This window comes from Xiphophorus couchianus, chromosome 2, assembly GCF_001444195.1.
Source record: "Xiphophorus couchianus chromosome 2, X_couchianus-1.0, whole genome shotgun sequence".
Taxonomy (NCBI): domain Eukaryota; kingdom Metazoa; phylum Chordata; class Actinopteri; order Cyprinodontiformes; family Poeciliidae; genus Xiphophorus; species Xiphophorus couchianus.
In genome coordinates, this window is record NC_040229.1 from 19,265,729 (window position 1) to 19,409,907 (window position 144,179).

Below are 144,179 nucleotides of genomic sequence, written 5' to 3' on the forward strand. Positions count from 1 at the left end.
TTTCAGTGTTAAATTAGGATTTCTTTGGGAGTTTGTATAACATTGTATACTGTAATACCACCTAAAATAAACAGAATTTATTCATTATTACATTATTGTTACGTTTCAACATTGTTTGATAGCCTTGTTTGGAAATTCGCACGTAAATGAGAGCCCGCATTCTTCCCACCAGGGGGCAGTAGATCACCGAGATATGAAGAGTACGATTGTTTGAATTAGGCATTGGTTTTTCATAAAAAATCAGTCGTGTAATAGCGCAGTTCATGCCAAACGTGTATAAATTTTCTATAATCTATAGAAAACACATATTCACCTTTTATCTTTTCTTAAAAAAACAACAATAAAAACACCTCTTATTCTCCTTTTGGCAGCTGTGTTTTTTTCCCCATATATGTTATGATAATATTATAATGATACATACATCAGGTGTACTTTGAATGAAATGAAGTTGAATTCACTAATATCAAACCCATTCCTTAAAATAAATATATAAACATGTAAAAGAAAATATTACCCACTCTGAAATCCTATATATTTTTTCAAACATATTTGGACATAAGAGTAGTTTGTGTTCATTTGAAAATGTCAGTGAATAGAAACAGAAAGCAGTAGCTGAAGCCAAGGCATTTTGTTAATGGAGGAATGATACCTTAGTGTTTATTTCCACTTGAAATAGCTTAGATCACACAGCTATTTCATGTCAGGTGAACATGAAGAGAACATCTTTCCTTTTGCCTTTCATACATTTGAAAAATATTTGTGCGTTAGCCTGACAGATAAGTGAGAGTAAACACCATGGAAAGATTGAAAGAGCTACCTGCATTCTTTTAGAAGAGGACTTTAGCAATTTATTAGGGATAATGTCTCAAAAAGATTTAAAATCGGTCATTTCTTCATAAGGAAATTAGTCTACAAGTGTAGGACATTCAAAATAGATGCCAACATTCCCAGGTGTGGCTGTCCATGCAAGTTCACCATAAAAGAAGACCAACATGCTAAAATAAATATTCTAAAGCATCTAAAATGACATCACAGGAACTATGACCTACAGCAGACTCTTGCTACTAATGATAGGAAAGTGATTGTTTGTACAATCAGAAAAGGACACAGCTGACTGACACAAGTCAGAGATTTAGATGATCTACCAAAAATTTATTTAGCGAAACTGCTCAAGTCATATATCCTGAAAAGAGCGCTGAGCTCATCCAGATGCTTTTGTGCATTTGTGTCACATTGAAGAATAGAGGGGATCAGGCTTGTGCTGTAGCAGCCCCTAGACTCTGGAAGAGCCTGACATTTGATGTTTGTGCTGCAAAGCCCCTCTTGAGAAATGTGCATTTTTATTTTTTATTTCACGTTCATTTAGATCTGATCTTTCATTCTGTGTTTTCTGCTTATTAAGCTGCTTTTTCATTTCATTTTCTGTATTTCACTGGTAATATTTCATTTTATTTACATTTTTATTTAAGTTTTTTCTATCACGTGAAACACTATAGTCAATTTTATTGTCTGTAAATTTGCTACATAAATAAAAGTTACTTTGGCATTGCACAGGTTTAACTTTCATAAGAGGTGTGTTAGGAGGAAATTATTGATCTCTAAAAAAATGAAGGCCAAATTAAAGTTGGATACATATACAAAGACCAGCAATTCCAGGATAATGTTGAATTTTTTGGACGGCTGAACCGAGCATGTTTGGCGTAAACAAAATACATCTAGCATTCCAGGAAAATAGCCTAATACACTGTGAAGCACACAACTAGCAACATTTTGGTTTGGGGTGCTTTGCAACAGCAGGACCTGCTCGGCACATCAGCATGGAATCCATGATAAAATCTGCTGTGTATCAAAACCTGGTTGTTCTGCAACATGAAAATGCCCCAAAACTTACCAGTGAATCCTCCAGACACTGGCTGAGGAATACGAAATGGTGAGTCAAAACTCTTATGCATCTCTCATTGAGATTGGTTTAAGGGAGCTTTGAAATGTGTTGTACATGCAAGAAACATCTTAAACATTTTACAGCTGAAAATAAGGAATGGGGAAAGCATTCTTTAGACTGATGTCAGTGTAGTAGGTAGGCTAAGAGTCATCTCCCTGAGGTTATATCAAGCAAAAGTGGGGAGATTTCAGAAGTCTGGTGTAACTTTTTCTTGTAGTAATTTGCTCTGAAATTTGCCCCAAACCCCAAAACATTAGCGGCAGAGAAAGAAATGGCTGTCAAAGTTTTGCTCCCTCTATTCCTACTTTATCACAAAGGAGAAGATCATTTACAAGATTATTTGAACAACCTGTTGCAAAATGTGTGTAACATGACTATCTATTCAGAAGTTATATGTCTCAGTGGCACAACTTTCTAATTATTTTCTTTATTTATCTGCAACAGTCAGCCTTCCTGTAAGGAAATAGTTTCCACTTCACGCTGCCAAAGTAGTACAAGGAAGAACGCTCAAGAATTACCTGGTAAGTTACTGGAAACATTTGTTTGATGTTATCACTGCAACGAGGACGCTCAACTGGTTATGAAATTGAAGAGTTTACACAAGGAAAGACTATGGCCTCATTGTTGTAAGTTTATGGACTAGAGTTATTTTGGATTATCGGTAAGGACAAGCTCCTAAAAACAGTCACTGCTTTTTTACCTCCTTTTTGTCTCAAGCAATAACTTATATAGTAAAACACTTACTGTTTTGAGAAAGAGATACAAAACCTTTAAAGATTTGTTTCACTTTATTTAGAATCCCATTCATGTAGAGTTAATTATGCAAATTATTAATATAAGTAAACTTGTTGAAATGTCAAAAGACATTGTGTAAAGTGGAGAACAAAATTAATAGCACCTTAATATAAGCTCATGTAAAAGAAGCTTGTTGGTCAATGGCCTTGGCTTGCAACGAGGACATGGTACGGGTTCAGTGAGCAGCAATGCTACAAAACCAATAAACAGAAAACACTGGACAGTGCTAACTTTTGTTCAGAAACTTAAACCTCTGTAGATAGAAAGAAAAAAGAACAACACAGAAAAATGTTTTGATTCAAACCAATGAACTGAAAAAAAAAAATCAATCATCTCAGTCAATTTAGATTTTTGATCTGTGTAAGGTGGCTCATCATTCAGGGCCAAATGACTAAAGGAGCAACACAAACTTCACTTCAGTTGGACACTTACAAAAGAAGTATTTACAGTACCTACAACTCATGTGATTGCGCTGTAAAATAATAATAATAATAATAATAATAATAATAATAATAATAATAATAATACATTTTATTTATAAGTGCCTTTCTAAACACTCAAGGACACTGTAAAAATAGACTAAATCAATTTCAAAAAATACAACAATAAAATAATAAACTCACTTACAAAGAGCAAAGGGCATTAGAAAGCAGTTTTAAACAAATGTGTTTTGAGTTGTGTTTTGAAGCAAGAGAGTGAACAATATTTCTGTGTTGGGATGGTAATGAGTTCCAGAGGTGAGGAGAAGTGCAGCTGATTGCTTTATAACCCATAATAGTGAGACAGGCAGAAAGGATGGACAGGTGGATTGAGGAAGAGGATCGAAGTGAGGGGTAGGGAATGTGAACACGAAGAAGGTCAGACAGATATGGAGGGGCAAGGTTGTGAATGGCCTTAAATGTTAACAAAAGGATTTTGAATTGAATATGAACCTGTACTGGAAGCCATGTCATTTAGCTTAACCGGACATTACTGATGAAACGAGGGGGTTCAGGTTATGATATGGGCAGTTGAGTTCTGAACCATTTGGACCTTATAAAGGGATTTCTGAGGAAGGCTGTAGAGGAGAGAGTTGCAGTAGTCCAGACAGGAAGTAACAAGACTGTGGACAAGGATGCTAGCAGTTTGGGGGGTGGCGGAGGAGTGAAGGCAGCTGATATTACATACGTAGAAGTTGGCAGACCCAGTGACATTAATGATGTGGGATTTGAAGGATAGTGTCCTGCCAAGGATAAGGTCAGTATTACATCCCAAAGAGGGTGGTAGAAAACAAATAAGGCATTGATCCAATTGAAAAACCATGTTAGTTAATCCTTACTAAAGTGATGTGAATGTTGAAGACTTAAAATTTGATCTAAAACCCGTTTATTTTGAGTCACTTGATTTCAATTGATTGTTATTGACTGAGTTATTGTGATTAAAAATATCACCATGGTAATGTTGTCAAGGGGACAGCATCAACAATTTCAAAATTGAAGCTTACTGGAATTTTAAGTAAAATTCCAGTAAGCTTCAGGGGGACAGAAGGAGCTGGACCAGGAACGGTATAAGGTAAATCATTTTTCTATCCATTTTTATTATTTTACTTTATGAACAAGAAAATGTCCAATTTTGAAAAGAGATCTGTTTCTTCTACTTTAACTACCAAAGTAAACTTTAATAGCAGTTAGTTAGGTAGAGTAACAGAACAATTTAAGTGAATGAATGAGACATCTAAAATGTCTTTCAGAAGCACTGGTTTTAATTGCAAAAAAACATACGAAAAAAAAAACCCATTAGATTCAGAGAATCTAAACCATACCTCCGATGTTTACAGAGCAAGTCACTGTTTCTATTTGAGAAAAAAAAAATTTCTCACAAAATATACTTCTATTTCTTATTATCTTTTTCGTAAAGTTATTCATTCCTGAAAAGAAAATGTTTGGTGTTTTTGATCGATTATTTGTGTGTGGGTGGGTGTGTCTGTATAATTCAGATCTTTCCACCAAGTCAAGTGGTTACTGATCATGTTAAACAGAACTGTTATCATTCAAAATCTACTGTTGCGGTTGGTTGTTAATATCTATTTAATTTGGACAAGCTTAAATTTTTTAAATATTATCTTAAGATTAAATATCATGTTCAATCACTGCAATATTTTTTTGTTTTATTGTTTTATTTGTGAGGGGGGGGGGGGGGGATCGAACTACTGTACAGTCACTGAAATTGTGCATAAAAGCTGGTGATGACAAAGGCAGTGCTGACAGAAGGAATTATTATTTAACGTTAATTTTCAAAAGATTTTTGCTACTAATTTCTACATATTAGATCAAAAAATATATATTTTTAAGATGTATTTATTTGGTTCATTTATTCAAGTAACGTCAATTTTTTCCTGTCCCTCAAAGCAATGGTGAAAGATGACCCTTGGGTTGGGACCTGGAGGCCTCACAGGCCGAGAGGACTCATAGCTGCACAGTTAGGGACTCCTGGTCCTAAATATGTACTACCTGGTCTAACAGGTGAGAGTCCAATGTACATTTAACATAGCCTGCAGTTATAAATTTCATACCTTAGGAGTTAAACGATTTTAAAATTTTCTTTTCTTTTGTCTCAATTCAAGGTGCAAATAACCATGACGTAACAAAACCTAAAGCACCAGCTTACTCCATAAGTGCTCGTCCCAAAGTGACAAACACCGACTGTTCCCCTGGACCCAAGTACATGATCCCCCCAAATTTAACCAGATTTGGCAAAGACGGAACACCGGCATATTCAATTCATGGTCGTCCAAAGCCTTTTGCAATGTTCCGTACTCCTGGACCTGGTCAGTTAGGGCTGTCGCAAAACACAACAACCGCTTGTTGAAAAGTACATGCGAAACATATTTTTGTTCACGCTAACAGAGTTTTTTTTAACTCTCTTTCTCTAATTTTCTTTGGTATTTTAGCACAGTACTACCCAGAGAATGCAAAAAAGAGTTTGTTCAGATCCGCCCCTTCATTTACTCTCTCTGCGAGACACAAAGATATTGCTAAAACCCAAACTCCAGGTGAGAACGGAATTTGCTATTTGCATCGTCACTGTATCTGTACTGAAAAAAGTAATTACATTTTAAGCAGTGTTGTAAAATAGTATTTGCCTCTTACATATTTCATGGTTTTTTGGGGGGTAGTGGGGTTTGTTACTCTTAAATGTTTCAGATAATCTTTCCAATGTTATAGTCAGATAATTATCTCTTCCCCTTTTAGGTCCAGCTTCCTACAAACTCCCCGGTATAATTGGGACAAAAGAAATAACAAGCCCTTCATCTCCCTCCTTCACACTCATGGGCCGTACTCAAAAAGGATCCTTTTTCGAGGATCTTAGAAAGGTAAAAAAGGACAGTCCCTGAAACTGATCAAAATGCCAGATTTACTGTTGTTTTCTTGAACTGTGGCTTCCCTTTTCAGACTCCAGGTCCTGCTGCCTACAATCCTGCAGACCCGTATTACTCCAGGCTAAAACCGCCACATTGTACAATGAAAGGTCGCAATTTCCTTCCTGACAGAAATGCACAAACACCGGGTCCAGGAGCATACTATCCAGAGAAGGTAAGCAACATTTCTTGTACAAGAAACAAAGTTGAAATCCTAAGCTTCCTAATACATTTTCTTTCTTCTCTACAGACAAACTTTATAAAACCAAAAGCTCCCAGTGTAACCTTTGGAATTCACCATTCACCATACTCAGTCCCCTTTATCGTGAACATGGATGGTTTCTTCTAAAGAGCAGAGTTCAATAAAACTCAATAAGCAAAGCACAAGATAACTGTGATCATGTTACTCCTTTAGCTTTATTTTCACAGCAAATTGTCTGAGTTATTAATAATGCTGGTATCTGAAAAGGGCTAAGAATTTAGCTGATGAAACACATTTTCAGTTTAACAGTACATGAAACTGTTACAGAGTGATTTCTTTTATTTTAGTTTATTATTTTAAGCACTTCTGAATTACTAATTTTCAGTTTACCATCAATAAATTATAATTAAAGGTTATTTTCTTTTGTTTTAAGTTACCATACTACTTGCAATTAATGAAATGTTTTTTGTTTGCTTTGTTTTTTTTTTACTGAAAACAATTTCTGATCCGATGTTGGATTTCAGAACAGGAGTGCATGCATTTCACATGTTTGTTATTGTAGAACAGGGCTTACGTATTTGCAGAATATTTATTTACATTTAAACCAAAACAATCTTGTTTTACCAAACAAAATTGGTTTGGTAAAACCAAACCAATCGACAAAATGTGTTTTCTAACTTCTGAAAAACAAACAAACAAAAAAAAAGGCACAATTTGCCATAAACAGTGTCAGTGGGTTCATTAATGTTTTCCTCCTGTTTGCTATTTTCAGCAAAGTGGAATGACTTTTGAGACCCCTTTCAGTCTCAAGATATTGAAGTAATCCCCTAATCACAACCTCATCAAGTCAAATGTGTGCTTGTATTGGAATTCAACAAATACTGGAATGGAATTGCAAACATGTTTGCCATTTCAGAAAAAAATAAGTGTTTTTTTTTTTTTTGTTTATTTTACAATTTCATTAGCTGCAGATTAATTTAACAGCTAATTTTACTCTCCAGAACACTGGAGAGTGATAAGTGTTTTTCAGGACTGGAAATAAAACAAAATAAACAACAGAAAAAGCCAATAAAAACTTGAAATCTCAATTTATTAAAGAGAGACTGATGTAAAATGTAGTGGGTGGCTTGAGCGACACCATTCTGAACTCACAGCTAGTTGGGGAAGAAGGATGTTCTTCAGTCTGGATGGAGAAAGAAGGTGAGTGGTTCACTACAAATAGAGCAATGTTGTTGAACATTATAATGTTTGCACTGGTTTCTGCATGCTAGTAGTAATGTCTTCTAGAAAAGGCAGATTGATGATGGTCAGTATTTCACATTTCTCCAATCTTTGGAGCCATGTAACAAAATCAATAAAATAGAGTACAAATAGGAAAACTTCAGTAAGTTCAGTAACTATGGCTAATTTATTAGGGAAGCATCAATCACATGACATAATTCAAGCACTTATTAAATATTTAAAAGATACTAAATTAGCTGAGAGGATTTAGTATGTATGTGTGTGTGAGTGTATAAGTATGTATAGAATTTGTTGTTGTTTTTTTTTTTTTTTAAGATTTGAAGATACAGTACAGTATATAGGAAAAATTAATTTCTGAAATTACATCTCCTTCCAGTTGATGGCGGTAATACGCAAAGTGTGTAAACTGCCATAAAACGCAATAGAAGAAGAAGAAAGTTTGTCGCTTTATCGTCAGGCATTTGTATGGACTCCTCTCCCCATCTGAGGACGACAACATGGCGGTCTCCTTGCGCCTGGGTCGTCAGGGAGTTTTATATGGTCTCAGGTTATCTCGGTTCAGCAAATGTTCGTGGCCCAGACAGACGTGTCAGGACCGTGTGAGATATTTCTTTCGGTCGCCATGGGTGCTCGGTGAGTGTTGAGGAGTAAACATATGGTTAACCATTGTCCTTTCTGAGATGACATTTGCTGCTAGCGTCATTTGGTGGTCTCAGTTGTCAGCTGTGTTGGGGATGATTTTGTTATAATCTGGTCAAGCGTCATGTTATCCACAATTTTGAGAACATGATAGTGTGTTTGACTACTAGTTGTCTTGGCCTCCATTTCAGACGGAAAGCTATCATATCTTTAGCTTAGCTTTTAGCATGTCACCTCTGATGTTTTTCGTTTCAACATGTTAGACTTCTTCATGTCATACTACATGTCTTTTGGATTACATTTTTGATAAAGCTTTTTGTGTTTTCACTCTTTAATATCATTTCACTTATATGTTTTGTGTTACTTATTGTCAGAAATGGTCATTTAGGAATACTTTATTACTTAGCATCTTTGAGCGTCCAGTTTTTTTGACTTTGTCATGCGGTTTATATATTCTTGTTATTTTGAGAGCATAATGCTTTTAGGCTATTATGTGCCATGATTTACCAGCATTTGAGAATAGTAGGACATTGTTGTGATCAATTACTATTTCTCCTGATATTTGTATTTGTGCTGTAAAATTTTATTTTATTTTGTCTTTTATTCTTTATATGTTGTGTTGTCTGTGTATCATCTTTGTGGACCATGAGTCTGTTGAATGAATAAAGTATAACCGAGTGAATTCAACGTCTTGTGCAGATGGTTTCTCTTTTCGTATTTATGACGCTTGCTGCAGACCAGTTTCCAATAGGGATAGCAGTAAAAAAAATTAACTGAACGTAACAGTTAAACTGTTTTGTTGAAAATAATGCAGTTATTATATAGAAATCATGAATACAAAACCGCAATACAAAGATGTTCTCCCACATGGATGTAGTTTGAATAGTAGTTGCAATTCTGTAAAATAAAAAAAACGGAAATGCATACGTCTTTATTATTTAAAATTACAATCTTTGTTTTGGGAATATATTTAATTTAGTTTTCCTAATGAACGTTAACACATTACGGAAGTATCGGTTGCCTGAAACCAGATAAAAACAAACAAAAAGTGCAGGCATCAGCCCATAAGGATAATACATTTTCCTGAAGTGACATATGAGACTGAAAGATTCATTTTTACATGTTTTTTTTTTTAAGTTGAAACCAAAATGAATGTACTCTTTCAATTGTTTGTTTGACAGTCATGAAGAAAAACTATATTTCATGAAGCCTGAATGTTAACACTCCTGTTGTGTAATAAATAATCTGGTGATGCATTTATTAAAATTCAATTGACAAAAAAAACTTTATATGTTTCACCACTGCTATCCAGCAGATGGCATTGGTTATCTGCATTTTGGTGAACTGCTTCCTTTAAAGGAGGGTATTAGGCAAAATCCTCTTATTTAAGCATTGTTTCATTGTTATAATGTTATTCCCTCATCAAAGACATACATGGAGTGTTGCTTTGTTGCTTTGATTCTTTCATGCATGTTTGATAAATACTTAAATCTACACTGGTAGACATTTGGGGTTGCCTAAACGCTCAAATTTTTTATAAGTCACGTTTGCTCTAATCACAGCATTTTTATGGCAACTGAAGGTAATATAGTCACTTGGTGGTGCTATATGATGAGCCTGGAAGATACATAATGCTGCCCCGTTAGTAAGCACTAGTATTTAATTATTTTTAACTAAGCAATTTCTGCAAGTTATTTTTCTACCGTTTTGTAGAAGTTACTAAACTGGAGAGACCTGTACGAAAGATACACTTGTATACCTCTGAGCTTACAGCTCCCATAATTCAAACATCTATCCTTTTCAAGTGTATTTTTGAAATGTCTAGCTGAGGTTAATTTAGGTCCAATGTGGAAAACAAACATAAGAAAAGTAGAGACAAGGAAGACAAGTTGTTAAAATGAGAAGGATCTCTCCATCACACTGCTGAGAGCCAGATGACCTCTGGACATCTGGCTCAATGTTGTCTCAGACATTGGTCTAAGAGGGTAAAAGAGGAAGAAAACTTCTTTATTTTTGATACAGTTGGTGCCAGGGCCATTGTTAGACATTGACCTGCTGCCACTGCTTATCTTTCACAGTTGTGTTGTCACTTTTCCTCTGCTTTGCAGCTGTGGATGTTGTGTTGATTTACTCAGCTTTGGTTACAGCCCAAACATTCTACCTTTAGGCTGTTTACTGCTGTTTACTCAATTTAGTGTGACATTTGTGTTACTCTTTTCATTGCTGGTGTCTGTGCAAAAACTGTTTTCTTCTTTCTCTCCTCTAGGTGTCAGTCCACTCAAAGTGCAAATGCCAGCCCTTTCACCCACCATGGAAGAGGGAAACATAGTCAAATGGTTGAAGAAAGAAGGTAAAGGGGACACATGTTTACATTGTTCTTCCGTCTTATGTTAGTGGAAATAAAAAGTATATTCATTTGCTAAAAAATGTTATTATAATTTATTTATTTTGCTGCAGACCTTTTAAAATTTAGCATTAGCTCGTAGTTGTTGTTTTTTAATAAAGACCCAGCTTTTCTACTTTTCATAATTAAAGATCATACACAGGGCTAGTCAATGATTAATTTAATACAAGTTTAAGCAGTTTAGCAGTTCCTTAATTGGCTCACTGATGTGCACTGCTTAGCAACCCATCTTGGCCAGGTGCTGTAAGCCATGCTTTTGCTCATCTGGGGACAGCATACTGTGCTCTGATTGGCTGCTCTGCTTTGTTCGTTGCCATCCATTTTTTGGCACCAGGCTGTATATTTACAATAATGTTTAAGCAAAATAAAAAAGAGGAAAATCATTATGTTACTTACTGACATCCATTATCATAAAGGGTGTCAGTAAAGGGTTTTGATGTATTTCAAAGAATAATGGTTTTGGATGAAAGAGTTACTTACTTCAAATACAAACTTGGGAAAAAAAAGTTTTAGTTTGTTCTTTTTTTACATGTAATATGTTAGCTCATTCCTGAACTGCTTTTTATTTTGTCCAGAAATATATAAATTTTCTTTTTCATTTCCAGTGTTTTCTGGTAGAGTAGAGGTTATAAGGCTCCAAGCTTCTTGTTGAATCTTTAATACTGCACATCACATCAAACCCAAGGGGTCATAGGTTGTTAATGACTCATACAAATCCAATCACTGCTCGGTCTTGGGGGCCTTTAAACTCAATACTCCTTGGATGTTTCAGCCCTCCTCCTTATATTTCCATTCATTCTTTATTTCACACACTGAGAAGTCAGGTAATGGCCTGAGGTGACAGATTTTTTCCCTTATCACCACTCAGCTGCAAATTCAAAAAACCCCAGCCCCCGACTTATTAATGCACCGTATTTAAGCACTGTAGGTTTCTCTAACTGGTTTCTCCGACTGAACCATTCTTCAGTATGTAAGTTATTACCCTGCATGCTTAACCCTAAAGAAGTCACTTCTTGCTGGAGAAGAAGCCTGGCCTGGAAGTTTAAAAAGTCCCAGGTCAAGACTTTCAGAAATGGTGCCTAACATAAAATTCAAGGGTTCTAATGAAATCAAAGAAACTTTAAATTTAAGATGTTACAATATTGATTTTTACAAAGTAATGTATGATGCAAATCAGAGGTGTGACCAAGTCACTGTGTTGCAAGTCTCAAGTAAGTCTCAAGTCTTTGTCCTCAAGTCCGAGTCAAGTCTCAAGTAAAGACAGGCAAAAGTCGAGTCAAGTCTCAAGTCAGGAACCTTTAATTTCAAGTCATTTCGAGTCGTTTTTATTTTATTTTTTTTTATAATTTGCAATTATACATAAAATTCAAATAATAGACCATTTGATCGTTTTAAAATATGTATTTATCTCAAATGATAGAACATGTGTAGCTGAACACAAAGTATAAAAAACATTTTTAAATTGGACCACTTTATTGCCCAGTTCTGTTAAACTTGATATTCAATAAAAAAAAGACGAAAATGCTGACATTTCCACAGCACAATACAAAGAACCATAACAGCAGTTTTTTCCTCTTTTCTCTGACCTGTCAAAACAATATATTGTCAATATAATTTCCCAACGTAGATGTCTTCAAATACACCGACCATCCTTAGATGATACTAGACCCGGCTCATCATCATGATGGGACACAGAGACTCTGTTCCCTGTGTTCAGGTCCAGAATCTGCTTTCTGTTCCGGAGCCCCGCTCACTATCCACCGGCTTCCTGAGCTAACACGGTGCACATTATTTGTGGAGGCATTTGAAGGACCGGATTTATGGTAAATCATCACCAATTTAACCCGGAGTACACATGCTAACACGAAGTTAGCTAAAGTCAACTATCTTACAGCAAAAGAAAAGCGCCACCTACCGATCTTTGTGAAGCTTCAAATGCCGGACAAAGTTGGACGTCGTGGCATCTCCATCCGATATTCTCTTCTTGCATGTTTTACAAGTTGCAGTTCGTTTTTTAGTCGAAAGTTCATAACCTACGTAGCCAAAAGAAATTACTCGCGGAAGCATATTCGAGCGGTTATTTCGTATTTCGTTCCCTGAGCTCTGCAGCTTTGCCGCGTTTTTTTAAACGTCCAGATCCTGTTAATTTGATTGGTTGTGCTGCAGCTACGTACACATACATACATAAGGAGAGAGGAAAACCATAGTGACGGTCTGCGCATATTGATACGGAATGAGGGACATTAATTAATGACGCCACTTTATAAATAATGTGTTTTAAATTTTAAGACTTTGAGTAAAAAATATCAAGTCTTTTCAAGTAAACAGCTTCAAGTCGAGTCAAGTCCCAAGTCAATGGCATGAAAGTCAAAGTCAAGTCCGAGTCTTTGAGCATTTTTTCAAGTCAAGTCTCAAGTCGTGATTTTAACGACTCGAGTCTGACTCGAGTCCAAGTCATGTGACTCGAGTCCCCACCTCTGATGCAAATACAGTATATAGTTGATAGTCATTACATCCTTTTCTGTGTTGATAATGTTAAGCGACACACCAATCAATATTTTCTTTTCTTGTCACGGAAACAAATTTTCCTTTAGTAAAAAATATAAAAAGACACAAACAAAGCACAACTGATTTACACTCTACAGTTCCAGACAACACTTCATCATCCATATTTGACTACTGACTTTCTGCTTTGCTGGGATGTAAAAGACTATGAAAGGGCTCTGGTTGTTACTGCCTGATGAGTTGGTGGGTATTTCACAAACTAATCTACTGAGATTTTAAAGCACAACCATCTATATAGAGCTTATAGGGAATAGACCACACACACACACACACACACGCCCACACCCCAATCTAGTGAGTTTCAGTTTTGTGAATGAAAATTCCTTGTAAATGTCAGAGTTCAGGAAAATGAAGAGACTGTTTTAAGATGAAAAAGAAACAGCAGTGTAGGTGTGTGTGTGTGTGTGTGTAGAGCACGCCTACACACACAAAAAAAAATCTAGTGAGTTTCATTTTTGTGAATGAAAATTTCTTGTCAATTTCAGAGTTCATAGGAAAATGAAGAGAGAGTTTTAAGGTGAAAAAGAAACAGCAGTGTCTCATATAATCATTTGGTAAAACTAAGGTATGCAGAACTTTTTACTCTGTTCCACCAACATGGAAGACTCTACAATCTATCCACTTTGATTCCTCCAGAACAATTTAAGTTTCTTAAAATAAGAAAAAAAAGTCTTCTTTTGAAACTTGCTTTGATTGTAAAGCATTGATTGAGTGAAAAGTTTTAATTATTTGTATTATAACAGTTTTTGTCTTTTTAATATCACAATAGATCTTTCTTGTAAACAAGATCTTGGATCTCAGTAGGACAACTTGCATCTTGTATAAATAAAGGAAAAGAAAACATCTTTGAATGCTAGCATATTAAACCTTGAAGCCCCTTTTACCTGAAAACAAAACACAAAAAAACTGAGGGTAATGGTAATGATATAATGGTTTGCAGAAATGCTTTTAGCTAATTCTTAGGGTTCTTTGCACAAATTAAACACTGTTAAAACACTCCAACTAGCCTAATTAGTGTTCATAACTCTGTTCATCTGCTTATGACCACAATGCACCCATCCAACAAGACCTTGTACCATGTCATATAGCTTAAATCATGTCTAGCTGGTTTCTTCAACATGACTGGATTCAACCCACAGCAAGATGTCTAGGCCAATGATTTGTATGTTCAAGGTTCACAAGATCTTGGTGAAAGATTAATGCAACACTGGATGGAAATAAATCTTGTGACACTGCAGAAGCTTATTGAAACAATGCCACAGCGAACGCGGGCTGTAATCAAAGCTAAAGGCGATCCAACAAAATATTAGAGAGTGTGACCATTTTTTGGTGGCGACTTTTTTTTTGGCCAGGCAGTGTATCATAACTAATATCGTTTTGTCTTTTTTGCACATCTTTTCACTTGATGCATCTTATTTGTTTTGTACTACATGTAAAACTAACTTTTTTAAAAATGATCGTCCTTATTGATTATTGATTAATATATTCCAACTCCTGAACAGGTGAGATTGGGGTGATTCTGACTTGTTTCTTTAAAGTTAGGCAGGCATCTCATCTCAGACCTGCTGTATCTCCCAGTCTATTTGCATAAAATATTTCAAATTCAAAGTACGGTATATTTTCTTGTTTTTGCCTTTATTGGAATTATGTTTCTCTCTTTTAGCTTTTACCTGTGTTCAGGGTGTAAGCAAAGCTCTTGTCAAGAGTAACTGAAAATGCCACCATTGATTACTATTCATGTATTCCAGTCACAGCACAAGTGATTCATCTGCACTTCAGCTTTGTTCACAACCCTTTAATAATGAAAATGCTTGATAATTGGATGCGTATTAATGTGTCTTTTTGAAAGATCTCAGATGTGGTTCTTTTTTTAACAGGTGAATCCGTGGAAGCAGGTGATGCCCTATGCGAAATAGAAACCGACAAGGCAGTGGTTACTATGGAATCAAATGATGATGGGGTTTTGGCAAAAATATTGGTAAGATGATTAGACACTAATTTAACATCATGGAAACTTGAGAACTGAGATTAGTTTTGTCATGTAACTTTGGTTTTGAGTTTATCCATATCCACACAAGATATAGTGCTGTTTATTCCTTTCCTTGTTTTATTCCTTTCCCTAATTGGGAATGCTAATTGGCTGCAGTTGTTTAATCTGCTTTTCCTAAACAGAGGTGGCAAAAGCATTGACATACTGAATTCACTGAAGAATGTTTCCTGCCATCCCCCCAGTGTGCTTATTTGTGGTTAGAATTTTTAATAAGCTGCCAGAGATGGAGCAATCAAATGTCATTCAGTGGGACTCCACCACTTGTTTGTCAGTCTGCAGAAAAAAATTACTTTTTTTTCCCCTCTTCTGTCATTTTTCTGCATGTGTAGACAAAAACATCATGGATCTTTGTCATTGTTTGATCTAAATCTTTTTCTATCCATGTAATCTTGGATTCCTAGGCGTGATGTCTTAAATGAACTGTGTTCAGCTGACTTTAAACCTACTTTGTGTAAAGTCTGTTTTCACAACAAATGCACATCAAAAATATTCCCATTAGTTCTCTTTTATTTTATATGTAACTTTACATGGTGTTCTTATGCCATTCATGTCACTGGTTTCCAATTCTCTTCATGTCTTAGCCACAGTGTGGCTAAGATAGTTTCCATAGCAACCACTCAAGAATTGGGGGTAGGGGCTTTAGCTGGCAAAGAAAGATGGTCTGCTTTAGATGAGCTCCAAGCTCTCTTTTACTTGCTGTGTGACAGTGTGTGTGTGATATTAATGGTAATAACTGCAGATCTGGGCAGCATTTGGCATATTTTTTAATGTTTGTATGGTTTTGCATTTTGGATTAGAGCATATTAGCCCTAGTGGTGTCGATGTGGCTCACTAAGCACCCAGTAGGTTTCTAATTTAAAGGCTAGCATAATTACTTGCCTGTGGGCAAATTTCTTGACAGGGTGCTGTAGACAGAGAAATTGGACTCAGAAAGGATTTTTTAAATGAATGTTAAGCAGTGTTATCACTGTCTATTAGTAAACATGTAAGGACAATTTCACAATTTAACACATACCACCCAGAAAACAGGTAACAGTGAAATAATACGTGCTAATTATTATATTGAAATGATACAAGCATCTCAGTGACTATCTTGTGTTTCTCTGAAAACTGAGGAAATGTGAAGAATAGTATGGTGTTATTAAAACAGCTAACGCAATTTGACTTCCATGAAAAACAAGCTTGTTTCAACCTTAAGAATTATGAAGCAATTTGTTGAGTAAGTAATTTCCACATTTTTAAGTAACACCACCTCATCTAATCTTCAGTGTGGTAAAAAGATTCACCATATTGTGAATAAATCCTTACCCTTTTAGAAATTTAACGTTTCTAAAATCGAAACACTGCATTTTTCTGTCCAAAACTATCAGACAGAAGGTAAAAAAGCATAAGGTCCAGGACAGTTTGATTCCTAAATAGTACAAATCCTGCACAACTCTCATAAATCTCCAATACCCCCTTTACTTAGCAAGCCTAGCCTCCCTCCGAATCTGTGTAAATTCACTATTATTTATTTGCGGATTTATTTTTCTGTTATATATTTTTTTTGCTTTGTATATTGTCTTTTTTGATAACCTCAAACTAAATTTGAGATATTTATGACATTGGGAATAAATCACTTGACCAAAGTGTTGATGCCATTGTTGTTATTTTTTGAAAATGAGTGCTTAAATGTGTAAAACAGCAGTGCTTTGTGTGACTCAGACAGACAGGTTTATATAAATGATGCTGCTGGACAGCCGTGTCGCTTAGGCATAATTGTGCAACTCAGGTGTTCTCATTCTGATGTTACTTCCAGTTTGGTGGGTTGGTCATTGGAGTTATGCTTTTGAATTCACAAGCTCTTTTGAGTAATACTGTCGGTTTTATGGTTTCCTCTGTCACTTTTTAGTGTTTTTGTATGTTTTCTTTTTTATTTTGTTGTTGCTAAGTTCAAATTATAATTTTTTTTGATAAAATGGTGTTCATTTTTGTTTCTTTTCCTGTTCCTTTTTTTCTTTGATTCACATTCTTGACAAGCAGCTTGCGGAGGGAGTATCTTCTAAATAGTGATAAAGTGCAACCTGCCAAACGTTTTGTTGTGCCGAATCTTCAATTAGATGGATCTATATCTGAGAAACCAGTGCCCTGTGTCGCTTGGGGAGACCAACAAAAGGCTTGTATTGGATTTTGGTTACTGTGTAACAAGATAACGGCATAGAGGAGCATAGCAATACTCACAGGCACTGCAGTGCAGTCAGGTTTTTTACTAGAATTATGCAGTAAAATAATAAAAGTAGTAAAGACGATGAGAAAGGTTCCTCATAATTGTCACTCAAACAGTTTAATCAGTGACACTGGGTAGTAACTGACTTCAGAGCTCAGATTTAACTTCCCTTAATTCAGTTTTGATTATTTTTTGCACGTTTGTACAAGAGTTCTTAACCTTTCTTCTACTCTTCATGGATTCAGTTGTAAAATGATTGAGCCTGATGATTCTGTGTAATTGTCTAAGTGCCTGCCTCACCCTCTCTGCAGATGGAAGAGGGCAGTCGCAATGTGCGCCTTGGTACTCTCATTGCTCTCATGGTGGAAGAAGGGCAGGACTGGAAGCAGGTTGAGATCCCCCCTCTAGATGCTGCATCACCAGCTGCAGCTCCATCTGCTTCAGATGCAGGCGCTGCCTCAACGTTGACCCCCGCTGCTCCATCTCCAAGCCCTCTGCCAAAACCAGTCACATCTGGGCCGTGAGTGTCACTTTTTATCCTTTGATCTATTCAAATTAAACCTATCCAGTGTTGGGCTTAGGAAGTTTTTAAATGTTTGGATTAGAATTATTTGAAGTCTAGCATTTATTTAGTTGTTATAGACCAGATTTGGTTTGTCGTCAAATGTCTGTCTGGTTTTATGAGCTAGTTGGGCGCCTACTCATTTATTTTCTCCATCAGGGCAACCTCCACACACCTATGGCAGTCCTCTTGACTGGGTTCACTTACTCTCAACCTCATCAGCTTGGTGTCACATGCAAATAAGTTTGATGTAAACACTGTTGTCTACCTCGCAGTTTACTGTGCGACACTGAGTATGCGCACACGGCCGAAGAAATTGATCTTTCCTCAGACATATCTGACGGACATCCTCTTCGAGTCTATTCAAGTCTATGTTGAGTACGGACGGACCTCTTAAGGAGCGAGTTATGCCCGAGTGTGTTGGGGCCTTACGACAGACATGATTCAAAAAGAAAGAAAAAAAGTTAGTTTATAGCTGACTGGGTCATTTTCTACCTCACTCATGCTGACAAAAATGGAAACTAAAACTAAGATGCTATGTGGGCTGCTTAGAAAGGACTTTTCCACATTAGTGTTTTCTTTTTTTTTTAATCCTAAATTCACATTGAACTGAAAGACATTTGTTTCCTTTTCTTTAGTTGCACTTTCCCAATAATGTCTCTAAATATATCTAAGACAGGTAATCTAAAGTTTAAAAGCTTAGTTTTGAACTCTTTTCTACGTGTTTTTAACACCATTGTCAACACATTCTTCCAAACACAGGTTACGTTTGAGTCCAGCAGCAAGACACATTTTGGACACCCATGGTATTGACCCAAAGTTGGCCACACCTACAGGGCCACGAGGACTGATCACTAAAGAGTGAGTGATTGGATGGTTTTACGTTAAGATTTACTACAAGTTTTGTTCTGTTTCACTCAATAAAATCTAAAATGGCTGATATACAAAGGGTGGAAGGCAGACTTAGACAGATTGGTGCTTTATTTGGAAAGTCAGAAGGCAGGAAACGGCCACAGGACCAAACTCAAAGGGCAAGTAAAGATGTCTGAGCCTCTTTATGCTACAATACTGTGAGAGGTTTTTGTTCTTGCTTAGTCTTTCCCATCACAGTTCAGTGATGTTGGGGAATCAGTAAAGATCCTGTAAACAACAATGACATTTGTAAGAATAAGGTAGTTGAGACCTTTAAGTGTTTTAGCTCGGTTCTGGATCGAATTCACTAAGGATAAAGCTGTGTACACACACACACACACATGCACACCCCTGCAAATGGCTACCTGCCGTCACTTGAGACCTAACTGAATGCTCTTGCTGCTCTCCAAACAGCCTGCTGGGGAATCTCATTACAGAACTTCTGTTGCCATAGCGACCCAGTCTCTAAGCTCCATGGTGACCATGGAAACATGGACAATATGTTCTTAGGTGTACAGAGGAAAATAACTAGCACATTATTTTGAAATGAGCATTTTATAGTTAGTTCTTGAGAATTCAGCATCATGTTTTGGTCTTGTTGTGTACCTCATTGTGTAAAATACATGCTTATTTATTGTACTGGGGTTTATACGGTGGCTGACTAAATAAACCCCCAAAAACGTATAACAATATTTCTTTCAATTTAAAAACAATATATATATTTATTCTCTTTTCTTTATCCTTTTCTAGACAATTAATTGAAAAGTTTGATGGCTTTTCAATTAAGCCACCATTATCTGGGGTCTATAGCAGAAATAGACCCCAGACAATTAATCGTCTATCAAGGAACTCCAGAAATTCAATCATTATTTCACAGCAAGGTTTTATTGAGAAACTTGTTTCCAGCTGATGGCCTCATCGAACCAATCTGCTTATACTTAAATGACTTCATCATCTTACCAAGATCTTTGCCTTCTCAAACATGTAAATGCTGCATTTAACAACTAATGTCCCCAAATCTTTCACAGCCATAGAGACCTGGTGCTTAAATAATGGCATGATGCTTATTATAGACTAGGCAATTTGTTGCAGTATGCATATGGTGTACAGTGACATGGCGATAATGAAAATAATATCATATTTGCAACCCTGCTCGAAACCAAAGTTAAGGGGATTCCCTTTTGTTTATTCATTTTGTTTAAAAACAAAATGAATAAAACGAGGTTAAGAATTGTGTGTTTTTTAATTTGACCTTATCAAGCAAGTGATAGAAAGTGGTTTGGTTGTTGTATTTTGTGGTAAACCACACGGATGGTTCGTTGGCTAAAGCAAAACCTACATGCTACTCTTTTAGTCACAATTTAAAACAAAATGTCATTCCTACGTGGCACATAAGGCAAATAAAAGTAGTTATTTAAATTAAAGAATAGGCACTGTGCTGGATAAAATAAGATAAATCTAAACTTTTTCCCCTTCCATCGGTTTCATTGTTTTCTTCTATATAAGCTTACTCTGTGGGGGCGTTAGAAGACAGGATATTTCGACACACTTCTTTCTTTTGAGAATTTTTGCATTTGAGAGGTCCTTTGTTTCCTTTTTAATATTCAAGTCACCTTCTCCTTCTCTTTCAGAAGTTCTTTTGCCTTGGCTGTCGGTAGAGGTTCTACTGAATCGTATGCACAAAACAGATCACCGGTGCTTTTATTAAGCTGCACTGAATTTCTTAAAGAACATTTCTGGAATTTATTTGTTTGTTTTGTCCAGTTATTTCAACTTATTAAATAACTGGATAGCAATCAGCTTAGCTTGGGGATTTCTAATTTGCCTCCACAAACAAATCTGTAACGGAAAGAGAGGAGCCAGGAGTGATTATAAAAAGTAGTTGACAGAATGATGAGCAAAAGTGAGATTTGAGCCCCAGGCAGTCCCAGCAGCATGGTAAAGCCAGGAGCAGCTGGTCCAAACAAAAGGCTGCCTACATATGGGTAGGTGGACCACAGGCCAGTGAACTGGAACCAGAGAACTCAAAACACACCTGATACTTGTCCTATCCAGTGCTTCTGCAATTCAGACCAAAATAAGTGAATTAAAGAATAGCCTTAAGGCAGATTTGCTCGCATGAAATAATTTCTACCTTTGTAAGTTCTGCCTCCGCTCTGTAGTGTTATTAAAAGCTCAGTTTTGTTTTTTTCACTATCTAGTAAAATGGTTGCAGTAAAGAAAGTCAGTGTTTTTCATTTTAGTTGGAGAATGATATTAACAGAAAATTCAGTTTAAACTTAAAATTAAGACTCGAGTCAGCTGGAAAATTTTTTGACCAAAGAATTTTAACTTGGGTATTAAAAATAATTAGTCTGCTGTATTTTCCTGTGGCATGTAATTAGTTGAGTTGGGAAGTCTTTGACTCTAAGAAGGATAATGAAATGAAGGTAGTCCCTTTGCGCGGCTGACACTTGATTCTACCTCACCTGTTAATTGTGGTTGCAAACAGGACATGATTCTCATGACACCTTTCCACTCACAAATGACCTAAGGTTACCTTTTTTTATACCTGACACAAACAAAAACAGATACAACAGTTTCTTCTACCCCAGGTAGATGGTACAAGATAAAGATCTGAGGATATTAAATAAATCTTTTTGAAACTGAAACAAAAAGAAAAACATTTGTGAAAATGAACGTATTTAGGTCATTCCTCAAGTAAAGTTTAGCTTCCATTCTGAAATTTGGTATCCAAGTGCATAAAATATTGTAGGTTTTATGAGGGATTTGTTTCTTTATGCTTTTATAACCAACTTGAACTGAAAGTCATGTGTGGAATAGAAAGTCATAGTTTCACTTTAGGCAAAACGCAAAAAAATTAACAAATTTAGATTTTTTATTGTTTATTTGTTTATTTAATTTGATTTTGCAGGCAAAGATGTTTTTAGATGATTAGTTTAACTTGTTTTACATCTTTCTTTGTATGCTTGCATTTTGTTTATTTTCATTGTTTTCTGTTTCCAAGAGATGCACTGAATCTTTTAAAGAAGTCCCCGACCCCAAGAACTGCACCAGGTACCATAACGACAGCAGCTCCGAGTCCTGCCCCTACCCCAAAAGTTCCCCCTCCACCGCCAGGCAGTAGACCCAACATCCCTCCAGTATCTGTACCTGGAAAACCAGGAGCACCGGTGAGCACTTTTTCTGTATTTTTCTGACCACATTTTCTAATCACATGTAAATCTCCTTTGAATTGGTTAAATATTCATGTATGGAAGTTATTATTTTTGTTTTCAGGAATTATATTTCCATACACCTCACACTTTAGCCTTTCTGAAATATATTTGTCTCCTCATTCATGTGTTCATCCAATTCATTCCACTTGTCATCTTCAGGGAAGTTTCACTGAGATCCCTGCCACGAATGTTCGCCGAGTGATTGCTCAAAGACTGACCGAGTCCAAGACTACAATCCCACATGCATATGCTTCCATAGACTGTGACATGGCTGCTGTCATGAAGCTCCGCAAAGACCTTGCCAAAGGTAAAAACCCACAGCTTAAAGTGAGCATGTGTGCATCCATTCGTCTTTTTTCTTACACTTAACTCAGAGAAACTGTTCTTGTTCATGAAACTAACTTTTGTATTCTATGCAGTGATATCTGTAACAGACATTAGCCAACCTTGTTCAGATGGCCGTTGCTAAGTAGACCTGAAAACAAGTAACAAAAGACTGAGGCATTCTGAATGTGAACAGGAACTAGCAAGTTCCTCTTTATGCATTGAAAAATTGCCTTGTAAATTACTTCTCAAATTGATTTTTAAAGTGGTCAGTGTGACATTAGGAATTATGAGTTAGGTGCTGAAGTAAATATGCATGACTATGAAGTGTTTAAAATGGTTTAAACAGGACTCCAAGCTGATGCTTGAGGTTGGATCAGGACATTTTCATCAGTGTATTTTTCTGTGCAAAAAAAACGGTTAATAGCTCCTATTGCCACTAAACAAGACAATGTATGTGAATGGGTATAGAGTCTGTAAAAAGCAATATCAGCTCAATATTTTATTAACACTACAAGGAGTTTGTCTGTCCCAGCTTCAAGGCTTAATGATATACTTCTCATATTTCTGCACAGAAGTATTTTACTTCCCCAGGCTCACATCCATTCTTGACAACAGTTATTTCACAAACTGTTACGTCTTGTGCAACAGAAACCAGATTGTGTATGTTTCCAACATCCACAAGGGTGTCAAGGAAGGTCAACTCCAAGTCAAAATAACTGAAACTTTTTTCATGTATCAAACCTTCAACACATTAGGAGTTAAATCATCCATTACCTACTTTGACCTGATTGACCTTTGTCGTTGAAATGATAAAAGTTTTTATTTGCGGGGTACAGGGTGCGGGGGGGTTGTGGGTTGCACCTATCACGTAATTGGCTTTGTTTAGCTTAACTTTGCCTTAGTGTCAAACAAACACCACGTCTCTATGGGTGCTGTGTGCATGGTGGGGGAAATGAGACGCCCATTCCAGACCTATTAGCAAGGCTGTGTGTGTACTGAGGGATTCTCTGGCCCCGGTTGTTTTTGTGGCCCCTCATTGTTCAGGAGCAGAGTGATTTCACGGTTAGCTCATTAATCATCCCGCTCACAGCATTCATAACCGTCTGGGGCTGCACTTTTGGACACTAGTTAGAGTTGGCAGGCAGTTGCCAGTCCAAACCCGTCTGTCTCACTGGTGTCTAACACAGAGAAATGGTGCGAGTTCTGTTGACTCAACCTTTCAGAGAAATGTTGGCTCTAAAACTTTTGAAGTCTCATCTGTAATATCCATATTTTTCTCTCCCCTTAACTCTCTATTGTGATTGGTAAGGGCGTTTGGAATTAGCGGATCTGATTCCGTTCTTGTTGTTCAGAAACATAATTAAGGTTATAAAAACCTTTTATGTGTTATGATAATTAGTATCCTCTTCTATTTTGTTTTACCATCAGTTCATTTTGTTACTTCTCACACCCCTCCAACAATTAAAATTTTTCTTAGTAAGTGAAGTGAATTATGTTTATAGGTTGCTTCCTGTTTGTATTTTCAGATCAAATCAAAGTGTCTGTCAATGATTTCATTATCAAGGCAGCTGCTGTTACACTTAGAGTGAGTATCCCACTTCTTTCCAGTTATTGCTTCATTTGTACCTGTTTAAATGTTTCTGTTCAGTTCTTTTGTTCATTTTTATGTTTTTATTAATAGTTTTCTCTTCAGTTGCCTCTTGGATATATCTTTAGTACTGCACAATGGCAACAACCTAATCTCTAGTTTCAGTCATTTATTACTTAAAGGATATTCATGTACTAATAATTTTGTCTGACCTGGCCATACCTGGAAACTGTTAGTCAACAGTTTCCAGTAATGGAAACTGTTGGTCAACAGTAATATCCATATTTTTCAGGTCAGGCATTCATAAGCCATGATTATGATTAGAAAATGATTGTGTAATACATTTGAACAGTCTTGTTGTTCTTAAATATATTGTCGTTAGATTTAAAGATTGTGGGAAAGTCAATGGGATTTAAATGAATGTAGTCATCCAGTGATTAGGCCCAAGCAGCGAAAGCTCTGCGGAGGCCTATTGTAATCATACTGTTTCTTATTATTACAATTCCGTGAAATGAATTGGCTTTATCATATACAAAAAGTCACCAAACTTCACGGAAAATTGTCCCCCTAGTAAAATTTTCGTATTCTGGTGGAATTGCAAGTGGACGTGCCAGGCGGCCAGAGCGGCGCTGAGCTGCGAGGGCCGCCGGCGCCGTTTGCGGCTTTAATTTTAAATATTGCACTTTGAAATGGCTTTATGTTTGTTTTTTTTGTTCTTTTTTTCCTGAGCATTGCATCTAGTTGCTTAAAATTGCTGTTCAAGCTAAGTATTGCCTTTGTATCCAAGACAAATTTTCACCTGATTTAATATGGAAATATGATGCATGTGTCATAGTAACGAGCCATCTGGAACTGACATTAACATTTTCACTGTAAAGAAAGTAAAAAGTGCCAAGATATATCTAAATGGTCTCTGAAAGCTTGACGCTATGCTTTGGCTGGTGCTGCAGTTTAGCACATGATTAAAATACCTCTTTAGATCAGCTTCTGCTGAAGACCAAAATATCTCACCCTAGTTGACCTAAATATGTATCATTTTTGTTTCGTCACACTTTATTAAACTTTTAACATGGATCTTCTGCTGTGAAACAGGAATGAAGACAAGGTTTGTTAAACATAAGTACTTATGAAGCAGCTGCAGCTCAACTGTAGCAACTTTGTGCACAGATTTCCAAGTGAGGTAGTAAGCGCTTGCAAATGAATGTTTTTAAGTCATTTGGATGTCCTATAGTTAGGGCTGACTAGTATATGTCAGTGTAATTTTAAGTAAGTTCCGCTCATGCTGCCAAATAAACCTCAGATCAATCAGATCAGAGCTTAGGCAAATAGCATCTGAGGATGTCAAAGAATGTCTGGTGCTGTGATCTTAGTAAGTGATCTATCCTTGTCTGTGGTTTGTGGATTTGGATTACTTCCCAGATAGGCTATTAGATCTATGTTCCAAACTCCACAAATTGCAATTTAAGGAGTTTGGAAACTGGATGAAGCCTAAGCCTATTTTTTTTTCTGGAGACATTTCTAAGCTCTGTCTACTGAATTTAATATTGTTCTTTTTAGAAAGCCTTTTGTCTAGAAGAATAATGTTGGAATAACGTATTTTGTCAGTGTGTTAATTTTTTATTTGATCATTCTCTTGTGACAATGTGGGCTCCCATTCACACACTACATCAAAATTGTATTTCCCCCCAGGAAATGCCAGAAGTAAATGTGACGTGGTCTGGTGATGGACCTCATCCACTAGATTCTATCCATATTTCAGTCGCTGTGGCTACGGACAGAGGCCTCATCACACCAATTATCAGGGATGCTGCTAGCAAAGGAGTGCAGGAGATCTCCGCTTCTGCTAAGGTATGAAAGAAGCTGAGACAAATTAATAGCAAAAAATATTTTCCTACATGAGATTCTGTAGAGGTCTATGCAAGAATATTGCAACCTTAAACTCTGCCGAAAATTGATAACTTCAACCCAATATCTGGGAGCATTACAGATATTGGCAAAAAATCTAAATATTAAAGCAACTCTGAAGTTAGTTATGTTTTATTGTCAAACATGAGTGTAGTCATTTTCTAAAATGTCTAAGCATCAAACATGACAATTTCCAAGAAGTTGTATTGTTGCATAATGTGTCTATCCTGACAGTAACGATGCCTACTTGTTCTGCTTTCTTCATTAACAAGAAATTCAACCAAATAAGTTAAGTTCTATATTTAACCTTACGTCTTACAGCATTATAAAATCAGCTGTAACGAAACAAAATCAATCTAGCTAAGTGATAGTCAATCAGAAAACACTAAAGTTTCACATATACATAGGAATAAATAGTTGTTGTTTTTTCCACAGTTAAACAACTGTTAACTAAAACTATGTACTGTCAGATAACTGATCAAAAATACCATATTTCTAGATCTAGATATGAATATATTAAATTGAATTTGAAAAGATAAAAACAGAAGTTGTTTATCAATGCAAAAACTGAGGTAACTGCTGCTGGTTAAAGCACAACTCAAGTTTTGTTAGAATTTCAACTTTGTTTCTTTCTCATACAAAATAAGCAAGTAAATGAAAAACGTTTGCTTTCTGTGTCATGTAAAATATATTAAAAGTATTAAAATATTCTGAAATTTAAAAGAAAATGTCTTGGTGTTTACCAGGTGTTATTGTTTTGCTTAGATCTTATCTACAAAGGTGTATGGTTGTGAAATGCATCTAAATGGTTGCTGTCTAGATCTTATAAAGATTGCACCAATAAAAACACGAATTTGGTCAATAATTCTTGACCTAAAGAATTATTGGTCAAGTGTTATCATTATCTCATGTATCATGTTTTCAGCGATGCGGTGTGTTGTTGCATCAGTTGGCGCTGGTGTGCTGTGAAGTTTATTTGCCTGCTACCAGATTGTCTGTAATGATCTGAAAATTTTAATATCAGAAAAAGACAAACCTGCACAAATACTGGATTTTCAAAACAATCTAGTTCTGTCTGAAAATATGTTTCACATTCTTTTCAAATCATAACTTAGCTGAGCTTAACTCCATTTTTTGAAAGCCGAGTTCAAATTCACTAGCTATTACTAGTGTGATTATTACCAATTTAGAAGAATCATTGATTCATATAAACAGAGCATGTCTGACAACACAAAGTAGGGTAGAAAAGCTCAAAAAGCAACACATTATGCCCCAACCTCAGAACATTTAACAGATGAGAAAGTTACTGACATCTGTTAGTCTAGGAATCAGGGAGTACAGTGAGAGCCATTATCCACAAATGGAGAAAACATGCAACAGCTGTCAAAGTTCCCAGGAGTGGTTGGCCTACTGAAATTACTTCAAAGAATGTGTAAATAACTCACTGAGATATAAAGCACTGGCCTCGGTTACACATTAAGCATAAGTTATTGAGTCAACAATAAGAAAAGCAGGGGTAGAGGTTTGCAAGGCAAACACTAGTGCAGGCTAAAAAAGGTGTGTTTCACCTTTACCAAAAACATATTGATGGCCCTCAAGACTTATGGGACTTTTTTTATTTTTGATTGAGATACAGGTGGGACTAATTGGCGTATTCTGTCACATCTGATTTAAGAGTAACATTGCCTTTAAGGTAAAAAATATGGCGGTGGCATGATGGCATGGGGATGCTTTGCTGCTGTCGAACATAGATTGTTTGCCATAATGGAACCATTATTTCTGGTCTCTACCAGAAAATATTTAAGGAGATTCTCCTTCCATCGTTTAAAAACTTTAAACCGTTTAGTGGAGTTGGGTTATTGAAACAGGGTGATGACAAGTTCATCTTTAAACTTGCTCAAACAAATGCCAAAATAAAGGTTCTGGAGGAGTTTAGGCCCGGATGGGGCTTGAATCCAAAGTGCATGTTAAACAGGCTGTTCATGCTCAAACACTCGACAGCGTGCCATGATTAAAATTGTTTTGCTAAAATAGGATACATTTCCATAGCGATGTAAAAGACTCATTGCCATTTATTGCAAACTAGGTCACTAGGTTTAAGGGACAGTTCGTTTTCCTTTTTGGGTCATATTTGTTGAAAATGTTTTTTTCTGTTAAAAAATATTTGAAAACAGCTTTTAGTACGTATTAAGCTTGGTAATAAAATAAGTTTGAGCTGAAACATAAGTATGACAATAAGAAGAACACATAATTAAATACAAAAGTATAGTGTTGTTTTTAAGTCTGTTTATACAGCTGTATAAAGTTGATAAGTCATACCTCTCACTTGTGCTGCAACAAATCAAAGGTTCACATATTGCGCCTGAACAAATGTTTTCTTTACTCAGCAGTTGTCTTATCTCTCTGGGTGTTGACAATTCCCTTTTGTCATTTTAGCAATAAATAGTCATTGTTTCCATCTATATGAGCATTTACTGTTTGACATTCAGTTAATGTCTTGAACATGATGTTTGAAGAAAAAGAAATCCTGTTTACTTTTGACATAGGTCCTGCATAACCTTTTCTTAACGATTGTAGAATACATATAAGTATCAAACTGGTAATCAGTAGTGTAAGTGTGTCATTAAAAAGCACATTGTTCTTGCGCTCACATTGCTACACTGCTGGGTATTTTTATGTCTCCTGACTGAAGTCACAACTGATTTCACCAGTTTATTTCTTCGATATCTTAATAAACTGCTGCAGAATGAGCAACAGAACACAAGTTGTTTTCTGAGCTTCAGACTGGTGCAGTCCGTCATGAAGATTAAGCTCAAATGTACCATGTCAAAGAGGGAGGTCGGGTCTATATCTCTTTGAAGATCCCGCTCTGTCTAAAGTTGTAGCTTTTGCATATTTGTCACAGCATGTATCGTTTTTGGTTTCAAATGTAAACTATAGTTTGTTTTGTTTCTGAAATGGAGCCTGCATGACATGACATATGTTCTCAGGTGTTGGCCCAGAAAGCTCGAGACGGTAAACTACTGCCTGAGGAGTACCAGGGAGGCTCGTTCAGGTAAACTGAGTTCTAGGGAAAAAGGAGTAGCATGTATTAAACTGGTATTTTCTCATGTTTTATAAAGTCTTTAGTGTAACTGAGTCAATTCAGTTTTGTCTCAAAATTGTCCATTTTAGATGAGTAACATCACTGTCTCACAGTTAGAAGTGTCTAACTTCTGCATATCATAGCATTCTTCTGCGAGATCATAGCTTCCCTTCATAGTGACCATAATTAGCTTTTATGCCTTTATTCTGTCAGTACAGTATACATATTTTACATTTCACGTGGTTTTGGGTGACAACTTATGGTGTTTTCATTTGCACAAGAGTTAGCTTTTTTTTTCGTACTCATTTGAATTAATGGTGTCATTTACACATTAATGAGGTTTCTGTGTCAAACTAGAACAATGAATCCGTGCACAGATGTTGCTCTTTTTGTCCTGCTCAAGATATATTAGTGTGTGTTCTTTTTATTCATTTTATTTCTTCCTCAGAGCAAAAGTTCTCATTAAGCCAAACAGCTTAGTGGCCTCTGATCAGACTTATTAAACCGTATACAGAGTATGGTGGAGTCTGCTGCTGTCTTGTTCTTGACTGCTAAACGTTCTCTTTGGAATATAAAATGTGAAAAATGAGAAAACAGCCATCATCATGTCCTTTCTTTTGTGTTTTTTAATGCTTTGACGTCTAACATAAAACATGTCTTTTTTCTTATTTTCCCATCTCCTACATTCCCTCTGGGGACAGTATATCTAACCTAGGCATGTTCGGAATCACTGGTTTCAGCGCCGTGATCAACCCTCCTCAGGCCTGCATCCTCGCTGTTGGCACTTCCAGGACTGAGCTTCGACTGAATGAAGATGACCAGATGCTGCACAAGCAACAGCTGATGACAGTTACTTTGTCCAGCGACGGTCGGCTCGTGGATGATGAATTAGCCTCTCGGTTTCTTGATAAATTCCGTGCCAACCTTGAACAACCGCAGCGTATGGCCCTTGCCTGAGTGCAAAAGATCACTTTGAAGTGGAAAGTTCAAAATAAAAAAAATTTTAAGAGAAAGCCTGGCTCGTGTTTTCTCAACTAAAGAGCTCTTAAGTAGTGGATTAGCATTATTGCCTCATTTTAAGCTTACAAGATGGTGTTCATGATGTAAACTGAATGATTGCCACCTAGTCAAAGTGAACTTCTGATTCAGTTTAGCACAAAGCTGACAGTGATTTAACATCAAACAAAAGTGCATCCCAAATACCGTTAAACAGACAGGCTATCTACCACACAAGCAATGTAAATAAAATGCTCAGTCTAAATCCATCTGGACCAACTTTGTCACCAATAATACATCTGCAAATGGTCAAACCTTAACATGAACATTTTCAATATTTATCAACAGAACATCTATGGCAACACAGTTTGCACTGCTGTTAAATCCATCTGAGCAAATTGTTACTAAATTTACAAACATATTAAGTTGTTAATGTTAATATTATTTCCTTAATTTAAAATAATTGTCACTGACAAGTTCTTGAAGTCCAAATGTAATTACATTTATGTTTTGGTGTCTTATTGTGTCAATAAAACACTGTTCAACCTTCTTTGTTTCGTTTAGCTTTTGTTTTGTTTTTTTTCTAACTGTTTTAACAAAGAACTCTGGTAGCTAGAGATGTGTTTGTCCATTTCAAGTTTAATGGAATCTAAATGCATTATGTAATTAGCCAATTAAGATAATTTACTGGGCTGAGTGGACAGGTCCGTGTTTGCTAGCAGATGTCTTTCTTCTGTAACCATTGGCAGAGCAGATGTTGGGTAATTTCTGTATCTGCTTCAATTTGCTGAAGCACATCAAAACACGAGATATGATCTCTAAAAAAACATGACAAATGGCTAAAATTCTTATCCTTTATATATACCGTAATCAGTGTTTGGAAAGGATTTTGTTTAACTTGATATATAGCGCACCATAAACAGTTCTCATTATTAGAACAAGGGATCAGTTATAGCAGTTTGATTAAGCATCTTTGATCTTTGTCTTAATGGCTGGATTCTTTTGTTTCATTTGTTCTCATAATCTATAGGGTTTTTTTTTAATTCAAATTATAAATTAGCTAAGGCAAGTTATGCAAGGAACAATGATGGAGGAATTGCCTTATTTTAAGTGGTTGAAAGCCATTAGATTGGGCAACAACTCAATACTAATAATTTTTCGAATGTTTTCCTATTTTTCTGCTGCCCTTGAAGCACTTTACCGCTTTGGGACTAAGAAGCAAGAACATTTTGCTCTATGGTTACTGTGGTGTCGGTTTGAAATTCATCACCATGGCAGACATGGACATTAACAAGGGCATTTTAGGGGAGTTTTGGGAGAGTGATAACAATTGCCAGATACCAGTTATTTTCTACAATATGAAGAAAGTTACATGATGTTGCTGAGAAAAAAGTTGATATTTGCAATTAAAAATTAGGAGTAAACAATACTTTAGGGTCTCAAAGCTATTTGCAAAACTACTCTTACCCTCTTGAGCTTTTAACGGTTTGTCACGTTACACCATTGTGTGTTTACTATGAACTGTAAATTGTATTCCAGACCATCTTCACTCTGAGCCTCCTAAATGAAATCCAGTGCAACAAATTGATTTGAGAAGTTGCCTAATTAGGAATCAGTCTCCATGTGTGTAATTTTACCTCTATAACTACAGCTACTCTCTGAAACCCTCAGAAGTTGGCTACAGAATAATACAAGCAGAACAATTCAAACACCTCCCCGATTTGAATCTAATAGAGTATCTGTAAAGGTAGCTAAAGAATAATAATTAGCTAAATATATATTGGAAAGTGTGTGTAATGTAAATTTTGAAGATTTAGGCAGATGGGCACAGGGAAGGATTTTGAGGTAATAATGATACACTTGGTCATAAATCACATCTGATCATCTCTGCTGAGCTCCAGTCAGGCTGATCTCTTCCTTCGTCTTCAGGCATCTTCTTCTCATTGAATATAAATGTGTTATTTCTCTGTGAGCTGCCTCATAATCCTGCTGCTACATTTGACTATTCATCCTGATGCACCATCTGCCAGGAGGAAATAGAGTAGTTACACAGATCAACTTGCAAGCAGTTCACAGATGCATAATTTGCACTGCTGCTTAAAATGGTTGAAGCAATGTGCAGGAGCTGCAATCAGAGCAAATAAAATGGCAGGAAGTAAAAACAAAAACAGGTATGCATGATGTTTGCTTGTGTTTGAGATCCATATTTTTTTTTTATAAAATCAGACTGCGGATCTGCTTTATTTCAGCAATAAACAGTAGAATGAGAAGGAATGAAAGTTTAGTGAACATATGTTAACATATTTGAAGACAGGACAATTTGCCTAATTTTTCACTCCTTGTTGAGCAGTGTTCTTCGTAATATCAGCATGTGGTGTCCTTAAAAACAAATAATTGCATAACAATGTTATTTTCAGTTCATATATTCACTTTGTTTGGGTAAGGTAAATCCTCAGGATGGTGAAATCATGTTATCGGGGCACATTTTTGCTATGTTTTCATTTTCTATCTCTTGCCAGAGTGGCTAGGTAGAATAACTGAATAATACCCTTCTAAATATTAGCTACATGCTGTAGGTTCTGACATTTCCTTTGGCTTCTATGTCACAGTATGACATTTACTTCCTGACAGCTGCCTGCCAATCTTTGGCCAGCAGTACAGTTATATGTAACAGCTGGATAAGAGAGCTACCCAGTAGAAATAATCCCCTTTGTTCACACCAAGGTGCTTTCATGAAGAATGCGCAGGGTCTGGAAGATAATGCCAAAGCTCGGGCTGGACTGTAGGTCATGAATGCACAGTGTGGTGTAGAAATATGGGGGCTGTTGCTATGGAGACAGAATTGGATGAATTTGTACCTTGAGCACTTAGGTGTGCATGTCCTTCAGCTTCCTGTTTAAGTTGTTGATCAAACAGCTGATGTGGCTTAAATTCCTTAACAGTGGGTGTTTGAATGGAGCGATTTATGGGGGCAGGGAGTTTATGACAGAAGGACATGTTGTAAAGAGTCACAGTTACTTTTTCTGACTTTTTCCAAGAAACAAGTTTGTAATAAGTTATCTAAGGTCTTTTGAAAGGACAAAGTAATCACAATTAATTAATTTCACCGTCATTGGGATATTTGTAGTGAATGTCTTGTGTTCATCTACATTTCTCACACTCAGGTTTGCTCCACCATTGTTGACAGGATTTCCTCTGCACTGTCACTCACTTTCCCCTATACTTTTTTATACCAGTGTTTTTCCGTTCCATGCATTTTTAGATTATAAATGTAAAACCTCCACATCCTTCCTCTTCTGGCTTTGCTAGCTTTGGACTCCATGTCATTTCTTTGAAATGGGTGCTTATCATTCTTACAGGCATCCTGTAGAAGTACCCATAAAAGAAATGCAGCCCAGAAACTAAGCAACCACTGCAAACATTACACCTGTGAGTCAACTGAAGCTTGTCTTCATGCAAACCAAGTATGGATGACATAAAACACTCCTTTTTGTCCTACACTGCTGTGTGTTACAACGCTCTGCTTATCATGCTTTTTCTTCCCTCCCAGCAGCCAAACTGAAGCGAGGCCCTTGCCTTGTTGTTGTTGCAAAGCCCTGCCTTTTGAAGAAGTCCAGTCATGTTCCCATGACGCAAAGCTGGCTCATTCAGCTCGAGACACTGAGGCAAACTTTGGTCAAATGTGCATAACGTGAACACGGTTGAAACAAGCCTCCCTCTGCCCATAAGAGACAAGCCCAGGCAGAAGCTTTGATTGAAATAAAATTAGTCTTTTAACTTTTATTGATGTAATGGGAAGTAATAGTTGTGTTGATTTCCATGTCAAAAGCAAAGTTTTTTGCTAAAAAACCCCCAAAATAATAGTAAAACAAGGGAACTGAGGACACAGCTGAAAGGTGTTGGAAAGTGATGGACACCAAACTCCAGCATCATGCATATGACACATTTCTGCCCAAAACAAATGTAGTGATAGAAAAGTCTTCACTTCAAATTGCGATTAAAAAAGAGAATTCTGGGGAGGTCAGTCAGGTGTAATTTATTCTTCAAACCAGCATTGTTACTCAGATGCATATTGTCCCCAAATTACCCAGAGTATCTGAAGTTTTAAACTGTTTTGTAAGCATGGGGTTATATATAGTTGATAGTCATTACATCCTTTTCTGTGTTGATAATGTTAAGCGACACACCAATCAATATTTTCTTTTCTTGTCAAGGAAACAAATTTTCCTTTAGTAAAAAATATAAAAAGACACAAACAAAGCACAACTGATTTACACTCTACAGTTCCAGACAACACTTCATCATTCATATTTGACTACTGACTTTCTGCTTTGCTGGGATGTAAAAGACTATGAAAGGGCTCTGGTTGTTACTGCCTGATGAGTTGGTGGGTATTTCACAAACTAATCTACTGAGATTTTAAAGCACAACCATCTATATAGAGCTTATAGGGAATAGACCACACACACACACACACACACACACAAATCTAGCGAGTTTCAGTTCTGTGAATGAAAATTCCTTGGAAAATGAAGAGACTGTTTTAAGATGAAAAAGAAACAGCAGTGTAGGGGTGTGTGTGTGTGTGTAGAGCACGCCTACACACACAAAAAAAAAAATCTAGTGAGTTTCATTTTTGTGAATGAAAATTTCTTGTCAATTTCAGAGTTCATAGGAAAATGAAGAGAGAGTTTTAAGATGAAAAAGAAACAGCAGTGTCTCATATAATCATTTGGTAAAACTAAGGTATGCAGAACTTTTTACTTATGTTCCACCAACATGGAAGACTCTACAATCTATCCACTTTGATTCCTCCAGAACAATTTAAGTTTCTTAAAATAAGAAAAAAAAGTCTTCTTTTGAAACTTGCTTTGATTGTAAAGCATTGATTGAATGAAAAGTTGTAATTATTTGTATTATAACAGTTTTTGTCTTTTTAATATCACAATAGATCTTTCTTGTAAACAAGATCTTGGATCTCAGTAGGACAACTTGCATCTTGTATAAATAAAGGAAAAGAAAACATATTTGAATGCTAGCATATTAAACCTTGAAGCCCCTTTTACCTGAAAACAAAACACAAAAAAACTGAGGGTAATGGTAATGATATAATGGTTTGCAAAAATGCTTTTAGCTAATTCTTAGGGTTCTTTGCACAAATTAAACACTGTTAAAACACTCCATCTAGCCTAATTAGTGTTCATAACTCTGTTCATCTGCTTATGACCACAATGCACCCATCCAACAAGACCTTGTACCATGTCATATAGCTTAAATCATGTCTAGCTGGTTTCTTCAACATGACTGGATTCAACCCACAGCAAGATGTCTAGGCCAATGATTTGTATGTTCAAGGTTTTTAGAGTTTTTGGCTTTAAAACTCAATAATATTTGCTTTTTAAGCACTTAGACATAATGGTCACCAGTTGTCTTGGGAACCTGTATCACTAAGAAATGAGGAACAGCCAACACATCAACAACTCATCAAACCCTGGGAGACACCCTAAGGCCATAATACTGTTTGTCATCAGTGTATCACATTTGTGAAAACAGTTCAATGTCACACTGCTCTGTACTTATATGGATATCTCCAAACACCCCTCTTTTCGAATTCCAGTGACTTTACTGTGGCCAAAGGGGGAAAAAAAGCACGTTGCCTCAGAGGAATGCTGAGGATGTGCTATTAGCTTTGCCATTACCGCAAGGACTCCCAAACCACAAGTACGTCTGGTGAGGATGCATGTGTGTGTTCTCACTATATAACTTCATGGAAAAGTTTCTTTGCCCTGCGACAGACTGGCGACCTGTCCAGGGTGTACCCCGCCTCTCGCCCGGAACGTAGCTGGAGATGGGCACCAGCAACCCTCCCGACCCCATTGGGACAAGGGTGAACAGAAAATGGATGGATGGATGGGTGGATGGAAAAGTTTCTTCTTCTCTTTTTTTCCTATTAACTGACTCAGAAGACTTGTGTCTAATACTGGGTTCAGACATGACCTGTTTTTGTTTGTTTTTGCATCCAGTCATCCAGGAGAGATCACCAGACATTAGTGATAATTTCTTTACTGTATCAACCAGCCCGGTGCATCTACTAAAAGAAAATAAAAAGATTGATCTTGTCATTTTTCCATTATTTCTTCCACAATTGCCTTCCACTAGAATGAGACACAGAGATTCATATAAATTCATATTCATGTTCATAAAAGTTTGTAGGTCTAAGTTCACACCTCAAGCCGTTTTCTGAACATTTTATATATATATATATATATATATATATATATATATATATATTTTTTTTTTTTTTTTTTTGCATGGTCCTTCCAAATATATGCGATTGGTATGTGATCTCCAAAAAGATCTCATCTCAAAAAAGAGGGAGCCATTTGTCCCCGTTTCACTGTTATTTATACTTCTACAAGCAAGTGTCCCACATGCTCAGTAGAGGATGCGGTAATGTCACATGTAGTGAGCATGCTCAGTGTTTACGGAAGTTAACATGGATGGTAATGATGGTACATATCTTGCTATTTTAAAGTTGTTCAACTGACGCCAGGGCATTAACAACTCGATCCTCGTTATCGTTTGCCATTGTTGTCGAGTTTGTCGAGAATCAATGAAGAACAGGTCAAATGATTATGACCTGGCCGTACAGACAGAAATCTCACTTGAGAAGATCATATACATGTCGGATTTAGAACCACATATCCAAGTGACTTGGGTGGCATCTGTAAAACTCTGGCCTGTGTTGTTCAGACAGTCATAAACAGATCAGATGCAGGTCTCATAAGGACAAGAAAAAAAAATCTGATTTGGGTCACTTCAGGCTGCCGTGTGAATTTAGCTTAAGAATGTTGATTTCAAATAGGGTCTGCTTTTTTGTTTAACGTTTGTAGACTGACAGCAATCAATCTACAAAAAATACTTTTTTGTTTACTATTTTTGCCTTAAACTGAAATTTACTAGCCACATCAACTGTGCTCAACTACTTTTTGAAAGTAAATCCCAAAAACTGACATTTATTTGAGCAGACAATATAAACTATATTGTCCGTCTTTATACTATCTTAGAGTTTCTATTTCTTTTTTTTGTTTTTCCTTTTACCTCCACATTCGTTTTTGCCTTGTTGACTTTAATGTTTTGGATTAGATCAAATATTTTCCTCATTACAAGTAGTACAATCACTTCTGATTGTACTACTTGAATATGTAAAGATATAGAGAAAAGTTCAGTCAGGTGTTAATTTTGTTCTCCTTTTCACACAAATGAGGAACTTCAATAGAACAACAGAAGTTTACTTACCAAAAAAGGAAAACAAACGTAATGCAGAATTACAATTTTTTTTTTGAAAAGTGCTTGTCTGTTGGGGTGTTCTTTTAGTGTTGCTGTGGTAGCATCAAAACAGGAAGTAAACAGAATCTGCAGTGAGGTGTGAACTGTTTGATTCGAGACAAAATATATTTATATGAGTTGGTATTATGTTTCAAGAGTCTGAAGTAAAATTTCTTAGTACAAAATGTGAATAATCACATTTTAAATATTATCATTCCTAATGCAAGATTACTAACATTCCTTTTTTTAATGACATATGATATTTAAGTTATTGGTTGTGTGTCCTGTGTTTCTCTCTATTGCTGTGTAATGGATTGACAACCTGTCTGTGGCGTACGCCGCCTCTTACCTAATTTCCATTGGATAGGGGCACCAGAGTCGACCCCCATGACTCTAAGGATAAGCAAGAATGAATTATGTTAATAGTGTCTGATGACCATTTTTGAGTATGGATGAAAATCTGTGACTTATTTCTCTTCCCCAAATCATTTGGAATTTGGCTGAATTAGTGACATTTAAAAATATTGTCATAAAATGTTTAAATAGTAAAAACTGGTGGCCTGTGCTCTGAAGGGCAACATCAACAAGGAGAGGATGAAACTGGGTGAAAAGAGCTGTTTAAATTAAAAGAAAAAATAACTGATTATGAATAGTCTCAGAAATATGTGAAGGAATATATTGGAGAATGGTGTCTGGATTATTATTCCTCTGTGCTCATGCACAAATCATCAATAGATTTACAAACATGCAGAACTAATGGCTGTAATGAAAATATTTGTTTTCTTTATTCTTGTGTTCTCATTACACTTGAGCAACACTTTAATGTAATTCAATAAGTGACAAAAATAGCAATTGGTTGGTTATTAAATTACCTCATAAATTACAATTCCCTCTCACTTATAAGAATCTGAGTGTCTGTACACTGGCTGTGTTAATGTAACATCTTGTATAGCCATCAGGTTTTTCTCCAAAGATTACTCATTAAACAATTAAAAAAAACAAACAAAAAAAACAAGGCTTTAAATAGCACCTATTACAAGAACTCAATCCGTTATCAGTGAATGAGATAAGCTGGTGCTGTGCTGCATTGCCAGTGTTAGCTCAGTATAGGAAATAGTTGTCAACATTCTTTCTAAAAGTGCAAAAAGCAGCACAGTCAAAAATGTATATTTACAAAAGCAAACCATACCTTAAATATTAACACTCCAATCTAAACATTTAAAAAGAACTTTGGCATAAGCTCCAAAAGGTGCATCGACCTGTCCCCATGAATCAGTTTCCCATGGAAATCGAAATGTGGTGTTGTGAGGGTAGTAATGAAGATTTTCAACTTAAGAGCTACGCCATTCACTTGTTGACTGCTATTCCCATGACTGCATAGTTAGTGGCCATGGCAACCCATTAGACAGGTCTTCACGGGTTGTTATGAGGGAAGTAAAAGAATTACAGATAGCAGTCATGGTTTCATATTACATCTGGTTATTTGAGATATTATGCAGTCACATGCTAACAGCACAGGGGAGATTCCAGAAACCTGAGGCGATGCCATTAATTGCCTTATGAAGTGAAATGAAAAGCCTGGAATAAGAATAGAGAAATCTTTCTCATGGTGTAAATGGTTGATATATTTTTGACAGTATGGACAAGAATGTTTTGGGTCATTTTTATGTAACTTAAGTGCATAATAAAACAAAAGCTGGATTTTTGGCCAGTGAATGAAACTTATTGAAAAAAATAAACAAAATCCTCAACAGCCACTTTATTAGGTACGTTGATTTTTCAGTTGCATAAACAGATAATCAGGCAAATACAATGATAAAGATTTTCTTTGAAGTTTACAAAGAATGACCAGAAAAAATATATATCTAGTTAGTATCAGGCGTGGAGATAAACATGCCTTTCTGATGTAGAAGCAATTAGCAGACAATAAAAAACAAAGCACCTCAAATAACCATTTGTTAAACCGAAGCATTCATCATAACATCTCTGATTATGCAAGCCATCAAAACCTGAAGCAGATGGACTCTACTGCATCTTCTGATGCTGCTCCTATAATTTGAGAGCAAGAAATTGGTCAATAACAAATTGGAAAAGTGTTTTCCAATTTTGACAGTGACATTCAGATGAATCTAGCTGAAACTATATTAAACAGTGATCATTTCTTTATTCTGTCAACAGGCTGGTGGCGTTTGTTAAATAATGTGGGCGACGATTTCAGCCGCCTTTGGCCCCTTTTTAGCAAATTAAACATTTTTAAACACCACAACCAACCTGAATAATGTTGCTGCTCACTTTCATCTCTTTATGACAACAGCACATACATTTGTTTTGATAAGTATAAGTTTCAAATGACCTCTTCTGGTTTCTTGAACAGGACAATTAGCTCACAGTTTCCAATGACCTTCACAGTCACCAGATCTTAACCCAGTAGATGACCTTTGGGATGTGGAGGAGCAGAAGATTTTCTGCTGGGGGATGTTCTTTTAAATCTTGTTGATTTCATGACACAATAGGTAAAACAGCTCTGAAGCTAGCAGGATTCTGATCAATTGCTAGTAAGGTGTGTCTGATAAAATGAGTCCATGTATCCCGAGCCTTCAGTACATCCAAAATGACAAGTGAGGTTGAATTTGTGAAATACATGACCTCTTACAAATGGTAGTCGAGAAAGATTGACAGCAAACCCCTGTGGAGCTGGGCTGAGAAAATCAGATCAGTTGACAACAATGAAAAGATTGAACAAAAGACCAGATGGGCTCTCTGAAACTGTCTCTCTGCAAGGACCATAAATAAAGGCAATGGGGGTGTCAGCAGATAGGGTGAAAATGAGGTACGGAGACAAGGACAAGCAGTCACATTGGAGGAGAAATCACCTTCTTCTTTCTGACTGCAAATTCTAAAGGCAGGAAAAGGGGAGAGAAAGTGGAGAGGTGGGGCAGTTGGGGAGGTGGGGCAATTGAGGGAGAGGCAGAAGGGTGTGTGTTCACATGAACACACACTTCCCCTCCTACATGCATGCCACCAGCCACTGTTGTCTCTCCGGCAGAGAGGAGAAAGTTGATGCAAATTCCGAGTAATCTCCAGGAGCTTTCAGACACCCGAGCAAGCCCAGGTTTCTTCTGTTCTCTCCTCCACATTTACTCTGTTTCACTCACATACACCCACCAGCCATCACTGCTGGTACTGTAGAGGGAGGAAAAAACCCGAAGAGGACTGTTACAGATCTTTATACCCAGCTGCTCACCTAGCCATCACCAGACAATTTGGCAAAGATGTGGACTTTTCTTGTAGGGGTCATTTTTGGAATACTGGCCTCTGGCAATTCAAAGCCACTTCAAGGTGAGGAGTTTGAGATTTTACCTTAGTATCTCTTTGTTATGTTTTTCTTTGTTTTTATTGTTCTTCTGTGTCTGGTAATTCTCTTTGCTATCAGACTTTACAACCGTTTATTTTCATCCAGAGGCTTGTAGAGCACATGAATGAGAACTCATAAAAAGGAAACTCGAGAGTGAAAGACGCTACTGAGGCTTCTGCTTGTAGAACGGATGAGTTGATGCCGGCAAGAGAGCATGTGCTACTCCAGACAGGCTTACGTCTGGCATAGTCTGAGACTGACGCATGACAGACACAAAGAAGAATGCCTTGCTTCTTCCTCACTCTGTTTTAGACACGTGTTTGCATTTAAACCTGTTTTTTCTGGGGTTTTATTAACAGTGTGGCTGGCTATTAAAAGCACAATTATTAATTGAGGAAAAAGTAAAGCGATTCTGCCCTGTTTTAATGTTGTAGTCTGTGACACAAAGGATGATCTTCAGATGTGCTCTAGTTTTCTCCCTTTTTATTCTCTCCTAACTCTTTGTGTCTCACATATAATTTCATTGGATTTGTTGCTAAGAGCGATAGTCTCTGGAGGCTTAGCTGGCTTTGAATCAAACAGGTCTCAGGTCTGTCTGGCTTTTTCCCCGAGGAGCTGGAGGTCTAGTTGCTCACAAAGACCTTCTTCTGGCTATAGGCCAAATAAAATTCGGCATCAAGCTTTAATATTGACTAGGATTTAAAGGCAAAATGAGAGGATATCTGTACAGCTCAGGTGCTGAGTGTGCAGGAAGGGGGGAGGGGGACCCTTTTACCCCTAAGACAGCCCATGTTTGATCCTCAAGGATCCTTGCACATTCAGAAGTGTGTGCTTTGTTTGTGCATGTTTCGATTGTTTATAACGATTGTTCATCCAGGTCCAGACTCAGTCTACACACAGATTCAATTAATATGTTTTCATGATGAGATTTATCATCATGGATAATGACTTTATCTTCCAAAAGTAGTCAGGAGGGAAGAGAGGAGTGGATGGAAATTGATATTCACCATAATGACTGCAAAAACATTAACAACATTGATCTGAGTTTTTCCCTTTGATTAAGAAAAAGACAATACATTTTTTTTAGCTTATCTGATTTAAAAGTTATAGCGCAAATTCTGCAAGGATCTTGGACTTTGCTGGAAATCCAATTAAATAGTTAGCTTCAGTAGTTTTGATAAAGTCAGTGAAATGTTATATTTGAATCATTTACAAAATGTGTTCAATATACAAAAAGCTAAACAACTGAACAGACCTGTGAACCTCTGAAACACCAGGACTTCTTAACAATCATATGTGGTATCTACACGTGCTGACATGCTGTAATATTTTTGGTTGGAATATTCTTCTTTCCACTTAAATATTCACTGGCTGGCTATAAGTTGCATGTCCTGCAGACATGATCATATTTGTTTCCTTGGTTTGGCAACCTCCCCCTGAATGCTCCTGTGTCATGTTTCAGGGTAAGGGGTGGTCAAAGTCTCCATAAACTAGGCCCTGACAAAGAGTGCCTTTGTTGGCAGGGTCTCTATACTTAAAGGCACGTGTTTGCCTCCTCTACCAGCGTGCCCTTTACTACAAACCAATACTTGTTCAGCCTGTGTTGGGGGACTCTGTTTCTATGGACTCTAGTACTTAGCATCTGCCTGCCATGTTAGCCTATTATTAGCCTGCCTCTATTAGCCTGCTTTTTCATATTAGCCGAATTTCTTCATGTCAGTCACTTTTCTACTTGAACAAATCATTAGTAGTGGCTCTCTATCAATGAACATTGAAGCACAGCTCATGATGGTCTTAAGGGTATCGAGGGCGGTTGAGGTCTAAGGAGTTCAGCACCCTATATTTGTGTCAAGGTTTATACAAATATTAGACAGCTGCCAATATTTAAGCAAATGGGTCAAAAAGTGATTTAACTGACTCTTGAAATTACTATGATATTGGAATATCATAGTAAAACCATCAGGCGTTTTATTGCAAATAGTCAATAGGGCCGCAGGAAGCTAATTATTTATGTCTTTTCTACAAGGTATCCTGTCAGGAATGAACATCAGTGTCCTATTGTCTTTTACAAGACGTTTCTAAAGCTAGATACTGGGAATTATTTTCTGTAAAGTACACATCATCCTCTCTGGCCCAGTTATCCATTCAAATGGCTTTTCTTGTTACTTCTATGTGGATGACTACCAGCTATTTTCATTAAATGTCCTCATCCTTTATGCTAGAGTCTTAGGATGTCCCCCCTTTAGCTAAATCTCTTAGGAATCAATCAATCAGTCAATCCATCAAGTTTATTTATATAACACATTTCAGAAATAAGGCAGTTCAAAGTGCTTTACATCATAAAAACACAACAATACAAAGTCATAAAAAACACCACTTTGAAAAACCCCCCAAAACAAACATAAAATGTTTATGAGTGCCATCATTAAAATGATCAACACACATCAAATATGTTGGTCAATGTTTCATTTATTATGGTTCAAAAGCAGCTTTAAACAGCTGAGGTTTTAGTCTAGATTTAATGGAACTCAGCGTTTCAGCTGTTTTGCAGTTTTATGGATGCTTGTTCCAGATTTGTGGTGTGTAGAAGCTGGATCCTGCTTCTCCATGTTTGGTTCTGGTTCTGGAGATGCAGAGCAGACCAGAACCAGAAGATGAGAGTGGTCTGGAAGGCAGATACGAGAACAACAGGTCTTTAATGTAGTTTCATCAATTTCTGAACTATCACAGTATTTTTTAAAGTCTCTTATCTAAGCTACAGGCAACCAGTGTAAGGATTTTAGAACTTTGGTTGATGTGCTCTATCGTCCTGGTTTTAGTGAGACTGCCAGCAGAAACCTTCTGGATCAGCTGCAGCTGTCTAAGTAATTTTTTTAGGCAGACCTGCTAGGACTGCAGGTTTACCTAATAAATGCAAACCTGCAACTAAAGATACACACATAAATGAGTTAGTCCTTTAGGAATGATCTGTTGGTCATCATAGCTTGTGAAATCATAATTCAACAACAGATTATCTTATTCAGTTTTACTGTGGCACATTCCGGAGCAGGAAATCCCTCATGTCCACAGTCATTAGATCCATAATGACTCATTGTGATAACTTAGGTTGTAAGAGTTACCACTCTGTTTTCTTTTTGGGACTACTGAATCATTTTATTTTAATTTGGTTGAGTTGAAATACATTATCAACATACCTGCCTGAGTTGCTAAAAATTGAGGTATTATGACTAATGACAACTTGCCCTTGTTCCATTTTGTTCCGTCTCTGTTTTGGTCATACGACTTTGCACAAACAACAAATAGATTATACCCAACTCAATATTCCACCCAACTTATTGGTATAAATCATGGATATCTCACAATTTCACAAATTCTCGCAAGTCTACTTTTATATCTCCCATCATCCACAGTGACGGCACCACTGGAGTTTCAGATTTGTTTAATCAACCAAAAAGGACACTTAAAACTTCATTGCTGATCAACCTCATCTGATAGTCAGAGATCTAAAGGCACTAACACTGGCTTCTACTGTAGAGTGGCTAAGTCGTCAGCACTTATCTACCTAATCTCAGTGCATGCTCCTTCAGTATTGCTGAATTCCTCTCAGCAATGTTAGCTGACCCTGCTGCCGCCATTAAAAAGGAAGTCAATCTAGACTATTTATATATATTTTTTGTTCCACTCTGCTGGAATGAGCATCCAAAGCCTTTGGCATTGTTTGTAAAAGGTCTCTTACTGTATTAAAAATAAAAAAAAGTGCTTTTCCAAACAAATGGCCATTCCTCAAAATTTACTTATTAGATTTTCTAATGATTAAACAAGATTAATAATTCTTGGTAATTTCTAATCAGCTGATGTGAATAATTCTAATAATAGATTAATTGCTACTGTCATGTTGCTCTACTTTGGCATAGAGACCTAATTTTATTTCAAGCGCTTTAAAAACAATATATCAAAGGAAATCGTAAACACTTTGCTAAACCTTTATAGAAAACACTCCAGGTGCTAGTAGTTATTAAAATTAATAAAGTAATAGAAACATATCTATAGCATGCTGCACTTCACAAACTTTTAACACCACAACAAGAACAAATGTTTTGAGGAGGATTCCTTCCTCTTCCTTATTCTCCAGTTTTCAAATTGAGTGAATACAGTGGAACATATTGAAATGATTTCTCTTCACATGTATTGTACAGAAATTGAAATCTTCATGCCTGTAAAAGGAAAAAGACAGTGTTACCGCCTTGATATGTTTGCAAAAAAACTCGCCTACCATCCAGGGTGAAGTGGGTGGAGGTGCAAACATTAGATGTGAGATAGGAAGCCGCGCTTTGCAGAGAACGCCAGTTTTGTCAGTCCTTTTTGTGACCTTTGGATATTTTGTGTCTATATGCTTGAGTGTTTGCAAACATGTTCCTTACTACATCCCATGTTTCAGTTGTCCCAGAGACTTTTTCTAGTGGAGGGAAAATCTGTGCTGACAAAATGAAGTTCACCCAGGTGTGATGATGCTGTGGCATTTTATGGGCTGGTTGTGAAGATCTTGCTTCACAACCAGCATATGGACTATGGCTAAACATTTGTCACAGTATGAACAGGGCAGATGCAGTAGGTTCTTTTTTCAAGCATGACATTCTAACCTCAAGATATTTTCAGAACACTTAAGTGTGAGCAATCCCTATAGAGTGCATCTGGCAGCAAGTAACAAAATAGATACAGATAAGAAGAAAATGAGACCCAGCTTTGTATGTTAATATTGTTGACAACAGCTTACTGCCTCCTCTTGAGGAATGGCTCTGAAGTCATGAAGGGATAATCAGCCTTGTGCATCTGTGAGCTACCAGTTTTTTTTTTTGTTTTTTTTTTTAAAGACATGTATGTGGGGGGTATATTGTGTTTTATCGCTGGCATAGAAATGACAGAGAGCTGTCAGAGAAAACAAGACAAAATGAAAAAGCATGGGGGCAGAAGGGAGGGGGAGAAAGTGAAGTAGGAGTGGAGAGTTAAGTTGACAATTCTTCCCATTGCAGCTGGAGGTTTTGGCAACACGGAGTGTTAGAGCTTCATTTCTATTGAACGCTGCAGCCAGACTTTGCAGTCTCCTTGGTTCCAACTCCATTAGGTGACAAAGAAGCTTTTGGGAGAGTCAATGCCTTTGCATAACAAGCTTCTGGGGCTGCATAAAGACACCCACAACTGTCCCTCTGCATATTAATGAACGCCCTGTTAGATCACTGTCAGCACTCTTTTCAGCCCACCGATGGTGCGCTGTTCTCCCTTTGATCTGTTTGGGGCAGGTTTGCAAGGCCAAGGTTGTTGTCTATTTTATTCCTCCAGGCTGTGAATGATGCAAGCTGCTCTGTTAGCAGAGACTGAGGTTGTTTCAGATTTTCGTATGAGAGACGGAGTCGTATAAGGAAGAGTTTGTTTTTACAGCATGTGCAAAGGAACTTGCCACTGCTGCACAACTGCCGCTAACAGACAAAAACTTTAGTTCCTGCTTCTGTCGCTGCTCTCTTTTTGCTCATGATAGCATGTTAAAAAAGAGTTGTGGGCCCCTTATTTTTTCTCATGAAAACCAAGAAATTAAAAAAGGGAAAACTTATCAATGAATACTCCTCTGACTGGCGTGCAATTTAATACAAGTGTCAAGTTCAGAATGCAGCCAAATGAAGTTGTATAGTTGATGATATATATTTTTTTATGGAGACTTAACAAAACTCTTTTCATTACTGTGACTTGATTCAAAATGAATCCATTTCAGAACTGTATTAACCAATGTCGGATAAATTGTTGTGAAATCACACAACTTGTCCTTTATTTGCGAAACACAATATAATGTTATTGTCTGTTGCAACTTTAAACTTAAAGGACGCTTTATTAGGTACATCTTGCTTTTACCAAGTTGACTCTGGTAAAAGAATAAAGTTTCCTTAAGAACTTTATTCTTAAAACAAAAACATCAGCAAGGTTTGAGGCAGATTTTGGTCCAGGTCGATATGAAGGCATCATTCAAGAGCTGCAAATTTAACAGCTTCACATTCCTGATGAAAACCTCCTGTTTGTCCACATCTCAGAGGTGCTTTGCTGGATTGAGATTCGATGTCTCTGGAGACCACTAAAGTAGTGAACTCATTGTCATTTTTAATATGGGGTTTGTAAAATGCTGTGTTATCATCCTGCTCAGAATAGGCATCAGAAAATGGTTAAGATTTTGTTGTTAAAAATTTAACATGGTCAGCAGCATTGATTACTCGAGATGCTTTTTGTTGTTTTTTTGAGCGATGCCTGCCACATAGTACAAAGATAAAAACAAACAATTAGATCAAATTAAATTTAAAAAACAAAGTTCCTGCTGATGATGGCTTAAAGTTTTAATGTCTCAGTGGAAGCTTTTTGTTTCATTTGTTCAGAATATGTGTATGACTATAAGGTCAGTGTGACATTTTGTTTCACAACTTTACTCCAAAATGTTCACCAATCAGATTTAAAATTAAATGTGTTCTCGTTTCCTATGAAATGCTGCAGTGTGACTAGGCCATCTTTCACAACTCATAAATTTGTCACCCTGGTAACAAACATAATCTGCAGATAAACAAGCAAGTGCATATGTTTTATCTGTTCTCTGGAAGCATGTGACATATTTTAGCCCATCTTCATGTTATCAACAACATTCCTATGAAACTGTGGAAAGTCTTTAGAGCTACAGTATGGAACTTTTTTTTTAAAAATACGTCTTTTACATATTTGTTACTATGTAGTGACAGTGTAACACGGGATAGATAATCTGTGAAAAAAATTGAGCTCCTCAACCTGCCTGACCTACTATTGTTGTCTGAAGAAATGCACTGCTCTCTGTCAAAAACAACCAGAGTCAGGAGGAGCACCTAAATGTTGACAATCATCTTTGTGTATGTGCTGATAAATGCGCTAATGGCTGAGAAGCAACTTATCATTCCAGGAAAACTGTGCATTCATGGCAGGCTGGGGTATCAGGAAGAAGCTGTAGCGTAGCAGAGAGCAAAGGGGGCAGAGAGAGAGAGGGGGATGAGCGGCACGTACACTAGCATGTTTGACATCGCTAAGACCTTCTTCCTGGCTCTGATTGGTTGTTTATAGTCAGCATTTAGAGTGCCAGAGGAAGACAAACGAGCACAATTTTAAACATCTGTCCCATACCGTACTGTCACAATATAATGACAGTTTCAACAATTATGTAAATACATATCATTTTAATAAAAGTTACATACTTGATGCTTTAAGGGGTGAACTTACTATGCATGCTTATCAGAATTTTAAGGCATAGTCATAACTGAACTTTTCATTTCCTCAGTGAACTTCAATATAATATCAAGTTTTTTGTTTTCTTTCATGTAGAAATGCTAACCACACCCTGCACCATCATCCTCTTTTACCAAGCCAAGACCAGGAGTGTTGTGTGTTCATAATTATAGTTCCCCTCCCCACCCAACCTGCCGTCTGTCCCTCAGTCTCTGTGCCACGGTTCACCTGCCTGCCAGCTGTTTCAGTTCTGAAACCTGTGTTTGACTTTTGAAAGAAGCAGTTACCACGTGGATACCAACTGTTGTCATCTTATCTGATGAAACCAATTTTGCATGTTTTGTTTTCATATCCGAACCCTGAAAGTTTTCAAACAAACTGAAGCAAATGGACTTGCAACAGACGTTTGGAGGCAGGCAGCACAATAATGACCAGATTTTCTTCTTCATGGATCCTAATTGAGTTTAGGACTACCAGAAAAGGAACAGCATGTTTTGCCAACAAATTGCACTTAAAAGATGTATCAAATAATTTTAGAATGAGGTGAAAGGCTAGTAAAAAGAACGATTACTTTGAAAATCATTCTTTCCCAGGACACATTTCACTGCAAACTTAATATTAATGAACTCCTCCTTTTTTTTTTTTAATTAGGAGAAACATTAAACAACAATAACCCAAAGAGTGACTAAAAAATGTCCCAATTCTTTATTCATTGTATGCTCCGAATTATGTTTTGAATTAAAACAAAATGTTTTTACAAATTTTGTGGTTGCTTGGGTCATTCATCTAGCCCAGGGAGATGGTTTTAACAAAGCACATGAGATGTGTTTGCAGTTTCATAATCTCAGAGAGTGTAGAATGGTGCTGTTCAATATGAAACTGTCTCTGTCACTGTGAATTATGTGACAAAAGCAGGATGCACCTGTGCACATAGTCTAAAATTTTGCATTTTGCCAGTTCCAAGTATGAAACACTTTATGATGTTTGTTTGGAACATATATATATATATATATATATATATATATATATATATATATATATATATCTATGTTCTCATTTTTATGTTTTTCAAAAAATAACTGAAAGAGGTTTGTGTTACATTAACAAGAGATATTTTTAAATGCCACAAGATTTATTTATAATAAGCTTTGGATCAGGTACCTTACAAATCAAAAAGATTATATTTTATTTCTGCAGTTGTTTTGGCCTTTTTTGTGAGCTGAATTTAAATGCATTACATACTTCTCTCCCTCCCTGATCTAATATAAAACCTCAGTAGAGATATTAAGTATACTCATTTAATTTCAGATCTCTGCATTGTTGACTCCAACAATAATAAGTTAATTAACTTCTTTTTCTTTAACTTTCACTCTGAATTTCTCACAGTAATAAAAAGACTTCTCATTTTGTTTATTTGCTTCTTTCTAGTTAACTCTCGCACCTGCAGCTATGCAGGTGTCTTTCTGGTTGAGGGAGAGAGTCGTTACTATCTGACTTTTGAAATGGCCATGAAAGTCTGTGAGCAGCTGGAGAGCACAATGGCAAGTCCAGCGCAAGTCCAGGAGGCCTATAACAACAGCATGGAAACTTGCAGGTAAATGAAACTTTCTTCAAAAAAATATTGTGAAAAAGTATATTTTCATAAAAAAATAACACGTTAGAGATATTTCACTTTATATAATAAAGTATATGTTGCTTATTAGGTAAGACACAATGTAACTGAAGATTGATATTTGTTTTTATTTTTCAAATTTATAAAGCATTGTGGATCAAAATCTGAATCGACAACTGTTCACTGTTTTTGTCACTTAAGGTACGGTTGGATCAACAATGGGAGCAGTGTCATTCTCAGGCAAACTCAGCATGAAAACTGTGCAAGGAACATGACTGGGTTTATTGTTAACTCACATACTGGAGATCATTCTGATGCTTACTGTTATGACAAAAATGGTAAATGAGGAGCTAGTATGAGATTTTGGTTTATTTTGTTGTTATTGACTTTTTGATTTGAAACTTGTTGTCTTATGATTCCTTACTACCAGATAGTGCTGAGAAGAACTGCAGCAAAGCTTTCCAGGAAAACAGAGTTTTACTCTCAGATACAACAGGTCAGTATAACACACCCTCATATTGACTGTGATGGAGTACAAGTGTGAGACAAACACTATGCTGTTTTAAACACTTCTATGGTTGAGAATTGTTGTAGGATTGAGGCATTTAAGAGGAAGTGGCTTCAGTTAAACATCTAACATATTATGTGACCTCTGTTCTCTGCTCTCTAAGAGGAAGTAACATAAATGGTTCTGAAACAGACAGAATCCTGTCTCAAACAATTTCCTTAATGATACAACTGTGTTATAATAACTGAAATACTATATGGACTTGCTTAACTTAGATGCTGCTTAATATATATATATATGTATAAAGTGTATGAGTGAACAAAAAATATTTATTCTCTAAACAGCTCTGACATCACCACAGCCTCTGACTGATGGCACAATAGAGTCAGAAACAAGCTCACTGGAGGGCTTGATAAATGCTCCAACACCTGCAAGTACACCCGACGATCTGAGTAAAGATGATTTCACTATGGTTCCTGAGGAGGGAAACCCCACTGGAGGAAGCAATGTCACTTCCGCTTTCACTACAATGGAGCCAGACCCACGTGATGGATCTGGGATGGAGTCAGCTCAACTAGAGGAAAAAACAACTCCAGTGATCAACGCTGAAACAACATCGAGTGAAAAGAGACCTATTGAAACATTGGAGCCCACTGGTAAAAACATAAAATCAGAGTTTAAGGAAACTCTAACAGTATGTCCAGTACATCTCAGTAAATTAGACCTTATTTTTCAATGAGGAGTGCTGGTCAGATTAAAAGAAACTTTAGAAAATTACCTTTGAGCAGGTTCAAATTTTAAGCCCACGTTTAAGAATTAAAAAAAATATGTTGCTAGTAATGCGATTTAGAGATCAAATCTTGTAAGGAATTAAATATTGTATTTCTATCAGCTTTAAGCATAAAATCTTCCAAATTAACAGAAAGAAAGACTTGGAAATCAGTATGTACTCTACAGTATATAAGCCGTGAGGGCTGATTCAACAGGTTTTGGGAGGACAGGAGTAACTAAAGTAGCTTTTCGAACAAATGACGCCCCCTTGTGTTAGCTGAAATATATTTGGAGATGAAGTAGAGCCAAATCTGATCAGTCCTACAACTGAAAAAACCAAACCATCTTTTTTTGTAATGAAGCTAAAAGAATGCTTTGTTGGTTGGCAGTTTAACAGGCATCCTTTTTTTTTCTGTTTTAACTTTTTATTTTATTTTATTGATGTTCAGATGCCAAACCGAATAGCGGAGGAAGAAAATCATTGAATCTGGAAAATGATATAGAGAATCAAAAAGACAGCAGCTCATCAGGTGAGTAACCGAAAATGAAACACCCAGAGATACTATACATGATGACAGCAAACAGCAATATTCTGACGGTGCTTTATGTTTTTTTTCCGGAATCATTTTAACACTGTCACAATATTCATATTTTTTTCTATTCTTTCTCCTTTTAGACTGGCTGGTAGTTATTGGTGTTATTGTAGCAGTTGGTGCAATTCTCCTTGTGTGTGCAGCTGTCGCCAGGAGAAACGGGTAATGGCTTGATTGACATGACACTTCCGGTGCTTTTATTGAACATACACCTAGCAATTTCTATAGGGAAAACCAGGATGTGTATGTTTCAATTCATTGACACAGGTTAAAAATAGCACATAATGGCTCAAATATAAACATATAGCCCCAGTAGTATTAAGTGAAAAGTCTCTTTACAGGTTGTACCTTGCTTGCATATGCTTCTTGTAGCCATCTGTGAGCCTGTGGTATGAATCTGCCTGGATATCTCACCACTCATCTCATCACAAGTAGTGCATAGTTCATTCTCATGTTGTTCTTCTGGTCAAAACCTGGCTTTCCAACACAGCCGACAAATTTTAGGATTGAGTGGAGGGCTAGTCCACAAGCTTAATGCTAATCTGTATCACCTCTTCCAAAACCATTTCATTTTTGACCAGCCAATGCCCAAATGTGCTCAATTTTCCACCATCTACTTGAGGTGAAGTTGAAGATTTTGGAGATAAGACCTAGTCAAATATTATTCCTTAAAGCTTGTTCAATGTACTAATACCACTGGCCACAATGCAAATCCTCAACATGATGCTTCCACCACTGTGCTTCACACTTGCTGTTAAAAGATTCGAAAGGCTCACGTTGATTTTAAACCTAGTTGTAGTAACATTTGCCCTCAATGTGTTTTTGCAGGTGGTGTGGCAGAAAGCAAACGCTGAATATCACAATCAAAGAGAGCAGTGATGACAATGGGGTCGCAGCTGCAGCATGCAGCTCCCGCAACCCGGAGAGAGAACAGGAGATGGTGACGCTCATGAACAAGGAGACCATCCAGGAGAACGGCAATACGGAGGAGTTCACTGTCATCACGTTAGAGCAGTCTCCGGATAAAGACGAGCAGGCCTGAGAGTTGGGCAGGAAAGAGCTGGGGAAGTTGGGGGAAGACTTTTGAGAGGATAAAAGAGTTGGAGGGTGTTGGCGGCTTGTAGTGGATGGGCACTGAGTAAGAGCATTTGAATGTGTCACAACGTATCATTCTGTGTTCAACTAAAGTACAAAGGTTTGCACAAAAGCTTTTTAAAGAGGCTAAGCATTTCAGATCAGTGTGCAAGAATGAGAGATTTAGAACAAAATATCAGAATATGTTTATTTTCCGTTCACGTTAATTACTGTGTGTGCCATTTTTAATTATTGATTACGGGGAGTTCTAAGAGTGGGTGAAAAGCTTTTTGTTAAATTTGATGACTGTAAAATTCTAGCAATTAATCTTAACCGGAAAAAAGAAATAAACTGTCATTTTCGTTTTGTTATATTTTATTTAAGAAAGAAAGAAAAAAAAACTTCCTTTATTTCTTTATTTTCCTGTTTTTCCTTTCTGCACATATTTCAGACATGTCCACTTGTCTGTAATTGTTGCTTTAAGAAAACTGGGGATTCATCAATCTCAATTATCTTCCTTTTGATTCTGCTCTCCCTGTCTGTGTACATAATATAAAACTTTACAAATGTTGCAATAGCTGCCATTGCTTTTTTTCATAGGAAAATGCTTTGTCGATTTAGCGTGAAGGACTGCTGCTGTTTCTAGTAGTATTTAATCAGAAACTGTATTGTGGTTTGTGAAGGTCAACATAGATAGCATCCTGAATCAGCATGATTTTTAGCTTTCCACAGTGAGTGCGTAGTGCACAACTGATGATGATGAATACAGAATTAAGATTATGTTTTGATTATACTGTGTGGATAAAAAGTATGTTATAGGGAATCTACTCAACATATACTGATTTTGAAACAAAATAAAGAACTGGGTAATATTTCAAGCACATTAATCTCAAGCTCAATTTTTATGAGGGGAAGTGTAAATACTGGACATTCGAAATGAGAAGTTAATCCACTGCAGGCTTATAGCAACGCAAAAGGCTTATTAAAGAGAAACACCGGTTTGCTCTGAACCAGATGTGATAAAAGAAGCTGATGTTTTTATTCTATGTTTCTTTATAAAGCTTTCAATCTTGTAATCATCTTTTTCTATTGAACTTTCTGTAGCCTGACTATATCGCACACACGTATTAATCAACTTTATTATCTGTGTGGCCAATGTAGTTTTTAGAAGAAGACTAAATTACATACAGTCATTGTGAATGACATTCTTTTGACTTGTTACTTAACCCTCCTGTTATGGTCATTTCTGAGGTACAGCAATAATGTTTGTGGGTCAATTTGACCTGTGGAGAGTTTAATCATGCAATAGTGTTAGAAACCAAAAAATTCCTCCAAAACATTTTTGTATCTGATTATTAACTCCAATACTAACCATTTCAATCAATATTTGTGCAATGATGTTTTATTACTTCTCACAAATAAAGGATCAATGACGACAATTTACTCATTGCCGTCATTACAGTTTTAATTTACATAAAAAATGTAATTTACATTTTTTATGTCCACTGAACAAAACCTACAAATAAAACAAAACAATAATTTCAGTGAAATTGATCTTTTGTAATTTTTTATATATTTTACTTTTTTTTTTTTTCAATGGGTGATCTTTATAATTGAACTTGAGACACACATACTGTTCAGGGTCAAATTGACCCGCTGATTAAAATCAAGATAAATGAGTTATGCAGAGAGTATTAATGTTTTCCCCCACTTCTGCTGAGTGTCCACTCAGACTGGATGGAGTTTGCCCACGGGAAAAGAAAAGGTTCCCGTCAAAAGTTGTATGAACACCTGCTTTCTCCCAGTTTCCTAGTGAAGTAAAGAGTAAATAGTGAGAAAGTGGGCTTGTGTGTGTGGGGGTGTGTGTGTGGTGAAACGTGGTTCATAGCTGCAAATAAATCTTTTTTACCCTTCAACTTGACTGCCGGGTCAAATTGACCGGAACATTATATACGTAAAAAGTAGGCGCAGGGGGGTTGCAAATGTGTAAAATGAATAAATTTTCAATTTATATGTAGAGTGTACCTATTAAGACAAATAGAAAAAGTTTCATGCAAAAACAAATGCTTCCAACTATTTAAAAAAAAAAAATTAACTTTAAAACGGGTCAATTTGACGCTCAACATAGCAGGAGGGTTAAGTTTATTTTTACATTTTCCTTTGATTTCAAGAGGACAAAGTGTTGCACTAGAGTAGGCAGGTTTGACAAAAAGATTTTGCTGAAAAGATCTGTAAAGTGACAACAAAATAAATAAAAATGTGTACAGATGATGCGCTGGAACATGGTGTTCACTGACTGATCACTCTGTGAGCATGGGGACAAAAGGGAAATAAATGAATAGCATGACAGGAAACGCATGTTGCATTTCTCCCACGTAACAGGAAGTAAGGTTTCCATGGCACTAGAGTCGGTATGCAGGAAAACGTTAGCGCAGGATAAAAGGAGTAAGACAAAGAGAGACATTTTGAAAGATACCCATGGCATCTTTCCAACAGTAACCAGCAAGAATGTCAGAAGTGTATAATAGCTGACTTTGCATGCACTAATTATAGAGTAGTAAAAATAATTTAACACTTATATTGTCTTAAAAATATATGTTTTAAATTATGTGGGATATTGAAAAAGTTTTTATTAATTTTCACACAATTTAAAAAAGTACTATTATGTAGTTTTCAATTCTATTTTCCTTGGCTTTCTAGGTTGAGGTTTCTCCATGTGGATCAAATGTATGCTTAAAGAGTTCAAAAGCATTACTAAATGTGCATGATTGTTACTGTTTTCTCTATATTGGTGCTTTGATGGACACACAATCTGCCCAGAGAGCTCTCTACTGCAAAACTAAATATACAGTATATGCAGTGTACTGTGTGAACAGTCTTCATCTAAAGCATGACTGGAAAACTAGTTGTTTTCAGTGATATTCAATTAAAATAACTGAAAATCTGCAACTTAATTATTTCATTTAACCTTTATTTAACCAGGTAAGATTGGTAAAGAACTAATTCTCAACTGCGTCAGAGACTACAGGTGGAAATTAGCACTTAGAGCTACATAGTGCATTTCTCTTCTTGTGGTCAATGTATACATTTTTCAATCAATATTTTTAAAAATACTTTTCTACCTTCAAAAACATACCTTGAATGACTGGTTTTTACTCCTACTTTTTTAACTAGGTGGATTCAGGCAACATGATATAAGTGATAAGATACTCATTCCAATTAGTTTGTTTTAAAACAAGTTTAATTGTTGCTAATATAAGTTTAATTTTATTTACATTTTTACATAAATGCTGTATTTGTTAATCAGTAAAGAGAAAATAATTTTTTTTCTCATTTCCTATTTTCAATTTTCTACTTTAAACAGCTCTTTTCTACATGCAGTTTAACTTTTCCTTTCATCTTTTTAATGTATTTCTTGTTTTCAAGATACATTTTTTTTTCATATTTTACTATAGTTTCCTGTAAAGCACTTTAAGTTGTCCTGTGTTAAATTGTCCTGTATAAACAACTTGAATCTAAAGTGAATGAGAACACACACAAAATTTAAAACTAGTATATAACTGCAGGAGCATATGGAGATTTAAAGATTAGTTTTACCTCTTCAGTAAAGTTTAAGAGAACATTACTGCCTAAATGATTCCCCTATTGAAAAAGTCTCATCAAATTAAGCAGAAAAAAAGGCTATAAAATGCAATGAAGTGTAGGTTAGATCATTTATCTTTAAACTCTAATAAACAGTAAGTCAACATGAAGTATTAAAACATCTACCTACAATCTAACTGAACACCATTCAGATAGATTAAATTAGTGCTCATGTACCATAAGGAGAACAACTGTAAAAGTCACCACAATTCAAAAATCTCAAAACAGCACTTAGTTATGAACATTTATTAGTTATATTTGTATATGTACACCAAAGGTACAACATTTGTTGATATGTAGAAACATTTTTTTTTGTTTTCATATCAACCAAAATCTGAGGAAAGAATGCTTCATTCTATTTTTTCAACCCAATTGTATATTTCTCACACACATACTCTCTTGCCATTACATTGATATTACAACATCATTACAATAAGGGCAGACCCCAACTCATTTAAGGCAGCAATGAAACAGACCATCATGTCTACTAATGGAGTTCTTCAAAATGACACACTTTACAGTGTTTAAAAGTATTCCAGCTTTTTATTGTCAGTTACTTTGCATCTAATTAGTAACATTTAGCTGAGCAGGCGTCAGGTCTCTCAACATACCTGTTTAGTGTAAAATTCAAAAAGCTATTGAGACTGAAAGCAATAAAAAACGTGGGATTTCCATAAACTTCACTGGCATTGATTGTGCAACCGAGGTGGAATGTGTGAAGAAGTGGTGAACTGAAGGCAGTTATAGACTCTAATGGGTCTAGATATTAATGACTTGTATGTTTAAATGAATCAGTGGAACAAATGTGCCTGAGACTAAGAAGCCAGCATGTTTCCTTTAAAAATGTTTCAGATAATTCACCTGAGGATTGTTGCTCTTTACTGTGGTAGGCATAGGAATAGCACAGGTATTTATTCTCTCTGACTAACTTCTTGGCTTTGATTTATCCCTCTCTGTGTGTCCTACACCAAGGGCAAACTTGACCCTTTTTTTGTCTTTAAATACCTTCATAACATCAGTTTCACTGTAAATAAGTGAGATTGGCCTCCATATAAACCAAGAAACCTTCTTTTACTCTTGTCTTTCTTTATTTCTCTTCTTAACCCTCTCTCTCTTTTCATACAAACTGTTTGATTTAGGATCACTGCAATTTTAATTAACCTCTGCATTGCCACTGAACAGACCGATTATATCCATATATGTACAATGAAAATGAATTCACAATGCTTATATCTTTATGGAACAAACATTCAAAACACTTACATTAGATACAAAAGAAAAAATATTTATATATCATATGTGTGACATAGATGTTAAAAAGCTAGTTAACACCAATTAGAAAATAAAATCAGACAGGCAATTTATTACATGTTGTCCTCTATACATTTCGTCTAATCTATTAAAACAAATGTTTTTTTGTTCCCCCCCCCCCCCCCCCCCCCCCCTTCCTCTAGCTGATTACATTTCAACGAGTCACAGGAATGAAACCTTATTTCTACATGGCATTTCAAAATAAACATAACAAATCAATAAAAGGAAAACAAAATCTGTTAACTACAATATATACACAAAGTGCATGGAGACACTTCAAAATATCATGCTTTTAAGATAGTGGTGCAAAAAAATAATTAGAATTTTTATTTAATTCATGCGTCTACAACCATAATATTGAACATAGTAGTCATTCAACACTCAGTCCCCTTACGTGACACTATGATTTGCATTGTCTCTTCACTGGAGAAGTTTTCTTTTTTCAATATATATATATATATATATATATATATATATATATATATTTCCTGAATATCACAAGGTCTAAAGGTAAGGCTTAAAGAGCCTGTGAAGGTGTCAGTTCTGTGCTCCGCAGCTCAGGAAATATGGATCAAACTTGATTGACCTATAATATTTAAGTGTTTTTAATATATGTGTGAATAAAAGCCCAGGTGATTTAATGAGTGTCTATGTGTGTGTTTTATTTATTTATTTTTTGCCTAAGCATGCATCAGTCCTTTAATATGTTAAGTAGAACACCAATGTTGTTCAAAACATGCCTCGCTTATGTTAAATTAACTTAAAAAGGTGTAAATTGAGAATGTACTTTGAGAACTAAAGGACAAAGTGCTAAGTTAGGTTTTCTATTGTTATAGTAAATGACATTTGATTTGAACACCTTCAAGGCATGGTTGTCATTTCAGCACAAATAAAAAGAAACAAAAGAGGAGAGAAGGCTCCACCTGATAAAAAAAAAAGCAACTTAATCAACTCCACATAACTAAGGTCTCACTGCTCACTCACACAGGACGAGGTGAAAGTTCAGGATTCAGGTCCTAGAAGGTTGAAACAAAACAACTCCAATTGTAGCGCCTCCATAGCAATTCATGCTAATGCCGTTTTGGGCCTTTTAAAACAACTGCCATGTTTGCTTTGAACAGTTGTTTTAGCAGAAGAATATTTTACACAATGTTGTCCCAAAAATATTGTAAAAAAGAAAGAATTTTTAAAAAGTATTTTTATTGGTTATTGCCTCATGAACTTCATTTTTGAAGTCTGAAGGAAACAGAATCATAACAAAGTAAGGCAGGGATAATAAACAGCTGTAATATTGTCGCGGTTTCTAGAAAGCAGTTATGTTCATGCACAAAGAGTGCCTTTGCGTCATTGCGTTTAGTGTTTTTCAGGATACTCTCTTCACTCAGTTAAACCATGGCATTTTTAAATGTTGCACTTTTGAAACCATTTTTATATTAAAAAAAAAATTCTCATCAAAAACTCAATTTGCATGTGGGGAGCAGATGAAAACACAGCAGTACATATCAATTTTGCTCTAAGGGATTCCACTAGTGATGCACCACCTCCAACCTCCATTTCCTCTGTAAATAATCATTAATAAAAATGGGTTTGATAAACTACTTTGACATTTCTGAGACCAAAGTTTTTTAGAAGTTTGCTTTGGTCGTGGGCCTTTCCTAACTAATCGTTAGCTTCAGCTTTTGGGACCACCCAGTTCAGATTTCTACTAAAGGAAGGTGTCAGAAGAGTTAAGATATCAAGTGCTTAAAACAATTTAGAAGACCACTTAAAGAATCCTGAACTATCCCTTCAACAAAGGTTGATATCCAGTTTTCCCTGCTTTGTTTAAAACCTTTGCAACCTTTATAAGTTGATCAGCGGCAGATTTTCCTAATATGACCTAATAGTTTGAATAATCTTCGCTAACCCGTTTCTGTTCTGAGTCCCCTAAAATGTCCTCTGACTGGCACAAAAACACAGCTGCAGCATATAGGGTTGGTAGAAACAGTCTTGAGCTCTGATGGCATAAACACTGATTGCAGTACAGGAAACCTCTTGGAAATATGATGTAATTGTGAATTGTGCTTGTTACTTCACCTACTGTGCTTCATAAGTAGTCAGGGATGACTGTGCTTACAGGTAATAAACAGATTCCACCAGTGGAATATAGCTTAAAAACCTTGTGAATGTGTGTGCTTGAAATCCTCATGTTCCACAATATATTCACATTTCTTTCAGTAATAAATGTTGAAGGTAAATACTTCTTTTTTTTTTTTTTTACAAAGCATTGGAAAATGGTGCTAAGAAGAAGCCATTTCCTTAAGCTGATATAGCAAACAGTTCGACATTACAAGAATTCCTGTTAAGGTAAACATAAAAAGCCCCAGTGTTTGCTGTTTGCTGTAAATCAATTTTCGTATGCAGCAAAGTTGCAATGGCCAAAAAAAACACTAACTACAAATTAAACTTGGCATTTTGACATTAATTGTGCTCCATATAATCCCTACATTTCCATCAGGGTGCAATATATATATATAAATTGTATTCCTTTTTTTGAGGAATAAAAATAAATTTTAATTGCATTGGCATCAAAAAGTTACTTTGGGGAAAAAAGGGAAAAGTGCTTTATAAATTTTGTAGGGATTTTACTTGCATCACATTGTAGACAAAAAAAAAATGTGACAATGTGTTGCAAGTACGTAAGGAGGCAGAGGAAAGGCTTCTGTTAGCCGGTTGACTTTATGCCTGTTTGGTCCCTATTCTTGACTTGGTCATGCTTTCTTGACACAAATAAATTAGTTTTAAAATCTCTCTCAACACGTGAAAGAAGAATGTCAATTTTCTTCACAGAAGACAAAAAAGAAGAGGGGAAACAAATCCTGGTTTGTGGAAATAATTTGTGCTTTGTGATAATACTTGTATGTGAAGAGGCTCAGAGGGATTTTCCTTTGATCAGAGTACTTGATAATTGTAAATGGATGTACCATAGAGATTTTTATGAAGGTGTAAATACAGCATGTTCAACGCAGTTAAAATCAGTTGTATCAATTATTGGTGTGGTTCCCCACTCAGAAAAAGGAGCCATCTTTATAAAATATAGAAGATACCCTCAGTGCATGTGTGTTGCACCACTACTGTGTTGCTTTTCATATAAACATAAACTGAACTGTACTCCTAAGAAAAAATATCTAGTAATAATTCTCTCTTTCCTCCCTTCCCAAGCCTTGAAGTATGTTGTGCAAGTATCTGGTATACAGGATGTGGCTCTAACAGGTGAGGTATACCTCTGTTGTTAGTTCACGGTTATGTGAATTAGTATAGCATACCAGTCAGATGGACAAAATACAAAAAACGTCTTAAAGGGACTAAGAATAAAAAAAATAAAACTACATAAAAAAAAAACATTAGTAGTTCTGTTCATGTGACTTTTCATTCACTCTTCTTGTTTTATCACCAGATAGGAAAGCTCGTGGAGCCCAGGAGCAGGGGGACCTCTGCGCTGCCATTATTCATGTTTCCATGGTTCCTCCTCAACAAGTGTGCACTCCGCAGCAGAACCGTTAGCGGCTGAGGTTACCTGCAAGCAGTCAGCAGGAACATTTAAGCTCATCCATGGCATATGTTAAAGAATACAGGTAACTTCACAGTCAAAGGAGAATTTAGAACATTTGCAGGTGCTGTTAAAGGAAACACAGTTAATATGTTATTGCAGCACATAGATCTCTCTGTTTGCATTTACGATAAATCCACAATCATAGACAATTGAAGTTAATGTTAATGTGAATACCAATGTGGACTTCTACAGTCTTAGAACAACTTCAGTCTCAAATACTCAGAGGTGGTTTAGATGAATGCTATTTTATAAACTTTAGGCTGCTCGTCACATTTGAATAGAGTCATTATTTACTCTATCTACTCTATTTATGGTTGATAAGTTTTAAAGTGGATAAACCAAAGTGGGATTAGACCACCACCAATGAGATTCAAGTGTAAAACATCTGAAGAAAAAACCATAAAAATGTTTTTTACCTAATAAAAAATTAAACTAGTAAAACTTTACTACGTAAACCTGTGATATTAGTTGCTGATTTTCTCCTGTTGTACTTTTGTACCAGAGATGTTATATATATATATATATATATATATATATATATATATATATATATATATATATATATATATATATATGTATGATTTCTTTTTTTATGTTTTTTCCTAGCAGCCAAAGTTTCTTCTTCTAAACCTTTTAATCTTTTTACTAACCTTGGTTAGTATTTTTTTTCTATTTTTGTCCAAGTCATTGCTCCTCAAAATGACAGTATATTGCATAAAGCTGAAAAATTGAAAATGGATAGAATATGGATCATTTTCTGGTACATCTGGGTACATACAAAAGTGACCATGGACGCAACTTAAAATCGGTAAAATTTTTAATTTGCGTTACATTTGCTTATTGGCTGTTTGAATATATGCATTTGTAGTTATTAACTTGTCAAAGGCTGAATAAATGTTGCATCAGAGAACTTTCAAAACAAGAAAGTCTGACAGGATTACCGAAAAAGAGGGACAACTTTAGCACAAAAATCCAATGTTTGATTTTCTTACTACTGCAATAAGTATCACTACATGTTTTCCTCTGAGTTTACTGACCCTCCCCTGAAGAAGGTGTGTCATATTTTAAAACTTGTAGTTATAAATTCTTTACTATCCATGTACAACACAATCATCACTTTGCATGTATCTTGTACTTTGTTAATGTTTTAGCAAATAAAAAGGCATTCAGGTCTGTTTTTTTTCTTTTACAAGAAGCAGAATTGGTAAATTATGGGAACCTCTGGACAACCAACAAGGATAATGCTTATGGCAATGGATGTGTTTGACTTGGGAATAAACTATGAATGTGATTACTTTCTATATTAAGGTTAATAGCAATGCCACAAAATGTAAAATGAAAAAGTAAATATAAGATGAAACAAAATAAAATCTTAATCATTTTAAACAATGTACAAACAAAATAAATAATAAATAAATGCATTGTTATATTTTGTCTTTTTCGCAAGTCTTCTAAAGCAGTGTGGAGCAGGGTTAGCAATGTGAGTCTTGGTATGTACATCAGAAAAAAACATAAAATAAATAAATAAAAGTAATGAAAATGTAAATCCTGGAAGTAGCATGCCTTTGTGTCACATATAAACATAAAAAAATGTATTTCAAATTTGGACACTGAATAGAGGTGGTTGTAATTTTTTACTGGTTTACAGTGTTGCTTGGCAACACCTTTTATAATTTAAGAAGTAAATATTTTATCATTGGACTTTTTCTGCCCAGGTGTGCAAGTAATAGAATGAAAGTTTTTAAAAAATTATCTATAGCTGACATTTAACCTATAATCTGTTCTACATTAGCGTTGCAATAACTTTTGATTTCGCTGCAGAGTTCTCAGAGCTGGGACAAGGAGACTGTGTTAGAGCACGTAATCACTCTTGGTGGGATGGAGAGGTGGGCATTATTTATGTATGAACTGCTAATTATGCAACACTTCCCATCACTGCATTTTAAATTAAAAGGATAAATGAGTATAAAATGTATTAAACATTTATGATCAGCGACAAAACAAGATACAGTGAAGTAAGCCCGCTGGTTATTATGTTGAATAAACGGGAAATAGCAACTAAAATATTTATAGAAACTTTTTAATTGAAACTAAGGCTGTGTTTATTGAGCTACTCTGAACTTATGCTAGTTGTGACACTGCTAAATAATTTCTCAGAGTTATATTGAGGAAGTTCATACTTTGTCCCATAAGTCGTCTTAGGGGAATAGCTGATCGGTCTTTAATTTTCTATGCAAGCACATCAACCATGTTTTGAATTGTGTTTTAAATGTTGAATAATCATTAAACACAAAAGTGGCTGTTCCAGAAGAGTAAATAAACTTGGTACACCTGTGAGATGAAGAGTGCATGCAAGTGCATCTCTGCTTACAAAGACTCGGTGCAAAGCAAGCAGAACAAAGCAAAGCTGCAGGATGAGCATGCAACAGCACAGGGTTATATTGAAGTCTCTATGTCAGAAAGCGTTAATAGTACCTTGCATTCATCTACTAAGACAGAATTGTTAGCATTGGCAGTAGCAGCTGTAGAAGAAGTTGGGGTTAAGACGCACTGGTTGGAATTGTTCTCGTGGTGGTTCTTCATGTCGTCATAATAGGACTGGGTCTTTGTCATCATTTCGATGTCGTCTGATTTAGCCGTGTGCGCATCCAGCTCATCCAGCTCAGCTTTGGACAGGTGGTACACAATCCCTGCACCGTAGGAGTCACCCACCACATTCACTGAGGTCCTGAAACGATCCCTGAGGAGAAACAAACCAAGATTTTAAAGACATCATACATTTTTTGTGCACAATATAATATAAGAAATCTATTATATGAACAAAATATAACCAGAATATATTCTTAAGACTCACAATAACCAGTCAACAGCAACCAGCAAACTGATATCCTGGGTTGGTAAGCCAACAGCGGTAAGGATCAACAGCATAGTCACAAGGCCAGCACTGGGAATACTGGCTGCTCCAACACTGGCAAGGGTGGCTGTCAGACTGAAGAAAAAGAAATAAGTTATGTAGATCTCCAAAAATTAACTATGACCATTAAAACTCCAAATCTCAAAAACCATAACAGAGTTGCAAAAAAAAAAAAAAATTGGTTTGCCTTTCTTTTTCTTTTACTCCATGTTTCAGATCTTCAAAAAATGTAACCTGAATACAGTTTTCAAATTAGTTAATTTACCAAGTGAAAGCGCTGCCAACACCAACCTGGTTGACCTCATATCTCAGTTGGATTAGATTTCAGACTTTACCTACACTCCAAATCTTTATTTTTTTCCATCCTAAGTTATTAGAAAGTGGACTTGCTGACGTGCTTTTGATCACTGTTAACTGCTACTTAAAGTCAACAACTGAGTTTCGTCAGACATCAAGATTTATGAGTCTGTCAATTACAGTAATTACAGTAATCAAATATGATGGCTCTCTGCCATCATATTTGATGACATTTCACAAAAATGTCAACTTCTGCGAAGATGTAACAGATTGCACCTTCCAGATAGTTCTCCTTTCATCTCTTCAGCATACAAAATGTCTCCTCAAAAGTCTTGAAAAAGCTTTTGATATTTTTTTTTCATCCAAAATTAATGTATGATGTTGGTTGCATTTTAGTCATTTCTAAAAGGTCTGTGTATTTACTCAGGTTATTTTTATGTTAGTATTAAAGGTTCATAATTTGTAATATTTAAATGTGATAAAAAAGTGAAAACCGAGAAAATCTGTAAAGGCGAGAAAATAAAGGCACTGTATTCATACTGGCTCTTTCTTTGGGCTGTATAAAGTGCAAGCCTGGGGAGAACCTGATTTGGTTCCAAAATGTGGGAGATGGGATGTTTATTTTGAAGCTTCATTGATTTATGTGCCATACAAATGTCAGAACTAGGGTCATCCATCTTCAACTCACTCTATTATGAGAAGAGTCTTTTGGCAAAGATTGATGAAAGAGAGCATGTACCCGCTGTTTGTCTTCCTGCCTAGCATGAGGCTCGACACTATTGCTACTTCTTCATGCTGGTTTATGTGCTTCATTTAATTTTCTTATTTAAGGATTGTTTCTAACCGCACATTCTTCATAGTTTACTGATTAATACATCCACACTTCTGCTGAGTAACTATGCTGACTTATCTACAACTCAGACTGTATTACTTTCTTTATTTTTGATTTACTGACAACGGCATGCTTCTCATTTACCATCTTCAGACTCTTTGAACCTTGAACCAAATAAAAATATATATATATATCGATATGAAAAGAACGCTCTTCTTACCTGACTGTGACAATCTGACCAGGATCAAGATTCACACCATTCATCTGGGCAATAAAGATGGCCGCCACAGCCTCATAGAGAGCAGTTCCATCCATATTGATGGTGGCACCTACTGGGAGCACAAAACGAGTGACTCTTTTGTCAATGGCCAAATTCTCCTCCAGGCAACGGAATGTGACAGGAAGTGTGCCAGCACTGGAGATAAAAGCAAAAAACAAGGAGGACTATAAACACATATAACCATGCACAAATTATTTCTAAAAACAAGTATTCACAATGACTTGTTCACCCATTGATCCTTATTCATGCTGACCTGGAAGCTGTTCCCAGAGCAGTGATCCAGGCCTGGAAGATTCCCAAGAAGAAGGTGAAGGGGTTTTTCCTTGTGATGACAAAATAAATGCTGGGCAGGAAGATTGCGCCGTGGATGATCAGACCAATAATAACAGTCACCATGTACATGCCAAGTTGCCTGCCCACCACCTCCAAGTCCTTAATGGAGATGATCTTGCCACAAATCAGACAGGCAATACCAAAGGGAGAGTACCTTATTGGGTGAGAAACAATTTATTGTTACTTTGAAATTAAAGTGATAAGCAAAATCAAAACAAGGTGTAAGAGAACTGTGATTATGATGTAACATCCTTTAGATATGTTTCAAAATAACATGAGATAAAGGAGTTCCTTCCTTGCAATTTTTGGAAGCTTAGCTAGCTTAAGCCTTTCCACATTTTTTAAACTTACAACCACAAGCTTGATTGTATTTACTTAGAGTTACATGTGATAACTGTAGGAGAGCTGCAGAGATCCATAGTTCAGATTGAAGAACCTGTCGATGTAAAATCTGTGGTTCATGCCTTCCATAAATCTGACTTTTATGGAAGAGTAGCAGTTTGGCACAAGCCATGCAGGGTACAAAGCAAACATAAGGGCAAATTATGCTCTGGTGATATGAAAAAAAAAAAAAACGTTTTTGACCTCAGTGAAAAATTCACATTTTCAATGTTTCAATCCTAAACGTAAAGCCAAATGTACCATGTTCAATTATTATTCAAATATTAGAAGAGCCAAGTCAAACTGTGAACCTATATCCTGTTGAAGAACTTCAGAAAAACTTAAAAATGAATACTCCAATATGTTCTCCATCTTATATGATTGACATTAAGTTATTTTGGAAAGAAGAAGACGAATGGGCAAACATTTCAGTCCCAAAATGTGTAACGTACAGCCACCTTTTGCAACAGAAGTCACAGAGAGTCATTAGGACATATCTACAAAATATTGACTCAGTATGGCTGAATACCTTTCATACTTTTCAGATTCGTTTTTTGTAAGAGATAATGAAAATCATCCATCCCATTCCTTCCTAATCACTATGTCAGCATATCACACAAAACCCCAAAAGAATACATTGAAGTTTGTGGATGGAGCATGAGAACATGTGAAAAATTTGCATTGATATGAATATTTTATTTTTTCAAGCAAACAGTGAAATGGGTTTTGAAATGGTTCAAAGAAATTCATGACAGATACCAACCACATGATCATGATGACAAGTTTCATCACAATCTCATTGAGGATATTGAAGAATTCAATCATGAGTCTGGCCTTCTCTCCCATCTTGCCCATGCAGATGCCAAATGCAATAAAGAAACCAATCAGACCTGCAGCAGAAAATTATGAATGCATCAGAATAGATGCAATGGAGGGCGACTTCAGTAGGAAGTAGGCAGAAAATGTATAAAGATATTTACAATGCCAAGTATGAGAAATGAATTTGATGAGCTGACTTGTTTTAGTTGATGAAAATGCCTCAAAAGCAAATGAATTACATTTTCATCACAAGAAGCTTGGGGTTCTCTGCCCATCAGCAAATGTTAGCTTTGTTACAGCTAGCATGATGATTTTAACATCAATTTGGTGCTAAATTTTAATGGCACAAATGTGTGCAGTTAACTTTGAGGCCCCAGAGGGCCCTGTGCTACATACCCAAAACATTCATGCCACTTTTGAACTGAAGTGACTTTTTGATGATGAACTGTGGCTCCTTGGTAATGTTAGCCACCAGGCCCTCCACAGTGGTGACATTAACGTCCTCCTCCACAACCACCTCAACTTTCTTTGTGACTGTTTGGATCTGGAAAAAACAACATAAATAAGTGGCAGAATTCTCTTCTCCAAAGTTGCAGAAAATAAAAACCATCAGAGCTCCCTAATTGGTTTTAAAATATGTTATGACCTAATTATACAAAGTGTAATGTGATGCTTACGTCATTTATTTAGTTTTTTTCCCCTAAAGTAACAGTTTAATTGAAAATAACCTCTTGTTCTTTATTTTTTTAGAAAGCAGCTAGCTTTATTCCTGTCAGGATATATCTAGCTCTGTTGCTATTTATACCATATTCTGTTGGGTCAGCATAGGGTCTAAATAGAAGAAAACAACAGAAGAAAACAAGCCAACAACAAGAATTAAGATACATCGTCCTGTGCTCAAGATCAGCCTTACAGTATCTACACCTGTTTTGTATTTGCTGTCACACTTTGAATGGAAGTGTTATTGTCGCTCTGAGAGTGCTCAGAGTGGACAGGTCCAGCTAACAAAATTTCCATCATAATCTTTACAGTTAAACAGTTGAGCAGACTATATGGTAAGAGTAAGTCTTAAGCTAACTTATTTCAATGAAATAAATACAACTTCCTTCTAGTTTAACATGATATTATAATGACAACTTTACAATTAGAATGGACTCTACAAACACAGTCTCATATTTTACCTGTTGGAAGCAGGCTTGCACCAGGTTTTCTGGGAAGAGATTCCTTATCAGATCGAAGAAGGCATCCAAGCTGGACACATCATCGTTTTTCTCGCCCTCGCCCAGATTTTCCTTCAGTTTGGGGTTGCCAGGGTGGATGACTAGCACCAGGATGACACCCAGGACAGCAGCAATAACAGTGGTGGACATGTAGTAAACCATAGCTCTGGTTCCCAGGCGACCACTAGATTTGGCATCCAGGCCAGCAAGCCCTGTACCGCACACAAGCAAGATGTTTATCCGGTCATTTCTAGTTCAATGAAGGAATTGACATAATATGTAAGAATAAAGAAATCAAAACAAATGCTACTTGGTGACTCTAAGATCACCATCAAGTATGTTGCAGTAGTACTACAACAGAGAAAACTGAACAAAAGAAAGCATCCAGTCAATATGAACAACATTGTTTTTCCTTGAGAATTTAAAAGCACACATATTTGATTGTGATAAAGTTGGCACCTGTGATTAAGCTGGAGATAATGAGAGGCAGGATCAACATCTTCAGCATCCTCATCAGAATATCTCCAGGAAAGGCAATCACCATGACAATATCCGGATGAATTGGAGAGGCAACACGCAGCAGCATCCCTGCTACAGCTCCCAGGATCACACCTAAATTGAAAGGAGTGGGAAAAACTTAAAAATTCACAATCACTTAATAAAAAATGCATTTTAATCTAAGCAATCAATGAAGAAAACTATACTATTTAATATAAAAATTCTAATAATTTTCAATCAGTTATTTTTGCTTCTGTGGTTCTTTGACTTGCAAGACAACTCAGTATCTACTCCCACCTTTTCAAGTCAGCTGTTTAGGGTCAAAAAAGATCCTGTTGGCTACACGTTCGGCAAGCACAGTCAGTTGACAAGATAAAACCAAAACTAGCCAAGATCAGATTTCTTTGAAAGAGGCAGCATATCAGATTGTCAGGTTTGGCATATGTAATCACAAGAAATCAAACTTTTTTTTTTTTTTAAACATTTTCAAATTCCACAGAATACTAAAGAAATTGGCCAGCATTTCATTTGGATAATGGATGAAAACTTACACTACTGCACTTGTCTGTTATTAAAATAATTTTTACAGTTTTTCTGTGGTTTACTCACAGGCAACCCTGCAAATCACAGATGTGCTTCAATGTTCTTGAAAGAAAGGGAAAGCTTCTCCTGTGAACCCTTGGAAACCAGCCATACTTTCTTGTTTCAGCTACACTGAGAATATATTACAGGTAACAAGCTCATAGGGCCCGGTGTAGCCATAGCTCCAGAGATTTTTTTTTTGTTCAGTTGAAACTATATATTTATGTACTCTGTGTAGAAATATGCACCTCTGCAGTTTAAATCAGTTAGAATTACCATGGTAATCTCCAGTTGCTGAATGCAACAACAATGAGGGTGAATGACTTTTTGAGAAATTTTAAATACCTTTTTAAAATTCTAAATGTATACACTAAGATTACAATGACTTTCAAAAATTTACAAAAGCCCAGATAATGACGATATGATTTTTTATACACCTGGGAATTACTTTTGTGGTATTCTGGCTATTCACACTATTTCAGTTACCTGAAGGCACACCTCTGAATGCATTTACTGTAAGACAACACATCAAACATACCACTTCATTGTGTGACATAATAGAAAAAAATAACATTACCCAAGAAAACAAAATGTCTGGTTCATCTGTGGATGCAGTTTCCAGATGTCTGAAACTACCAATTTCATCTGTTGATACAGTTATACCCGAGTATAAGCACAGTATGAATGTCCAGCCATTATACTGTTTACTAAGGAGAAGAGTTCTGAAATATAAATGTGTTTTGGGGTGAAACGCGCAAACCAACACCAGAACAAAAACAAAAGTCATTGTGAAGATTCTTGCTGAAGATGTTAAGAGAGTATCATCACACTATGGACAGTGGCAAAGCGACATTCAGTTAGGAAGAAGCTGTTTTTCCCCAAAGCAACATGAAGCACTTTCAGTTTAGACACAAACTTTGGGACAAAAGCCTTTTGCTACATGTATACCCTGCCAACTGATAAAACTATTGAAGTGTTTGGCCATAATGACCATTTAGGGTAAATATTTTTAAAAAATTACAATCCTGTTTACACCATCCCAACTGCGAAGTACACACAGTTGGGATACTATATGCACCTCATATAATAATATATGAGGGTTTTTTGACCCTGATGGAGTCAAAAAACATTATGTGAAAACATTGAAGAAACATTGATTATGATTTTCCAAATAGACAATGATTCCTAGCATATAATGAATTAAGATACAAAGTAGCTTGAGGTTCCAACGCCAGTGTTTTGAAGCAGCTATCACAATGGCCTAAGCTCTGTTCCATAGAGAATCTGTGAACAGAGCTAAAAATACAAGGTGGCCCATAAACCTGACATGTTTATACCCGATCTGTCAGGAGGAATGGGTCAAATGTCTTGCAACATTTTATGAAAAGCTTGTTAAAGAATGCCCAAAATGTTTGACCAAAGTCATATAATTTAAAAAGGTAATTCTACCAAATACCAAAGTAACATATTGTCACCTTCCTAAAATAATGGCCTAGGTAATTTTTTGACAAAAGTGATTATGGAAAAAAAAAAAAAAAATCACCACCTCTTTCTTTCCAAAAGGTGATTTAGGTAAAAAAAAAAAAAAGAAAACTCACCTTTAGCAAAAATGATTTAGGTCATATTTATGTAAATATTTGAAAAAAAAAATCTTAAAATAAATTTTATTACTATTTATTCTGATACTTAGCAAATAGCAAAATGCTGTTAATCTCCAAACAGCCAGAAAAGTTAAAACAAATTTTCAGTCAGGCAGTGAGGAAAAATAAGTCTTTTATAGGCTGTATATAAATAACGGGTTCCAACTCTATTTTCACTAAGAATTGTGTAGTTTGAGGTGCATTAACCACAACTACTACTTGAGAATATTGTAAACATTCTTCTTTTTTTTTTTTTTTTTTTACTTTGCAACAATTTATCTGTAAAACAACTGAAACAATAGAAATCTTTATCATTTTATGTAGTTATTTCAAGAGTCAAATTATTACCTTTGTTTCCTCCTCTGCATTTTGATAACACACATCTGAGTGCTTCAGAAGGAGACTGGGAGAGCTGGCATATAACTTATAAAACCTATATTTAGATGCATAAACCTTAAGATCAGTAAATCTGGCAGACATATATCTTAGTCTTAATGTATATAGTAGAAGTCATTCTCTATCTGCACAATTATTGCCAGAATGTAAATTTGCCGTCCATCTGGTCTGACTAGAGCCAGCTGCTGTTCTCTGAGTCTGTGTGACTGTTGGTGCGCAGCCAGTAGAAAAGCACCAGTAACATCCTGGGGTTGCCAACATCCGGTGAATTTTAGACACTTTGTTTTTTCAGGATTGATCTTTTCTCTTTGACCTTCTCATTGACCAGTCGCTTACTCCTTTACAAAGCCTTATCCCTTAGTTCTAATGTGACAGGGGATCTATTATCCTCTTGGCTCACTTCATGAGAGTTGTGTGATTGAGATGTTCATAAAAGCTGGGCTGTCCGAAATTTTTAAAATTCCTCACTTGAAGGAATTTCCAAAACCTCAGAATTAGAAAGTAATGTGTCACTGATGGCCATGACAAGGCATAAAAGTAATCTAATTAAAGATCTGTTCAGCAACCAGAACATGCCATGCCCTTTAGTGTTTATTAATTCTGCTCTTTGTATTGTGATACAAAGAGTAATCATAATACTTTGTGTCCATCACCATAGGTTTGTTCGGGTGACTTGTGTGTGGCGACACACAACTCATAGCAACAGGTGGAATCATGCTGCAGAAGGTCAGAACACCCAGTCAGCTTACTGTCTGGTACGCCGAACACAGATGGCATCTCCTCCTCACGCTGTAAGCTAGCTGCAGATTTTAGCTCTGAGTTAACAGAGCAGTTTTTATCATATGCCTGAGAGAAAAAAAAATATTTTCCTTACCAAGGACTGTGAGCGTGAGCAGGAGGTTCTTGAACATTTTGGAGCAGATTTGGGCACATTTGGACCGGGGCCTCGCCTCGATGGGCTCCAGGTGGCTCTCATGCATCCTCACCTCCACTTGTTTAGGCATACTGTTGGCACTGCAGCAAAAACAAAACACAAAAGAGAAGAATTTAACAAATGCTAATAAAATGATCCATTGGGTTTACAGTTACAAAAAAACATGTTATGTCATGTAACTTATTTTGATTGGGGATTTTACAGTGATAGCAGCATGATTTTAATTATCGTCTCTACAAACTCTGCTTTTTTTTTAAAGTTTTAAAAAAGCAGCGTAACAAAAACATGTGAAGCATTCAGCTGTTGCCAAGTTGTCACTTGAACACCGTTACTATGGCATCCAACAGATGGAAGCTGACAAGATTATGCAGCTTGATAATTGCCCCCTTTTCAACGATGTGCTAAGCATTTGGTAAAGTCATGTCTTTTGCTTATTATTGATATTTCTTCAGCACTGACAATTCTAATCCATCCATTCATACAGTTGTTCAGTTAATCTTCTTTCTAGAAGATAACGAACAATCTAGATTAATCCAAAAACAAAACAGTACGTACACAAGGAAATGAATGAAAATTGAATAGTTGGAGTGAAATTAAATTTTCTTGTTGAACTGAAGCATGAAGCACTTTCCAGTTGCTGTCAACAACTTCGTCTGGTTAAGGTGCATGAATTATTGTTACCAAACCTTGATAAGAAAGAGACATATTAGAGGACTCTTATTTTGAAGTAAGACAGGAAACAATTCATGTTTTTCCCTCTGGTAATGACAAACCTCCAATCAGGTTGGACTGCAGCAGTCTGTTATAAATGCACTGAAGAACCATTTACCACCTTTCAATTCTGCAGGTGTGATTAAAGAAAATAATGATACACAAGATAAGAATGATTTGCCATTACTGTGGGAACACATTGGCGGCTAACCTTTTTTAGGAAGTGGGGGGTTAAAACTGTCTCCTGCAATCACAAGGAGATAGCATGAGAAAACAAATCTGCATTTGACATGGCTTTTAGGCAAATTCGGTTACACAGGGAGACACATTGGAACAAATTGTGGACATTTTATGAGTAGTGTCAAGTCAATATATATTTTTCACCAAAATTCCTGTGATAAACCTTTCTTGCAAGAAAAGTATGTTTCTTTATCTCAGTCATGGATTTGATAGAATAAAAGAATAAAACTCATTTTAATGGCATTGTTATGTAAGAGGTTAAAAATAGCCCCACTTGAACACACCACAGTTAGGTTTATGCACAAAGCTTTCCTCCAGCGATGTGTGAGAAAACTACACATAGGAAGACCACCTGGTCTGCCTCCTGTCAAAGTAGCCATATCTACTTCTAATAATCTCAAAATAATGTGTGAATTGCAAATAAGAAAGAGCAAACACCTGAACTACATCATCGTGCTCTTTCTTCATAAACTTAAAATTTTGGTGTAGTCCCAAATAATTTAACTCCTAACAGAAAGAATGATAAATGTAACATGGATGTTCCGTTTTTGCTCTCCCTTCTTTATTTTTAGCTCTGAGTGAAGAAGTGAGCCGGATCTTCTCATTAACACCTTTCCCTTCAAGTCAAAGACAAATGAGATAGAAGGACTGAACAGATGAATATAAAAAAGTACTGCAAGTTGAGCTTCAAACAGATTGAATCACAAAAACCTTAATTGTTAAGCTTTTTTCATCATTTAATAAAAAGTTCACAATTTTACATTTGAAGAACCTATATGCTCTTTCAAAAATGTAAATAAAATTTCATAATTGAGAAAAAAATGAACTGTGTTCAAAGACAGTCCTAGAAAAACAAAATTCAGATAGACAAAAAATAATTAATGGTTATTATATATTTCCAAAGACTCTTTATCATCACAATCCATTCTTTGAACATGATTGGGTTGATTTAATTAGGAATTTAAGTTACAAACTGTTAGTGGAAAGAATAAAATGTGGGACTATGTAAGATTTAACAAAATTGTTAAATGGGATATCAAAATTCAGGCATTATATTTATAATGTATTGTATATGCAATATATTGCATTTATATTGTTATATTTTGAATTTTCTGTTCACTTCAAGAATGAAAAACAATAACAATTTGGTACTCTTTCCTGACAAAAATTATCCTGACAAAAATGCGTAATTGGTACATTAACTTCTTAAAACACAATAATAGTAATAAAAAATAAAAATATTGATAAAAAGTAAAAACGAACAAAAAAAATGAAAACGGTATATTGTAACTAAAATTCAAAATTTTAATTACTTACTTCATTTCTGGTGGTGATGAGGTTAGTGCAATATACATTGACCAGGAGCAGATCTCCAAACTTTGGTAGTTTAAGGTGAATCAGCAGAAGAAAGCATTAGTTGTGTCACAAGTGCTCCATCCAATAAGTTGGCAGGTGTCAGTGGATAATGTCCGAAGCTGAAAACAGCAGAGGTCTGATGACGGCTAGCCGCTCTCAGCTGCCCACCCAGCGCCAAAGCATCCAGAGAGGGAAGAGAGGACGTAGTCTGGACCAGAATCACAGCCACAGAAACCTGAACTGCCCCATCTTGATGTGTGCAATAACCCCTCTTTTACCTCGCCCCCACCCTCTGACTTCACAAACACACACACACACGCAGACAGACACACACACAAACACCCCTTCGTATGATAAAACCTGGGAGTAAATAAATAACCAAAAGTACAAGTGGAGGGAGGGGACAGTGTATGAGCTTAATTGTCAAATCGGTTAGAAATCCTGTACTCCCTGGATTCTGTAATCCAACATCCGACTATACTTCCAAACTCTTTCAGCTCCATGGATAGCATGAGAAAGTCTGGGCTGCAGAGGATGAGGATGATGATTCCTGCTAATGGCACACTATGGACAGTAGTGCTTTGTCAGGGATGATTTCTCTGAGAAGTTAATAAATGATGGACGAGGATTTAATTTCTTTTTTTCTCTTTAAGGTCTTGATGGACAACACTCAATGACATTAGAGAGGATTTTGAAGCACAGACTGCATACATGCATACACAACAATTTTTTTATACTGAAGTCAGTCATAATAATAGCATATAGATTTATGTAATTCTACTAATGCATAAAACTCCTGTACTTTGGTGGAAGGCAAAGGACAAATGACGTATGATTCTTGTGAGTCAAGCTGACTTCGCTTTAGTCTCTCAGCATCATGGGACTTCACACCATGTGGAGCAGCATCGCATCATTCTAATTAGGGAAATCTGTTGGAAAGCTATTTCCTCTTGAAAACAAATGACCAATCTCACAACAAAAGCCAGAGGAATGTCATCCTTATCTTTGCAAAGGCTGTGTCATGAGAAATCACTCAACCTAAATCCTTTGACATGGAATGATCATTCTAAGGAATGGACATAAGGCAAGTTTGTGATATGACAGCAAAAGGTTGGGACAGAGAAGAAGGGGTTACAGGAGAAAGAAAGAGGGACACTAGAGGAAAAGGGGGTACTGGGGTCACACCAGCATCTATTAGCCAAAAGAGGGGCCTGAGATGGGGAAGGCTGAAGCAGCCATCCCTGCTTTTGGCTGGTACCATGTGAAGCTCTCTGCTTCCTCTCTCTCCCTCTGAAGGGCTTTGTTTCACACGCAAACAGCAGCGGTGGCCCCTACTTGCCTGGCCAAATGCTCCATCCAAACTGGCAGCAGCAAGAAAAGGCGGGAGGTTGGGCTCGGGTTGGAGGGAGAGCAAGGTTATAGTGATGAAGGGGGGAGTAATGGACATGTCCAGAATGCCAGTTCTTTCAGGCCACTGATGTCATGCCTGTGCCCACCGTGGGAGAGCAGCGGAGGGACCAAGGCGCCCCATTCTCTGTTCCCCCTCTCTCCACAGTCTCTTTTCCAGGATGAATGAATCTTTGAAAAGCGGCAGCCCATTGTCTCCCATAATCGACGCCGATTATCCCAATTTTATGCAGCCTTCCCAGTGCGAGGAGGTTCCCCGAGTGCTGGCATTGAGGACCACTGCGATGCAGTAGGGACCACAAGGGGTTGTCCTAGCAACACTCTGTGACTTAGTGGGAAGGGGATGAGGGGAAAAGAGGAAGCTTTTAGTCACACAAATCCAGCACACAAACACAGCCTGATTAAAAACCACTTATAGATGCTATACAACCCGAGCGAATGATCGAACAGACACTCATTATCTTCACCTCAGCTTCTCTGTAACATCCATATAAAACCATTTCATTATTTGGATCGAAAGAACATTTGCAAGCAGAACATTGTTGGTGTTGCACTCCTGCATTTTAAATTGATTACTTATATTTACTCCACCATTGGTGCAACATGTGGTTATTCAATAACTATGAAGTGACTGGTTGTGCGGTTATACTTGTCAAATTCAGGTTTTATAGCATAGACATACATGTAAATTAGAAATGCCAGTTTCCCACTGGCCTTTTGAGAGGCCCAGAGCTCAGTCTCATGATTTGTGTATCACAATATACTGTGAGGCAAAGACAACTGGATCTAGGCCAGTTTCCGGATATTTCCCCCTTCTAACCGAACCAACCACCCAACCCCTGGGCCTCACAACCACTTGTAATACAGTGGAGAGAGAGATAGACTCACACATTCTGGATGTCCACAAGCTCCAAACCCCCTACCAGGTCCCTCCCAAAAGAGATCTCTCAGCAAACCCTTCAGGTTGTGAGGTGCATGTGAAGTAGGAGAAACATTCCAGCACCCAAAGGAAAGAGAAGCTTTGTTACTCCTTCACTCACTCAATCACGTATCTCGAGATAATTGCTGAGATGAGTGCATTCATTGATAAAAAGGCATTTCCACAGCAAATACAAAAAAACTTCCCACTGGGAAGGAAGTGGCTTCAACAACAAATATCCCGTCAAAGTCTCTACTGTCCTTTCTTCTTATTTCCTTATCATTTTTTGAAAATATGTTTTAATCATAATCATATTAGACCTCAACCTTTCCCTCTCTAAACATGTTCCTGCACGTAAATTCATCTGAAGCAAAATATTAATCTCAAATTTACAACAAATTTGAGAATTGTTCTAAAAGTCTGAGTCTTTCTAAAACTTTCTAAAACTGAAAGACGAACGCTCTCTTGAATCGAATCCAAGTGGACCTTCAAGAGAGATTAAAAATCTGATCAAATCTGCATACTAAGTAAAGCTGCTTTTATACTGATTTTCTATGGGCCAATATTAACACGTTGTTCTCAGACCAAGTTCAAACGCTGAACAATAAATAAAGGTGTTGTGACATAATTTGACACACTCAAACATTACTTTGAATAAAACCATTTTGCTTATTTAAGCATCCAGCTGGAGCAAACTACTGGATTCCAATGATTCTCTCACTACTACCATTTGTTGCTGAGTACTTGAAGGAAATCTTGGGTTAAACATTGCAAGTATATAAAATGTTTAACAGGTGAAAATCTTGTTATGCCATGAAATATAGCAAAATACTTCATTTTTCATGTCAATAAATGTTTGGAAAATTTAATGTACTATTTACAACTGACTCAGTGTTAAGCACCATGGTCTGTGACATTTCAAGACTACGTAAGCTCTCTGATTAGGAAAAAATGTGGAATATTGCATATTTTAGTTACTTGGGATCCAAATTTAATTGGACAGGCTATATGAGATTTTTTTTTTTGTACTAAAATCAGCTGTAACCCGAATACTCCCTTCTATGTGTTTAACATTTGTTCTATTATTAATACTCCCTTGTTTTATTGGGTGATTTTAAAATCACCCAGTACATTTTAAAATCAGATATAGTCTGAGTAAATGCAAAATGCTGTTTTCAAATGATAATGCCATTCAAACCATTATCATTTGATGGTTTGAATAGCATCAAACCATCCTTAGCCCTGTGTGAAAAAGTAAAGTCCTTCCACTCACACTTTTAAATCTTGGATTATCTCCGGAATGCTGGGCTGAAATGTATTGGTCACCACTCTTAAAGCAACACATCTAAAAAAAAAAAAAATACAAAAACAAAGTCATTGAAATACATTACTCTGATAAAGTTTCAAATCCAATTCTATAGCTTTGGAACTCTACTGAATTGAATTTACAGTATTGGAACAGTGGTGAACCTTCACAGGAGAGACCAGCTTACCAAAAGAATGTCACAATAGAATGTTGAACATCTAAACCACTACAGGTTTCACTTGTCTCAGTTATGCCCTGTGGCCATGATTCAACAATAATAAAAAGACTAGGTAAAGACCAGTAATGACCAAAGAAAAGAAAAAAAAACTATCTCCCATTTTCCAAAATACATCTTGATGATAACCAAGACTTTTGGGAAATAATTTTATCAAATGACAAGCCAATGTTGAAACTTTTTGGAAAGTTTCAAGAGAGTTAAGAGTTAAGAAAGTTAAGAGAGTTAAGAGAGTCACTATATCTGGTATAAAACTAGCATCACATTTCAGCAAAAAGAAGAAGAAGATGGTTTAATCAAAGTTCAGACTAAAAAATCTGATTGAAATGCATGGCCATTAAGATCCTGAAAATGTTTGAAGCTCTGCAAGATGACAAAAAGGTTTGCCAATTCTTGGCAGCACAGTTGTTACTGCCAAGGGTGGCACAAGAAGTTAAGGGGAAATTATTTTCCTCATAGTTTGGATAGCTTTTGTTGCCATTTGAAAAGTGCCTTTTGTATTTACTGAAGTCATCTGATTCCCATACTATATACTAAATTCAGTCTGTAATGACAGTTCTACCTGACTCTGACTCCTGCATGACTTGTTCTTAAGGAGTTAGGTTATCCTGAGCTATCTCTGTAGGTATGTTGCTAAAGGCTTAGGATGCAGGACAGACTGAACACTTTTCCTTACTTTTCTACTTCGTTCTTCTACTACTTTTCAATTTGCTGTATTTGCTGTTACTTCAACTTCTAACTTTATGTTTTCTCTCTGTTATTTTTCTCTCCAGAGAAGCTACATCTGGACGGGCATTCTGTTTGGCTGTAATGCCTTGTTGGAGAGGGCACTGGCTGAGAAAAAGCTGCCAAAAACTCCTGCTATTATCTTTTTACTTTTCATTAACATAGAAAGCACTCCTACAGCAGCTCTTCTGTTTCTTTTTATGTTGTCTTAGTTTTCTACTGTTTGATAACTAGGATAAATTGATCTTAAGATTTGTTAAGAGCTTCGAGAAGAAATTTATTGTAAACTGGAGTTCTATAAATGAACTGAATTCAACTGAATTAAAATTACACTGATGGAAGTGTGTCCCCAAAAAAATGTATAAAAATACAATTAATTTTTGACAGGACTACAGAGCTATAGTACTTGTTTTCGTCTTTGTAGGGGGAAAAAAATCCTTATTTTGTGTTTTGATTCATATCAGCATGGATCGCGCTGACTTGAGCACAGACTAAGCTGCTTTTAGCGAAAGCAGATTCTATGCTGGCATTTGATCTCATTGCTGGCCTATGACATAACCTCTCATATTAGACATTTGCATTTTTTAAATTGTTTCTTTTTGTGCTGCCTTGTAAAGATTTTACTTGAACCTTCTATTATTTTTATCCCATATATGTAATAGCATGAGTGGATTTTTGTTATGGCAGTACAAGTGATAGACCATGTACCAAGATATCCAAATGATTTATAAAAACTGACAATTTAAAACTGCAAAGGTTTTATTTCAAATCATTCCCATGATTTAAATGTCAGTTTATTGAGACAGAAAAGACGATAAATGCAGTCAGAGTGAATGGAGCTTTCTCTAGTTAAATGAAACATGCATTCTCTACATTGAAAATACAAAAATTTTAATGTTTGGCAATATTTCCAATAGCAATAAATACAGACAGGCATGGTGTAGGAACCATGCAGTTAAATCATTCAACCACATCTTAAATTTCAGAGTAAATCGACTGTAAAAATAGAATGATCCTGTAGTATATCTGTTGTCACTGAATCAAGGTTACTGCACATTGAGAATCCCACAGCAGCTCAGGCCTACAGTGATTAGTGACTGCAGTTGAAACTTTGTAGAAACGCTCCTATAAAATATTTTCAATTTTTATCATAATATTTAAAAATCCAAAGATTATTTTAATCTACCAAGAATTTCGCACGGAAAAATCTCAGGAGTTTTCCCCGCACCAGCAAAGCTTTCTGTGTTCATAAAGAGGAAATCATGACAGAGGGTCTGTCAGTCTATCAGATGCTACCAGTCCCACTGTAATTTTGCCCCATCAGTGTATGATGACAAGCCGTTGTCAGCGGGCTGCTCTTAATCTGAGACAGACTTTTCTTTAATGGCATGTATCTCAGAAAATAATTCAGCTTCACTGTTGAAGGTCAGTTGAGCAGCCACTGCTTCACATTTTTCCTAAACATTTGACGTTTATGTGCCCTGCTTCAGTATTTATAACCTTAACTCTGTCCTCTCTGTGCTTTTAAAGAGATGTATCTGTGATGCCCATCATCTGGGTCCTTCTAAGCAGAAGCTAGACGAATTTTATTGCTGCTTGGATCTAAGCTCTATCTTCCTACCCCCGCCACTTCCACACAAATGCTGAGATGAGCGGCTGAGAAAAACAAAATCACACAGTACACTAACTTGAGATTTTTCATACTGTAAAGGCATCTCTTTCTACAGCTGCCCAAACTTGCAGTTTATGAACCGAGTCATTAAACTATCACTAGCAAACCTGCCTCTGCTTAACAGAACATGCAATATCCCTGCATACCACTTTTGATGGCTTTGGCCTGATCCCCACAGGAGCTCATTAAATCAGTCAGTAAGGCAAGACCACCACACCCCTCTCCACAAGTACCCAATATGTCGCTGACGGGGACTGACAGGAAGATAAGAGAGGAGTGAAACAGCAAGATGCAGTGCAAACAAAAATGAGTAATAGTGTTTGTATGTGGAGGTGGGTTGATGAAAAAGGGGTAAAATAAAGACAGTTTGCTTAGCTAAGGAACAGTGGAGACAAATGAATGGAGATACAACCTAAAGAAAAATGTGGGGAAGGTTAGATAAGGGGGTTGTCTTTGAAGTTGCCAGGTTATTTGTAGTTACATGAAACATTAACATCTGTGTAGAACAGCTGGCGCAGTGTAACGCAATTGCTTCATAAATCTTGTTTCATACATCACCAGATTTAACACTCTCAGATTTAAATGCATATAGATAATCCATCACACTTGAAGTGCAATCTTTCCCACAAAAGTGAATGCAAATTCACACACACACACACGCAATGCAACATTGTCATCTGGGATCCTAAGTCTGCTGCTATTGAAGGTGGACAAGTCAGATTGCAGTTACCCTGAGCAGTGCTTATAGGTGGAGTAAAATAGGTTGGATGCTCTCTTTCTAATTAAACAACAGAGCCATAAGGGGCTGAGCACAGCCAGAAGCAGTCACCATGGCCCGCTCTCCTCACCCCCCCCACAGTTTTGACTAAAGGCCATTCCTGTAAACACACACGCAGCTCATTACATCCGCAAATTAAACCTAATGAACTCTCTCCTACACACCCATGTGTAGGAGAGGTGTGTACACACCTCTGACATTTATGCAACAAAAATAGGTTTCTGATCATTGCTGGACCAAGAGCCAACTATGTGTTAGAAATGCTTGCCACTAACTGTGGCACATAGTGATGTTTAGGCTTCAAGAGTATAGCAGCCTGGTGAAATCCAGCCACTGGTCCTATGCTATTTGCTTATACAGCGGCTATGGGCTCTCGACAATTGATACACATTTACTTCCTGGAGGTGTGGAGTATGTTGACGTTTTACATTTTACCCATTGACTAACGTTTGTCCATGACATATGTAGTACGCCAGTTCAACAATAAACAGTAAACAATCAACCTCCACTGCAAAGACATAAGCGCCAATCCAAACAAGGTGGTTGTTATTGTTAATTCAATATTTGTAAGTGTGGCCAACACAGACTTCTTTGCACTTTGAAAGACATAGGATTTTCAACATGGGGGGGTTGTCTGGTCATGTCTAGGCCTGCTTCCAAGCACTTGAACATTTGGAATAGCAACACACACACACAATGCAGAATGCAGGGAGACTTTCCTAAAAGGATCATGTCACATTTGTCCACGAGCAAACAATGTTTGCTAGTAATATGACATACTTTGCAAAATCTTCATGAAGGCAGAAGGGAAACCTCTGTTGTACCTCAGTTCATTGATTTTTTTTCATGCTCTCATAGGCTTTTCTACTGCCTTATGATGACCTGATGCAGGCAGCCACAATCAACATCAAGCTGTTCTCAACAAGAATATGTTCCACATGCTGCCATCGTTTGATCCCAGTCACAGGGAGATCCCTTGAGCTTGAACATTTTATTCTTTTCAAAAGATGGTGAAGTCAGCTTTAGCTGAGATTTCAGGCCAACAAATTCCTTCAAATCCCAGTTATACTTTAATCTTCAGACAAGACAGAAATACAGTCTCAATCACTGAATATTCATATATGTCAACAGGATGGATGGATGGATGGACGGACGGATATAGATGGATAGATAGATAGATAGATAGATAGATAGATAGATAGATAGATAGATAGACAGACAGACAGACAGACAGACAGACAGACAGACAGACAGATAGATAGATAGATAGATAGATAGATAGATAGATAGATAGATAGATAGATAGATAGATAGATAGATAGATAGATAGATAGATAGATAGATAGATAGAGTTCCCAATTAACCAGTGAATTATGTGCTGAGCCAAAACTCTCTAACAAACCCCTCTCTGTGTTCATCAGCCATTGAGGCAAGCCGCTCTTGGAACACGCCAGCTCTGCTAGAATAATGGGCCACTTTACTGGACTCCAAGTTGGTTCACAGAATCCAGAGCTGGGAAACTGCTAACATGGGGTTCATAGGGAGGAGGGAAAACTTAATTGTTTCCTCTGGTTTTTTTTGTTGTTTTTGCAACTCACCCTCCTCTCTTCTCCTCTTTTATTTCTGAAAAGAGGACTGACAAATAGGCAGTGAACAGCACTGTTGTGTGTTCCACTGGACAAGTGAGTGAGGTAAACAGATCTACAGTGTAGGGTCTATCAACTGGAGCTTGTCAGAATGGGATAGGCTGATCAGTGGGGAGCAGCACTCATGGAAAGGGTGGATTGGTCAGGGGTCTATGCGAGTGAGTAGAAGGGGTGAAGGCTAGTGTTTGTTTTTTTTTTTGTGGAGAGGTGGTGGATGAGGGTGATGGACGTAGCAGGCCAGAGAAACAGTGAGAGAGGGAGAAGAAGGGGTGGACATGGCTGCTGAAAGTTACTGCTTCTTATGTGGCCATTGAGTTTGGGCTGAGGTTCTCATGCATGTCCCATGTGGGCTTCCTAAAATGTCTGAAAGTGATGGAGCTCTCTGAGATTAAGCGGGCAATTGACAACTCTGCCTTGCTCTCCCACAGCTCAGGCTATTTACATACTCAAGAGGAACATTAATGCCTGTCGATTCCCTAAGTCTGAACAAAAGATGCACACAAACCTGCCTCTGAGGCCCATTGTGCACTTAATTGAGGATTTGTAGAAAAGGAAAAAAAAGGGGAGAAATGGAAAGGAAGAAGGGTGAGACTGCAAGGAAGAGGGAGTGAGGAGAGCAAAGGAACTTGGGGGTGGTGATGGGAGAGTTGTCATCTTCATTAAGCACTTTTTTTTCACATAGAGTTCCAAATACACCAGAAGAATTGATGTGGCAAAGTGTCTATCACTGTACCTCTGTTTCTTATCAATCTGCATACGAGTTGAGAATTTAATCTGGATGCCTAATAAAAACAGGGCAATTATTGAACAGACCTGGATTGGCAAAGATAGCTGAAAAGGCAGTTAATCTAAATATGCACAGGATCTCAGTGCTGACACAGCTGATTGTAACATACTGACTGACAGGCTGGAATACTGAAAGTGATTGGTATTGTGCTAGATTTACTCAGATTTTAATGACAGTGACAACTTTGTGCCAATTAGCAATTGGAAATCTGAGTGAACATGATGTCACTGGTGGTTCCTCAAGGCTTAATACTTGGACCACTTTTAATGTTTCCTGTCAATGCAGGGCATAGAATAGCTTACTTTTATTTTTTTAGTTTCTATGCTGCTCAGCTCTGGAAGAATCAAGACTAAAAAACTTTAGTAAAGCCTTTCTACAGAGGTCAAATGTTATTTTGTCAGTTTTCAATCATGTCTAAGCTGTTAAAATGTGTTAATTTGGAATTAACTTTTTTTTTCTGTGTTATGCTTTAATTTCGCTATTCCTTTAATGTATTTCTTGGCTTTATCACATTTTTATTCTTTTCCTGTAAAGGTCTTTGATATTCCTCCCCTTGACTTACTATTGCACTATGTTGGATAAAATAAAATTTCTAAATAACTTTATAAAGAAAACATGGATGCAAACAGTGAAAGGCAGAACCTGTTTCTATGTTTCAAATGTTATTATGTCTTTTGATTCTGCAAAACAGACCCCTAGCTTACCTCTGTTTCGAGGATCAAAGCGAGGTTGTGTATCATTTTTCTCATTTTCAGTTTGGACAACATGTTTAAAGCTCACAGTTCCCTGGCATACACTAAAGGCAGCTCGATGGGATCACCAGTGTGAATCTGTCAGGCTGAATCTTGTGACAACTGTTCAGATGAACCGTTTTGTTTCAAACAAATCTCTTCATGTGCTTTCATTATAATTCCTTTGTTGCTGCACAATGGGCTGATTATTTACAGTGGCATGGCCTTTAGTAACAGAGGGGAAAAACAAATATGAGACCCCCGCCCTTCACCCTCTTTCCGTTCTGCCTCCTCTACGCCTTACCAATCACTCTGTGAGCAATTTCGTGACACCCCCCTGCTGACCTGAATTCCAATGTAGCAGGTGCCAATAGGATGTGGGAGGTTTGGGGATTTCAAAGGAGAACAGCAGCGCTGTTGAAAAGGTGGATGAGATAACGTAATCAGAATATCAATAAATGCTGACTCTATCCCTTTCAGACTCCCCCTGAGTGTAAATTAATGTATGATATCAATTATAAGCATTAACTCTACTTGTGTAAAGCTATAAAAAGGGGGAAATTAGCTAATTAAAAAAGGTACAGAAGTAGTAAACTATGGATGCATCAATGAGTTTTCCCATGAGCAGTTTTGATCAGTGATTAGCATCAAATAGTGAAAAATCTGATTTGTTTTTCTTCCTAAGCATAAACACCAGAAGTTCCCACTATTTTGTCTGTTTACACACCAAACTGAAAATTGCACTTGGGGAAAAAAAACAAACAGACAGCTGGCTCAATATTAGTGTTGGGCTTTTTTCATTATTGTAAACAAATATATATATCATGATAAGAATTCTGATTAGTTGTTCTCTTGATAAATTCCAGTAAGTGACTTTAAAAAAAAAACATCTGACAGTATTATTACTATTTTCTCTACTGTTTGTTCCACCAGAGTATCAATAAATATCAATAAATTAAAAATTATTATGAAACGGGAAGATTTTTCCAAAAGTTTGTTTGTTGCACTATATATGCCATGAATGCAGTGCCATGCATTTGCAGGCATACAGTTACCCAACAAAAGTAATAGTTGTTAAGCATAATTTTTTATCATTATCACAATACAAAATATTGTGATAAAATTCTAAGTCCACATAGACCACCATGACTGAATATGAGAGAGGAAAAATATGGCAGACTTACTAATACCGAAAGCTAAGTTCAAGTCCAAAACTTTGTATCAACCAACAACTTGTACTTTGATGCACCACAAACATCTGATAAAAGTTATGATATTCAACGCACAAATAGGGATTAATCACATAATTCCATAATTCCTGTTAGATCTAAAACTACTACACCTATCTAAAACTCTGCAGAACTTTTTTTCAGTACTTAAAAAAACATCATCTAAATTATTTACACCTCTGGTAGATACATGTTTAAAATTCTTTGTATCTAGTTTAGAAGTTTGATATTAATAAGAAATGAGACAAAAGCCTCTCCAAAGACAAAACAATTACAAAATAAATATAAATTTTGAAAAGAACAACAGGTCTTTTGTTTACATTTAATTTAAAAATGGCATGATGAACATGATTTGAACTCTTCTTAATAATCAATTAAAAAATATATTGGCAATGCAGCAATTAGACACATCATTTCCCATATTTCATGTTTCCTATTTAAGTTTGCTCATTTATCTCTAACTGTGATAAGTTTTAAGTTGGAAGACCTCATTGCCATCCCCCTAATCTGTGGCAATCTCCATAGGTTATCTATTGTATTCCAGTCAGGAATCTGGCTTAATATTAGTTCTGGTCAAAAAAAGCATGTAAGTAAAATCAAAGCACTACTTAAATCTTAAAGAAGCATACATATTTTGGGTCCTGACTATACATAGTTTGTTTCAACATGTGTTGGCCTTCTATTGCAGCCCTTACCTATTTGAAAAACTTTCAGGCTATTATTATTAGGGCGGTGTTCTTCACCTGTGTCTACCCTGACAGACAAAAAAATAATATATAGCCTGCAGCAGTCTGTTGAAGTATGCATCAACAATCTAAACCTATGCTTTCAGAATTCCACTTTTTTTGACAGAAAGACTAGGAATATGAAACACATAATTGATGTCATATGACAGAGACTTTGTTTTAACCCCACACTAAAAGAAAATTCAAAACCTTACTCCGTGGTATGCAATGATTTTTTCACTAAAATATTTATATTTGACCTAAAATTAATTTAGAAATCTGCAAACATGCATGACTAAAGACAACAGAAACTCATGTTTTTTTGTTTTTTTTCCAAGCACACAGTCACCATTTACACCGTGTTCAAAATTATTATGCAAATTGGATTTAAGTATCATAAAGATTACTTTTTTTTTTTGTGGTATTAAATTTATAGATGGTATTGTGTGTCAGGGCTCTTTGAATCATTATAATTAATTTAGTTTGTCTGGTGAGCTCAATTAAAGGAAATCTACTTAAGAAGGATGTTCCACATTATTAAGCAGGCCACAGGTTTCAAGCAATAAGGGAAAGAGAAAGGATCTCTCTGCTGACAAAAATCATCAGATAGTGTAGTGCCGTATGACAAGGTATGAAAACATTAGATATTTAACAAAAACTGAAGCGTTGTCGCACTGTGAAGATATATGTGGCTGATTCAGAACAAATTTGATTCAAACTGTAATAGCTCATGACTTGAAAATTATACTGACCATCATTTGCATTGACCATTTAAGAAAATCTGAGAAAATGTCACTTGCATAATAATTTGGAACACAGCGTATGTTGCTGTCTCATAGCGAAACTGAAGAGGCGCTTCAACCACAGCCAGCTGAGATCTATCGTTTTGCCGCCCAGCAGCAGCCCCACTGGTGAATGCTTATGTGTCTGTTCCTGTGCAGTCATACAGAAGTGAAGGGAAGCAGGCTCTTTGTTTGGTCAGTCCATGGGAATGGCCTCACTCTGTTAAAGCTCTCTGAGAAACAATATGCTGATTCTATAGGCAGGACCATAAGAGTGTGAATCACCCTCTTCTCATCACTGGGAAGATGCACAACCAGAATACAGTGATGAGGGGGGAAAGACAAGTAAAACTGAATGATATTAAGGTAATTAGAAAGGAATTAAATGATAGGATACTGAGAAAGCAAAAAAAGAGAGAGACAGAGATAGACGAGCAAGTAAAAAGTGAACAGAGGAGCTGGATAGTACTTTGGCAGCTTCTGTGTGTTCCCAGGAGGATTACTCAAACACTGGATGCAAAAGACTGAAAACAAAACCACACTGAAGCCCCATGAATGGTCATGCACATCCGTTTACTTGCCCAAACTCACACATCTCCGAGACTGTGCTCCTGCTGGGTCTGCTGTCTATTTCACCTGGATTCTCACCTCTTTTTTCCTACTTCTACTGTCCTTTTCTCTCCCAGTTTCCCAGCTCAGTAACTACCATCTATCTCCCTCCCACCAGTGAGAGGAGAGCTTTGACTGCACTTACTGGCAGGTAACATATGTTCCACCTTCTGGCTGTTTGCCCAAAGGCAGGATGATTTAGTCACACAAAGTGCCTCAAGAAGAACAGACCCCACCTTTTTTTCCTCAATCACAGTCTGTGATTTATGTACACAAGACTAATGAAACAATTTTATGGTTTTGTTTCTTTTCTTTTTCATATTTTAATCTTTTAATTTATCCCTCCCACACAGTAATTTTCTCACACTCTCACAACACGTCTGCCACTGGTATAATCTCACTTCAGAAGTGTTTCCACATTATTTTTGGATTGATTTTTTCAAGGAACAACACTGTACTGAAGGAGCAATGTATAAAACAAAGAACATGAGCATGCATTATTTTAACCTGTTTATTATCATTTCATGCAAACTTTCTGCAGCAGTTATTTTCAAACATTTGATAAAACTCCACAACAACAGAAATACCAGTTGTGGCACAAAATGACTGATGGAGAACAGCCATTTGTGGTGATGTTAATGCTTCAGGGCCCCGCATGCGTTGGCATGTTGCTCTGACATGTATTTGCTTTTGTCCCAAATCTATTCCCTAACAATGTTGCAGCCAGTATACTTGGACAAAATTATTTGCAGCACAAAACAGGAAAAAGAAATTGCATTTTCATTCTCCAACACAAAATCATTTTCTCTGATCTACTTAACTTCATCAATAACTTTTTTCTGGGCAAATCTTGATCAGTCTGATGTACATGCCCCCTGGTGGCTGTAGAGTAACACTCTTAAAGTACATGTTAATGAACACACAGAGAAAAGCCCCACAGGTAAAAAATTACTTTAAGGGTCATAAAGTTAATTTGATTATTTCTGCTATTTGTGTCTGAGCTGGGGGAACATGTGTTGCATGCTGCAACAGATTCTAAATAAATTACCCTGTAGCAATCTTTCTTTCACAGTCATGTTTATAACATTCATCTGATTTGACTGCCAGTACAATCACATTTGAAGAAAAAAAACATGATATAAATGAGCACTTTACCTGAAGAGGTAATTAGTATGAAGTAAAAGATGTAACTATCAAGCATAAAGCATTGAATATATTCATTTGAACTCATTGTTGGCTCAGTAGTTAAAACATGTTGCGCAAAATGCTGTAAGGTAAAAGGCAGTGTGGTGGCTTGTTAGGCTCAACCGGAAGTGGGGGCCCAAATGTTCTTTTGGGCCTCCTACAATTCTGGGCCTGGCTCTGGTGCAAATGAATATTGAAAACATGCAAAACATACTTGATAGGATTGCTGTCTGTAGCTACTGTTCATATAATGAACACATATGCTTGCATGCATCAGAACATGCTTACTATTAAGTGACTCGTTGTGCTTTGCAGTCTGTCTGAGCTTGCCTTGAATGTCTGTTGTGTTCATTCATGTAGGTTAGAAATGCAACATAGATGGCAGCCTCTGGAAAGAAATGTGTTAGCTGCCTGGACACTGCTGTTCAGAATCCCCCTTCAAGGCCAGGGTTTTCCCTTGATAATACCAACACAAACCGCATTTTGAAGCCTGCACCACCAGAGGAACATGTACACTACAATCCATCATTTATCCGAGACTCACAGTTCACAGGAGCGTCTGCAAGCGCCTGCCCAGAATCGCTTTCCAGACAAGCCAAGATGCAGAAGGCAATCAACTCAAGGTGCCAAGAGACTTGGTTTCCATGGTGACATTGATGGTACCTTTGAAAAAGTGCCTGTTTCCGTGAGTGCGTTTTATTGAGCATGCATGCGTTTTAATATGAAAGCGAAAAAGGACTGTGATGATTGGCTATGGAGATGGGTGGCGCAACCACGGCACAAAAACAAGCGTTTGTAAAATTTGGTTTTCTCAGATGTAAATATGTAGGGCAACAGAAAAAGGGAATTCCTTTACATCATGCCATTAATTTGCAAAAACAGGAAGTTGTATTCATTTCCGATGGCATTAGAAATACAGTACAGGAGAAAATGCATCTTGAAAACCCTTTTTCAAAATATAATGTTTTAGATTTGCATTGTAATTCACACATTTAGATTATTAAACCATTAAAGTCCACCTGAGTCTATGGTCTTTCAAATATCGGTTAATCACGTGACGAAAATGTAAACACTATCAATTCCGAATTTAGCTCGAAGCAACTTGTTGACAGCTAATTCAAACAAAAAGATAGTCTACTTGCGTTTTTGTTGAAGCAAATGTTTATTTAGATACCAGATTCCACCATGATTAAAGAAGCAAAAGCCACAAAATTACCCAATGACAAGCTTTTACATCTCTAGGTGTTGCAATTAATTTTGGACAGAGGCTTCAGTCTGAGCCGGAATGCACATTTTGTTCTTTTTTAAAACACATAACTTGATTCTTTCATAGTTTGCTTAAACTTTTTCATGCACCTCTTCTTGTAATTTCAGAATTATGACAGAAATAATTGCACTGTTTTATATGACTTATTATGGTTATTAAAACCTTGGTAGTCTGCGCTGTACGACTTTTCTTTGAAATATGTTTCTATTTATTTGTTGTGTCTATAGTCAATGGTCAATGTAGCATTGCAATCCCATGCTCATTTAAGAATGGAAATATTAACTTCAGTAATTCAGCACCTGAATAAATGGCTAAAATTTAACTTCTGCTGTTATAACTGTAAAACAGCTAAAATTACAATTTAAACAATTGTTTCCCCTATAATCTACAGTAAAAAGCGTTCTGTCGTTTGCATGATAAAATGTAAAAAAAAAAACAAAAAAGCATCTTACCTTTGCTGGGAACCACGATGGGAAAGTTTTTCTTTCTCTCTCTCGCTTTCTTTTTTTTTTTTTTGATGTGTGTGCAGGCTCTATAAGCGCATCCGCTTCAGACTGGGTGAGCCACAACGGTCCGGGACAGGAGCGCTTCACACACCAGAGGGGCTTCTTTTTTTTCTGCCAGTAAAATCCGAGCAGCTCCTGCAGCTCAACGCTCCCACTGAATGAGCTCTGTCTTGCCTCGCTCTTCGACGCTTTACTCCCCACCGTCTACCTCCTCCTCGTCTCCCCCTCCCACCCTCCTTCTTTGTCTCTTCTGCATGGGAATGCCAACTCCCGTTGGTCGAAGATGCAGCCTACACCCTAACATCCCCTCTTCCTCCCTCTGTCTCCTTATTCTTCTCTCTCTTTTTAGTACCCTCACGCAAACACTATTTAGTGTTAAAGTTCATGCGAAATCTGTTGAGGACGGGATGCACATGGAGAGAGTCTGCGATCAGAACTGATCACAGACTGAATCCTAATTGCCTAAAACGTAGCTTTAACATTTTAGGGAAAGTGCTGTTCCCTGTCTTTGTGTACATTTTTTTTTTTGACAGAAATAAATGTTTTAGACCTGTTCTGTTCACACGTGTGTCAGGAAATCTAGAGTTTGTCTGTGTAGTCTGTTAGAATAAGCAAAGTACACCATGTCCCATGGTCAACCCATTAATTTACAGCATGCCCCACAAGTATAGGCAAACCTTCATGTTTAAAGAGTCATTAAATACATTACTCCTATATTGCACTAAGTATGACCAGAATTTTTTTTTAAATATATATTAAATAGTCTTTAAGTTGAGTACATTTATATAGTATTGGTTACCCTAATCACTCTTGTAAAAGAAATCTGACAGAATATTCACCTTCTCAAACATGCCAGATTAGATTTTTATGTGTAAATATGAGATTGATATGAACAAATAAATACGTTTAATGTCTCACTTTTATATTGTTAGTTTATTCACACTTCAATTAAACTTTATTGCTTTTTTGTGGGACATTTTTTTATTATGATACACTGACCATAAAATTATATTGGAGCGAATATTTAACATGCTAAATCACATTTGCATGTTTGCAACTAATTACAGCTAAAGGTAATTTGGCTAAGGTAATTTGTCTTGGTTTTATTTTGTGAAATCATAATTCCCAACCAAAACTGAGATAACAGCTGAGTAAATTTTGATACCGATAAGCTAATTATTACATTTATTCAAAGTAATAATGCTATACATAACACAAATACCTGTCTCATGTTTCCCTAATTTATTCATAGTACACTGCACTTTCTGCAGAAGAAGAAGAAGATCATACAACACTCTAACATGGCCATTTTTCCCAGTGCTTTTTGTCTTCAGTAACACCCAACAGTTCTATCAGTTGCAGAAGCCTTTTCATATGAAACAAAACAACACCTGGCTATGAGAAAGAGCTTCATGTGGGCTGCAGCAATTAGAGTCTCACTGGTTCTACTTGCGGCTTTGCGACCAGACAACAAGAAGAAAGTACAGAATGTAATTGCCAATGTGAGTGTACCAATACAATATGAAGTCGTTTCTTTTTTTTTTATTCTTTTAGCTGCTTAAAATTGTGCACATATGAAGATACATGATCAAAACAGAAAACACTGGTCAAATCAACAAGCAGATATGTTGTGAAGCGCTTTGGTCAGATGAGGTTCTTGTAATTGTGCTATGTTAATAAACTTTGACTTGTGACTTCTGCCTTTGGTGCAAGCAGTTTCAGGTTTCACTAGACGAGTGAGCAGATAACCTTTGGTTTCTGACTGAGCAGGTGTGCTGGCAGGAACAGCCTGAGCATGTGTGACGCATGATTAAAAAGCCCAAGAAAGGCTGAGGAAAAGACATCATTAAAGAAGCGTGTTGATGGAGAGTTTCCTGTACGGTTAGCTTAAAATAGTCTCCAGACGTCAATTTATCACTACTAGATAAAGCACATGAACATTGAACTTTGATCTTGATTTATGAATTTATAGCAGTAATTTATAGCCTTCATCTACTTGTCCTTTGCTAATGTTTTTTTTTTCATGTTATGTTAGACCACATTCCTGCAATTTAATCTTACCTACTCTTTTGATGAACTGCATCACGTAGTTCAAAAGAACGGTGGTTATACTGAATACTAAACATTAAAAATGCTAACATTTTTTTTGCTAATTTTGAATGGATTATGTACACTTTCTTCTAGAAAGTGGATAAATTATTAAAAATTATGTTTTGATTTAACTTAATGAAATTTGAGCACATTTGCACATTAACCAACTGCACATGTGCTGTTGTCTAATGTGCTCAGATTTCATTCAGTATATTCCCAGTTTCTCATTTTCTGTTTAACATTAACATTTTGAGTTGATTGAGATCATTGCATTGGTTCAATGGGAATAGTAGTCATCAATCAATCAATCAATCAATCAATCAATCAGTTTTATTGTCAATTCCTCTTACATGTCCAGGCATACAAGGGAATCGAAATTACGTTTCTCACTAACCCACAGTGATACAAGAGAGGGCGTTACTAACATTGAGTAACAATAAAAGACACAGTCTAACTAAAATTATCCTAAACAATTAATAAATAGATGTACAATAACTAGACATATAGCGTAAAAAGTTTTACAACTGAGAATGTATATGTATATATATATAAGTATATGGAGATATACAGATAAAAAAGTGGCAGAAGTGCAGAGTTTAAGTGCCGACTTTGCCCTCTATGTTAGGAATGAATCAGGAATGAATCGTTTGATGACAATGAAAGGTCATGCATAAAATAGCAACTGTTGTCTGACATCTCTGAAAGAAGGGAAGATAAACATTGGCAATATGAGCTATAATTCAGCTTTGTTTCTTACCAAAAAAATAAAATCTCTTTGTCACAGTTTGACATTCCCTTCTTTTGATATATTAACTCAGAACAGTGATAGACGGTGAGCAGTGAATTATGTATGTCATATAATTTGAAAAACTCAATTTCCTGCTAATACTGAAGTCAGATTAGAGATAAATACATATGAGAATTTGACTTAATAAGGCGCTGCATGTCGCACATCATGTGAGGGTTTTACAGGTGTTTTTTTATTATGACACAACATGATGTTTTTTTTGTTTGTTTCTGTTAATTTTATTTTTTTTTTTATCTGTATTTTATTTTTAATACAGAGATTCTGCTGTGATTTTTGTATGTAAGAATACTTTCTAATCATGGGCGTAGGTTTGGGTATGGACGGTCCTGACATGTCACGACCAATATTCAAGGGATATAAAATAGTCCCGACCAATTTTTGCCATATTAATAAAAAAAAAAAACATATGTATTTTTTAACAAAAACAAAATAAATAAACGAAAATCTGCATTGATTAGTTTAATATTTCAATGTACTACGCAGTGGTAGCATTCATTTTAAAATTCGCTGTTATGAACTATGACGACCCGCTATTGGCTCACAGAATGTGAATCTACGTTCTTTGATTAGCTGCACCAGGCAGCGGCCAGCTGGCCACACGCGGAACGGAAGCTTGATCCATGGTGCTGAAAGTGAACGCGTCTCCTGAGTTTGACATTTATTATGAGTCTCCGAGACCATGTCGCCACCAAAAAAGAAAAGGACGACATACATTAGAAGTTATTTCGCTACCTCGGCTGTAAGTACAGTGAGTGGACCCATAAGTTAGATATCTATCACGCAATAATATCTCAACAATTGGATCTTTTTCCCGAAGTGCAAGAAGTCATTTTTTGTTCTTATCTGCAATTGTGTTTGTTGTATAATCAGTAGATCCAGAGGATATTTCTTTTGATCTTACTTGTAATGTTTGCTGAATTTTGAAAAGGAAAAAGTAAAGTGTTCTTGAACTGATCTGCTGAGCATGACTGTATCTGGTTGTATGCACAAGATGCATGATCAAGTTATGGTTATGGTTGGGGGGAGGGGGTTATTAAGCCAATGTTGTGCCCCCCCCACTGGTCAAAAATGGTCGGTGCGGGGGGGGGGGGGGGGGCGCAGTAAGTTGTAAGGTCCCACCAAAACTTAGACCAAACCTACGCCCTTGTTTCTAATCCCACATATATATACAGTATATACTGTACAGTATATATATATATATATATATATATATATATATTTCAATTTGATACTGATGGGATATGACATCAGTTCATCAGTTAATTGATTTAAAGATTTATTTTAAAAGATATAAAATTAAAAACCTGAATACATTTTGCTCTTGTTTTATACATTTGTTCAAATGTTAACACATCTGTTCTACACTACAAAAAATTATATTGACTATTAAACTTCATTCACTAAATAGATAATGAGACTAAATATTTATTAAAAAATCTTGCACCCTTTTCTGATAACTGTCAGAAATGGCATAAGTTTTTGACTCACAAGACACTGAGAAGAATGTGACATTTCTCAACAGGTAACGGTTAGTAATTCACCTGTTAAGGTGAGGCATGCCCTGCTGATTGCAGCCACAAATACATCATCTGGCATTTTAGAGCATAATTTTTGGAGATCACCAATCTTTCCTGTGTGGACTCAGAGCCTTTCTGTTAATGTTCAAAATGTCAGAGTGAATTCCTATGATTTTATTGGTTGTGTTACATGTTTTATTTTTTGCTTTGTTTTGTTTACATAAAAATATGTTAATAATGTTAATAATGTCCATAATGCTATAAGACAGCATTATGGAACGAGACAGTAAATACATTTACATGTGAAAGTACATACAAGCAGGATATTTTTTTACCACAATCTACTGAATGGCACAAACAGCTTAATATGGAGCCTAATATTGGCCTGCTGAGCAAAGCAATTTCTTTAAATACATTTCATACATTTATACATGTTGGCTTACTCAAAACTATTTCTTTTCATTTCTTCTCTGACTTTGCAACATCAGCACTTTTGATACAGTAGTAGCTCAGAAACCATGTGTTGGCATTTTTAGAGAAAGCACTCAATGTTGGGTTCTCTGAGCTGTGTCAAAGCGGTGGGTGCGTTTCTCCTAAGCTCTCTCTATGCAGATTGTGGCGGGCAGGACTAGACCTGATCTGGCAGCAATCAGAAGCAGTGATAAGAGGAGTGGTTTCCCCCGAGGCAGACACCAGCTGATTCACTCACTTCAAGTGATAACCGGATCTGAAGTTAGAACTTATTTACCCTGAAAACTTTCCATGTCGTCCCTCCTTGCTGTCAGTTTCTCAGATGAAGATCTCCTGGATTCCTGGATTCTGTTCTGTGTCTGGCTGCTCTGATGTTGCTCTGATGTTCCTCCAAAAGTCTCCATGGCAATACTTAGATTGTTCCTATGACAAAAAAAAAACTTTCCCTCCTTACCTATTCAAATCTTCATCCAACCTCCAGTAATATTAATAATCACCCACCTTCCCTCCTAGAGAGGCCCTGTGTTGATCCTCTCCCCTGCTAGTGCCCTACTCTTTCCTGAAGTGCCACTTGTCCACAATAAAACTATTAACCTTCCTGATCCTGTGTGCCCATTGTCTGCATCAGAGTCTAATAAAAACAATTAATATGACACACATATATGATTTTTGTGTGTGCCTCTTATACCTTTTTAAAAGCATGAATGGTAGTCTATTTGGAAAATTTAAGACAAACTGGCACTCTGCACAGTAAGAAAACTAAGTATTATATTTAAAGAGAGTTCCTATGGTTTTGCTCAAGGTTTGAAGTAGTCATCCTTTATCACACTGTCTGAAATTTTAAGCCCTAGAGTCACATGTGACCATTTATGCCATTCACAGTAATAACCTCGGCCATTAATGTTACAGAACTGAGCAACGTTAAAGAAAATACAGAAGGAGGGTGATTCACCCAAACTCTTCACTAATGGATTGCACAAATTGCTTCAGTCTCAGATTATTATATTGCAATAAAATGTTTTTAACCTCTGGTTATTTGGGTATTATGTGTATAGAAAATCTGCATCGGCAACATTAATGCTTAAAAACAAATTACACCTTCAAAGCAAGTATTCACATTCCATAAAAAATGAATATAATTCCCAATTATGAATTAATTCAATTTTGTCGCATTATGAGAGTCTAATTTACCAGCAAAGCAGATGGATCCATTTTCTTCATCCCAGGACACTAAAAGTAAAAATGGTAGCAGACACCAAACTGCGGACGTCAACTGAGTCCCTTTGTGAAATACAAGGGTAAGAATTGTACCCCACTGCCTCTCAATGTGCTAACCACTTTCTCATGGCAGCATTTTCTCACCATTACTCTGGTTTAAACTAAGACAACGCCTCCTTTTCCAGGTCAGCCAGACTATGGTTGAGTGTTTTCTGTCTCTGTCTATTGATGGAGCCTTGTGAGTTTACAAGTGCCTGTGAACGGAGACCATCCTCTGGGAAACACAGAACTTTGGTGATCTCAACCTTTTGTTAAAAAAGGAAGAAGACTGTGTGTCTTTTACTGATAGTGATAGTAGTACATGCTTAAATCTGTCCCCTAAGATATAGACATAGGCAACTATTTGCTAAAATATTTCTGCACTAGATCAAAGTTAGTTTTCTAATTACTAATACTGTATTTTGTAAATCCTATCTTTTATGAGTTTCAGAGTATTTTATTTATGGTTTGAGTTGTCCATTCAACTGTAATTGCTTTCTCTAAAGTTACATATTGTATATTGAAGCCACCATACTGAGGGTTCTGAACTCTACTTTATAACATTGTAATCATGCTTTTACATGTTGAGTCTTCAGACTATTTTTCAGTTCTTTTAAACATGTTTTTTGGTCCGATGACGTGATTTTATCTTTTTTCTTTGATTTAAATGCTTTTGGTTCTATTAACTGATGATGGTGCATTTAGTTTTGTGGTTGCAATGTAAAAAAAAAAAAAAAAAGAGTGAAAAAGTTGAGGGTGTAACTTACATATGATATTTAAAAATGGGGACATATACCTTTTAACACACTATTTTCTTTATTTAAAAAATGCAACATTTTACAATATGTCTTTTAATACATTATATACATCTTTTGCACCATTAGTTCTGTTATTATTCAGAACACTGACTTAATAGATATTACAATCCAAACCTTTATTAGTTAGAATGATCATCTGAATTGTTTTCTGGTTATTTTCAAGTCTTTAACATTAGTCTAAGGAACCCAAACTTTGAGCTATTCAGAGGAAGAGGTAATTGCTTAACACATCTAGGTTTGCTACCACGCCAATTCACTTAAAGCATTATATTGTCCAGTGTTGCGTCTGCATTTACTTGGAAAATGCCCTTTTGCGTTAGACATTGGACAGAATGAGTACTCTGAGACCAGGCCTTTATTTGATGTTGCTCTCAATCCAGTCTTTAAAGTTATCCACACGTGTGTAAACTGTGTAGAGTTCAGGATCACATTCCCCCTGATCATAGCCAAAGCTCACCAGTCCCAGGAGTCTCCACAAGCCTCTGTTGTCCTTTTGCACCTGAGAGAACTTTGAATTATAGCTGACCTGGTTCCCAGAGTTGGCAGGGAGGACAAGGATGCCCCCAGTGTCAGACGGACATATGTTAGATGGACCATAGTCAGGTTTTTGGCTTGCACATAACATATTGTCTGTAACACTGACCGGCACACCGTTACGGGCATACTGATGCTCACACGGGACTATATCAGCAAGGTGAACCAGCCCAACCCTTGCCTTTTCCTCAAGGCCCAAACTAGAATCCTGCAATGGAGACCAGCCTGTCACAAGCCCTTGATCTGATGTAACCTCTTCCTCCTCGTTCTCTGACAGGCAGAGCGGCAAGACTTTTTGTCCAATTCTTGCCTTGTCGAATAACTTGATAACAGCAATGTCAGAGTCAAGAATATTAGGATCGTAATTTGGATGCACAGCAATGGAGCTCACCTAAGAGAGAAAGAGATTTGTAACTTTATTAGATTTCTTGAAGAGCAAAATTGGAAAATAAAACATCCAGAAGCTTACCCTGAGGTGTTGAGGACCCTTATTTTCCCTGCGGTCATTGCGGTAGTGCTTCCCAACGACCACCTTGATGGTGGCTGTATCCACAGGATACATCTTTCCAAGCTCTGTCACACAGTGAGCTGCAACTACCAGACTCCTTTGGTTAACCAGAGCCCCGCTGCAGACAAGCTGCCAGTCAGAGGCCTGATTTAGGTTGCTACTTCTGTCCCCAGCATCTTTCTTCAGTGTTTCGTCCTGGTTGCTTCCTTTTGTCACCTTAGTCTCGGTCTCCTTGAGGGAGCGGCGGTATATGGCCGCCAGCCAGGGCCAGTGAGCCTCTTCTGGCCTCTCTGGGTCAAAGTTTACATGTTTCCCACAGACTGCCAAAAAGGAAGAAACAAAACGAGAAGTGAGGCTATTATCAAGGCAAAACAGGAAGATACAGAAAGAAATTACTTAAATAAAGACTGAATTAAGAACTTACAGACTTTTAATGATTTTATTTCCTTTGAAGACAGATAAAAAGCAAACCAGTGCCATAGTTGGCAATGTCAAATGCCAGCAATAATTTATTTTGCCTATCTGACTAATAATCTAAAAGACAGAAAAATAAAATAAAATAAATGCTTAACTACTTGTTTGACTTATTTTTATTTCAGCTTTTCCCTTTATGGGTTGCCACAGCGAGTCATCTGTCTCCAAGTAACCCTATCTTCCTCATCACTCCACTTCATGTCCTCTTTCACTTCATCTATAAAGCTCCTCTTTGGTCTTCCTCTAGGACTCCTGCCTGGCAGTTCCAGCATCAGCATCCTTCTACCAATGTATTCACCATCTCTCCTCTGTACATGTCCTAACCAGCTCATCTACGTACTGGTTTTACTTCTTTTTTAATCATCTGAAATTTCTTATTTATTTATTAAATACACTCCATAAACAACTGTCCTTTAATAGTATTAAGACCCCTTAAGCTTGTTAAATTTTCTGATGCTACAACTGCACATTTCAATGGATTTTGTTGGGATTTTATGTGCCATACCAGCAGATAACAGATATGAAGTATAATTGTGAATCAGAAGAATAACAGTTTGAAAGGATTGCAAGTATTTGCACTTTTATGTACTTCTAAATAAAATCAAGCACAGCCTATGAACATAAATAGTACATATTATGGGGGGTAAAGAGATTATTTGTTTGAAAAATACAGATTTATCTGGCATTCCATTCCAAGGCCAGAGATTCTAAACATACAGCCAGCGGTTTAATGTAATGGAGTCTGTGCAAGTGTCCAAATACCTCAGACAAAAACAGGAAGATAAATACACAGGCATTTCATACTTATTTACTTATTTAAAATGATATACCTGTTTCCTTCCACTTAACAGCTAGAGGTATGAATAATTGATTTTTTTATTACATCCTTGAATAGTGCATTTTTATAAAATGCTGCTGTTGCTCATGACAAAAAGAAGAGCAGTGCTCTAGCAGTGATAAAATGAAAATTTAATTGCAGCTTACATGAAAACCTTTTAAATAAAAGATAGTATTGTTTTAAAGTCTCTTTATATTTATCTCTTAATTCAGTATTACACATCAGTTACAGTTTTATTATCAGTTTTTTTTTACTGAACTGCTTGTAGAAATAAATAAAACAAAGGCAAAAAATAGATCTGTGTTCTGTAAAATGATATATGTTCATATTTAAGAACAATAAAAACTTGCTTTATGGGTCAATGTGAAAATGTTTTAAACGTTGCTTCCTTATGATCATCAAAAGACACATTGGACATACTACATAATAATTAATCTCAAATCATTCCAGTTTAGCCCTGCGACAGACTGGCGACCTGTCCAGGGTGAACCCCGCCTCCCGCCCGGAACGTAGCTGGAGATGGGCACCAGCAACCCTCCCGACCCCATTAGGGACAAGGGTGAACAGAAAATGGATGGATGGATGGATCATTCCAGTTTAAACCATCTGTAAATCAAGCATTGCATTCAATACAAATCAAATGTAGACATATTAAATCAAACGAGATTTTCTAGATTATTGTCTTCAGTCCCACAACTTGTGGTTAGTTTTTTTTTGCAACAGTTGAATTTACATACATCCACTGCATTGGGCCTGGTGTTTATCTCAAGCAGTCAGTTAGTTTCATATTTCTCAGAAAAAACCATAAAGGCATATTTTAATCTTTTTTACTGCAGCAGTCTTTCATTGAGAAGTTATGAAAACTTAAAATCTTATCTACTTTAGATAACCCCCATAACGTCTTCAGGTTAAAGACACAGAAAGATAGAATGAGGCCATGACAAATATTTGCATGTAAGAACAAATCTCATACTAAAATGCAATAACTACAATCTTCAATAGTATTGTAATTCATAAACCTTTGTTATTCCATTATGACTATAAAACTGATGACCAGTGTCTCTGGTGTAAAATAAACCAGTCTAAAAGGCAATGCATTCCAGTAGCTAAAGGAATATTAAAATTATTGTACAACCCTCTTTAGTAATTTTCTATTAAACAACCTACGCTGGCGCCATCTGGTGGGCAGTTGATGCTTAATCCTTTTCTAAATTTTCATCCAGAAGCATCATCAACAAAGAAAAGCCTATCAAGAGCTAAGATTAAATTATTTGCACTGTCCTGATGCACTTTAGCCCCCCATATGTATTAAAAGTGTTATAAATTACATCTCTTCATTAATGGGATGTACTGCTGTGCTTCCATGTGCTCCTTAAAAAAGTCAGCAACATGGCCTTCACTTGAAAGGCATTTTATTGTTTATATCATTCATTATGATGTAGTAGAAAGTTCATTTGGTTTGACATGTTCTATTTTGCTTGCAATATTACATTGTTACAAACTGTTACCTTCTCTCTGCAACTAATTACAAACATTTTAGTGCCAAAATATCTGGTGCAATTGCACTACTGCATAATTGTCTAATGAATAGTTAACTATTCAGCTATTAACCCAGTAGTGGTTTAAGAGTAGACTAGTTTCTTGTGAATAATTGGTTTTAAGTCAGTGTACGAAAAGCCTTCAGTGTGAATCAGTATATTGCTTATAAATTCTTATAAATTTATAAATTTTTTTATAATGGGAATATTATTGTAAAGTGGTACGAGGTTTTTACCCAAATGTGGGATTTTCTTGCCTTTTCAAGATGGCGACATTACATTTGTGTCTTGGTTTAGTTCTGTCTAGGTGTTAGCTCTGTACTTGCTCTTTAATAGACAAGCATACCATGAGAACGGAAAAAAAAACTAAGCCACCAGCAAAATTATTGTATTTTTTAAAATTGATCTGTTTTAATAAACGTATATTGTAGAGGGGTGAAAAACAAGTTGTTAGTAAACAAAACCAAGAAGTAATAAAATAGGCACCCCAACATAATTTTTCATTTTGTATCTTTAATTTCTCATCGTAATAAGTTCTGTAGTGTTATTTCAGTTAGTCCGTGCAATTCTACACATGGCCGCTAGGGGCGCTGACGCGTTAGTGACCAAGAAAAGATTGAGCACACCAGAAGAATAAATCTTCCTGTAGAAGGTAAAAGGAGCTCAACGTGCGTGTCTCGTCTTTTTCATATCGCAGGTCAGTAAAAATGTATTTTGATGAATAAATGCGGTGTCCTTTAAGAATTAAGAGGTTATAGCCTCGAGAGTCAACTGGTGGGTCACTTTGTACAGCTTCGGATTGACATTGTGTAGAAAACGGGACGTATTTCTGGAGGCTAACTAATGCTAATGCGAGCGAACATTAGCATTAGTGTTGAGCTAGCTGAGAAACAGTTGAAGGACTAGAGATTGAGTTCATTTTGAACTTATTGTATTTTTCACTTTTGAAACGGTAAAAGACATTTTTCTGGTGTCTTTTCTTTATGGGTTATTTCAATAACACAGAAACAATGTTGTTGTCAAACTCAATGAGTAAATGGTTGCATGAAGAGACAGTATTAACGGAGCAGTTTGTAGTTTGTTTTGGTGTAAGAGATAAAATACTGTAATGTTGTTAAAACAGTGGATACAGTTAAAAGCTACATTGCTTATTAAAGTATATGTTGCGCAGAATAAAAATTGTAAAAGCTATTAAAATAATTGAAAGCATGAGAAGGATAAATATTTTTTAATAAATATTTACGTCCTTTGACATTGCCTAATCCTAAACATTTATAAATAGTAAACTGTCAAGAAATTATCTAATGGCCTTTTATGATTGCAAATATATCAAAGCAGCAGTAGTGAACTGTGCATCTTCTTCTACCTCATGACCATAAGTGAAGCCCTGCTGCCCTCACCTGGTGAACATGAGACATGGCGTCCGCTCCATTTCCCTGTCTTTAAACATGTGCGCCGAGCGCTGCCAAAGTGATGATAATACTGAGAAGCACACTCATACTCAATATGGGTGTAAAGATGATGGAAGCCCTGGGATAACTGAGGAAGCACTGGGGAACTTTTAGTGGGCCCCACAGCCTGGAGCTTCTGGTTGACTGCAGAGGAAAGGAGCCTGTGGACGATCGTCTTCCTGTGGGACAAAATAACCGCTTGAAAAAAAAAAGAAGCTTTTTCATGCGAGTACTGAAAAAAAAGAGTTTCTTTCTGATCTACAAGTTAACCATTTTAAGTAGTGTTCTGGCAGGTCAATTACTTTTACTTCAATATATTTGTGTGAAAACATTAATGAGCATACCTGGATGGTACATGTGGTGGCAAAATTTTTTGCTTGACCAGTTCTGATACTTTGGGTTCTCGACATGCTGTGAATAATAACAATAATAATAATAATATTTTCAGAGCACATCCGATACAAACAGTAAAATTGAATTGACATCAGGTTTTAAAAAGGTAATAACAACTCTTTAAAAGTGTATGTAAAACCTCTCGACTAATATAAAACATGGGAATTGTAACAATGGGAATTGTTCTTTGCAGGATGAGAGTGCTCTGGAGCATTTACTACTTTTAGTCTGCTTTGGATTGTTGCCTCTTTCTTACATTCATCAGGAGAGTAAAAGAGATTTTCCCTTTTTTATCACCTGGCAAAAATCTCCAAAACATTTAGACCAAACTAAAATAAACATAAGGTACCAGTACCTCGGAGACAGAAGGGCTGCTTGCCACTCCAGGTACCATCTGGCTGACAGGTTCGCCTTTTATCGCCGCTGAGAGCATATGAGTGGTTGCACATAAACTCCATAGTTTCTAGATCCAACCCTGGCACCACCTGGTGGTAGCCGTTGTACAAGCGGGGAAGAGGAGGACACCTCCTCTCTGCAAAAATGGAACACACTGTAGATGAGTTTAAAAACTCAGAACATTTTTTTTGTGTTTTTCTTTTTAAATAAAATTCTTGCCTGTTTGGCTCTGGTTGACTTCTTTGTCTTTTTCTCTTTCTTCCTTCTTTCTTTCCAACTCCTTAGTTTTTTCTAAGGAATCTTTTTCGGTTTCGTCTTTGGTAGTAAGAGATTTTTCCTTTGTTTTCCCATTTTCCCCATTTGCTCTGTACAAAGTGTACTGTGTCACATTAATTCGAGAGGGATCAATTTTCCTCACTGTCGTCGGAGATCCAGTGGTGTTATTTTCTTTCTTTGCATCCTTTGAGTTCGGAGAGTTTGTGCTGTTCTTTGACAAATCCAGCTCAAATGTTTCTGCAGTGGTGTCACCCTCAGACACATTCGTCTTCAGTTTTGTGTCATTTGGGCCAAATTTATCTGGGTCTCTCTTTCCATTAATTTGCTCATCTTTTCGTTGCTTCTCTTCTTGCCCTTTGTCTTTTTTTGGCACTATTTCTGTGTTGTTAGCCTTCCCTTTCTTTGGCTCAGGGTCTGAACTTTCTTCCTTTTTCTCTGGTGCCTTTGGTCCGTCTGGTTCTTTTTCCTCAACTGTGTTATCCCTGCTGTCAGTGCTTTTAGGATCCACTTCAATTTTTTTGTCTTCGCTGGGCCTCTCTGATCCAGTATTTGTTTCTTCTAAATCACCTTCATCCTTACCTTTGTCGACAGTATTTTCTGGAACTGTTTTAATGTATTTATCTTCAGTGTCCACTGATGTTGTGTTCTCTACCCAAGAGTATATATCTTCCCTGCCAGCACTTCCTTTTTCTGTTGTGTTTTGTTGAGGTATCTCTTTAGCTTTACTGTTATCTTTCTCACTCTCTATATCTACTCCCTTGCCAGTGTCTGCCTCTTGCACTTTATTTTTATCTTTTTCAGACTCAGTTAGAGTGTTATTCACTGTGGATGAAAGAAAAGGAAAAGATCTTAAGAGAGACACTTGGAACAGTTCCCACATCCCTCAAGGTTTTTTAAGTATCATCACATTGCAACCAAAAAGGGCAAATATATATTATATGGATGTCATCTGTTAGACCAGCATGAACTGTGAAGTACACAGAGAATGACATATATATATTTTTTCTTTAACAAATGATCAAGCTATTTCCGGTCATAACAGGAAAATCTGTCGACATGTCAATTATTAGTTCACCCCAAATCAAATTTTGACCACTATGACTGGCATGTTGGAAAAATACTGAAATAGGTCCTCTGGTCTAGCAAAAAAAAAAAAAAAAAGACAGTTTTAAAGTACATATTTAGTGGTTCTATTTAGGGTGTGACAAAAAACTTTACATCACTTTAACATGTTACACTAACTGCAAAAACTGTTGATGGGAGGCTTAATGCTGGGGAAAGTTTTCTTTAGTAGGGTTAGTGAAGGTGATGAATTGAAGGGGGGAAATGAAGCTAAACAGAACAATTCTTCAAGAAAAGCCGACACAAACATTTATTAGTGAGGTTTGTGTTCTATTAGAAAAATAACCTGAACCAGCCATTGAAGTGGTTTAGAATCAAGATGAATAATGAGTTGGAATGTTCAAGTCAAAATCCAGATTCTTGCAAGAGTTGAAAAATTGTATTCACAGAAACTCTCTATAATCTCTCTGAGCTTTGTGAAACTTTACAAAGCAGAGATGGCAAACATTTTTGTGTTGAGATATGCAAAGCTGGAGCAAACAGACACCTGCAAAGGCAGCAAAAGATGCACCAAGTATTGCTGAATTCAAATGCACTTCAGTTTTTTTATTTTTACACATTTTTGGAAACCATATCTGCACCACTTCTGTCACATAAAATGCTAATAAATTACACATAATGTCATGTTACATTATGTCATGTAATAGGTATGATTACTTTTTTAGACTTCAACAAGCGGTCTGTAAAACAGGCTTGGATCAGAATTTTGTCTTAATGCTGAACATCTTTTTAACTTATTTCTTCAAAGATATCTTTATAAAATAAATTGATTGATACGTAAATATTTGACCCACAGTCGGATTGTTTTTGTGTTATTTTTATGTTGTAGGAAACATAGTCTGACCTTTAGAGCAAAAAGGAGGACTCCCACTCCAGGTGTTGTTTGGGAGGCAGGTTCTCTGGGAGATCCCAATGAGTTCATAGGGCTGGTTGCACATATACTGGAGTGCTATGAGGACATCATTTGGTCCATACACCAACAGGTGGTCACCATTTACTGGCTTGGGTGGTAAAGTACAGACTCTTTCCACTGGCACTAGAGACAAGGGAAGAAAATCAAGCTATTTTCCATGATCTACATCATCCCTCAGGCTGCGTGAAAAGGTCACAAAAACAAGAGAGTGCCACACTGACTACCCAAATCCACAACTGTTACTATTTGGAAGAAACTAAATCCCATATATTATCTTACCACATTCAGGTGCTGTTGCACTCCAGGTGCCATCTGTCAGGCAGATGGCAGTACGAAACCCCTGCAGTTCAAAGCCCGGGTCACAGCGGTAAGTGATGCGAGAACCAGAATGTAGAAACAGGCCCTCTGTAGAACCATGTTTGGGTACTGGAGGCCTGTGGCATCCCACCACTAAGAGGAAATACAGACTTGCACAGTTTATTAATGAAAACATGCTGCTTTCATTTCCTCTTTCATAAACAAATAGTGCATGTTCACAATTATGATGTATAGAAGGCATCTTGAATGTCTCAAACTTTGTTTTATTGTATTCATAGTTGTTTAATGTTCTAAACAACTACGAAAACACAAATCAATGCAGTCACATCATTTTGGTTTTTGCCCACATGCAATGCAATTAAATATATCATTTGCTTTCCACTAAGAAAGTTCCAAAGATTTTAAAGCGTACCCTGCTATCACGGGGGCTTGTTTACAATTAATTTCACCCATCATGGTAAAGTGTGAACAGTTCACAGCAAAACTTTCACACATGGCTTGTAAATTTGCCAGAAATAGATGCAATAAAAGAGCCGTAGTCAAACTGCTCAACTTTCCACTGTCGTAAAGTAGCATTTATGAACTGAAGTGAGACAAACTGATAAAATGGTTGTGGAACAGATAAAAAACTAAATTGTTCCTGTGTTGGATATTAGAATTGTTGTGCAGATTCTAACATGCAATTTCTACGTCCATATTAATCCTAAAAGACCTGCAACACCAAGAGTTAAGGTCACGAAGAAAGTACATTAAAACTGCAGTTCTCCGTATCAGGTAATCTCTCAGGAAAATTTATGTGTTGATGTGAACTGCAACATCTCCAAGAAACTGTCTTTGGCTTTGTGACTTGGAAAGCAAATTTATAATCTGGGCATGTTTTCCTGTGGTCTCTAAATCTTTTATTATCATTAAACAGAGTTTACCAATATGACTCAGATGCCAAAGGATCAAAACAATTTTCTATCTTGAAGATATCATGACAAAATATTTATTTCATCATGTAAAAAGAATACAAAAAAATAGAATAAAAATGTGTAGCACAACAGCAAACCTACCATCGAGCTGGAGCATTACAAAAGTCAGGCACAGTTTCACAAAAATAAACTCTGTTTACTAATTAGGTGGGTGTTATCACAGAAAATCACAGGGTTGTGAATAAAAATACCTGTCACACTGTACTACATCTTTCTAACTTAAAGTCTAATTATATAAATTTTCCTTTTTATTAACATTAGATTTTTTTGAAAGAGAAAAATGGGATGTGAATACTTTTGTGGTGTACGGTGTCTGTCCACAACTAAAATAATTACAACATTTATTGTTTTAATGTGTCCTCCCTTGAATCAGGAAAACTGATTAATTGGGTGGATTTCAGATTTTTGGGTAAAAACTAATTTTGGATTTCTTGAGAACTTCAGATGTTGGAGGCAGCTGCTAGGAACTCGGTCCAGACCACAAGCATTTCCCTCATGACAGTGAATCACTGGCTGACTCAGGGTAGAAACACAAGAGAAAAAAAGCTTCAATGAATAAATAAGTTCTTGATAAGTATGCTGTAACTAGGTGTGTCTCCTTTTAGAATTACTGAAATAGTTATTCCATCTTATTTTATTTCCTAAGGCTCAGTACAGTCCATGCCACATGAAATTAAATATTCAAGGATGGATTCTCTCAGTCAAAACCTGAACACGTTGTAAATACTGTAAACAACTATAAGCATTTTGTTTGCAGTAATAAATCCTAAACACGTACCATTTTCACACCTCTTCCCCGTATAGCCAGCTAGACAGGCACAGTGGTAAGTGTAAGAAGTGTCCAGAATACAAGTCCCATCATGCAGGCAAGGGGATGAGCTGCAAGCTGTTGACAGGAAAATATGACACTGAGATACAGCCATAATTAAGGATTAATCACACACACATAAATGCCCGTCCATAACATATTACATCCTTCATGTTAAAAGCTGAAGTCTTTTTTAAATGCATGTGGGCATTTTACACAAAAAAGCCTCAGTTTACTTTTACAACTTTTGACTTGGCTGCTAGTAATTGATGTGTGTGTGCGTGTTTGCTGTAGGTTTGTAAGTTTAAAAAAATAAGACATTTCTGGAAAGAAGGTTTTTTGTTTTCCCAACTGACTAATAACAGACTCAATAGCGTGACGAAGGCCTTTGCTGTAACATGTAGGTGCCAGTCGTGCAGTATTATAGGCATTTAAAAAGGCCATGGACACAGTGTGCCATGGAAACTTATTTCTTGTTTGTATCTGTTGTGGAGGCTTTAAAGAGCCTCTTTATTCATTGAGTTTAACTTCACAAATGCCCTTTTATTTATTGCATATGACACAGTTCTCATTTACAGAACTAAGACTTGGTTTTGGTGAAAATTGTTCTCTTGGGTAATAGCTAAGGCAAGGATTGATGCAGCTGGTCACTACATTCATTCATTTAAGTGGGTGCAACACTGCTTTAATTTTCTCTTGTAGATGACCCACCTGAATTTTCTTGGAAAGTAGCGAAGAATCCATCAAAATTCTTATAACCATCAGAAACAAACAAAATGTGCAAAGTGTTGCCAGAGCTCTGGAGTGCGGCAGGTCGATTGTTCCCGCAGAATCTACCAATGACACGAGAGTTGATGCTGTCTCCATCACGTACCTCTACAAAGTCATAGCGACAGGAAGGGTGAAATTCCAGACTCAGCATCATAAACCTGTAAGCACAGAAATCAGAAGCATAGTTGCAGTCAAAGGTTCATGTAGTTCATCATGGCTATTAATATCATTTTGGGTTTTAATGATGCACTTAAACATTTTTTTTTTAAGAATATAAAAATATATTCTCATGCTATGACTGTGTCAAACTGGTTTCACTGTGGGCATTTACATTGGTGCTCCAGCAGCAGAGATGAGAACTGATGATTCTTAAGAAACCTTTTTCCCACTCCTGCTTCTCTGGAGCAACCCTACTACCACTACTAAATATGGTTAAAGCGGAGGTCGAACATCAGATTGAAGAAATTTAAGTGGAACAGTTTCTGTCAGCAATTAGGCCCCATTTATTCCTCTGTTACGTGCTTAAACTCAGCCTCCCAAGCCATCTAACTGCATAATTGGTTCTGCATGCAGAATGGTTCCTGGATTCCTGCTGCCTTTTATTCTTTTTGGTTACAAACAACAATGATTCGTTTCTTTTTTTGTTTGTTTTTAAATCCAACCTGAAAACAGCTTAAGAATCTCTGAGAGAACCATGGCACCAGAGTTTCCCTGGTTTGCTTTCATAGGCTGCCGTATCACAGAAACACTCACTGCATAATGGCAGTTTCAGAAAATATGGCAAAAGAGTTTTTCTGATTACTAAGTAACCTTGATCTTATTTATCTGTGTTTGAAATACAAATTACTTACCATTATTAGATAAAATAATTTCCACTGATTGTGCAGATTGTTTTGTTTGCTTTTTTTTTTTGGTATGAAAACAATGATAAGGATTAAGATATTTTGATTATCCTAATAAAAGCAAGATGGAGGGTTCTGAGTAATGATTAATATAACACTTACATGTATTTACTAGCTATAACTTTGTTTACATTAAACATGAATATGGCGAGATAATCATCACTTAGCAACAAAGCCATATTCCAATCCCCAACTTTGCTTTTTCTTTTTTTTTCTTTTTTACCATTTCTGGCACCACATTAATTGATTTCTTAATGGATAAGCCATATTCATTTTTATTTTTATTCAAATAAAAATCTCTGTATGTTCTGTTACATTGCTGTAAACACTTTCAACAATATTATCTGCTTTCCTTCGAATTTATTCACCATGTACATCACTCTAATTACAATTGCCAGCTGTTGAAAGCCTGTTAAATATTTTCCTTGATGTTGCCGAAACATGTTAATTGCGCATTACTTCCAAAATAAGAAATACAACTGTTAATAACTTAAACAGACCTTTAAGTGAAATTAATAGAATTATTTTCAGAACAGTGTGTGCTCTAAAAAGAGAGCCGCTTTGGGATCTTAATGTGATTTTAAGTGAATTTAATAATGTAAGGAGAAAGTTAGATACTTTATTTACTTTGTATCAGCAAGTGATTTTGAGAACAATCAAGAAAATCTGAAAAATCTGATAATTAAGATTAAACATTTCTAGGTTTTCCATAATATCAGACGAATGAAGGTTGTTCTGCTGCAGCTTATACTGACTAATATGACTTGCAGTTGAGACATGTTAATTTGAATATTGTCCAATAACTTAATTTTTAACAGGAAAAAAAAGTTATTGAATTTTCAGCCTGAATGTGGTCTTGCTAAATCTCTGTTCAAAAACTTGCTTGTAAAACTGTTTATGTGAAATGAGAAACAGGTACAGAAATAGAAAGTTACCATGGCACAGCGAAATAATGACTTTTCCTGAAAAATGTGGTCAGTTATGGTTTTCAAATTCTGCTATAAACTTGCCATTCCACAAAACACATTGTGCAGAAATACTTGAGCAAAGTGGAAATTTAAAGAAAGGAGGGCATTTAGTAATGGCTATTTCAGATTGTCGATGAATATACCATTAACTTTGACCACACAAAATCTGTTTTTGTAGTTTCAAAGTTATTGTAACAAAGTGGTCATTTTGTGAATTCTCATAACCTTTTCTAAGAAACTGCTAGGATTTTCTTTGGAAAGCACGGCTTAAATCTGTAAGCAGCAAATTAAAACAAAATGCAGAGCATCTGCATGATGGACTGTTCACATACAGAAACTACTTTCCATGTTTTAATAGACTTAATACCAACTTTAAATATACTTTCTATCATTGAGAATGTAATCCATTTTGTTATGTTAGCCAATCCTCACAGGTTGTGAACTTGTCCTCTGGCTTGCATGCAAGTTTGAAATTGCAGCTATTAAACTTACTTTAAATACATGTCTATTAAATTAAACTTCTATTATTAATTTAGATCCCATGAGATGCAATTAATATGGCAGTATTTCTGCCAGACTTATTAAACCATTGTGTGGGATCATACCTTATCATTAGAAGTAAATATGAGAACATAATAAAACTGCTTTCATTTTAAGTTTTCTAAAAACAATGTCTATAGCAGAAGTTCCACAGTTTTCCACAGTTTTATAGAAACACATGAAGTCGGGTACAGCTATCTCTAGCTATGGACACTATGTATTGTGTCTGAACTAATTGCCTTTCATAAAGTCTTAAAAGTATTGGTGGTAGACCTGTTTCTAATTGTGTTTTGATGATTTCCTTCTTGTTTATTTTGTTTTCTAGGTCTTGCCCTTCATTTCTGTTTGTCCTATTGTTGAAATTTAAGGTGTTGCCATATGAGTTAATTCCTTGGTATTTATTTTGTTTATACTTGTGTTCTGTTTTTTATGCCATTGGATTTTGTTCTCTTGAATCAGCAGTTTTCTTTACCCCTTGTTTTTATTTTTTCTTTGAGTCTCTGTTCTGCTCATTAGTGTTAATTATTCATCTCTCAGTCTACTTGTTTGCCTTCCTTCACAGCTGCACTCAGTTTGTCATCAACCTCCTGCTTTCTTGTCAGCTACCACATTCTTCATTTAAGCGTCTTTCTTTTTGTCATTCCCTGCTGGGTTCTTCTGGTTTCTCATCTCCTGTTTTGTTCCATGCTCTGCTCTTCAGTGCATTCAACTCTTAAGTCTCCTGATTATTTTGTTATTCATCATTAAAAGAACTCTGTTTTTGCAACAGTAAATCTCTGTGTTTAGGTCCTCCATGAAACTTAATAATGACACAATTACCAGTTTTAAAAACAAGTAAGAGGTGCTTTTTTACCCTTATATTAATTAGAATGTCATTGTTTTTGATTGGTGCAAAATAAATTGTAATATTAGAACTGTGCAGAATTTCCTGGTTTCTATAAATTTATAATAAAGGCCATTTGATAGGGAAGAAAACATCCTACAAGTAAGTTTTAGATTGAGACCACACGTTAACATTGTGTATCAATGCTATACAGACGTAACATAACTATCTAACTATACAGCCGTATCACATAGCAGACAAGAAAATGTGAAAATAACTGTTTGATGCCTTACCTGATTTCAATAGTAAACGGTTTTTCCACTTGTATGGTCCACTCACACCTTGCATTGTTGGGGTAGCTCTCAAGAACCAAATGGCCCTGCCGTTTACGGATAACTCCTCCACACTCTGAAACAAACATAAAATCAGTGCTGCTTTTCTTTTTTTTTTTTTTTTTTTATGGATGATTTGGCTCTAGCGGCCTTTATTTCACAGTAGATTGTCAAGAACGTAGGTTTAATTTATTCAGCAGACTCATGGTCGACATAGACGTAAAAAAGAATAAATATGACACACATGTATGAGAGAGGGGAGAAGACATTTGGCAAAGGTCAAGTGGCTGGGATTCGAACCCGTGACAACCGCATCGAGGATTGAGGACTCTGTACCTGGGTTGCATGCTCCCTCCACTCCTCCAATGCTACATTTTTAACTGTGGCTTAATTATTTCAAGGAATAAAAAATTTTTCCTTTTTAAGTTTTCAAAATAATTGTAGAAGCAGAAGAGAAATAAACAACACATGAAGAGAAAAACTGAGATTGACAAACATTCTAGGGCATCTGCTTATAATCAAATCCATTCTGTGTAAGTTGTACCCCCTGGTAGAATATTTGCGTATAAAAGACTCATTGCTATATATTATGTTGTTTTATGGGGGTGCAGATTATTGACTCTGATTTGTCATTCATCTGTTTGTGGAAAAAGCCCTGGGGTTCTGGCTAAGATCCAAGATGGCATAGTAGTTCCAGCTTAAGATAAATCAGTGAGGAAGAAATAAAGAAACATATGGAAGCCTCAGTTTCATTTGACTTACAGAAACGGAGAAGCTACCAGAGAGGATTAAGAAAGCTTACTCATGCAATCTCCTCCAGACCAGCCGGGGCGACACTCAGCGCAGTATTTTCCATTAATAAAGAAGTTATCTTGGGGCCCCCACGTTCCGTTGTTACAACGCTTACAGTTCTCAAAAATGCTGCATCCTGCAACAGATGTAGAACAGGAAGCAATATTTCAGTTACGAGGGTGTTCGCCATACTATTTTTAAGTAAACTGTTAGTTGGTGTGTGTGCGTGTGTGTGTTTATACAGGAAAATGGAACTTTTTATGAGAGGAGCAAGGTAGCTGTTCTCTACCAAACCCTGTAAATGTTTCTTTTGCTTCAACGCTGTTAAACCCATTAGGCTCAACTGTCACTAAAGCAAAACACAAACACATGCTGCTGGTTCTTAAAAAAAATTTTTAGAAATGGTTTCCTTTATGGATGGATTTTCACTTAGGAGGCCAGCCTGTTCATAAAGTGTGAAAAGCCACGTACAACTTGAGGAGTGGTATGAATTTTAACAACAATAGGGCTGGCCGTTTACCAATGAAAATTTATGATTATGGCGTTGAAACACCATTTTTGTGTAAAACTGCTATGAAGGTATTTTAAATTGAAACAGCTGCTTTTTCCTCATGAAAGAGATAATGAGCAAATTCATGCTGTGAAAAAAAGATGACATTATTCCACAGGAAATAGGCATGTAGAAAACAAAAGCTTTTAAAACTCCCATTCATGTTTAAAGGCCTCAGTTTGCACATATACATGCAGGGATTCCCCCAGAAAACTAGCTAAGCCTGCTGGTTGGGTCGCTACGTCATTTCATTAGCGGCCCACCATGATGTTGTGCTAATTAATGTTAAAAGTCAAAAAGAAATTTTAAAGTTTGACTGCTGCTTTTATGCTATTGGAAGACATCATTGACCATACTAAAACAACAACTGGGTTTATAAAGGAAAACACAAAAAATACAATAAAATAAAAAATTGCACTTCAGTTAACTCCTTATTAGTGATCAGTGGCAGTTAAAACAGCAAATAGAAATTGGTTCTAGAGATCGGAAATTAGGAGAAAAATAAACAAATTCAACAGTAATTCAGTCTCTCAGTCAGCTTGGGCAACAGGTCACAACATCTATAAAGCTAATGTTAAACTAAGGATTGTGTCCATATGTGTCTGCATTTAAAGTGGCATTACCTGGATGGATGATACAGGGGTCGCACTCGTTGATTGCATTGCGGCAGCAGGGCACAGCATAGCCAACCTGAGTACCCTGGAGGGGACACTTACAGCGGATAACGTCGTACTCACAGCAGCCTCTGCACATAACGCTCCACTCTGGACCTGGGCAGTGGTTGTACAAGTACCTGTAATCTGAACAGCATGATACATACAGGTTAGAAATACATGCAGGAAAGAAAAAAAGATTAAAGTGAACCAGACATGGAGAATACATGGCCAGTAACATGACTACTCTTGTGAAAAAGTGGCTCGTTGTGGGCTATGGATTAATTTGTGTTTGTCTCTGCTGCTGGGCTTCTCTGCCCCTTAATTTCACTTTGATTTCAAGAGCCTTTCTAGGCGAATAAAAGAGCCCTCTGCAGCTTACCCCCTCTGCGTGTTACTTCATCAAAAAGAATGGAAAAGTAAACACAATGGAAGACAGATTCAAGTGATTACTCTCTGCATGAATGCAAGTACAAAGACAGTCCGTGTTTGTAAATTCTTAACCCAATAAATGTTATGTTTGATTAGATCTGAAATCAGTCAAAGATGTTTGAGTCTGAGTTTCCATATTATGTAACAGTGTATTTAAAAGCTAAAACAGACAAGTGAAATGCTCTTGTGGCAGATGAGCAGGGGCTGCACTTCAAACTTGGCACAGCAACAGGGCAACATATTGTACGTCCCTGCGGTCCCACAAACATAATGACTTCTTTGCTCTTAGCCATGGATTTGCAAAAACCACAACAACATGCTAGCTCTGTCTTTCCTCGATGTGAAGTTTCGGTTCCACAGATACAAGCAAAGAAGTGGACTCACCAAGGCAAAAATAGTGATAAATCTCTCAAAGGATCACAATCAACTGGAGAAAAACACAGATGCCTTGGAATGTTGTGAATCCACCCTATTGCTTCCACAGTAATGATATCATAAATTGCGTCTCAGTTCAGTTCCACAGAACTGTAGCCCACTCAAGTATTTTGTCCAGAAACATGCATCGACATATTGCTGACAGTAAATCCTGTAATGATATTGAAATGATTTCCCTACAGGTTTTCTGAGGACAGCTATTGGGTTTCACAGTGTAGTTAAAGTTCTTGACTATATATCATTTCCTGTTCAAAACCAAGGTCATTGTGTGTTTTCTTTTAGGTGGATATGGCATCAACCTCAGAAAGCACACACATAGAAGGACAATCAGTCATGCCATCAACTAGGGTACAGCTTCATAACAGTCAGATTTTGTAGAAATTTATGTAAATTCCCATGTCATGAGGCTTACTTGAAATGCAAAGCAGATGATCTTAATTTTCTTTGTCCCCTCTGGACTAAAAAAGGAAGCTCACACTTTCTGTTCAGTCATTTTTGTGGATTTTTGCTGATCAAACATTAGAGCCACAAACATCCACAGCATGTTACTAGACAGCATGTCTAAAGGGATGTGTGCCGACTGCTGAGAAAAGACATGGCGCAAAAGGAGGATTATACAAGCCCAGCGTCACGCCCAGCTCTTCACATGCTGATGCTTTGTTAGGACCCCTTGGAGCCACATTGGAATTTGAAGGGTACACTTTACGCCTTGTTTCCCCACAGCTTTGTTTATGTTCAGAACTTGGACTAGAACCCCCACCATAGCGACCAAAGCAAAAAAAAAACACACGAAAAAAACACTGGATGTACTCCCTATTTAGTTCAAAACAATTTTGTAAAGTGGGGTTTTGTAACATCATTATCATTAATAGTTTCCTTACCTGAAGCAGAAAGATGACATATCTAAAGCTATTTAAAACAGCTTACTGAAGGGTTTGTATGTGCAAGATGTAATAATACAATTTAAAGATATACTTTCTTTTTATGTTAACTATAAATATTTCTATTAACAGAAGTCAAATAACCTGTTTTTGGTTGCCTTTTATTCTTAATGTGTGCAGTCTTTATAATGTCAGGCTTACCATATGTAGAAAATGGTTGTCTATGTTCCAGGGCAGAGTTGCTCTACAAAGAGGATATCTGAACATCTTAATAGCTTAATTTACTTTAACACAAGACTCCCATTACTAAAGGAGGAAGGCCACATTAATGTAAAAATAACATTTATGACCTTCACTCGCTTGGATTATATGTGTGTGTTATTCTTGAGTGTGTCAAGTTTTTTTGACATAAGGTGTTTTGAATATGTTTCTTAGTGATTTTATCTGATCATATGACTGGTTATTTGCTTAAACAATTTTGATGGTGATTATTACCTGTAAGATTGAATGTGTAATGGTTTACTGAGGAACTGAGGCCTTTTATTCCAGGTATAGTCAGGTTTATGTGATTTTTGTGGTCTTCTTTTTTCTTATTATCCCGTCACACTTACAAACTGCTGATGAGGTAATGAGTTTTATTCCATAGTTGTAAGTATTTTCTGTTTGCTTTGTTTGAAATTCTTAAATTTTATGCAAACTCATAGCAAGACATCTTTACACATCAAGTATTGGGGCTGTTACTGATTATAGCTTGAAAGAATTGCACTTCAAAACATTTTTGCTGCCCCTTTAAGCACAGAATGAAAAGAAAGCTTGTTACATTGAGGAAAGTTCTGCTAACTTTCCTCAATCTAAATTAGGATTTTTTTAGTTATTAAAGTTTACCATACAGTTTCTTAACAATCCTCTTAAATTCTGTTTTGTACATAAAGTGGAAATAGGAAAAAAATATGGATCATTTTTTACAGACAAAATAAAGAATTCCAAAAATGGCCTGGTGTTATATTCCCACAATAGCACAGAAATATGTGGGAATAAAGCACAAGTGAAATTCTCAACATTCTCAATGTTGCAATGTTGTAAAGATTATTCAGGCTTTTTCAGGCCAAACTATTGTGTTCTCTTGTTATTTACAAGGTAGTTTGGTGTCTAAATCCACTCCCTCTTTCCTTGCCATGAAAGAGTCAAAGGACTTCACGAGAAGGTCTGGTTGAGAATAAACCTTAAACAAAAACAGAGACAAAAACTCCAAGAACAAAATAAGACTCTATAATGAGTTATTTTTGTACTTTACAAACTGCATCGGTGGATAATTCATCACAGACAGTTTGGCTTCAAACCATGATGAGCTTTGGTGATATATTTATAATCCCCCATCTACCTCAAAGAAATGTGTCTTCTAATTGCAGTCTTCTCTCACTCATTACTGTTTCACTTACCACAAACACTGTCATTTAAAAAAAAAGAGATGTTGAATAGAATTACTGAACTTAAAAACAAAACACTTAGCATTAGTTTAATTGTATAAATAAATTTGAAAACTGTTTTTGTTTTGGTTTAAACATTGTCCTAGCAAATTAAGAATTAGACATTTAAGAAGTGGGAGACCAAAACTCTCAGTAAATGTGCTTTTATTTAGCTTGTCCTCACTGTTACCTTGTGAAGATTTTTTTTCAACAAGACATAAACGGTGTTTGAAAAGAAGTGATGGCTACTGCATTGTGATTTAGGAAGTGCTGACATCAGCACCTCCCCCCATTATGTAGGTTGTGTGCCTCTGGACTGCAGAACATGGTCTGAAGGGGCCATGAAACTTGATTTAATGGATATAAACATGAAAGAGTCAAAGGACTTCATGAGAAGGTCTGGCATTGTGATTACACACCGATGCATGTTTTTGTTGGTGTAGAGATTGTAAAAGAAGACCCCCAGTTTGCATTTAAATGCAACAGAACAATTAATATTCATTCCTAAAGAAATGCCTTTCCAGTTTCCATTATTCCTTGTGCCTTACTCAGAGTATTATATTAACTCAGGAAATAGAGTTCAGAGTTTATAAATTCTGGACTGTATTCATTTTTTTCCCTGAAATCCAGTTTTTTCCCTGAAATCCAGTTTTGTTGTTAGGCTGCAATGTTTTGCTCCAAAGCACGATTATGAAAGTTCTCCCCAGAGTTGGACACATGCTGGAATGCATCTTTATTTTCTTGAACTCTCTCTGCTCTTTCTTTGATGTGCATTTGCAGGGAGTAAAACATTCTTTCTTACTGTTGAAATTTGTCCCTCTAATGAAAGAGATTGCCATCCTGTAAAAATATTGCGGTTGTTCACTCAATTGAACACCTGCAGGTTGCTGCTGACTGAACTGGTAAAATGTCATGCGCATTTTTATGGAGGTGTTGGAAGGTTAAAACAGGTGTGAAATCGTCTGTACACAGCTGTTGACCTGCAAACAACTATTACACTTCTACTGCTACATCACTGATGTTTTTTAGGTTCACTTCTCAAAAGCATTTAAAATGATTTCAGACACTGTAATAAAAAGAAATAGTATGAACAAATTATTTTGATGTGCACAACACCCCATAATTTACCTCAAAACTGTGATTTTACCATTTGCCCCCAGCTAATATGAATTTAAAGACAAACTAAAGGTGTTAACAGTCAGCAGAGAGATACCCTAACTATAAAGAAATCGCTTTTTATTAAAAGTAAAAAAAAATTATATGTCTTATGGTATGCGTTGTAATATGATTGTAGGCGAGTGAAACAAGATGTAAACACTGAGGAAGAAAACATTATTAAAGATCAGGTCAGTTTTCTTTTTTTCACAGTATGTTTTCTTGCTAAGTGTGCACATTTTTGTGGGGGATGTTCATCTCCTCTTATGTAAGACGTATCTGCTTGTTCCATTCCAGACACAGAGCTTCTAAATGCACTGTTAATAGTCATGGCATGAGTCCATCTAAAAAAAGGTTTTTGACATCTAGTTAAAAGCATAAAATACTGGGATTTTGGCAAAGCTGGCCAAAGTATAATGTACACAGTTATCCAGTTAGGACCTCCAGGCCAGCAGGGGGCCCTGAAGACTGTTTGACTTGTCACAAAGATACAGTATAAGCCACATGCACCAGATAAATTAAGAATCTAAGATTTCTAAATATTACATTTTAAAGATTTAGAAAAATAATACAAAATCTAGACTGTACTAGATGTAACATAAAAATTTCATATTTTGATTGTTATGGGAGTAAATATTTATCATGCAAATAATTCTCAATAGATAACAGTTTTCAGGTTACTAGTGAGCAACAAACTAAACTTGACCAAGCCTATCTTGACACAGCCCTGCTCTGCATATGTGCACTTGAGCTCCTCAAAGCTTACATACAAGCCCATCCCTTTTTCCATACTATTTTTAGCTCAACTGAACAGCCACATTACACTTGGAAAAATACAGTTTCCACCACATCCTCTTGGAGGTGATAATGCCTAAGTTTTCTCAGTGTCAACACACAATGTGAAAGGAAGAAAGAACTGTAAAAAAAAGTGACTTTAAAGTCATTTATGTATACTTACAAGATAACCTAGCTTCTTCCCACAGTGTAGTCCTTTAAAAAAAGTCATTGTGAACTTTCTCCTGTGACCTCAGAGTGCAGGGACTTGTCCTGTAACTGGTCGGCAAATCCCTGCTGAAGTTGGTCTCAGTGGCCTTGGGGAAGACATTTCACCCACCTTGATAGGCAAACAATTTGGTGGCACTGATTAGATGTTGGTCTACCCAGTGCAGCTGTGGCTACAGTGAAGCTTAACATGAGTGTGTGTATAGAAGAGTAAAATGCTTTGGAGGCAAAACAAATGCAGGCCAATTGCCATTGTTTTTTTTTTGTTGGTTTTTTTTTTTGTTTCTTCTGCTTATCATCCAAGTCATTGTTTTCTTTAGCTGCTGTGTCTTTGGTACCACCTTCTGTCTAAATATATCATTGTCCCTGCTATAGTAGGTTGCCAGCATGGGCAAAAATATGGATTGCACAAAGACGTTTGCAAAGAGTTCTAATTAACCATAATGGACAGGAAATGGAGACTGAAATCAAATTCTGCTGTGTCCTATGCAATCTTGAAATGTCTATAGAGTTTAGGCAGCTGTCTCAGTATGGATCCAGATTCAACAGGTAAAAATTCCCATGACTCTTGTGAACATCTGCTCGGACTCGTTGCAGTAGTGTTCCTTTGACCTTCTGAACCACTGCCAAAAACACTTTAAAGTCAGTGGTCGTTTTGTATTTTAGGATGCACTTAAATATAAACCTATGATTATACAAAACATTTCAAATGTGTTGCAGATGATGAACTTGACCTCATGACTGAGTTATGGATCCCACATCTGCACTAAATGAGTGAAGCAAATCTATTTTCTACACAGCACCTCTTTTGAAAGTGAGATAAGTATAAAACCCAAATGTTGAGCCTGTTTTCCTCACATATAATTTCCCATGAGAATGTGTTCAGAGCCAAACTGGACTCTAAATTGACATGAAAAAACTTTGAAATGTGAACGGTTTGGGATTTGACAACGAAGACTACTCTTGAAGTGAAAACTAATGTTGCCCTCCAAAGTATGGAGCACATAAATAGCTGCTGTTAGTTGTGGGCAAAAACTAGCTTAATACCACACCATTAGCAGCATAAGACACACTTTGAGAACCCGCTATTCAAGCCTGATGTCATTTTATTGACTAATTGTGGCACATCTGCAAGCTAATAAATTGCTGTTCATTTTTCTGTCTGTGTTTTGACCAGACACAGACACAAATACAGCAAACATGTGTCAACAATCACTTGAAAAGACTATTCTCGCAGTGAAGTTCTGTAGTGGTAGAATCTTGCTGTGGGTATGAGCTTCTTCATCAAGGACAAGAAAATCGTTGAAGAAAACCTCGTAGAAGCAGCAATAGAGGGTGAGATCACAGTTCACCAGAAGGACAATTACCCTTAACATTTAGTCAGAGCTATAATGGCATAGACCAGAAGGAAATGCACATACAAACTTTACACAGGACAATCTACAATGCAGAGAATTTAATAAAGAGACCCTATTATATACCTTCCTCCGTAGTCAGAAATGTTATGGAACTGATTTGATTAAGGTCTTAACCACAGAGTGAGCAATGAGCAATTATGTTATATAACATAACTAGTGGGCACTGTTTCTACCTGTGGTAGTTTTCTTCTTTATATATTGTGAATTTACAAACCTGTTTCCACAGTTTGACATTGCTAGTGTCATAGCACAATGAATGCATTTTAGAATACTATGTTAAATTTAGACTGTTGCATGATAATGCTTTTGAATTTATTTATAGCCTTTGAGCGCAACCATGCATGTTATCTTTCACACAAGATCTATTGTTTCAAAGTACATTTTAAATTAATCAAAAAAAAAAAAATCTAACTTCTCAGAGTTTCAAACAACTTACTAACATCAGATCATCTGATGTTAGTTATAACCGAACTTCTTGCCCAGAAAAACAAGAAGTTCAGTTATATTTTTGTTTTGCCATAGTTCAGTGGCAATTTTCTTTGGAGGAATTTTCCTGCTATAAATGACAACTGGCAGTATTTATATGCAACTAAGTAAATACTTTCCCCCCTGACAAAATAAGTCTTATTTCACGTTGATGTATTTTGGAAAAATAACTTTTTTACAGCAGCTGTGAGAGGAAGCACAGTGTAGGTTTGCGTTGTAAAGGAGCATACAATTTCTTTTTCTTACTGCCCACAACAGCTGTCTGGTATGTTGAGGTCAGAGTGATTTAGTTATCATCCAAAAGGGGAAAATCCCAGGGCAGCACTGTGGTCACTGTGTGTCTGAAGATACCCGAGAGCAAGGATTTGATTGGCCAGTCCACGTATGTTGACTTGAGTAGGTTCCTTAGACTGGAAACCACCAACAGAATTAAATGTCTGTCCACCTTATTTGTCTCTGTGGGTAAACAGTGTGATGGAATGCTTATATAAGTTAAAGTGTCTGGTTTTAAGCGTTAGATTATAAGGCTGATATGAAACTTGAATTTGTTAAAATATGTTGCCTTGTTATTTACCGTAGATCATGCAGCTACACTTCTTAATTTAGTCGTTCTCTGTTTAAGTATGCATTTGAAAGCAATTTTTCAGTTAAATAGAATAGATATAAAAAGGCAGACCAGCCTTTTTCCTTGATATTTTAACGGACTAAATGTTTTCTATTTTAGGTCAGTGGGAATTATTAACACCAGGAAAACAAAGGATTTTTATTTATTTTTTTTAACTTTCTAAAAATTCAGAAATTTAAAAATGTAAACAATTTGGGAATGCCCAGAAAACAAAGTCATGGCTTCAAAAACTCCAGATAAGTAATTTACAATAACTGGGTTAGACGGAGACACATGCTTGGTTGTACTTTAATCCAACACCTCACACATTGTGTTTTCGTGACAGCATGGTAGAAATCTAAGCAATAGAATTAAATGCTGGTATTAACACCATGTGAATGTCCTAATATTATGCGGTACAAGATGGAAACTGCAAGTGCTGAAAGACCAGACAGGGAGGAAAAGGCTATTGTTTTAGCAGTAGCATAAAAAAGCCCAATTACAGTTCATAAATACACTCAAAGTCAAAGACCTTAACGTTTGGATACATGTTTTGTCGCCATATAAACGTAAAATTAAAGTTGGGGTTTTTTTTGAGAATTTTTTTTTTACCAACAGTACACTTGGCAAAAAAGCAAAGCTCTGATCTCAGGTCCGTAGAAGAGGCATGGACAGAGCTAAAAAGGTTTTTTTTTATGTGTACGCAGATGTTTTATATATACCCATACATATATATACGGTATATGTATTTCAATTTATATAAATAAAATGAGAAATTCTGTCACTGTTTTTTTTTTTTATGTAACATCTAGACATAATGTTGATCTTGACTGAGCTAAACCAGAAAATATTTGTTTCGATTTAGCATCCAAAAGTAAGTAAACAAACATGTTTCTTTTTGTGCAGTGTGTGTAAATAAATGGTTTAAGATATATTTTTTACATATGCGAGCATGAATACTTGCTTCTCTGGTGTGCGCTGCCCAGAAACGCAAAAAAGGATTTCTGTGTGGGCTTTAACTAAACACACCTCTGCTTGTCAGAACAACAAGGGAGAGAGAACAAGGGATACCAAATAGGAAGTCTTAAGCACATCAAAAAACCAAAGAGGGACACCAAAACATGACCAAACTGTCATAAATGCAAGCAGAAACAAATGTGTAAACAGCCCCCAAAGAGAGGATATTTTTCTCTCTCCTTTTCAGAGGAAACCTTCTTCATGTTGTGCAATAGAAGTTCTATCACCAGCTGATTATGAAACAAGACATGCAGTAAGTTATTCAGCTGACAACAGCATAAGTATCTGCCAAAGGGAACTGCTTCTTTCCAACCATATGCCACAGTCGCCAATATTACTTGTTAATTGTACATATGGGTTTTTAATGAAACTGAAGCATCCTAAGAGGAATCAGACCAAAGGGCAGAGGTTCAGTCGGGAGTCTTAGACGCAGTTTATGGTACACAGATTAGAAAGAGTTACTGATTCAAATGTGAGTCACGTCTTCCAGTGGTTCAAGTGGTCACGGTAAGCAGGGAGAGACAATCCTGCTCACAGCATGCTTGAGCATTTAAAGAGGGGAGTCTGAGACAATGGGGAACATGTGCCAAGATTCAACAGGCTTATTTGGACTCCGAGTGCCTAAATTCACCTCGAGGAATGTATGACGGCATCCTACTTTTGCTTTGTTGCCGATTTTTTCAAAACAAAAACATTTCCACTCATTCTCTCAAAAGCAGCTGAAAAGATGAACATCACAGAGTAATTATCTTCAACTAGACTTCACAGGCATATTGTTGTTTCATGATAAAGGATGTAAGACAAGAACTTGCACTGACTTGTATTTTTATTCACTAAAACAGCAATAAAATAGACGTCACATCCCCCTGATCCTTCTGTTACAGAGTGCTTGGACTGACAAAAGAGGAGAGGGAAAGGCAAGAGCACAGATGCTGGGGTAATGAGAAAAGACAAACTCTGAGATTGGAAGAGGGAGACAAACAAGTGCAGTGAAGGTAAATCATAGCACAGCTCTTACCGTAAGGCCATGCTGTCCCCAAGGGCAAAGAGATGAAAATAAGGGAGACAGAGAGGAGCCAGCCCTCTCTTCTGGACATAAAGGTGTTGGTCAGTCGGATTGTCCGAATGCTCCCATGGGTTTGCCCCAGCTGTTGTTCCTGTCCCGCAGACAGCATGCTGCAGTCTGTGCCTCTGTTTACTTTCTGAACTCAGCTGACATTACTCTCTCTTTGCCTTTCATTCCTTCCCTCCCCCTCCTTTTTATTTTCCTCTTTCTTGCCCAGTGTCTTTCCCCCTCAGTTTCTCCCTCTCTTACAGCTCCTGGGGTTCAAGTTACAGCCCAGCCTTGCAAAGGAGTTCCACTGGCAGTGGTCTCCCAGGAAAAAAAAAAAAAGGAAAAACTCCCCTTGCCTCACTTAAACACCAATATCATGGCTGATGAATGAAAGCAAGCGCCAGTGTTTTATGCTTATAATTCATAATGATCTTACACACATGCACGTTCACACCGAGCTGAAATGTATTACAGCCGGTTTGCGTTCCAGACTCTCTCTGCCACAATCATGTCAATTATGCGGTGACAGAATTTATGCCTCTGTCACTGGATGTGTGTTCACGAGTAAAAAAAATCCTGAGGTCAGTGTTATTCAAGTTCACACAAGCAAAAAATGCCGCAGCTGTGTTTAGTCTCAGAGAGCAGTAAGCGTTTTACAATAGAATGAAGACAAGTAATTAATTTGAGATTAAGTCAATAGCACGCCCACTGTGTTTAAAAGCCACTCCTCCAATTTCTCGTGATTAAACACTTGAGCTAAAGGAGACTGATTCAGAATGGGAACTCTGTAAAACCCCAGTTAAGGAAAAACAAGCTGTGAAAAGGTTTCAGGGCTTCTTACTGCTAAATGTGCAACACTATGTAGAAAAGTGTGTACATTGCAAGCTACTTAAAATAGTCAGTAAACTTAGGTTGCTAATATTATGATATTATGTGGTAGAGCAATGAAAGTAGTGTGGAGTTGTGCCACAAAAATAAAACTGGATACAGGACATTTATGTGCATTTTCAAGTTTTACCAATGATTATAAGTTGGCTACATTTATGCCAGCTTTGATTGAAACTACACTGTTATTTCTCTGGCTGTATGTTTGGAGCTGCTGTCCTGCTGGAAGGTAAACATCTGCTCCAGTCTCCAGCAGGTTTTCTTCCAGGACTGCTCTGTAACCGGCTCCATCAATCTTCCTGTCTACTCTGACGAGTGTCAATGTTCCTGCTGAAGAAAAAGCCGGGATGGTGTATTCAGGGTAATGTGTAGTATTAGTTTTTTGTCTTACATTTTACCTACCTACATTTTCGGTTGATGGATCAAACAGTGCTCTGTAAGATCCCCAAACCTGGGATATACCTTTATAGCCTAACTCTGCCATAAACTTCTCCACAACTTTATCCTTGACCTGTCTAGCTCTTTATGATGCCATCTATCTACATATGTCCTACAAGTCTCTGAGGCCTGCTCTGAGCAGCTGTATTTACACTAGGAATACATCAAAAATAGACAATATTTATATATTGTTTGAGAGTTGAAGGCAACTGGTTGTCATTCAGTTGATTTAGTTTAAGGGTATCACAGTGAAAATGGCTGAATGGAAAGGCATCCTACACTTTTCGATTCTATTTTTTAAAAAGAGCTGACAACTAAGTATTTTTTTCACTTTAAAATGATCCTCTACTGTTCATTGTTCTATTTGACACAAAGTAATGCTGTACAAAATGTACAAATATCAGAGCTTGGATTCTGCTTTATTAATTTTTAGGCTCCCTCTATCATTTCCTCACATAAGAAAATCATACACACTACAGAGCAACAGTGATCTGGATTTCATTAAACTAAAAATGGTAAGAGAGTTATGTACTGTAATAACGGCTGTTGACCGCACTTAAAATCAGTCTGGACCATTAGTCACACTAACACTCTCACAATGATGTAATTTTGCTGCTCACACATAATTAGGTCTTAGAATCCCCTGAAGGAGAATGGTTTTCATGCAGGACGGCAGACTTAGAAAGCTTGGGTCTTTTTATGGGTATTATACGCAAGCTACACAAGTTTCAGAAAAACATCTCAGCACTGACAGCACAATATGGGTTGAACGGAATTTTGCAATAATATTAAATACCACTGCAACTACAGATTCCCTCTTCAGAAAACACAGACTATTGGGAGAAACATCAGCAGATGTTGAGGCTTGCATGACAGATTTGTCAAAGAGAATCAGATCAGAAGTGCTAAGAAGTCCTGCTTTTATTTTATTTTTTTTCCCCTTTCTTTTGGAAAGCAAACTCATCGGGCAAAGTTATTGTCTGACATTTTGATTTTACTCAATTAAAGGGTAATGATATAATTGTGACAACCTCTCTGTCAAATGACACAATTGCACATTTGAATGTCTAATTGAGTCACTTTTGGAAGCCTGGACAGGCACATTGTGGCATTTTAGGACAGAATACTAACCAATCTGTTGTTACTATTGTGTTATATTTATGTGTGATGTTCAGTCATCTGCAGGGCACATACTGCTTCTTAATATATTGCTCCTGCTGTGCAGTTACTCTTGGCTGAACACTAAATTCAAAGTTTTGCACAACAGCAATGCAAATTCTGCAACGTTACAAATATTTTGTGATGTTTTTCACTTTGCTATGAACTAAATGTGACAAGTTGGTTTTGCTCTCAAACTGCTTTACCGGATGTCCTAAACACTAAAGCAAAACATAAAGAGGCATCTTGCGGGCACTCAAGACTGAAGAAAAAACCCAACAGCTTATCTATATTCATCATCAGTCATCTTCATGTTAATGTTAAGTTGGTTTTGCTTATCCCTAAAAGTTGAAAATTATACCAATACTCGTTATATTTACTATGTTATATCATAAATGGAAAATCATATTTTGTAAATGTTTTACAGAAAGGGTTTAGCTTACAATATTTTCAAATCAATGTCATCTGCTGTTATTTAAATTTTGCACATGTAAAGCCCTGGAAATACTGTATGTTAAGAACGTGATAATGTTAAATTAATAGGTATAATTATCTTATTGGGCAAGCATTCATTTGATTTAGTATTTAGTTAGAACAATTCATTTGGTTTATGACTAAATATGTGCTCAAACTACTTTATTATTTTTTTATTTCATAGATTTCTGTCATGATAATACCCCTTTAAGAAAGACACAATGCATGATGGGAGTTAAAAGTTCATGACCTGTGGATAGATACGAAAAGAGAGAAAACTACACACGCTGTATGCTCGAACTGTGGATTTTGTTTAATAAAGTTGCACAAAAGCGAAGACTTTTTAAGGGTGCAACACACAGATCACAACTTTCTGTGACAATGCTAACAACAAAGAAGTACAATATTGATTTATTCCATCTGGCTCTGGTTAGTTTAAAAAAAAAAAGCTCATTTTTATGGCCTTCAGGATATGTTTTATTTCATCTGAATGCCTTATGAGAATTATTTCATCTGTTGTTCTTAGCCCAGTGGGATTTCACGTTGAATATAAAAGTTAACTTGGAACACTGATCAAATGACCTAGCAGGATAATCAGATGTCCTCAGAAGTTTCCAAAACCAACCAGATCTTTAGTCCGAAGCTGTACTGTACTGTGAGAATGTTGTTGGAAGAAACACTTTGATGTTTGACTGCTGATAACAGATGTTTGCGCAGAAATGCTGTGCTGGGTTATCCCTGAGCATTAAATGACAAACATCATGGCCCAAAATGTCTGCTTTGATCTCACCTCTCAAACAAAATTGTTCCAGAAGTCTTAATTCAAATGCTACTTTACAATTCCGAGTCTTCCTGCCATATTATTTTTTTAGACTGAAAAGATTTTCACCTACTCTATTGTCATGAAATGGAAGATTTAATTTACTAACTGAGGCCATTTATGCTGGATAAAGTTCTCAAAATCTGCACAGTCAAAAAAAATCCCAGTTTTTCACTTGACACAATACAATCAGGAAAGTGGCATTCTTCTGGCAACTCTCAAACCAAAACTCACACACTGGACTGCCAGACAGGGAGACATGAGCATTTTTGGTGAATGTAAATGCTAATAAACAGTGTCTTGCTAGGTCCTTCTTGGAAAAAGAGATAGTAGATCTCGGTGAGGTTTTTATCTGGTTAAATAAGTTATTATATACACATTTTCTTATCTTTAGAGTTCAGTGTATTTTACATTATTATGCATTTAACATTGTTCATGCATGTAGATGCATAATTTCTTTTTCTATTACAGCTTAAATCTAATTCACACTTGATTTTAATATGGTTAACTAGTTTTTTGAAAATCTAAACTTGAAATAAACATTAAACTTAATCACATAACAGTTGTTGAAGCAACCTGCTTCCATCATAACGACTCGCCCACTGAAATTTTTGTGACTTCTAATAGAACTCCATAATAGTTGACATGGACACCAAGATTCCAACTGTTGACCTCCTGCACACCATCTTCCCCCAAATAGAAACAGGGAGTTAAAAGAAATGTCAGACTTCTTATATAATACAAAAAACACATTCAATATGGAAACAAAATTATTATAATGTGTTGCTGAAGGGTTTTTTCCCCCACTACTTTTATAATGTGTATTTGTTGTTTTCAGCTCTTCTCTTTGAATATTGGCATTTTCAAAGCTTTTCAATGTTTTTTCTGTTGTTAAAAATGGAATGCATATCCATCTCTCAAAGAGAAGGCTGCGATGACAGGAGGGTTTCCATCACACTATAGTTAGGAGGGATTCTTATTACTGCCATGTTACAAATGACTTCTTGGTTTAAAACTTTTCAACATTAAATTCTAACTACCACACACTTAACATCTTGAAGACTTTGCTTATACAACATTATAACAGCACAGTCACTAAAATGTGCAAATTATTAAAATATTTTTAATGTTTAATTTTCCCACAGAAAGTTAATGGATTGCTCTTAGAACACACAAAAACTGCAAATGATGGTTCTGTTAAAAAAGTGTTATTTCAAAGACATGACTCATACCAATCAAAAAATTATTTTTACTTCCAACTAATTACTGTCTGGAACCAAATGCCTCAGACTTTGAGGAAATATTGTATTACGATTATACTTAATACATTTAACGAGATCAGTTGTGGGACGTTAGTTGGCAGAAACAGGTATATAGAACTTTTCCAGTAGCATCAAAATAAAAATCTAATTGGTGGCTTAGGAAAATGGTAAAGACAAACAATCAAACTTGACAAGTTTTTGGTCACTGCTGAAACTCCGCTATGATCTCACCTCAATTTGCCATGTTGTTTTTATGAAGTACTTTTTTATTTAAGAATATAACATATTTAGTGTGATGTAATTTTTTGTCCTCATTTAAAGTCATTTACTCATCAGCTTAAACTTAAAACTTGTCCATCTGTCACACGAAGTGAACTCGGGTCAATAAAGTTGGTCCATGTTGCAGTTTTATGACCTGTAATGGGAATAGGTTGTGTAAAGCTTTCTCGGGCGTTGCGGAATTGGCTTTGAAAATAAACATTTGTACTTCTGGTATGCTGTTGTCCTGCTGCATCCAAGCTAATTATGTGCAGCTTTTTCCTTCTGTGTGAGACTTTACACAAATCATTGATTCCACTTTGTTTGCTGTGAAGTCACCTTTACACCTTCAGTTTATATCTAACAACAGGGAAAACTAACAGAATAAGGTCATAGGCTGGGTGAATGTTTTTGAATCATTCAGATGACATCACTAAGCGGTGTTTTGTCCCATGCTAGAATTTTATTCATTTACCCATGATGTTACAGTAGTTAAGAGACATTTAGTCATGCGGAAATCATTTTCTCATCACCAACAGACCCTTCACTACACAAGTTCCCAAGCTGACAGCACAACATTCGGTCAAAGTAAAGACCCCTCACCCCTCACCCCCCCATTGGCTACAGTGATTGGTAAATCTCATTACCAACCACATAAAGAGTGCAGTGGAATGGAAGTGTATTACCAAAAGACAATCATTGCCTAAACAGTGCAAATAACAAACATCTGTTCTGATTTATGATGTTTATCACAAAAGGTTTACAGAATATATGAGTAAAATGCTCTCAAAAGGCATATCGGATCAGCTTATGAATTTTAGCTGAAATGTCATGATAATGCTGTCTCACAGCTGCCACTTAATTATGTTAAATAAAACATGTAACTACAGGCCCAGGATGTTTTAATGTTAAGAAATCCATCATTGGAATTGCTTACCAAAGACACAGATTAAACGTCATTGCCTTTTCCCCATCCCTAACATCTTGCAGAGTCAGACCTGCCATTTCCATTAGATGTGGTGGATGGAATTAAGGCTGGCTGTTTTAAAAGTAAAAGGCAGATGCCAGTAGCAGCTCTTGTTGAAAAATTCCAATGGAAGGTGTGCCAGGACCATGGTACCACAAGATGCAGTTGTAGTAATTTAATGGGGCAAGACCATTTCGAATTGGATGCCAAATGTATGGTTCTCATTTATGTGTTACACTCTGAAAAGAACCCTTCACTTGAGAATAATTTATTTTTGTCTGTAAATCTTTTAAACTTATATTTTTCTAACATTTTCTCATTTTGTATAAAGTAGCAAAAATGTACTAAGGTCTTTATCCTCACAATTTTTCCTTCTGATTTTCATTGATATACTACAGAACATAAGAATCAAGAGTAAGGACATTGACCCTCATCACATAGTGACTCTCACTACCTGAACCTTTAGAAATGTCTTAATGATAAAATTTAATGTATTTTATTATAATTGTATGTGATAAACCAATACAAAGTAAAGCCATTGATGACAAGTGTAGTGTGCAGTTAGTCGGACCAATTTAGAATGATACTTTGCATATTTATTTTATTTTATTTTTTTTTTATGTATTTTTATTTATTTTATTTATTTGCAGTGCATTTTCCTTTGCAAGCATCAATAAGCAGAATAATCAAAAATGATGACCAGGCTTTGGTCAAATGCAACCAATGCTTTACACCTTGTATAGAACACTGCACATGACTCTCAACACTCCATCTCCAAGGAGAAACATGGTAGTGGCAGCATAGTGCTGTAGGGAGATTGGGCCAAAGGTTTACATCCCAGCATGATAACAACATTAACTATACAGCTAGAGCTGCAAAGCATGTTCCCGTGTTGAAATCGACTTTTCAATGTCTAAGACCTACATTTAATCAGAGAAAATAGTTGTAAATTGCTCTGTCTAATTTGACTGCGCTTGGTGTTAGTAAAGGTAAAGGGGGAGAGGGAGTGGCAATTTTTAAATGTGCAAAGATGCCAACATACCACAAAACACTAGTATTTACCTAATGGACCTGAATGAAAAGGAAGCATCTTTTTTTAAAAATCTTTTTTAACACATACCTTTTTTCTATCCACTTCCTAGTTGTCCTCTGGTTTATCCCAGTATTACAGAAATAATTCTAATATAAAAGACATATACAGTAGGTCTCCCGTTGTAGTATAAAAAAAACTGCAGAAAGGTTTAAAGTTTCTGGATACTTTTACAATTACTATGCAATCCCAGGCCCCTGGAATTGCATGATGGATTTATCATCTTAACCTTTCAACATGGCAACATGCATGCCATGCTAGATTAAATGAGACACAGTTCTACGTGAATAAAATTTTAGATTATGGCCCCCGCATAGTACCTGACACTTCAAAGCTTTCCCTGTGATTGAAATGTGCTAGATTAAAGTAATATCGCTACTGGTGTTTCGTACAGCTTTATGTCCTCACTCTTGGTTTCAGGTCACACTCCAATTTGTCCTCACACTTTCTCACACTTTTATGTGAATTATGGATTCTCATAAATCCATAATTCAGGTCATACACATTTTCAAGCTGCTAAAGCTTAAAATTCATCCTCCTGCATTCACACCCCATGAAGGTATACAGCTATGGCTGCACCTTTGGCTCCTGATAAGACTTGGATTGGATTTTACATTCCGCTGCATTCTCCTAATTCAAGTGGAAATGGTCACAACAGCAGAACCACAGTAGTTCTAAGATTGTTATAGCAGTGTCAAGGGGACCTAAATAAAGTATGCAATACATATAGTGCACATATTTGGGTGTGTTCACAGGCTTGTGTGACTAGCTGAGCCCCACACGTGTAGCTGGAACCCTCCCAGGACCACGCCATTAAGCCTACCAAGTCTCTATTGCATTAAGCCACTGTTTGACCATGATATGAACCATCTGCAATAAGGTATTTGATGTGAACTCTGAGGGGTTTTTTTCATGAACGCTGGTTGACAAAGCTCTAGGTCAGCACTTATTTTGATAGGAAACAGTGATGTCTGCATTACAGCATTTGTGAGATATCTGCAAACCTCACATTTCCTTGCTAACTTTGGCAAAACCTAATGTAAAATCAGCCAGAAGTTGTAAATGCCATAAAATAGAAACACACGTGTTCCCTTTGGCTTTTACAGCTCAACATGGCACTTGAAGCAAGAAGATTTATAAAATCAAACCGGGGGAATGTGATAAGCCTATTATGGCTCATATATAGTTCATTTTGGCTCAAACATTTACTGTTCCATTCAGTTTTTTTCTTGGAGCAAAGGGATAATGTTATATTGTGTTGTTTTTTCCAACTTCTGTTTTCAAAGTTGGTTGTACAAACCCTTTTTGCTAACATTACAACTCCAAGGCTTTTGAACTATGTTTCCACTAGCTTTTCAGATCTAGAGACAGAAGTAAAAACAAAGACAAACTCCATCTGTCATTTTGTGTGTTTGTTGAGTGGATCCAAATGCAGAGAAGCTGAGGTGGCGAGTAGATTTGAATATTTAATGGGGGAAAAAAATACAAACCAAGACTTACAAAAACAAAAACAAAAAAAAAAAACATGGAACCAAAGGGATCCAGAGGACACCAAAACATCAGGAATAAACAAAAGCAGAAGGAACATGACTGGGAAATGGATCTAACGAGATTAAATGGGGTGAACCAGCAAGGAGGAACTGAGAATGAGTTGTATATACACTGGGGAGGTTGATTGCTGAACATGGAACAGACGATTGCTTAGAAATGAGTTGCAGGTTTGAGGTGAGAGAGAGTGAGAGAGGGAGGAGAGAAAGTGGCACTGGGCACAAGGGAGTTTACACAGGGGACTAGGAAATAAATCTAACACTGAAGAATAACTAGATCAGTCTTTATCAAACTCTGATCCCCTGGACCACTGGTGCTCTTCAAGGTACTGCAGGTAAATGACCGTTTATCAGTGCTGCCGTTTATTTGCTGTGATGTGAGCTCAAAGTGCAACACAAGCAAATGATTATGTTTCAAAATATAACGGTTAAGTGGCTTATAACTGGGTCACTCAAAAGAAAAACTGATGATACCCATGGACATAAAATAATGGCTGGACAACTTATGTGATCGGAGGAAGCCAAGTCCAATCTGCTGAGAGTATTGATGTGTCCTTCATGAGCGATTCAGTTCTTTTGAAAACCTTAATTCTTTTGAACACCTCTATGAAGCGAAGAGTAGGTCTCAAGTCTCAGTTAAAGAGACCTGTTCTTTGTTTTTTATGACTTGGTTTGCTTATGCTACTATGCTTACACACCAACAGCTATTTTTGTTTTTATTTAATTAAAAATGATTAATTAAATACAATAGTTAAATACAACTGATAGAAATGGGTGTATAATTTTTACATTTAATAGTGCAGAAGATGATTTTTGTTTCTGCCAAATCATTGGAATGATGTCAAACACATGGAAAAGAAAAGAAAATTTTTAGAATCCACTCCTTCAGAGGAGTGAATAATTCAAAATGCCCCAGCAGACTTGTTCATGGTTTCATCTTAGCCAGTCACGTTTACCAAACTGCACCATCCTACTCATTAGGATAAACAAAGAAAACAACAATAAGTGTTAAGAGACAAATATTTTCACTTCAAGTTGTATATATTAAGATGTTATTGCGGAGCAATTTTAAGTTAGGGTGTTTGCTAAATAGATTAAGTGGTTCTCAGGCAGAAAACGTTTGAGAAACACTGCACTAGACCTAAGAAACATAATTAAACTAGAGTAATAAAAAATAACTAGAGACGAGAACTAAACACAATAAACTAGAATCACCAAGGAAGGACTGAACTAAAGTAAAACAGAAACAAGGCTGATCTAATAAAAGGAAACTAAGGAACACAAAATAATAAACAAACCTCAAAACAACTCAGGATCCTAACAGTCAGATTGGACGAAGACCTTCTGCGACTGCAGATAAGAAGAAACTCTTATCTCCGTTTCTCAATAGGAGTTAGGACTAAACTTTGACTGAGAATGCATATGCTTTGACAAAGCCTATGCCAACACATACGCTTTGATTTAAGCCGTTCTGTAGAATATGTGGCTGTTTATCTCCATGCATTCAGGTCCATCTGCATTCCAATTAGCTTTGGCTTGCTTCCTTGTCACTGTTGAAAACAGCATTTTTGTGTCATGAAACCAAATCAAGTTAGATAAGGAAAACATGTTCTTTCAAATGTTCGTTTGTTTTTTTAAATTGCATGTGGTAAACTGTCACTGGACGACTTTTTTTTTCTTTTTCCTTTCCACTATTCTTCAACAAAAGCCAGATTAGTGGAGGGCACAACTAATATGTGTGTTGTTAAAAGAGTCAGTCACCTGAGTTCTGTAGCTCTTCCAGACATTTTGGGCGATTTGCTGCTTTTCTGATTAATGTTTTCCTTTTCCATCATGTCAGTGTAGGTTGAAGGCCAGACTTTGGTGGGCTAACATTTCAATTTAATCTGTCATTTTCATGTGACAGATGAAACAGTTTTTTTTTTGAGATCTTCAAAGTTTGTTTTTAAACACCACCAAAGCAATGCCAATTTTTCAATACTGAGAGCTGGATTTTCCCCTGAAATACATCTGGATTTGAAATCAAATGACATCAAAACAATAACTTACTCTTTCCAATGATGTTTATGGATTTAAAAAAAAATCTGGCTTTGGAATCTAAGATAAAAAAACTTTGACATTTAAATTACTATATGGGAAAGACAGACCCTGTACTGAAAACATTGGAATGGTAAAGTAAAAGACAAAAGGTAACTAAAGTATGGCAAACTTGAGAAATAGGTTTAAGAACCAATATGGAGTTGTGAAGTCTTTGAGATGAAACACATTCTGGTGAATTCTGTCTGCTTATTTTCCTGCGGTGTCTAACATCATTAGTGTTTATATAAAGTGACTCCTGTTGTGTCATTGCCACAAAACTTCAGCCTCCAGGCCAGTAATCCAGACAACTGTCTCACACTGACAATCTGTTTGGGGGTATCATGGAAACGAGGTTTCTGTTTACTTTTGTTTGTTTGATTTTTGTTTGTTTTTGTGCATGCCCTGTCTTTCATGGTGCTTAGTAGAACATAAAGGTTGTGACTGTGCTGGAAATAATTATGTCAGATACCATGGAGTAAAAGAAAAGAAAAAAAAACAACAAGTTTGATATTTTAAGACCGCAACTAAAATACATGACGAAACTTAAAGTTTTAAATTACATCATTTAAATATTTCTGCTGCTAGCTTTTCTACTGGTTCTATTAGTTTCCCATTTTTGATCTCTGGGATTTTTTTATTCCAAGTTTTCTTCTTCTTTTTTTTTCCACTTCATAGGAGTGCCTCGCTTAGGCCAAATGATTTTAACATTTTCTCAGTGACATAAGTGGCATTTTAGCTGTGGAATGGAACATTTGACTTTAGGATTCACATTTTATAGAGAAGAAAGACCTCTGGCGAGGCATAACGTGGAACAAAACAACAGGAGAGGGATCATGATGATTGTGCTGGCTGTCAGGGTGCGGGGCGTGGATGTTGTACTCCACCCTCACAACGCTTGATATGTCAACGGTATTTATAGCTCTATTATTTTAGGACTTTATTCCATCAGAAGGTTTGTTGGCTCTCAGACTTACCCACACTCGTTGAATGAGATTTCATTCTCTTGGCTCATTTTGGGTGTAGGATCTGAAATGAAGAAAACGTAGAAAAAAAATCCAAATGTTCATGATACAAACTGCTAATTTTTATAATCGCATAAGAAATCAGCAAATATCACAGACAGACAGATTTTATGTGTGCAGCAGCCTCTTCTGGACAAAGCTGGAATTGTGAGCCAAGACGCAATTTAAAGCACAATATACCGTACTGTATATGTGTGGTTATTGTACACTCTACAGGTATTCAAGGATATCAGCATTCAGACGCCACTCCATATGGCTGAGTTGCTTCTACAAATAATTAAAAAAATAATGAATGGATCACTTTCAGGGACTCGGTGAATTTCAATGCACATCAGTTTGGACAGCAATCAGTTACAATTAACAAATGAAGACAACAAACGCTAAGATTCAAGGTGTGCAGGAACACAGATCCAAACTTTCTGAGGCTTTCAGTTTAGCTCAAGAAAGGTGATGCAAAACTTTTCATCAGAGAGTATGTTGCTGTGGCAGCATCAACGCTCCCACTGGGGCTGTTTACTAAAGGCCCCTTGATCCTTTTATTGCAGTAAAATGAATTCTTAATGCTGCAGCACGTTGAAAGCCTTTGGTCAATTTTATGCTCTCATCCCCACTAACCAGCCACACCCCTTGCAAGTTCCAATTCTCTCCTTGTTAAATGCATTTTCTGTGTGAGACAGATTTAACAGGGACACAAAGAAATCCATTTGAGGTTTTGGTCCATATTGATGTGATAGAATCATGTATTTTTTGCAGATTTTCATCCTGCACAGCTGGAAATTATTGGAGCTTAGCAACAGTGTAATGGGTAGACTGTTGTCATAAAGGAATGGAAACGGTCAGTCACAGGGCTCTGACAGGCTAAAGAGTGCCAAGAAAATATTCCTGCCACTTATATGGCACCGCAACCAGTCATGACCATGCTGCTTTGCCCAAATTCTGACTCTACTTTCTGAATGTCACAGCTGTTATGAAGATACTGCGGCAGTGGCGGTTGCTGAAATGGGCGACATCATGGGCAACCGCCCAAAATTAAATACTGCATTCCCTCGCCCGCTTTTGGCCTCCGGCTCCTCAAATACTCTCCCTTTCCCATTTCTTACAACTGGAGGATCTGGGTGCCGGAAAGGCGATTTGCCCAGGTTGACAGATAGGCTAGAACCCCCTCTGCTCTCCAGGCAATCTTTGCATACATATTTCCATATGCAACAATGAAAATTCTATGTTGATTTTCCATTCCATGTTATCATTTTATTTCTTGAAATAAAATACAAAACATTACATTTCAGGCGTTATGCAGATGTGCTGACTGATGTCAAATTTCCTCTGACAGAACCAGTTTGAAAGCACAATGCAGCGTTTAATTTTGGCTATGCTGTATCTGAAAATACACTGAGACACACGACTCTCTAATTTGCAAGTTTGGATGTTAGTTCAGAGGTCTTATAGCAAGGAGGTCACTGATTTGACTTTGCATATAGGTTAATTGTCAAATCATTGGAGTAAGTGTTCAGAGTTGTGTTTCTCCATGTTAGTCCTGCAGTGGACTGCTGACATGGCATCCTTTGGCCACTGAGGTGGACTCTGGCCTCTTTTGTCCCCTGGAATACAGAACATCTTGACAGGCAGTCCAGCATGTGTGTTAATTTTATATAAAAGTAAATATTTTATGCAATGCTTTGAAAAGGAATATTTTGTCACCTTACAACAACCAATGTGACATACAGTATAATTTAAAAAAAACCCTAGAGAATATGCGTGAAGTAGAAAAAGAAGATAAATGCTTTGTGTGGTGTGTATTCAGCTCCCCTGAGTGATTAGTTTGTAAAATCCCTTTTTGCTGCAATAATTTTACTTTAATTCTTTCAGGTAAAGTCTGTACCAGCTTTTATATTATAAGCAAAAAATATGCCCCATTTTTTTTTATTTATTTTGTTACAGAAAAGCTCATGTTCAATCAAATCTCATGGACAGCATTTGCTAAAATCAATTTTCTAATCTAAGCCAAAGATTCTTAATTAGATATATAAACTGAATTGATGGAATTGGAACTGAATTAACTTAAGCCTGGACTTTAATTGGCCTTTCTATATACAATTTCAGGGAACGCTTTGAATTTTTTTTTCGAAATAAACCCTGTAAATCTTGTATCATTTTCCTTGCACTTTATAACTAATGCACAGTTTTTTGCTTTTCCCAGTAAGTTCCAAGAAAATATTTTTAAAAATGAACTTGCATAATTAAAAACTTTGATCTAGAAGCCTGTGGATATTGGCTACAACTGTAATTATTAAAGCTATCACAATTTTAAAAATATTCACTTCTATAATTTAAGCAAGCTTTACACAGATTGTTTTTTGTTTCTGTTCAGCACTTAACGTTGTTTTCCTCTAGAGGGAGGCATGGCACACAAATAATTTTATCAGTTTGAGACTGAACGAGATGAAGTGAGAAGGCAAACTCAGGCTTACATGGAGACCTGCAAATAGACTTATGTTATTTTTTCTACCAAGTAACTTCTACAACTAATGAAGTAAAATAATCAAAGTAACAAGATGAATCCAACACCACGCAACATATTACCTCCCATGTTACACATTAAGAGTCTCCCAGCCCCATTCACTGTTAGGTATTTTTGAAACATGCAAAAGTGAGCTGTTATAGTGAAGAAGACCAGAGTCAGAATCCCTGCGGTTAAACTAAGAATAAAATAATAGCAGGGAACCACAACTAATCACTTTGATCTCATTTTATCATTTATACCAGCACTGCTGCTGAGTTTTGACTGTTTGATCAATTCTTCTTTTCTTTTATCGCCGCTGAGTCACTGCCACCTGAACCTGGTTTGCTAAATTATTCAATTGGACCTGCTTTGTTCTTAATAGCAGTGATCATTCTTGCTTAAACGGGATAATGTATGTGCTGACAGGCAACAGCGATACAAACTCCATATCCTGCGGGACACAAATCTATCAGTGGTGAACGCCTCGTCTTCCACATTGGTAATTCCAGGCACCAGCGGAGCACAGGCAGGTAAAATACACTCAATCTCAAGGTGTCTGGGAAAGCCTTGCTCCGTAAATGATCAAGCTTAAGCTCTTCCTGTGAAAGAAGCTGGTTTTTTATGGGCTGACGTGAGCAGGGTAAATTTACTGAAAAGCTTAAACTACATGAGAACTATAATCTATTTTCTAGCTCAGAAATTTAAACCAACACTATTTCTACAAAACAGTTTAGGCAATAGAACTACGTTTGAAGTGAGTAACGGCCCCAATGTTTTATATCATATTCCATCTTTGAAAAAGTGCTTCCCACCATGCACAGGCTTTCGTTTGCACTCTAAATACACAGGACATTTTAGAGAGCTGTAGAGGGGCCAGTTTATGGGGAGAGAACCATTGATCTCTTGATTGAAAAAAGACAACTCTACCACTGATCCACAGCAGCACAAACTAGAGTCTTAACAGGAATATGTTAAAAACAAGGTGGGATTTTAGGAATATACATTCATAGTAATATACTTTAGAGATGGATGACGGCTGTGACTCAGATTGGAATTCAAGTTATAACATATGATCTTGATGCATTTAATTTGCCTCAGTGTGTAACTTAGGCAGCTTCTGGTGTTATCTTTCTTCTAGAGAGTGGCATGTAAAATTGCTTGATAAATGTTCTTTAAAGCATATGCTTTTCAGCTAAAAAAGAAAAAAAAAGCTAAATTATCACAATCTTACGTATTACTGCGAGGCACGCAGTTAATGGAGGAAAAAAAGCAAAGAGATCTTTATAAAACAAACTAACTCTTTGTTGTTCTTCAAATGTTTGCCTGAAAGTGTGGCCATATGTGGCTTGTTTTCCTACCCCTCCTCCAATCCAAAGTGCTCTCAACACTTTCAGCCTCATGGGTAGAAAGGGGATAAAATTCCAACAGGTCACCTTTTTTTTGCCCAGAACGCTGACCTTTCCCCTCCTTTAATGCCCTGACACAGCTATTACTTCTGCTGAAGAACCATTAAAAGTCTTGTCACTAGGGAATATAAATCTTCAGGCTAGAACTACATAAACCTTTAAATAATAGAGATGAAAGTAATCATGTCATTGGATTTTGCTGTCAACACTTTCATGCTATTCATTGGGATTTTATATGATATGCAAAGAAAAAGCACGTAAATGAAGTGGAGGATCATTGTGTAATTTGTCAAATTTCTGCAAATATAATCTAAAACTTGTGGCATGCATTTTTTATAGAGCTACACAGACATAAAACTTTGATGAGCCACTTCTTAAATTACGGCTCCTACTCTTTTAAAGTACATCTCTACCACCTGTGTACATGTAGGGACTACAATTTTCCTCATTCTTTTTCCTGCAAAACATTTCAATTTGTATAGACAACGTTTTCAAATATCAATTTTCATATTATACCACATGTTCTCAATTGGACTTTGCATTTAAGTCTGGACTTTGGGGCATTGTAAGCTCATGAATGTGCTTTAACCTGGTCCATTCAATTTCTGTTTGCTGATGTGTATCAATGATTTCCACTACAATCGGGGCTGGGAAAACATAACCTCTTTTTAAATAGCACAAAAATAAATTCCAATTGTAGTTTTTATTATATTTTGAAATCAACGCATCAAATTAGTTCTGATGGCTGTCAAATTCTGAGATACTCTTTGCTCCCTGTAAGCATATTGCTTCTATCAAACTCATGTCCTGTTCGGACATCTAAGGAGTATTTTGAACATCAACTGAATGCATTGGAAATACCACTGGCGTAACTGTTTCTTGTCAACTGACATATGTTTCCAGTTTATCCTATGTGAAAAATAATTATTAAAGCGTCACATTGCGGATATGCTAATGCCACAATCGACTGCTCATTTTGAACTCTAAGATGTGGAGTGCATTTTTTTCCATCTGTATTTATACTGTCCATTGAACCCACAGAAAATGTACCACAGTTAAATGGAATCATGCTCACCTTCAAGCATCTGTTAAAATTTCATCTGGATACCTTGTTGAAAATGTTCCATCCTTCTCATTGGTGGTTACTTGAACTGGATTTAAGTCTACAGAGGGTGGAAGTTAGTGAGAAGATGCATGCAAACCACAACACTCTTTGCTTGCACATGCCCTACAGTAAACTCCAATTTGATATGAGAGCATGCACTCTGCTCAGCTGCATGCACATTAGCTGCTAAATATTTCAGTGGAACTTTAGGAGGTTACCTCCATTTCTAATCTCGCCTTTTAAGAGCTGGATAAAAGCCAAATCACAAAGGGTAATTCATCTTTAAAAAAAAAATTATGGACTCATGACTTTGTTAATAATGGTCAGATGTTCTTAAGCTTTCTTCCCCACCTCCTCCCCCTAATTTACAAAGAAACATCACCAGAAAGTACTTAGCACACTTCAGTCAATGAGCCAGCTAACAGGAAGGAGAGAGAGAGAATTCCTGACTTATTAAATAGGGGATTTGGCGTGCCAGGTCAAGGGTTGTAATCCAGGAGATTGGACACTGATTCTTTAATCAAGTTGCTCCACAGTACATCTCCTTTCTCCTCTCCTGATTTCACTCTTGCAAGAGAGTCCCCCTTGTGTAGCACTGAATTTCAATGGCCCACTGCTGTTTCTGATCCACACTCATGCACATTCTCCCACCACCCCTCTGCTGCATTGAAACCAGATGGAGATCGGGAGTACAGTGCATCCATAAACTAAGCCTTCTGCTTTCTCTCCATGGCTACAGAAGAAATTAGGAACACTAGCCCATTCATTGGCAACATGGCAACTGGCTGTTCTTCTGAAAACCTCTGCGTAACAGTGTACTGGCAAAAACAGACCTGTGAGACCACGAAGAACGGTGGAATAAGGCTGCAGTTTGGGAGGCTGTGGGCCACGTTTTGTTGTAGCAACAGCCTTGACGTCTTTCTGCTCACTGCCTGTATTTCTGTCATAATGAAACCAGGAGTGAAACTGCTTTAGGAACTGCGTCATCCTGAAAAAAACACTGATTGAGTACACGACCTCTCACATTTAACACGAGCACCATCTGCCCACTAATTGATGCCAAGAAACTGAAAGTAGAGCACTGACTATAAAGTCAGCTATTTTTTTTGAGTAGGGGGAGTGTGTGTGTGTGTGTGGGGGGGGGGGGGGGGGGGGGGGGGGGGGGGTTATGTGGTGCTTCTACTCATGAGATGAGATAAGTGCTGAGATTAATGCTACAGAACTGTAACTCTGTCACCCTGTGGTTGCAAAGCTGTCTTATCTATCTTTGGTGCATTTATTATAATAGTACATCCTCAACTAAATGCTTCTGAGGAAGAGCAGAGAACATGCTGCCAAGACCTCAATTCCTAGATTCAAAGAGGATCATAGCTCATTCATTAAGCATATTTACAGTGCCTGACATAAACTATTCATGTCGCTTTACCTTTCCCACATTTTGTCACATTAAAACCACTGACTGTAATGTATTTTAATAGGATTTTATGTGACAGACCAACAAGATGTATGACATCATTTTGAAGGGGAAGGAAATGTTTATACGGTTTTCAGTAAAAGAAATCTTCCCCCTTTCCTCTTTCCTTTTACTCTGACTGTTCGAAATACAATGCTATACAACAAACTGCCTTTTCAAAGGCAATTGTGACAAAGAATAGCTAATTTACATGCAGAGGAATAGCAAAAAGGAAGGCTTCAACATAACAAAACTACTGAAGCTCTGAATGGTTTGTGCACATGAAGTTATGTTTGCAGTTTGACACCAGCCAATTCAGAAGAAACTGCAAGAATCTTAAAAATGGCACAGTTGTAAGATGTGAACACATTATCCCCATAGTGATGCATAGCGATGGCAGCATGCTGTGTATAGGCTTGTCTTCAGTGAAGAAAACTGGTCTGCAATTGATGGAAAGGAGAATGGCCATAAATACAGGAGAATACTTCCCACCAGAGGCTGTAAAAAAACTTGAGACTGGTGCAATAGTTCACTTTACAGCGGGAAAATGACTGAGATCACAGAAAGCTCCACAGTTGATCTACAGTTGAATAATTTACGTTATATCGAACCATGTTCATTTGGTAGAGTAGATCAGTCAACATTTAGGCCCCAATTCAATTTGGTGTTTGGAGTTGTATAATTTTTATTTGTAAAAAAAACAACAACAAAAAAACCACTCAAATTCTAATAAAATATGTTGAAGTCCGTGGCGGTAACAGAAAAGTAAAAAACAGGACAGTAGAGTTGAGAACATTTCAAAGCACCTTGTAGATGCAGAATTTATGCATCTATAAGGTGTGATTTTTCAAAAATATAAAATCACTTATTTAAAATACACAGG

At 36.6% G+C, this 144,179-nt stretch overlaps 5 protein-coding genes and 1 long non-coding RNA gene across 6 annotated transcripts in view; 4 read left to right on the plus strand and 2 right to left on the minus strand.

Moving 5' to 3' along the window:
- The first annotated feature begins 4,178 nt into the window (after nt 1-4,178).
- LOC114152880 (outer dense fiber protein 3-like) lies at nt 4,179-6,523 on the plus strand. Its single transcript, XM_028031008.1, has 7 exons — nt 4,179-4,288; nt 5,125-5,238; nt 5,340-5,543; nt 5,667-5,768; nt 5,968-6,089; nt 6,169-6,309; nt 6,385-6,523. The coding sequence occupies exons 2-7, from the start codon at nt 5,127-5,129 to the stop codon at nt 6,481-6,483; spliced, it is 780 nt and encodes a 259-aa protein (XP_027886809.1). The 5' UTR covers nt 4,179-4,288; nt 5,125-5,126; the 3' UTR covers nt 6,484-6,523.
- A 1,487-nt stretch (nt 6,524-8,010) lies between these two features.
- Nucleotides 8,011-30,584, plus strand: pdhx (pyruvate dehydrogenase complex component X). Its single transcript, XM_027999382.1, has 11 exons — nt 8,011-8,211; nt 10,484-10,567; nt 15,064-15,164; nt 17,754-17,962; nt 18,767-18,865; nt 21,924-22,089; nt 22,294-22,441; nt 23,988-24,046; nt 25,739-25,897; nt 28,945-29,009; nt 29,741-30,584. The coding sequence occupies exons 1-11, from the start codon at nt 8,076-8,078 to the stop codon at nt 29,994-29,996; spliced, it is 1,482 nt and encodes a 493-aa protein (XP_027855183.1). The 5' UTR covers nt 8,011-8,075; the 3' UTR covers nt 29,997-30,584.
- Nucleotides 30,585-40,351: 9,767 nt separating this feature from the next.
- On the plus strand, nt 40,352-53,573 carry cd44b (CD44 molecule (IN blood group) b). Its single transcript, XM_028000623.1, has 8 exons — nt 40,352-40,703; nt 49,429-49,594; nt 49,814-49,950; nt 50,043-50,108; nt 50,465-50,776; nt 51,341-51,421; nt 51,568-51,646; nt 52,313-53,573. The coding sequence occupies exons 1-8, from the start codon at nt 40,637-40,639 to the stop codon at nt 52,524-52,526; spliced, it is 1,122 nt and encodes a 373-aa protein (XP_027856424.1). The 5' UTR covers nt 40,352-40,636; the 3' UTR covers nt 52,527-53,573.
- A 2,858-nt stretch (nt 53,574-56,431) lies between these two features.
- slc1a2b (solute carrier family 1 member 2b) lies at nt 56,432-74,777 on the minus strand. Its single transcript, XM_028033760.1, has 11 exons — nt 74,498-74,777; nt 72,170-72,309; nt 68,639-68,791; nt 68,141-68,391; nt 67,356-67,503; nt 66,904-67,030; nt 65,680-65,913; nt 65,367-65,561; nt 63,958-64,092; nt 63,579-63,843; nt 56,432-61,067 (listed from the first exon to the last, which is right to left on the minus strand). Exons 1-11 carry the CDS (start codon nt 74,533-74,535, stop codon nt 60,996-60,998), a joined length of 1,758 nt encoding a protein of 585 aa, XP_027889561.1. The 5' UTR covers nt 74,536-74,777; the 3' UTR covers nt 56,432-60,995.
- A 23,206-nt stretch (nt 74,778-97,983) lies between these two features.
- pamr1b (peptidase domain containing associated with muscle regeneration 1b) lies at nt 97,984-125,154 on the minus strand. Its single transcript, XM_028033934.1, has 14 exons — nt 124,797-125,154; nt 114,853-115,029; nt 113,690-113,815; nt 112,849-112,963; nt 109,263-109,480; nt 108,522-108,629; nt 106,731-106,901; nt 106,383-106,574; nt 104,360-105,238; nt 104,100-104,276; nt 103,696-103,762; nt 103,301-103,530; nt 99,012-99,370; nt 97,984-98,933 (listed from the first exon to the last, which is right to left on the minus strand). The coding sequence occupies exons 1-14, from the start codon at nt 124,951-124,953 to the stop codon at nt 98,364-98,366; spliced, it is 3,546 nt and encodes a 1,181-aa protein (XP_027889735.1). The 5' UTR covers nt 124,954-125,154; the 3' UTR covers nt 97,984-98,363.
- The window catches only part of LOC114154653 (uncharacterized), a 36,821-nt gene continuing 12,987 nt past the window's right edge, over nt 120,346-144,179 (plus strand). Inside the window, exons 1-3 of the long non-coding RNA XR_003597590.1 lie at nt 120,346-121,067; nt 124,663-124,773; nt 125,964-126,078. This is a non-coding gene — a long non-coding RNA (uncharacterized LOC114154653). The remainder of the gene's footprint in view (nt 121,068-124,662; nt 124,774-125,963; nt 126,079-144,179) is intronic.

Coding starts and splice junctions, on each gene's coding strand:
- LOC114152880 (XM_028031008.1), top strand. CDS start 5,127: ATGGTGAAAGATGACCCTTGGGTTGGGACCTGGAGGCCTCACAGGCCG. Junction 5,544..5,666: donor GTTCCGTACTCCTGGACCTG/GTCAGTTAGGGC, acceptor TTGGTATTTTAG/CACAGTACTACCCAGAGAAT. Junction 5,769..5,967: donor TGCTAAAACCCAAACTCCAG/GTGAGAACGGAA, acceptor TTCCCCTTTTAG/GTCCAGCTTCCTACAAACTC.
- pdhx (XM_027999382.1), top strand. CDS start 8,076: ATGGCGGTCTCCTTGCGCCTGGGTCGTCAGGGAGTTTTATATGGTCTC. Junction 8,212..10,483: donor TCGGTCGCCATGGGTGCTCG/GTGAGTGTTGAG, acceptor TCTCTCCTCTAG/GTGTCAGTCCACTCAAAGTG. Junction 15,165..17,753: donor GGGTTTTGGCAAAAATATTG/GTAAGATGATTA, acceptor CCCTCTCTGCAG/ATGGAAGAGGGCAGTCGCAA.
- cd44b (XM_028000623.1), top strand. CDS start 40,637: ATGTGGACTTTTCTTGTAGGGGTCATTTTTGGAATACTGGCCTCTGGC. Junction 50,777..51,340: donor TGAAACATTGGAGCCCACTG/GTAAAAACATAA, acceptor ATTGATGTTCAG/ATGCCAAACCGAATAGCGGA. Junction 51,422..51,567: donor AAAAGACAGCAGCTCATCAG/GTGAGTAACCGA, acceptor TTCTCCTTTTAG/ACTGGCTGGTAGTTATTGGT.
- pamr1b (XM_028033934.1), bottom strand. CDS start 124,953: ATGCTGTCTGCGGGACAGGAACAACAGCTGGGGCAAACCCATGGGAGC. Junction 105,239..106,382: donor TCCTCCTTTTTGCTCTAAAG/GTCAGACTATGT, acceptor TTTCATCCACAG/TGAATAACACTCTAACTGAG. Junction 99,371..103,300: donor CCATGTCTCATGTTCACCAG/GTGAGGGCAGCA, acceptor CCTTTTTGGCAG/TCTGTGGGAAACATGTAAAC.
- slc1a2b (XM_028033760.1), bottom strand. CDS start 74,535: ATGTATATTGCACTAACCTCATCACCACCAGAAATGAA. Junction 65,914..66,903: donor CTTGTCATCATGATCATGTG/GTTGGTATCTGT, acceptor TCACCCAATAAG/GTACTCTCCCTTTGGTATTG. Junction 65,562..65,679: donor GCTCTGGGAACAGCTTCCAG/GTCAGCATGAAT, acceptor TTTTATCTCCAG/TGCTGGCACACTTCCTGTCA.